At 43.8% G+C, this 144,179-nt stretch overlaps 1 protein-coding gene across 1 annotated transcript; it reads left to right on the top strand.

The window, feature by feature from the left end:
* Positions 1-35,371: 35,371 nt before the first annotated feature.
* Positions 35,372-57,411, top strand: LOC137355540 (probable G-protein coupled receptor 139). The gene is made up of 2 exons (XM_068020785.1): positions 35,372-35,479; positions 55,473-57,411. The coding sequence occupies exons 1-2, from the start codon at positions 35,413-35,415 to the stop codon at positions 56,381-56,383; spliced, it is 978 nt and encodes a 325-aa protein (XP_067876886.1). The 5' UTR covers positions 35,372-35,412; the 3' UTR covers positions 56,384-57,411.
* Positions 57,412-144,179: the final 86,768 nt, after the last annotated feature.

Below are 144,179 nucleotides of genomic sequence, written 5' to 3' on the forward strand. Positions count from 1 at the left end.
TGTATGTTTCATTTTAATTACCTCACATTGTTCTAAACTCAGTCACTCAACATACGGCAAACTCTCATTCCAAGAAACCAATGTAGCGAACATTTGGTGTACTGGCTCCAAGGCAAGTACATCCTTCCATAGCGATGGAGACTGAACTTGTGAACAGTATTCCAGGTGTCGTCTCAACAAAGCCCTGCATTATTGTCACAAGACTTCCTTATTCTTGTCATCCAATCCCCTTTCTATAAAGGCCCACACACCATGTGCCTTCCTAATTTCTTGCTGAACCTGCATGTTTAATTTCCATGTTCCTTGTGCTTGTTCACCCAAGACACTCTGAACATCAACATTTAGAATTTTCACAACTTTAAAAGAAAATCTCCTTTTCTATTCTTACTCCCAAAGTGAATAATCTCACATTTCTCCACATTATAATCCATCTTCCATCTTGTTGTTTAATGGATTACAAGTCTGGCCCCTTTTAGGGGGTTATCCCAGATCAAACTTGCGTCTCAGATGATCACTCTCAAATTAAGGTTGAGAAAGTCTCTAAGGACACTTCAATAGGTCTAAGGACTGGTATGACCCTCCCGAAAGGAATGGAATGGAACCAGCTAAGAATATTATCATCCTCCAGGTAGCCTTAACAAGTTTCAACCAGCTTATAATAACACAGCTATTATGGGGGGCTGAGAATTTCTCCTCAGTAGTGTACCTCGCCACCAAACTTGTACAGAGACGGGTTCGTGAGTTAGTGATATGGAAGACTATGTGTGACAATATAAGTTCTAATTTATATCAAAGTTTATTTCAAAACAAACATTCAATTCACAGTTTTTGGTCAAGTTAATCGCAACATTAATAGTTCTCGGAAAAGATAGAAAGCACAATCATGTTTCTAGTGAGAATCCAATGTTTAAATGTAAACAGTGTTATAGTAACATATGTAATAAGGTTTATCCATCAATTAATAAAGTAACATTTACCTTAACTTGTACACAGAGTTTTGAACTGAAAGACTTTGCTCCTCGCCTGAAAAAAAAACTGTCCTGAGTGGCTCGCCACAAACTCTGCTGTCTGGCTCTCCCTCTCTTTCTCACAGAACTTGAAATCCACATTAACCTCAAGAGAGGATTGTCTCCGTCAACGAGCAAGGTTTAAGAAGAATACTGGGCCTCAACAAAGAGCAAGATATATCTACAATCAAGGGCTCTACAGTGAGCTCGATGAACCGTAACAAAAACCCCCTTTAAATATTGCCTCAAACCTTTCCACTTTATTTTTCTTCTCAATCTGTCTTTATCTGCATGTGTGTAATGCGTATGCTTGCCAGCGTGGGCGCATCATGTATCTGTAGGTGTTAATCGAATTGGAGTTTAATTTCAGTTTCATAAATTTCAACCTTTCTTCTTTAAACCTAAGAAAACCTGTTTCTTCTAGTTTATTTGCCTTAAAATTGGAAAGCAGTGAAAAATACTTCACCAAAGGGGCCTTAAAAACGTGGTGTGTTTAAAATTAAACCCTGTTCTGGTAAGACCAGGTGAAGGCTGTGAGGAAACCTGAGACCCTTTTCTCACCTGGGGGTCGTAACAGAATTTGGGTGCTAGCATCTGGAACTGACCCACAGACAAATGAAAGAAATTGGAAGTTGGAAGCCAAATTGTTCCCAATCAGTACAGGTTTTCTTGTGGTTATGTGTGCTTGAGTACTAACATGTCTGCAACTGAAGTTCGTAGCTCTCAAAGCCAGGGTGAACTAACTTGGGATAATTTAAAAGCCCTGTCTAAGGAGTAGTTGAGGAAAATGACTGAGCAGTGTGGGATCACTGTATGTGGCAAGCCTCAGAAGCCTGAACTCCTAAGACTAGTGGCGAAACATTTTTCCATTGAATCTGGAGAAGCAGATACCAGATTAAAAGCAGATTCTGACAGGGTATTGTTAGCAAAGATACATTTGGAACAAAGGAAACTTGAATTAGAAGACAGGGAAAGAGAAAGAGAAAGAAAAGGCCATCCAAAAGGAACGTGAAGTCAAAGAGAGGCAGGAGAGTGAAAGTGAAAGGATCTTCCAGAAAGAATGCAAAGAAAAAGAGCTGGCACGGCTTGACTTAACTAGGGGGTGACATTGTAACCCCAGTTAAAGCATGGAGGAGCGTAATTCAGGGCTGAGTCTAGAATTTTTAAAACTAGCTCAACTAATTACAAAATTCAATGAGGAAGATGCAGAAGGATTTCTTGTCACATTTGAGAATCTGGCAATGCAGCTAAAAAGGCCAGCTGAGACCTGGCCTCACTTATTGAAAAGCAAGCTCACCGGGAAAAGCCCATAAGATTTATTCCCTTTTGCCAGATGAGAGTTCATCAAATTATGAACTGACAAAAAAATGCTATCCTCGGGGCATATGAATTAGGACCCGAAGCCTATTGCCAAAAGTTTGGAAGCCTCAAGAGGCAAGCTAATCAAACTTATCTGGAGTTTAAAAGAAGTAAGCATCTGGCTTTTGAGCAGTGGCTGAGGGCTGTTCAAGTATACCTCAGCAATGAGATTCTCATGAGAAGTCATTCTGTTAGAGGAACTTAAACATTTTCTCCCACTCTCCATAAAGACCCAATGGGTTGAGAGGGCCTGGCAAATGGCAGTTCCGGCCGATGAGTTTGCTTTAATTTACAAGGTGGTCTCCCAGGGTAAAACCTTCCCTTGTCATCCGCACAAATCCGAAAAGGACAAAGGGTGGGAAGCTGATAGGAGCCCAAGCAGTCCTGAGAGAGAAAGGAAAGCAGGAAACAGAGGGGGCCCTCATCTAACCAAAAAGGAAGGTGCTGCGAACAAGACTAAGACCCGTGTGCTTTCATTGTAATAAAGCAGGGCATTTAAAAGCAGAATGCTGGAAACTAAAGGAAAAACATGGAGGGTTAATCAGGGCACACCCACTCAGTGAATAAGAAAACATGATGGAAAGCACAGCAGAACAAGCTGCGGCTTTAATTGCAGTAAGAGTGAGACACAGGAAGCTTACTGCTGCAAGTGCAGGAACATTTAATCGGATTCCTGAAGGTTATCAGGGTTTTGTGTCTGAAGGGAAAGTAACCCCATACCCCTCGATTGGGGCAAGCATGTCCAAAGTGATTCAAAGGGACACAGGCGTCACGAGATCCCTTTTAGTGGGAAAAGGCCTGGCCTTTTCCCCAGAGAGTGCAGTGAACACCTGGATGTTGGTGAATGATATTGGAGGGCAATGTATGCCTCCACCTGGACACCAGGTGCAACTAGAGTGCGAACTAGATTTGGGACCGGTGACCATGGGGATTGTCCCTAGTTTGCCTCTGAATGGTGCTGACCTGCTCCTCGGTAATGATCTGACGGGGGTGAAGGTCGTACTCCCCCCAAGTTGTGAAAGAAAGACGCACGAGGTCAGAAAAACGGGGCAGTGGCAAGAGTTGGATACCTGCAGTTTCCCTGAATGTGTAGTGGATCAGGCCATGATCAAACCAGCTCCCCGAGAGGAGAGTGAATTAGCGTTACAGGCAGATGGCCAGGTATGCCTGCCCGAGACTTTCTTTGGAATGTTAGGAGACCCAAGGAATGAATTAAATGGATTTTGCCTAGCTGAGGCTAGGCGAGCCAACGCAGTATTGTGAGAATTAGAACAGGCTGCACTGTCTGAAACTGAAGCAGTGGAACTCCGTGATTGCGACTATTTAATGAATGAGGTACTGATGAGGAAATGGAGCTCCCCTCACAGACCTGAGAGCAAGGATTGAACAGTAGTTCATCAGTTAGTGATGCCAGAGAGGTACTGGAGAGAAATATTTAGAAGGCCCACGAGACTAGACTGGATGTACATACCAGTAGACGAAAGACCAAAGCCCGCATAGGACAGCAGTTTGACAGAGTACTGCAGGAGTTGTCACCTGTGCAAGGTAGAGAGGAAACCCCAAGCCACAGTGAAACCTGTACCCCTAAGTCCTGTACTAGTGTTAGGAGAACGCTCCAACAGAGGGCTGGTTCATTGTGTCATGGTCCTGTAGCTTTTTTGCAAGGGATCAGTATTGTTTTAAGAGCCGGTAAGCCTTGGGAGCTACATGAAGGTGCATTTTCGTTGCCTGATAAACAGCCATTTGGAGGCTACGATTCAAAGGATGCAGTCTTGTTACCATGGATATAGCCAATGGGAGTGATCCTGATGCAATGCATTTGTTTCAACTCAGATTTGAACTTGTTTTTGAGTCAAAGATAGTTTGTTCTAACAGAACACGGCACACAGATACAGAAGGCAGCTGGTGTTAGCACCTGGTAAAAGAGCTCTACCATTTAAATTGAAGGAATAGGGATTTAATCTGTTTAATTATTATCTCTAAAACTTCTAAAAAGTCAAGCCAAGACAGAGACATCTGATAATTTAAATTGAGGAAAGGGAAGTTAGACTGTGACAATCTTTTGTCCCTAAAAACTCTAAGAACAAAGAACAAAGAACAAAGAAAATTACAGCACAGGAACAGGCCCTTCGGCCCTCCAAGCCTGCGCCGATCCAGATCCTCTATCTAAACATGTCGCCTATTTTCTAAGGGTCTGTATCTCTTTTCTTACTGCCCATTCATGTATCTGTCTAGATACATCTTAAAAGACGCCATCATGCCCGCATCTACCACCTCCGCTGGCAACGCTTGTTCCAGGCACCCACCACCCTCTGCGGAAAGAACTCTCCACGCATATCCCACCTAAACTTTTCCCCTTTCACTTTGAACTCGTGTCCTCTAGTAATTGAATCCCCCACTCTGGGAAAAAGCCTCTTGCTATCCACCCTGTCTATACCTCTCATGTCTAAAGTCAGATTGATTCGGTTGAAAGTGTTTGCAAGTCGTTAATTGTTGAAATTTGCTGGAGAAGGAAAGCAACATCCTGTGAGGACTTGGAGCAACATCTTGTGAGGACTTAAAGAAACATTGGACTGCAAAGTTGCAAGGACTCCAACCTTTTTATTTTAGATGTTGTTTATATCTTCATAGTGTTTAGGAGTACTAATTCTAATGACAGAGTTAATTTGTTGGTGTAAAGACACCTGGTTTGGTTAGCCTAATTCAGGGGTGAATAGATGGTACAATGTGGTGGGTCTTTAATTTGGAAAGTTTTAAATGATATGTTAGCCGATTTGTGGAGCGACGGGATTGAATCAACAGTGCGTTTGGTCCCACCACAATCAGAATCATATATTTTGACTGGGGCCTTTGACAGGAATGGTCGGTCATAACATATTTATTGGGGGCTCGTCTGGGATTTGAATGGCATATTAATTGGGGGCTCGGTCAAGATTTGAATCATGTATTGATTGGGTTTCTGGATTTGAATGTTATCTTAATTGGGGCCTCGCTTGCAGTTGAATCATATTTACTTCAGTGGCTCATGTCTGGGATCAGATTCAGACTAATCTGGAGGGCTCACATTTGGAATCATCGTAATTACTCATCTCTGGGATAACATATTTAACTTGGTGTCTTGCGTTTGGCATCATATTAATTGCTCTCGAGTCTAGGATCTTATCAGTTGGAAGCTTGATTGTTGGGATCTAAATCTGATACCAATGGCAAAGAAATTAAAAGAACCAGGTCTCTTGTATAATAAGGTACAGTCTTTACCATTATTATGGCATTAGTGGTTGTAGCAGAGTTTTTCAGAAAGCAGAATGTTTCCCTGAGTGACTTGATAACTTTAACTAAGAACAAATTAAAAGAATTAGCAGCGAAATTGGGATTGGAATTGAAATCAAGTGCCAAAAAAGCAGGGATAATTGGATTTATAGCTGTCAACATCTGGAATTAGGAGAAAAAGATGATAATGAGGGGCAATACGAAGAACAAGAACGCGAAGACGAAAGACATGAAGGTAGTAGGTCCGAGACTGATGCAGTGGAATTGGCTAGGATTCAGTTAGAAAGGGAAAAAAAACTGGAGCTTCAGCAGAAAAAGAAACAAAAAACTTGAGGCAGAAAAAGAATTAAGAAAACTTGAATTGGAAAAGGAGGAACAGGAGAAAGAGAGAGCATTTCAAAGAGAAAGTGAAAGAGAAGAGAGGGAATTTAAGTTAAAAGAAATGGAACAAAGACAAAAGAGTTGTCTTGAATCCAGGGAAAATTCGGGTCAGGAAGAATCTGAGTTTAGATCAGAACCCAGTGAGAAGCTGTTTAAATTTATACAGGCTCTTCCTTGGTTTGAGGAAAGGGTCGTAGAGGCATTTTTCATATCTTTCGAAAAAATAGCCAAATAGATGAAATGACCGAAAGAAAGCTGGACATTGCTTATTCAGGGCAGACTGGTAGGCAGAGCTCATGAAGCTTATGTCATGCTTTCTGAAGAGGCTTGTGCAGATTAACAGATGGCAAAAAAAGCTATTTTCACATCGTATGAGTTAGTCCCTGAAGCTTACAGTTAGCAGTTTCGAAACTTACGGAGATTGACGAGGCAGACATATTTAGAATTTGAGAGGGTGAAGCAAATTAATTTTGACTGTTGGATACCGGCATTTAAGATAAAAATCACATATGATAACCTTTGAGAATTGATTCTCTTAGAAGAGTTTAAAAACTCCATTCCTTCAGTAGTGAGAACTCATACAGATAACCTAAAAGTTTTGAAAGCTAGGCAAGCCGCAGAGATTGCTGATGATTTTGTACTTGTGAATAAGCCAACCTATTTTGTCCATCTCATATACACGGATGGATAGGAAGTGGGAGAGTGAAAGGAAGGCACGTAGCCGGGATAAGAAGGAACAGCTGGAAATGCCCCAAGATTACCTCCTCAGGTCAGAAAGGAAGGTGCTGAGGGTATCAGAGGTTTGCAAGCCAAAGTGTCATCATTGCAACAAAATGGGTCATCTTCGTTCAGACTGCTGGAAATTGCAAGATAAACCCATCGGACATGTTGCAGTACGTAAAGTTAGTGCAGAGGAAAAGACTCTGACTGAGAGTATAGCAGATCAGGCTAGAGCTTTAACAACAGTTGTGAATGTGAAACCAGATACTAAAACTAAGAGGAGTGTAGAGGTTAAGAATAAACTACCTGAGATTTATAATGAATTTTTATCAAAGGGGAGAGTACCTCCGTATCCTGTAAGTGAGGCAGGAAAACCTATCATTATACTCAGGGATACAGGTGCAACCCAAACACTCTTAATGGGAAGGATATGAGGTTTCCACCAGAGGGCGCCTTGAACTCTAAAGTTTTAGTAAATGGAATTGGCAGGGTGTGTCTACCCATACCTTTGTATAATTTAGGCCTAGAGAGTGACTTCATATCCAGTATAGTAAATTTAGGTATTGTCCACAGCTTACCAGTAAAGGGAATTGATGTACTCCTAGGAAATGATTTGGCAGGATCAAAAATATCAGTTTCGTCTATGGTTACAGAGGAACAATGTGAAATTAAGGAAATGGAGCAATTACAGGATCAGGTTCCGAGAAAATTTCCTGCATGTGTAGTTACCCGAGCAATGGCTAAACAGGATCCATTGTCAGAGGTAAAAGGGGCAGCACAAATAGATAATAAGGCATCTGAAACCTTATTTGGGAATTTAGATAATCCAAATGAGATGTTTAACAGATCATCTATCATTGCAGCACAGCAACCTGATCCAGAAATCTGCCAAATAGCGCAGATGGCTCTGTCAGAAGCTGAGGTAAATGGAGTTCCATATGGCTATTATATGGCAAATGTGGTTTCGAGGAGGAAATGGAGAACGCCTCATAGACCTGCTGACGAAGACTGGATATTTGTTGAACAGATAGTGGTACCACCTACGTATCAACAAGGATTACTAAGGTCAGCACACGACATTCCTTTTTCAGGACATAGGAGAATTCAGAAGATCAAATCAGACAGAAGAAAACATTATTACTGGCCAGGTCTTATAAAGGATGCAAGACAATTTTGTAGCGCATGTCATACCTGTCAAACAGTGGGAAAATCGCAACATACCATAAAACCAGGGGATGAAGTATTAGTGTTGTTACCATCTCAGGGAGAACCAGTGAAAGCAGGGTTCAATGGCCCATATAGTGTGATCAAAAGAGCGGGTAAGGTAGATTACTTGATTGACACCCCTGATTGCCGGAGGAAGAACCAGTTGTGTCACATTCATTTGCTCAAACCATATTACCACAGGGAGAATGATAAGCCAGTACAGGTACGTCAGGTAATCGGGACTGTGGAGAAGGAAAAGGATCGTGAGGATGAGGCAGGATTAGGCCTAGGAAATTCTCAGATAGAACCTCCAACTATCTCATCAGCGAATGAAGAATGGTTAGGAAAATTAAACAATAGGCTTTTACACTTAGAGGAAAACAGCGTGAAGTACTAACCATGGTTTCACAATGTTTCAAGAAGTATGTAGGGATAATCCAGGATATACAATCTTAGCCACACATGATTTGGATATGGAAGGAGCCATTCCTTCAAAATGACATCCTTGTTGCTTTGGTCCAGACAGACAGGCCCAAGTGGAAGCAGATGTATAATGCATGCTGGAGGGCAGCTTAAATGAACCGAGTCAGGAGAGCTGAAATTCGCAGATGGACCTGATGACTAAACCTAGTGTGACAGCTCAAACTCGCATTGACTCTAGAAAAGTCACTGTGGTAAAGTAGGTAGACTCGTACCCGAATTCACATTTAAAGGAATGTATGTACTGAGTGGGCAACATAATGTTTCTTAAAGAGACACATGTGTTGGAAGGATACTGTCAAATTCCTTTGACACCCCAGGGTAAGAAAACATCAGCGTATATTACACCGGACAGGGTTTTCCAGTGTCAAGTGAAGCCACATAGGTCAAGGGGTGCTCAACAAACGTATCAGAGAATAATGAGCCCAGTAGTGGTCATTGCCCCCAGCTGTGAAACTCACCTGGTTGAGGTGATGAACAATTAGGACAATTGGAAGGAAAACACGAAACAATTAGAACATAGAACATAGAACATAGAACATTACAGCGCAGTACAGGCCCATCAGCCCTCGATGTTGCGCCGACCTGTGAAACCATCTGACCTACACTATTTCATTTTCATCCATAAGTCTATCCAATGACCACTTAAATGCCCTTAAAGTTGGCGAGTCTACTACTGTTGCAGGCAGGGCGTACCACGCCCCTACTACTCTCTATGTAAAGAAACTACCTCTGACATCTGTCCTATATCTATCACCCCTCAACTTAAAGCTATGTCCCCTCGTGTTTGCCATCACCATCCGAGGAAATAGGCTCTCACTATCCACCCTGTCCAACCCTCTGATTATCTTATATGTCTCTATTAAGTCACCTCTCCTCCTCCTTCTCTCTAACGAAAACAACCTCAAGTCCCTCAGCCTTTCCTCGTAAGATCTTCCTTCCATACCAGGCAACATCCTAGTAAATCTCCTCTGCACCCTTTCCAAAGCTTCCACATCCTTCCTATAATGCGGTGACCAGAACTGCACGCAATACTCCAGGTGCGGCCACACCAGAGTTCTGTACAGCTGTAGCATGACCTCGTGGCTCCTAAACTCGATCCCCCTACTAATAAAAGCTAACACATCATATGCCTTGTTAAAAGCTCTATTAACCTGGGTGGCAACTTTCAGGGATTCATGTACCTGGACACCAAGATCTCTCTGCTCATCTACATTACCAAGAATCTTCCCATTAGCCCAGTATTCTGCAATCCTGTTACTCCTTCCGAAGTGAATTACCTCACACTTTTCCGCACTAAACTCCATTTGCCATCTCTCAGCCCAGCTCTGCAGCCTATCTATGTCCCTTTGTACCCTACAACATCCTTTGGCACTATCCACAACTCCACCGACCTTCGTGTCATCCGCAAATTTACTAACACACCCTTCTACACCCTCATCCAGGTCATTTATAAAAATGACAAACAGCAGTGGCCCAAAAACAGATCCTTTCGGTACACCACGAGAAACTATACTCCAGGATGAACATTTACCATCAACCACCACCCTCTGTCTTCTTTCAGCGAGCCAATTTCTGATCCAAAGCACTAATTCAACTTCAATCCCAAACTTCTGTATTTTCTGCAATAGCCTACTGTGGGGAACTTTATCAAACGCCTTACTGAAATCCATATCGACCACATCTATGGCTTTACCCTCATCCACCTGTTTGGTCACCTTGTCAAAAAACTCAATGAGGTTTGTGAGGCACGACCTACCCTTCACAAAACCGTGCTGACTATCTCTAATGAACTTATTTTTTTCAAGATGATTATAAATCCTGTCTCTTATAACCTTGTCCAACATTTTACCCACAACCGAGGTAAGGATCACAGGTCTATAATTACCAGGGCTGTCTCTACTCCCATTCTTGAACAAGGGGACAACATTTGCTATCCTCCAGTCTTCAGGCACTATTTCTGTCGACAATGACGACATAAAAATCAAGGACAAAGGCTCTGCAATCTCCTCCCTGGCTTCCCAGAGAATCCTAGGATAAATCCCATCTGGCCCAGGGGACTTATCTATCTTCACACTTTCCAAAATTGCTAACACCTCCTACTTGTGAACCTCAATCCCATCTAGCCTAATAGTCTGTATCTCAGTATTCTCCTCGACAACATTTTCTTTCTCCACTGTAAATACTGACGAAAAATATTCATTTATCACTTCCCCTATCTCCTCCGATTCCACACACAACTTCCCACTACTATCTTTGATTGGCCCTAACCTATCTCTAGTCATTCTTTTATTCCTGATATACCTATAGAAAGCCTTAGGGTTTTCTTTGATCCTATCCGCCAATGAATTCTCGTGTCCTCTCCTTGCTCTTCTTATCTCTCCCTTTAGATCCTTCCTGGCTAGCTTGTTACTCTCAAGCGCCCTAACTGAGCCTTCACGTCTCATCCCAACATAAGCCTTCTTCTTCCTCTTGACAAGCGCTTCAACTTCTTTAGTAAACCACGGCTCCCTCGCTCGACAACTTCCTCCCTGCCTGACAGGTACATACTTATCAAGGACACGCAGTAGCTGCTCCTTGAATCAGCTCCACATTTCGATTGTGCCCATCCCCCGCAGTTTCCTTCCCCATCCTACACATCCTAAATCTTGCCTAATCGCATCATAATTTCCTTTCCCCCAGCTATAGTTCTTGCCCTGCTGTATATGCCTGTCCCTGCCCATCGCGAAGGTAAACCTAACCGAATTGTGATCACTATCACCAAAGTGCTCACCAACTTCTCAATCTAACACCTGGCCGGGTTCATTACCCAGTACCAAATCCAATGTGGCATCGCCCCTGGTTGGCCTGTCTACATACTGTGTCAGAAAACCATCCTGCACACACTGGACAAAAACAGACCCATCTAAAGTACTCGAACTATAGTATTTCCAGTCAATATTTGGAAAGTTAAAGTCCCCCATAACAACGACCCTGTTACTCTCGCTCCTGTCAAGAATCATCTTTGTTATCCTTTCCTCTACATCTCTGGAACTATTTGGAGGTCTACAGAAAACTCCCAACAGGGTGACCTCTCCTCTCCTGTTTCTAACCTCGGCCCAGACTACCTCAGTAGACGAGTCCTTAAACGTCCTTTCTGCCGCTGTAATACTTTCCTTGATTAACAATGCCACACCCCCCCCTCTTTTACCATCTTCTCTGTTCTTAGTGAAACATCTAAATCCCGGAACCTGCAACATCCATTCCTGTCCCTGCTCTACCCATGTCTCTGAAATGGCCACAACATCGAGATCCCAGGTACCAACCCATGCTGCAAGCTCACCCACCTTATTCCGGATGCTCCTGGCGTTGAAGTAGACACATTTTAAACCAAGCTCTTGCTTGCCAGTGCCCTCTTGTGTCCTTATAACCTTATCCCTGACCTCACTACTCTCAACATCCTGCACACTGAAACTACAATTTAGGTTCCCATCCCCCTGCTGAATTAGTTTAAACCCCCCCGAAGAGCACTGGCAAATCTCTCCCCCAGGATATTGGTACCCCTCTGGTTCAGGTGAAGTTTATCCTGTTTGTAGAGGTCCCACCTACCCCAGAAAGAGCCCCAATTATCCAGGAAACCGAAACCCTCCCTCCTACACCATCCCTGCAGCCACGTGTTCAACTCCTCTCTCTTCCTATTCCTCACTTCGCTAGCACGTGGCACGGGCAACAACCCAGAGATAACAATTCTGTTTGTTCTCGCTCTAAGCTTCCACCCTAGCTCCCTGAATTTCTGCCTTAAATCCCCATCTGTCTTCCTACCTATGTCGTTGGTGCCTATGTGTACCACGACTTGGGGCTGCGCCCCCTCCCCCTTGAGGATCCCAAAAACACGATCCGAGACATCACGTACCCTGGCACCTGGGAGGCAACACACCAACCGTGAGTCTCTCTCGTTCCCACAAAACCTCCTATCTGTTCCCCTAACTATGGAGTCCCCAATGACTAATGCTCTGCTCCTCTTACCCCTTCGCTTCTGAGCAACAGGGACAGACTCTGCGCCAGAGACCTGTATCCCATTTCCTACCCCTGGTAAGTTGTCTCCCCCAACAGTATCCAAAACGGTATACCTGTTGTTGAGGGAAACGGCCACAGGGGATCCCTGCACTGCCTGCTGGTTCCCTCTCCTTCCCCTGACGGTAACCCATCTACCTACTTCTTTTACCTGAGGTGTGACTGCCTCCCCATAACTCCTCTCAATGACCCCCTCCGCCTCCCGAATGATCCGAAGTTCCTCCAGCTCCAGCTCCAGTTCCCTAACGCGGTCCTCGAGGAGCTGGAGCTGGGTGCACTTCCCGCAGATGCAGTCAGCAGGGACACCCTTGGCAACCCTTACCTCCCACATTCTGCAGGAGGAACATTCAACTGCCTTAACCTCCATTCCCACTATTCTAAATTCCCAAATTTTTAACCAATCACACGATGAAACAAGAAGAGAAATAGAAAAAGCCTTACCTTACCTACACTTAACCTGTCCTTTTTTTTGGTAAGAGGAGGAGGGCGGGTGGGAGACTCTACAAGAGTAGTGTCTCGGGTTCAAAGACAGCCCAAATATATAGGTTTCTACTTAACCAGCATTCCCTGCTCCACCGAAACTCCCGATGAAATTGACTTCCCAGCTGTTCACTCCTCGCTCGCAATGCCTGTGCTCCTGGAAAAGCTGCACAATGAAAAGGTAAGAGAATTTACACAGCCCAAATATGTAGGTTTCTACTTACCCAGCAGTCCCTGCTCCACCGAAACTCCCGATGAAATTGGAAGACTATGCTTGTTAATTTGAAGTGGGTTAATTGGAACAAACTTTTGAAAATTTAAAGCCGCAATGTTCTGTTGGAACTTCTTGCTGCAGTCTAAACATTTTCTTTTTTTTTGGAAATGTGTATATCTGTATGTACTTTCATTTTTAGTTATTTTTGCTTCCTTTTTTCTACATTCTTTTTACATATTTTCCAATCTTTTTTTTGCATTTATTTCATTTTATCTTAATCTGTTCAGTTTGCTTACCCACTGTTTTTTTTTCAGGTTTGCACTTGCTGCTGTTCAATATTCAGTGTATTCACACCTAATCTGTACTAATGCTTTGTCTTTCATCACACCATTAACATATTGTTTGCCTTTGCTCTGTGACCTTTTGGTCAGCTATGTGGCCTGGTCCAATCTGCACCTTCTCCTTTGTTATCTCTTGCCCCACCCCCACCTCACTTGCTTATAATCTGTGACTTTTCTAACATTTGTCAGTTCCGAAAAAGGGTCACTGACCTGAAACATTAACTCTGCTTCTCTTTCCACAGATGCTGCCAGACCTGCTGAGTGATTCCAGCATTTCTTGTTTTTATTTCAGATTTCCAGCATCTGCAGTATTTTGCTTTTATTCTATCACAGTAGGTGGTTTGCAATGTACATTGTTGAACAAGCTTACCAGCGGTCTATGATTGGTTATCACTTTAAACTCACTTGCATATAGATAGAGATGCAAGTGTAAGATATCCCATGTGACTGAGAGAGCTTCTTTCTCTTAGTGAATAATGTTGCTCTACAGGCGTTAGCGATCGGCTTGACATCGCGATGATTGATGTTACCTGTCTTATCTTTCTATGCGAGGACTGCACCTTTGCTAGCCGGGTTGCATCCACATTTAGCTGGGTATTTTTTCAGTGTCTGAATAGGCGTTTGTGCGACTTGCAGACAAACGTCGTTTGATCTGGTGTACCTCCTGTTTGTATCATTTAGTCCATTCCCAGTTGGCTGTCTGTTTTGTCAGATTGTATAGGGGACAGATAGCGTAGCGAGGTGAGGAATGAAGTGACTACAGTATGTAATGAGTCCTTGCAGACTCAGGACTTCTTCTACATTTGTAGGATCTTCAAAGTTTGCAATGGCTTCAACTTTCCGTGGATCTGGTGATACTTCTTCAACACTGAACACGTGACCGAAGAATTCAATTCTCCTTTCATTAAATACATAATTGTCTTTCTTCAAGGTGAGGTTACTTTCTCTGAGACGTTGTCGACATGTATGGTTTCACATCTCAAGTTCCCTTTCAGTGCGAATGTCATCACTGATGTTCAGCCTGCCTTCAAGTCCTTGAAGTGCAGACTGAATCAAGAGCTGAAATACCTCAGCTGTTGAGCTGACTGTAAAGTTGAGCCTCTTGGATTGGAAAAGTTCGATGTGAATAGCTAATACCATAAGATATCTTGATTTTTCTGCAAACTCGATTTGATGGTAGGCTGCATTGAGCTCAATGTTAGCCAAGTGCTTTGTACCATCACTTTCTCTCTGATGTACTTAATTGTCGGTGTTGTGCCTTTCTCGTTGTACACTTGGTTTGGTGATCGCATATCAATGTGGCCTCTAATCTGGTTCTTGCTTTTGGGTGACTTGATGACTTGTTATGGGTGAGACTGAAGAGATAGGCTCATCCTCAACTTTCTCAATAATGTCAAGTTCAAGTTCGTGTTGAAGTTGCTTCTCTGCCTGTTTCCTAACATGAAATGGTATTCCTCGCCATTGATGAGCAACTGGGGGCACATTGGGATCTGCATGCAGCTTGCATGTGACACCTTTCAGCTATCTGATACCAGTGAAGTGATCAGTGGCATATAGTTCAGAATGTTTTTGTTGTGTGAAGGAAGTGCATATGTGACTGCAAGCATTTACAGATCTGTTGCTGTGTGGGAAATGATAATCATGACACATTCTCCAGATATGACGTAGAGTATAGCTTTCCTTGTTGTGGCTTTGAACGAGACAGATATTTCAAAAGTTCCAACAATTTTCAATGGTTTGTCACTGCTGTAAGGGATGATATTCATATTCCCTGGTTTGCAGAGAAGGGGGCAATATTGAAGTTTGTTTAATATATTGCCTCCCAGACATTGATAGACGCTCCTTATCTATGAGAGCATCTGCATCCGAGCAGCCAGTGGTCACTTTCACACGTGACTGTTTGCTGTGTCTGAGGAGAACCCAAAAGGGTGTTCAGGGTCGTCCGGCTCTAAGTTAGGTACATTCTGCACCCTTCTGTTGATATTGGTATTAATAGTTGATTTTCCTGATGAGCGACAAAAACGAGTAAAGTGCGGGTTTTCCGTAGGCTTTACACTGTTTACCAGAAGCCGAACACTTTATGCAGTGTGGGTAAACACTGCAACAGTGGAAACCTTCTTTGTATAAGTCATACCTTTGCCTGTGAGACAGCGGTTGCTGTTTTGTAGCTGGTTGCCTGGCATGTAAATGATGAATAAAGTCCACAGGAGATGAGATTAGTGTTGTAGTTACTGTTAGCAGTCTAGTATCATAGGATCATAGGAAATATAAGCACGAGTAGTCCATTCGACCCACTGAGCTGCCTGCTCTGCCATTCAAACAGATCATGGCTGGTCATCTACCTCTATGCCATTTTTCTGCACTATCCCCAAATCCCTTGATGTCATTAGTATCCAGCAATCTATCGAATTCTGTCTTGAACATGCTCAACGGTTGAGCTTCCACAGCACTCTGGGGTAGATATTTCCACTGATTCACCACCCGATGAGTAAATACATTCCTCCTCACCTCAGTCTTAAATTGCCTTTCCCTTATTTTGAGACTGTGTGTCCTTGTTCTAGACTCAGCAGCCAGAGGAAACATTCTATTCTCTTCTACCCTGTCACGCCCTGCTACTTGCTCCTGATCATCCCAATGCTGAATATTGTCCAGGTCCTGTTGCATGCACGAACAGTCTGCTTCAGTACCTGACGAGTTGCAATTGGTATTGAACTCCGTACGATCATCAATGGAACATCCATGCTGAGACCTTTTGTCGAAAGGAAGGTCATTGATGAAGCAGCTAAAGGTGGTTGGACCGAGGAAAAAACCCCGAGGAACTCTTGCCGTAATTATTGGCCTCCAGCAAGAACATTCATCGTCCTTTGTGCTTGGTATGACTCAAACAAGTGAAGAGTTTTCCCCTTGCTTCCCATTTATTTCACTTCACTAGGGCTTCGTAATCCCACACTGGGTCAAATACTGCCGTAAAGTTAAAGGCAGTTACTCTCACCTCACCTATGAAAGTTAGCTCTTTCGTCCATGATTGACCAAGGCTGTCATGAGGTCTTAAGACGAGGTCTGGCAGAACCCAAACTGAGCAACGGTAAACTGGTGTCAGAGCACGTGTCAAAGGTAATCCTGTCAACGACAACATCCTTGACCAAGGTGATGATTGAGATTAGATTAATGGAGGGGAATTGGCCAGGTTGGATTTGGCCTGCTTTTGTTGACAGGGAATACCTGTGAAATTTTCCACATTTTCAGATATTGTAGCTTCTTTAGGGGCTTGGCCCGTTCTGGAGCACATATCTTCGGTATTATATCCTGGATGTTGTCAGGGCTCAGAGCCTTTGCGTTGCTTAGGGCCATTTATTGATTTAATGTAGAGTGAATTGAGTTATCGAGTCATAGAGTCGAACAGCATAGAAACAGCCCGTTCGTTGCACTGCGTCCATGCCGACCATAATGTCTATCGAAACTAATCCCACCTGCCTGCATTAATTCCATATCCCTCTATGCCTTGCTCATTCACGTACATGTCCAGATGCCTCTTAAATGTCGCTACTGTTCCTGCCGCCACCACCTTCTCAGAAAGCTCATTCCAGATACCCACTATTGTTTGTGTGAAAAATTATCTCTTTGATCCCCTTTAAACCTCCTCCCTCTCACCTTAAATCTATGCCCTCTAGTTTTAGTCACCCCTGCCATGGGAAACAGAGTCTGGCTATCTAGCCTATCTCTGCCTCTCATAATTTTATGAACCTCTGTCTTCGCTCCAGGGAAAACAGACCCAGCCTATACAATCTCTCTTTCTAATTCAAGCCCTCCAAACCAGGCAACATCCTTGTGAATCTTTTCTGCACCCTCTCTAGCTTAATCACATCTTTCCTGTAGTGTGGCGACCAGAACTGCACACAGTACTCAAAATGCGGCCTAACCAACGTTATGTACAACTGCAACATGACGTCGCAACTCTTGTACACAATGCCTCGGCCGATGAAAGCAAGCATGCCATACGCTTTCTTCACCAGCCTGTTTACCTGTGTTGCCACTTTCAGGGAACTATGTACTTGCACCCCAAGGTCTCTCTGCTCAACAACACTCTCAAGGGCCCTGCCATTCACTGTGTATGTTCCTGCCCTGGTTTTACTTCCCAAAATGCATCACTTCACACTTGTCTGCATTAAATTCCTTGCCCACTTTCCCAGTTGATCTATATCTTGTAACCTTAGACAACCTTCTTCACTGTCCACTATACCACCAATTTGTGTGTCATTTGCAAACTTACTAATCATGCCCCTTACATTCACATTCAAGTCATTAATTGATATGACAAACAACAGAGCGTGCAGCACCAATCCCTGCGGCACACCACTGGTCACCGGCCTCCAATCTGAAAAACAACCCTCCACTACCACCCTCTGCCTCCGATCACCAAGCCAATTTTGTATCCAATTTGCCAGCTCACGCTGGATCCCAAATGATCGAACGTTCTGGACCAGCCTACCATGCGGGATCTTGTCAAAGGCCTTGCTAAGGTACATGTGTACAAAGTCCATCGTCCTGCCCTCGTCAATCCTCTTGGTCACCTCCTCGAAAAACGCAATCAAATTTGTGAGACATGATTTCCCATGCACAAAGCCATGCTGACTATCCCTATTCAGACCATGCCTTTCCAGATGCATATAAATCCTGTCTTTCAGAATCCCTTCCAATAACTTTCCCACCACTGATGTAAGGCTCACCGGCCTGTAGTTCCCTGGCTTATCCCTGCTGTCCTTCTTAAATAAAGGCACAAAATTAGCTATCCTCCTGTCTTCCGGTACCTCACCCATGGCTAACAATGATGCAAAAATCTCTGCCAGGGCCCTAGCAATCTCCTCCTTTGCTTCCCATAGCATCCGAGGATAAACCAGGCCCTGGGGATTTATCCACCTCAATGCGCTTCAAAACCTCCAACACCTCCTCCTTTGTAATGTTGATATGCTCCAGGTATCGATGTTCCCTCCCTTGAACTCACGAACTTCCATGACCTTCTCCACGGTAAATACAGACGAGAAATATTCATTTAAGACCTCGCCCATTTCCCGTGGCTCCACACATTGATTGCCACACTGATCCTTAATGGGAACTACTCTTTCCCGAGCTACCCTTTTACTCTTAATATAGAATCTTTTAGGATTCTCCTTTATCTTATCAGCCAGGGAAATATCATGGCCCCTTTTCGCCCTCCTAATTTCCTTCTTACGTTTAGTCCTACATCCCCTATACTCCTCGAGGGACTCGTTCGTTCTCAGCTGCCTATACCTGACATATGCCTCCTTCTTTGTCCTGACCAGACCCTCAAAATCCCTCATCAATCAAGGTTCCCGAAACCTGCCAGCCTTGCCCTTCCATCTAACAGGAACATGCCGGCCCTGAACTCTTCCTATCTCACTTTTAAAAGCCTCCCACTTGCAAGACGTCCCTTTACCTGCAAATAGCCTCTCCCCTTTAACTTTTGAGAGTTCCTGTCTGATGCCATCGAAATTAGACTTCTCCCAATTTAGGACTTCAACCTGAGGACCAGTCCTATCCTTTTCCATAACTATCTTGAAGCTAATAGAGTTTTGGTCATTGGTCCCAAATTGCTCCCCCACTGACACATCAACCAGCTGCCCATCCTCATTTCCTAAGAGGAGGTCGAGATTCGCCCCTTCTCTAGTAGGGCCATCCACATACTGCTTCAGAAAACTGTCCTGGACAGACTTAATAAATTCTTCCCCATCTGATCCCTTAGCACTAAGGCAGTCCCAGTCAATATTAGGGAATTTAAAGTCATCTACTTTTACAACCCTATAATTCCTACACCTATCTGTGATTTCCCTACATATATACTCCTCCATTTCCCTCTGACGATTGTGGGGACCTATAGTATAAACCCATAAAAGTGATCACTCCTTTCTTATTTCTAAGTTCTACCCATATGGCCTCGCTGGACATTCCTCCCGGGATATCCTCTCTAAGCATTGCCGTGATGTCCTCCTTAATCAATAGTGCAACTCCCCATCCTCTCTTACCTCCTCCTCTGTCACGCCGGAAGGATTGGTACTACTGAACAATGAGCTGCCACCCCGGCCCATCCCTCAACCACGTTTCCGCAATAGCTATAATATCACAATCCCATGTACTGATCCATGCTCTGAGTTCATCTGCCTTACCTTTAAGACCTCTTGCATTAAAGTAAATGCAGTTTAGCCTACCAGACCTTCCACGCTCCCTGTCCTGCCCCTGCCCGGCCTGCCTACTGGACTTGCTTGCTTTAACCTTTACATTTGCCTCTACTATCTCATCGGAGAGACTACTACTTTGGGTCCCACCCCCCTGCAAGAATAGTTTAAACCCAGCCGAGTAGTACTAGCAAACCTCCCCGCAAGGTTATTGGTCCCTCTCAAGTTTGGATACAACCCGTCCTTCTTGTACAGGTCACCTCTGCACCAGAATAGATCCCAATGATCCAAGTAGCTGAAACTCTCCCGCCGACACCAGCTCTTCAGCCACGCATTTCTTTGCCTAATCCTCCTATTCCTACCCTCACTAGCATGTGGCACAGGGAGTAATCCTGAGATTACAACCCTAGTGGTCCTGCTTTTTAACCTTCTGCCTAACGCCCTATATTCACTTTGCAGGACCTCATCTCTCTTCCTGCCTATGTCGTTAGTACCAATATGGACCACGACCTCTGGCTGCTCACCCTTCCATTTCAAAATGTTCTGCAGCAGCTCCGAGACATCCTTGACCCTAGCAACAGGGAGGCAACATACCATCCTGGAGTCTCGTTTGTGGCCACAGAAACACCTATCTGCAAACCTTACTATAGAATCCCCTATCACTATAGCTCTTCCAACTCTTTTCCTTCCCTGCTGTGCAGCAGAGCCCTCCGTGGTGCCACGAACTTGACTGTTGCTGCTTTCCCCTGGGAGGTCATTTCCCGCCCACCAAAGCGGTATATATGTTTGAGAGAGGGATGGCCACAGGGGACTCCTGCACTATCTGCCTGCGCCTACTACTCCGTCTGGTGTTCGCCCAGCAATTTCCTGCTTGTGCAGCCATTACATGAAGTGTTTCCACCCCACTAAACATACTATCCACGACGTCCTCAGCATCACGGATGCTCCACAGATAATCCACCCGCAGCTCCAGCTCCGTAATCCGGGTAGCCAGAAACGGCATCTGTGATGGTGGTGATCTTAGGAGGAGGCCGAGATGAATCATCCACTCATAACTTCTGGCCGAAATTGTTGCAAATGCTTCATCCTTGTTTTTTGCACTGATGTGCTACTCTCCCCCATTATGGAGGACGGGGATGTTTGTGGAGTTTCCTCCTCCTGTTGGTTGTTGCTAAGTTAACTTTATAATCAGTACACAGGGGAACAAAGTTACAGCTAATTGTCAAATGGGTATGATGAGCAAACACAGGAATATATGTAGCATTTAGTAGTTCAATGCCACGTGATAAAAAACACTCCAGGAAAGAAAGTTACAGTTAATTGTTAAATTGTGCTCTCAAACAAATGCAGACGTGAATAGAGTTCAAATAATTTCATAAATTGTGCATGCGAAGCAACACACACGGAAATAAAGTGGCAACAAATCATTAAATTTGACAGGATAAGCAATACGCAGGTCAATAATATCCAATTAGTATTCAGTTAATTGTTCAATTGGATGAAACATATATGCTGACTGACTGAGTTATGTTAATTGTTAAATTGGTCATGGTGACGAGAGCACAGGGGTACAAAGTAAATGGTTAAATTGGCCTTCACATCTCATAACATGGGAATAAATATATAGTTATTTGTGAAATTTGGATTTGCTAATTAATGCACACGGGAATAAACAGTAAACTTTTCTTGATAATTTTCTGAATAACAGGAGCATCAAAGTTACAGCATTTATTTACGTTTCGCTTGAAAACAATAAACATGGAGATAAAGTTACAGGTCATTGTTAAATTGGACATGACAAGTGATCTGCAGAAGAATAAAGCTACAGTTCGTCATTAAGTTGGACAGCATAAGCAATCTGCAGAAGAATAAAGTTACATCTGCATTTATTTCAGAGCACAATTTAATAATTAACTGCAGCTTTCTTCCCTGGAGTATCAAATGGCATTTTATGACTAACTGTGACATATTTGTTTAATTGAGTACAAAATGCACTGGGTAAAAAAAACGTAAACTGAAAATTGATCTCGATATGAGCGCGGGGGTACCAAATGCTGTTAATTGTTAATTTGGCTTGATAGCCAAGTCACGGGCATATAAGTTTAAATATAATGTGTTCACATGAACAGTTGACAAAGATACAGGTGATTCTTAAATTAGGCTTGATAACCAGACCCAGTAAATAAAATCACAGTTAATTTATATATTGGACATGACAACTCAGACCGAGCAAAATAAAGTTGCAGTTAATTGGAAAATTGGACATGCGCTTGATTCTTAGGGCAATAAATTTACAGTTAATTGGTAAATATGACATAACAACCAAGATCCACAGAAATAAATTTAATGCTAATTCTGAAGTGAATGATAATTGATACAATGCAGAATAGAGTTACAGTTACAGGCTCAATTGAATGGTGAAAACCGCGCACAGGGTAATTAAAGTTATAGTTAATTGTAAATTTATAAGTTTTAGCTAAAATACACGAGAATAAAATTACAATAAATTGTTTAGTTAAACCAAATAATGAAAGCAGACCTGAATAAATTCGCAGTTAATTGCTAAATTTGTTTTTTATTAATACAGAGAGGAATAAAACTAGAAATTGAAAACTTTATCAACTTTGCTTTCAATTTCCACCCTTCTCTCACCTTTACATGGTCCATCCCCGACACTTCACTACACTTCCTCGACTTCTCTGTCTCCATCTCTGGGGGTAGGTTGTCCAATAATATTCTTTAAAGCCCACCGACTCCCACAGCTACCTCAAAAACACTTCCTCACACCCTGCTTCCTATAAGGACTGGATTCCATTCTCCCAATTTTTCCCCTCCGGTGCATCTGTTCTGATGATGTAGCCATCAACAACAGCGCTTCTGATATGTTTTCCTTTTAACTCAACTGAATCTTCCCTCTGCCCCGCCCACTATAGACCACAGGGCCCTCAACCATGTCCAACCCATTTCTTGCACTTCTGCCCTCACCCTTCCCCTTCCTCACAGAACCATGACTGGGGTTACCTTGCCCTCACTTTCCACCCCACCAGCCTCCACATCCAAAGGATCATCCTCCGCAATTTCCGTCATCTCCAGCATGATGCCACCACCAAACGCTCCTTCCCCTCCCCTCCCTTGTCAGAATTCAGAAAGGATCGATTCCTCCGCAATACCTTGGCCCACTTCTCCAGCACCTCCAACACCTCGACCCCTTCCCACTGCAGCTTCCTATGCAATCATCGGAGGTGTAATATCTGCCCATTTACTTCCACTCTCTTCAGCATCCAAAGCCCCAAACACGCCTTTCAGGCGAAGAAGCGTTTTACTTCTACTACTTTTAATTCAGTATACTGTAGTCGCTGCTCACAATTCCATCTCCTCTACCCTGGGGAGACGAAACACTAATTGGGTGATCGCTTTGCGGAACACTTACACTCAGCCTGAAAACATGTCCCCGCGATTGTGGTTGCTTGCCATTTCAACAACCACCCCCTCCCCGCCCAATGCTGTTCTGTTCACATCTCTGTTCTGGGCTTGCTGAAGTGCTCCAGCAAACATCAATGTAAGCTCAAGGAACAGCACCTCATTTTTTTCCCAATTAGTAATGCAACAGACTAACAGATTGGACATTGAGTTCAATAATTTCAGAGCACGACTGGTACATTTTTTATTTATATTTTTATGTTTTACCCTGTACTTGCCTACTTTTTTCATGTTTTTCCTTTCGGCTAGGATTTTTCATTATTCCGTCATTAATACTCGCTCTGCAGTAATACTTTGCCCCATGTCCTCCTTGCCAGTTAATCTTCCCAGCCCTCTATCCGTTCACTCACCTTCCCTTTTGATTGCTTCACCCACCCCCCACCCCACCCCACTTTACTTGCTTAAAACCTATTGCATTTCTAACCTTTCTCCTGTTCTGATGAAGGTTCACCGACCTGAAATGTTAACTCTGTTTCTCTCTCCTCAGATTCCACCAGACCTACGAAGTATATCCAACACTTTCGGTTTTTATTTCAGGTTTCTGGCATTCACAGTATTTTGCTTTGATAATGAGTCCATATATAGCAGAGCACTTGGAGAACAGTGGTAGAATCAGATAGAGTCACCATGGATTTATGAAAGTGAAATCATGCTTGACAAATCTACTAGAATTCTTCGAGGATGTAACTGGTAGAGTTGATGAGGGGCAGCCAGTGGGTGTAGTTTATTTGGACTTTCAGAAGGCTTTCAACAAAGTCCCACATAAGAGATTAGCATGTAAAATTAAAGCGCATGGAATTGGGGGTAGTGTACTGCGATGGATAGAAAATTGGTTGGCAGACAGGAAACAAAGAGTAGGGATAAATGGGTCTTTATCTGAACGGCAGGCAGTGGCTAGTGGTGTACTGCAGGGATCGGTGATAGGATCCCAGCTATTCACAATATATATTAATGATTTAGATGAGGGAACTAGATGTAATATCTCCAAATTTGCAGATGACACAAAACTGGGTGGGAGGGTGACGGTTGAGGAGGATGCAGAGAGGCTTCAGGGTGATATGGATAAGTTGAGTGAGTGGGCTAATGCATGGCAGAAGCAGTATAATGTGGATAAATGTGAGGTTATCCTCTTTGGTAGCAAAAACAGGAAGGAAGATTATCATCTGAACGGCTATAAACTGAGAGAGGCGAATATGCAGCGAGACCTGGGTGTTCTCGTACACCAGTCACTGAAGGTAAGCATGCAGGTGCAACAGGCGGTAAAGAAAGGCAAATGGTATGTTGGCCTGCATAGCGAGAGGATTCGAGTAGAGGAGCAGGGATGTCTTGCAGCAATTATACAGGGCCTTGGTGAGGCCACACCTGGAATATTGTGTGCAGTTTTGGTCTCCTTATCTGTGGAAGGATGTTCTTGCTATAGAGGGAGTGTAGCGAATGTTTATGGGGGGACTGACATGTGGGGAAAGAGTTGGTTGGGATTATATTCGCTGGAGTTCAGAAGAGTGAGGGGGGATCTTATAGATACCTATAAACTAACGGGACTTGACAGGGTAGATGCAGGAAGGATGTTCTCGATGGTACAAGAGTCCAGATCCAGGTGTCATAGTCTAAGGATACAGGGTAAACCTTTCAGGACTGAGATGAGGAGAAATTTCTTCACCCAGAGAGAGGTGAGCCTGTGGAATTCGCTACCGGAGAAAGCAGTTGAGACCAAAACATTGCATGTTTTCGAGAAGGAGTTAGGTTCAGCTCTTGAGTCTAAAGGGGTCAAAGGGTATGGGGCGAAAGCGGGAACAGCTTACTAAGTTGGATGATCAGCCATGATCACAATGAATGGCGGAGCAGACTCAAAGGCCCGAATGGCCTAATCCTGCTGCTATTTTCTATGTTTCTATAATATTCGAGTTAATTACTAAATTGGACTTGCTCACTGGCACACAGCGAAATAATGTTACAATTAGCAGTTACTTTGTGCACCTTTATTAACGTGCCCCAGATGCAGTCTCGTTGAGGCCCTAGAGCTGTTGCACTACGTCCCGACCTTTATACTTGATTCCCGTTGCAATAAACACTTACGTTCCATTTGCCTTCCAAATCACTTGCTGTACCTGCATGCTAACCTTTTTGTGATTCCTGTCCCAGGGCACCTGGATCCCTCTGTAATATAGAGTCTGAATTATCTCTACGTTTAAATAATATTCTGCTTGTGTATACTTATTACATTACACTCCATCTGCCAAATATTTGCCCACTCGCTTAAACTATCCAAATCCATCTGTAGACTCTTGAGGTCCTCTTGACAACTTACTTTCCTAACTATCTTTGTGTCACCAGCAAATTACTTTGATGATGTATTAGTTGGAAATGCTTATTGATTGGGATACCATACATTTAGTGTCTTTATCCAAGTTATTGATATCGATTGTAAATAGTTGAGGCCCCAGCACCAATCCCTGTGGCAGTCCACAAGTTGCAGCCGGCCAATCCATAAAAGAACCATTTATTCCTACTTTTTGTTTCTTAGTTTAGTTCAGTTTAGAGATACAGCACTGAAACAGGCCCTTCGGCCCACCGAGTCTGTGCCGACCATCAACCACCCATTTTAGAATTAGAATTAGAATTAGAATTAGAATATTACAGCGCAGTACAGGCCCTTCGGCCCTCGATGTTGCGCCGAGCTGTGAAACCATCTCACCTACACTATTCCATTTTCATCCATATGTCTATCCAATGTCCACTTAAATGCCCTTAAAGTTGGCGAATCTACTACTGCTGCAGGCAGGGCGTTCCACGCCCCTACTACTCTCTGAGTAAAGAAACTACCTCTCACATCTGTCCTATATCTATCACCCCTCAACTTGAAGCTATGTCCCCTCGTGTTTGCCATCACCATCCGAGGAAAAAGACGCTCACTATCCACCCTATCTAACCCTCTGATTATCTTATATGTCTCTATTAAGTCACCTCTCCTCCTCCTTCTCTCCAACGAAAACAACCTCAAGTCCCTCAGCCTTTCCTCGTAAGACCTTCCCTCCATACCAGGCAACATCCTAGTAAATCTCCTCTGCACCCTTTCCATAGCTTCCACATCCTTTCTATAATGCGGTGACCAGAACTGCACGCAATACTCCAGCTGCGGTCTCACCAGAGTCTTGTACAGCTGCAGCATGACCTCGTGGCTCCGAAACTCGACCCCCCTACTAATAAAAGCTAACACACCATATGCCTTCTTGACAGCCCTATTAACCTGGTTAGCAACCTTCAGTGATTTATGCACCTGGACACCAAGATCTCTCTGCTCATCTGCACTAACAAGAATCTTCCCATTAGCCCAGTACTCTGCATTCCTGTTACTCCTTCCAAAGTGTATCACCTCACACTTTTCCGCATTAAACTCCATTTGCCATCTCTCAGCCCAGCTCTGCAGCCTATCTATGTCTCTCTGTACCCTACAACATCCTTCGGCACTATCCACAACTCCACCGACCTTAGTGTCATATGCAAATTTACGAACCCACCCTTCTACACCCTCTTCCAGGTCATTTATAAAAATGACAAACAGCAATGGCCCCAAAACAGATCCTTGCGGTACACCACTAGTAACTAAACTCCAGGATGAACATTTGCCATCAACCACCACCCTCTGTCTTCTTTCAGCTAGCCAATTTCTGATCCAAAGCTCTAAATCACCTTCAACCCCATACTTCCGTATTTTCTGCAATAGCCTACCGTGGGGAACCTTATCAAACGCCTTACTGAAATCCATATACACCACATCCACTGCTTTACCCTCATCCACCTGTTTGGTCACCTTCTCGAAAAACTCAATAAGGTTTGTGAGGCACGACCTACCCGTCACAAAACCGTGCTGACTATCTCTAATGTACTTATTCTTTTCAAGATGATTATAAATCCTGTCTCTTATAACCTTTTCCAACATTTTACCCACAACCGAAGTGAGGCTCACAGGTCTATAATTACCAGGGCTGTCTCTACTCCCCTTCTTGAACAAGGGGACAACATTTGCAATCCTCCAGTCTTCCGGCACTATTCCTGTCGACAATGACGACATAAAGATCAAGGACAAAGGCTTTGCAATCTCCTCCCTAGCTTCCCAGAGAATCCTAGGATAAATCCCATCTGGCCCAGGGGACTTATCTATTTTCACACTTTCCAAAATTGCTAACACCTCCTCCTTGTGAACCTCAATCCCATCTAGCCTCGTAGCCTGAATCTCAGTATTCTCAACAACATTTTCTTTCTCTACTGTAAATACTGACGCAAAATATTCATTTAACACTTCCCCTATCTCCTCTGATTCCACACACAACTTCCCACTACTATCCTTCATTGGCCCTAATCTAACTCTAGTCATTCTTTTATTCCTGATATACCTATAGAAAGCCTTAGGGTTTTCCCTGATCCGATCCACCAATGACTTCTCGTGTCCTCTCCTTGCTCTTCTTAGCTCTCCCTTTAGATCCTTCCTGGCTAGCTTGTAGCTCTCAAGCGCCCTAACTGAGCCTTCACGTCTCATCCTAACATATGCCTTCTTCTTCCTCTTGACAAGCGCTTCAACTTCTTTAGTAAACCACGGCTCCCTCGCTCGACAACTTCCTCCCTGCCTGACAGGTACATACTTATCAAGGACACGCAGTAGCTGCTCCTTGAATAAGCTCCACATTTCGATTGTTCCCATCCCCTGCAGTTTCCTTCCCCATCCTACGCATCCTAAATCTTGCCTAATCGCATCATAATTTCCTTTCCCCCAGTTATAATTCTTGCCCTGAGGTATATACCTGTCCCTGCCCATCGCTAAGGTAAACCTAACCGAATTGTGATCACTGTCACCAAAGTGCTCACCTACATCTAAATCTAACACCTGGCCGGGTTCATTTCCCAGTACCAAATCCAATGTGGCATCGCCCCTGGTTGGCCTGTCTACATACTGTGTCAGAAAACCCTCCTGCACACACTGGACAAAAACTGACCCATCTAAAGTACTCGAACTATAGTATTTCCAGTCGATATTTGGAAAGTTAAAGTCCCCCATAACAACTACCCTGTTACTCTCACCCCTGTCGAGAATCATCTTCGCTATCCTTTCCTCTACATCTCTGGAACTATTCGGAGGTCTATAAAAGACTCCCAACAGGGTAACCTCACCTCCCCTGTTTCTAACCTCAGCCCATACTACCTCAGTAGACGAGTCCTCAAACGTCCTTTCTGTCGCTGTAATACTCTCCTTGATTAACAATGCCACACCCCCCCCTCTTTTACCATCTTCTCTGTTCTTACTGAAACATCTAAATCCCGGAATCTGCAACATCCATTCCTGCCCCTGCTCTACCCATGTCTCCGAAATGGCCACTACATCGAGATGCCAGGTACCAACCCATGCTGCAAGCTCACCCACCTTATTCCGGATGCTCCTGGCGTTGAAATAGACACACTTTAAACCAGGTTCTTGCTTGCCAGCGCCCTCTTGCTTCCTTGTAACCATATCCCTGACCTCACTACTCTCAACATCCTGTACACTGGCACTACAATTTGGGTTCCCATTCCCCTGCTGAATTAGTTTAAACCCCCCCGAAGAGCACTAGCAAACCTCCCCCCCAGGATATTGGTACCCCTCTGGTTCAGGTGAAGACCATCCTGTTTGTAGAGGTCCCACCTACCCCAGAAAGTGCCGCAATTATCCAGGAAACCAAATCCCTCCCTCCTGCACCATCCCTGCAGCCACGTGTTCAACTCCTCTCTCTCCCTATTCCTCGCTTCGCTATCACGTGGCACGGGCAACAACCCAGAGATAACAATTCTGTTTGTTCTTGCTCTAAGCTTCCACCCTAGCTCCCTAAATTTCTGTCTTAAATCCCCATCTCTCTTCCTACCTATGTCGTTGGTGCCTATGTGGACCACGACTTGGGGCTGCTCCCCCTCCCCATTAAGGATCCCAAAAACACGATCCGAGACATCACGAACCCTGGCACCTGGGAGGCAACATACCAACCGTGAGTCTCTCTCGTTCCCACAGAACCTCCTATCTGTTCCCCTAACTATGGAGTCCCCAATGACTAATATTCTGCTCCTCTTCCCCTCTGAACAACAGGGACAGACTCTGTGCCAGATATCTGTACCCCATTGCTTACCCCTGGTAAGTCGTCCCCCGCAACAGTATCCAAAACGGTATACCTGTTGTTGAGGGAAACAGCCACAGGGGATCCCTGCACTGCCTGCTGGTTCCCTCTCCTTCCCCTGACGGTAACCCATCTACCTACTTTTACACTAATCTATACTAATCCCATATTCCTACCACATCCCCACCTGTCCCTATATTTCCCTACCACCTACCTATACTAGTGGCAATTTATAATGTCCAATTTACCTACCAACCTGCAAGTCGTTTTTTGGCTTGTGGGAGGAAACCGGAGCACCCGGAGAAAACCCACGCAGACACAGGGAGAACTTGCAAACTCCACACAGGCAGTACCTGGAATTGAACCCGGGTCACTGGAGCTGTGAGGCTGCAGTGCTAACCACTGCGCCACTGTGCCGCCCTGTTAGCTAACCAATTCTCTATCAATGGGAATATGTTACTCCCTATAACATGAACTCTTATTTTGTATTACCTTTGATGTGGCACCTTAACAAATACTTCTTTGTAAATCCAGGTACAGCACATTTACATGTTTCCCATGATCCATCTTCTTTGTTACTTCCTCAAGGAACTCTGATAAATTCATCAAACATGACTTCCCTTTCACATAACCATGTTCTATCTGCCTGATTGCAATATAACTTTCCAAGTATCCTGCTATTACCTCCTTAATAATGGTTCCTGGCATTTTTGCTATGACAGATGTTAAGCTAGCTGGCATATGATTTCCCACTTTCTGACTGCCTCCTTTCTTAAATAGATGAGAAATATATTAAGAGAATAAAGCTTCATTGCTAGATTGCTATTGATAACCAATACTCAGGGGGAATAATATTTCAGGCAGTGTACTCTGAAATTAACTTGAATCTTAAGCTGACTTTCAAATGTATCCATATCTCTGATGGATCCTTCTGGTCACCATCAGATAAGGTCGAGATTTTGATTTTATGCAGCCTTTGCTTCCAAGGTGATCTTGATTTTTCCTGCCTGTTTCTCTGCATCCACAAATTCATGGTCTAGGAAACATAGTTCAATCCTCTGCCTAAACTATTTGAAGTCATCTCGGACATTAGGTGTTTCCCAATCCATCTATGGAAATCTGGCGGCCATTGCCTAAGTCTTCTACTCTTTTCAATCCCCGAGGAGCAAGCATTGTTTTAAAAGTGACTGCAACCTGCGTTGTATGCAAAGCTCATCAGGAACCACACCCTGAGCTGTGTTACTGTAGCACACACTTGTGAGTTTGAAGCCAGAAGGGGCCCTGGTTTTACGGTCAGCTAATGGCGAAATGCTATGACAGTGGGAAGGGATCCATGCCAAAACACAATGCTCCCTGATCTCTGAAGCTGAAAATACCAATAGTTTCCTTGCTGGCAAGTGGCAAAACTGGGAATGTACCCAAATTGCTCTTTCAATCATGACTCACAACTGTTGCTCTCCTAATGTGAGATCTGTGATCCGGTCGCAATGCTTCAGGAAGGGCTTCTGATTTGAATTTTCAGCTGCTGATTAATGTTCACAGTCGCTGCCACCATATCGTACTATTTATTTCTAGTCTCATACAAATAAATCTGGGACAGCCATACATGCTTAGAAAACAAAGCTTTAATGAAAACATGCCATTTTTTTCAGCTTGCATATGCTAACTGTCTGAGAGAACTGAATCATGTGATATTGCAACACTTCCTATGATGACATACATATAAGCAGAAACATATAGTTAAATGATTATATTTAATATACTAGCAAATACACGATCACAACAGTATTTTATTAGTTCGAGAAACTATTACTTTTAGTTGATGTATTAGTTTGTGGTGCTCATTGACAAAGAGGCTGTATTAGTTTGAGGCACTCCATTCAGTTAAATTGATATATCAGTTTTAGGTATTGTTATAAAAACAAGAAATGCTGGAATCACTCAGCAGGTCTGGCAGCATCAGTGGGAAGAGAAGCAGAGTTAACGTTTCGGGTCAGTGACCCTTCATCAGAACTCCAGCATCCGCAGTATTTTGCTTTTATTTTAGGTATTGTTATTCGTGGAGATACTCTATTCATTTGAGAGGGTGCATTTGTCTGAGGGGCTGTATTTGGTTGAGGTGATGTATTTATGGAGAGGTTCTATGAGTCTGATGCTCTATGTATAAGTGAATTGATGCATCAATTTTAAGTACAGTTACATTTTGAGGTATTAGTTTGAAATGCTATATTAGTTTGAGGTGCTGTATTATTTTGATGGTCTATATCAGTCTGAAGGTCAGTATTAGTTTGAGGTGCTGAATTAGTTTCAGGGGCTGCATTAGTTTGCGGGAATACGGGTAATGTAGGGCACTGTATAAATCAGGAAAACACAGCTGCATGTAACAAGGTTAATGCAGTGATCATGAGGCACTTCAATCGACATATAGACTAGGTAAACCTAATTAACACTAATGCTATGGGAGACAAATTTCTGGAGATGTTGTTGTACTGTAGAACAGTATGTTGAGGAACCAACTAGAGAATGGGTTATTTTAGATCTAGTATTGTGCAATGAAAAAGGGCTAATGGGCTAATTAGTAATCCCATTGTTAAGGATCCTCTAGGAAAGAGTGACCATAATATGATAGAATTTTGCATTAAATTTAAAGATGTGGTTCAGTCTGAAGTTAGGGTTTTAAATCTAACAAAGGAAACTATGAAGGTATGGGGGCAAAGTAGCTGTAGTAGATTGTGAATCTACATTAAAAAGTATGATGGTCGACAGGCAATAAGAAGAATTTAAAGAATTAACACATGGTTTTCAACAAATTTACATTCTTTTGAAGTACAGAAACCCAGCAAGAAAGGTGATCCAACTATGGCTATCATAAGAAGATAGACATTATATTAGATCAAAGGAAGTGGTTTACAAAATTGCCACAAATGTAGCAAGACTGATGATTGGAAGCTTTTTAAAATTCAGTAGAGGAGGACCAAGATACTGATAAAGAAAAGATAAAGAAAAAGAAAACAGAATATGACAGTAAACTCGTAAGAAACATAAAAACGGATTGTAAAAGCTTCTATTGGGGAGTAAAAAGGTAAAGAATAGCGAGCACAAATGTCAGTCTAATTGGTCTTACATTCTATGTTTTCTTCAGACAGAGACTGGAGAATTTATAATGAGGCAGAGAAGTGAAACAAATGCCTTGTGTTTGTCTTCACGGAGGAGGATACAAAAAAACCTCCCAGGGATACTAGAAATCTAAGGGACTAGAGACAATGAGGAAGTGAAAGCCATTAGTATGAGCAAGTCAGTGGACGAGAGAAATTATGTAACTGAAAGGTGTTAAATCACCTGGACATGATTTGCATCTTGCGGTGTTGAAAGGGGTGGCCGTAGAGATAGTGGATGCATTATCGGTCATCCTCCAAAATTCTATAGATTCTGGAACAGTTCCAGCAGATTCGAAGGTAGCAAATGTAACTCCACTGTTTAAGAAAGAAGGGAGAGAGAAAACATAGAATTTAAGACCAATTAGACTGACATCAGTAGTACGGAAAATGCTAGAATTTATGACAAAGGATGTGATAACTGGACACTCAGAAAATAATGATAGGATTGGGCAGGGTCAACATAGATTTATGAAAGGGAAATCATATATATAACAAACATGATAGAGTTTTTTGAGGATTTAACTAGAAGAATAGATCAGGGGTAAACAGTGGATGCGGTGTATTTGGAATTTCCAAAGACTTTCCATCAGGGACCACACAGGTGGTTACTAAGCACAATTAGATCTCATGGGATTGGGGTATTATTTACTGGCTTGCATTAAGAGCAATTTCAGGACAGAAAACCAAGAATAGGAATAAATGTGCCATTCTCAGATTGGCAGGCTGCAATTAGTCGGGTAAACCAAGGATCAGTGCTTGGGCCACTGCTCTTCACAATGTGGAGCAATGGTTTGGATGTGGGGACCAAATGTAATAGTTTCAAGTTTGATGATGACACAAAACCAGATGGGAATGCGAGCAGTGAGGAGGCTGCAAAGAAGGTTCAAATGGATTTAGCCAGGCTCAGCAAATGAGCAAGAAGATGGCAGATGGAATATAATATAGAATAGATGAAGTTATCCACTTTGGTAGGAGAAACAGAAATGCAGTGTATTTCTTAAATGGTGAGAGATTGGGAAGTGTTGATGTCCAAAGTGGCCTTGTTGTCTTTGTTCATAATTTACTGAAAGCTAACATGCAGATGCAGCAAGCAATTAGGAGGGCACATGGTATATTGGCCTTTAATGCAAGGGGATGTGAGTACAGGACAAAAGAAGTGTTGCTGCAGTTGTACAGAGCCTTGTGTGGCTGCACATGGAGTATTGCTTACTGTTTTCATCTTCTTACGTAATGAAGGATAGAGGGAGTGCAACAAAGTCTCACCAGATTGATCCCTGTGATGGCAGGTTTGTCTTATCAGGCGGGATTGAGGAGACTGTGCCTATATTCTCTCGAGTTTAGAAGAATGAGAGGTGATCTCATTGAACCATACAAAATTCTTAGAGGGCCCGACAGGGTAGATGCAGGAAGGATGTCTCCCCTGGCTGGAGGTCTAGAACCAGGGTCACAGAATCCGAATAAGAAGTAGGCCATTTAGGACTGAGATAAGGAGGAACTTCTTCACTCAGAAGGTGGTGAATCTTTGGAATTCTCTACCCCAGACGGCTGTGGAGGCTCAGTCATTGAGCATGTTCAAGACAGAGATCAATAAATTTCTAGCTATTAAAGATAGCAGTGGATATGGGGATAAAGCCAGAAAATGGCATCGAGGTTGAAGATCAGCCATGATCTGGATGAATGGCGGAGCAGGTTCGAGGGACCGAATGGCCTGCTCCTGCTCCCATTTCCTAAGTCCGTATGTTCCAATGGAATATATTTGTTTGAGGTGCTGTATCAGTTTGACGGACTGTATTAGTTTGACGGACCGCATTGGTTTGAGAGACCACGTTCATTTGAGGGTCTGTATTACTTTGAGGGCTTGTATTAGCTTCAGTGACTTTGAAATTTGGGTAATTGCATCGGTTTGAGAGACTGCTAATTTGACAGACTGTATTAGCCTAAGTGGCTGTATTAGTTTGAGGGTCTGTATGATTTTCAGGGACTGTAATAGCTTGAAGGACTGTATTAGTTTAATAGATTGTATTAATGTCAATGACGATATTAGTTTCTGGGACATATTAGTTTGTGGGTTTATTAGTTGAATGCCTGAGGTAGTTTGAGTGGCTGTATTAGTTTGCCGGGGTGCATCAGTTTGAGGATCCATATGCATAATTATGGCTGGTGGGCAGCCATAAAGATAGGGCTAAAATGTGGCGAGTCGAAGAGACTTAGTAGTTGGCAGGAAAAAAGACAGATGCGCAAGGGGAGAGCCAACTGTGCAACAGCCCCAACAAACAAATTTCTCTGCAGCACCTGTGGAAGAGCCTGTCACTCTAGAATTGGCCTTTATAGCCACTCCAGGCGCTGCTTCACAAACCACTGACCACGTCCAGGCACGTATCCATTGTCTCTCGAGATAAGGAGGCCCAAAAGAAAGAAATGCATAATTTCCTTCTTTAATTATTTAACTAAATGGTCACAGTTAAAGCAAACAGTCACATCCCAGAATACAGTATAGCTGCCCTGGAAGGGCACAATAACATTAGAATTTAGTTATTGAACGGTCACAACAGAGTGAAAGCCATCACTAAATCAATATGAGAAATATAAATGTGTTTTGATGGTGTTTCGAGGAATATCACCATTGTAGGGAGAATGCTAATTATAATTATCATGAGTTAATTAATGTGATCAGAACCGTCCAGTCTTTGGGTTGTTCAAATTCAATCTCAGCACTAAATGTATTCCATCACAGCAGGGACTTGATTGTCGTAATCAGTTCGTGCAAAATGTTAAATATATATATAAATATATAATTTATGCAAAGTTGCAACCTTGATATCCCCATGGAGTTTACACAAAGTATAAATTAAAGGCTCTGGGACTGTATCGTCTCAGAGTTCAATATAGAGAGATTGCCTGCAGCACGAAGGTGACAGATCACTTCACACAGAAAATGCATCAACCAGTTAACAGTATCCAGAAAATATACTACATTATCCTTGCTATCACTGGTGTTCCTGGTAAGTGAGTATAACCACTGACGTTGTGTAAATCTGTTTGTGATCTGCTCTCTGGTTTTGGTCTGTGACTGATAATGTTACAGGTTGTTCTACTGGGAACTATTATGCAGACAACTGATCAGTGATATTTCATTAATTCAAATCTCCTGACATGTCTCTGCAGTTTGATTGCATTACCCCAGCTGAAATTAAGCCTTGGTTTATAACTCACAGACTTGTTGTATTTTTAAGTCATTGCCTTTACTTGAATATTGGGTACGATTGAATAAAATCTCAGCACAAGCAAATTTCTGAAGAAAGGTATTGCTGGGAGCATCTGTCACAGTAGAATTATACTGAGTATGGGTCGCCAACCGGAGAGGAACACACGATCCCAGTAACCATGTATTACTGGGATCATTTGTCACCGGAGAATCGGACTGAGTGTTGTCACTAACTGGAATGGAACACCTGATCCCGGTAACCATGAATTACTGGGATTATCTGTCAGTTTAGAATATACAGCGTGTGGGTCACTCATCAGAGTGGATCAAGCCAGTACGACTTTGAAATAATTCTTTCAGTTGACTGATCTCTGCACTCCACCGAGTTGACTCCATGTTTCATGAATGTAATCGGTGAGAAAGGAGCTGATTTTTGCCGTTGGGTGAAGCTGTTGTTTACTAAGTGTTTAAAGTGAAATGCATTGATTTTGCTCTGTTTGCTATTGAAGTTCACCAACTGAAACAGAAGTTAAATATTTACAGACAGGCAAAAAACAGCACAGCACTGTTACAGAATTCTAATCCTCTGGATAATGACTTATTCTTACTTTAATTAAAATGACTGTAAACAGTGTCTGCTGCTGATTCGTCTCCTTCCCCAATACAATCATGAGAATCTGTGTGTCATTGATGTTGAATGGTGTCATATTACTGTTAAACCGGATGAATGTTGGGCTGTGGTTAGTATTGTATATTGTTGATAGTGTTTAAGATGCTCGATCGAGCTTTGTCTACAGAATTCAAGGAGTCTGTGTAGGTCCAAATCATAACTCGTTTGTTGAATCTACTCAATTACTTCCACTCTCCTTAAGCATGTCTTGCAGGCTCCTCTCATTATGTTTCTTGCTTCTTACAAGCCTATTACACATGTGACTATTACAGCATCATCAGCACCAGAGTGGGTGGGGTGACTCTCACTGTCTTAAACACTAACCTTTCAGACCTTTATACTATATCTCCTGCCAAGTCTTTGTCCATATCCCTTTTTGGTTTATCGGCATTCATTCTCTTTGAATTTACCCCATCTCTCCACAAGTCTATAACATCACAGATTCAATCTGTCAGGAGACTTATGACTCTCTCACAAACAAAAACAAGAAATGCTGGAATCACTCAGCAGGTCTGGCAGCATCTGTGGAAAGAGAAGCAGAGTTAACGTTTCGGGTCAGTGACCCTTCTTCGGAACCCCTCTCTCTGAATGTGTTCTTGTCGGACTTGAAAGATCATTAGCCTCTCTCATAAGTGTTGTTTGATGACTTGGATGGCCCTAACTAAAGTTTTCATGATTGCCATCTGGCTCATGCAAATACATGCAAGCAACTAATTGTTGTTTCTGAGGAATAGGGATAAGGTTTTCCCTATTTCTTCTTCTAGTACCATCTTAAGAATGTATTAAATAAGATGTCTGATGGTTTTCGTCTCTATGGATGGCAACACCTTCCCTTCCTTGGTCTTGTATCCATAACGTTTCTCCTTTCTTCAACTTTGGTAGGTTTCTGGTATGAAATGTGCTTTTGTAATTACGAGCTTGTTGTTTCCTGTAAGACTTCTCTTTGTCTTATACTCTCTGATAATCCTGGAGGCAGTTTTTTGGGTGGAATAGGAAGTTGAGCTTTGAGCTTCTTCACCGTCAATAGCTCTGTAGGTGATAAAGCACATAACAACGGAGAAGATTGATAATTCAATAGCGAAGTATTGGCTTGCAAACTGTGGTCCATTGTCCGATACAACCTCATCAGGAATAATATCAGTTGCAAAGATTTCGTGTAAATATCGAATGACAGATTCTGTAGTTGATGAGTACAACGTTTCCACTTCAATGCATCTGGAAAATAAACAATCGCTAACATGTAGGATTTTCTATGGTTCATAAATAATTCCATCCCTAGACATTCCCACGGTCTGGTTGGAAATTGTGCCGATATACATTGACTCTGAACCCCATAGGGGGTCTCATGGCATCAGGTCCAACATGGACAAGGGAAGCTCCTGCTGATTACCACCTACTGCCATCCCTCGGCTGATGAATCAGTACTGCTGCATACTGAACACCAATTGGAAGAAGCACTGAGGGGGACAAGCGCACCAAATACACTCTGCATGTGTGATCTTAATGTCCATCACCAAGAGTACCTCGGTAACACCATTACTGGCCAAGCTGGCCGAGTCCTAAAGGACATAGATGGTAGACTGGATCTGCGGCAGGCGATGAGTGAACCGACAAGAAGGAAAGACATACTTGCCCTCCTTCTCACCAATCTACGTGGCGCAGATGCATCCACCCATGATAGCTTTGGAGGAGTAACCACAGCACAGTGTTGTGCCTAATCTGCACTTAAGCTTAAAGAATCCATGGAAGCTGATTGATGAAAGGTATATCAAAATTTTATTTACACATGAAATCATCCAGTACAACCTCTCACTAACTTGCACAGAATCAAGAATCATCAAAGTAAAAGCTCTCACTACTTGCACAGGCTCGAGGTAATCAGTCTCGGACTTGCGGCTGCTCTTCTCTTCTCTGAGCCTTTGGCTCAGGGTATCTTCTCGAGTGTTCTTCCCCAGGGCTCTTGTGCGTTCTCCAGTTTCAGTCAGGGGTTAAATCTTCTTTCCAAGAGCCTTCCCTCTTACCTACACATAGGAGTCTGGTATAAGACATAATGATAATTCCTTATTTGGTTCAGTGGGAACCTAGTCATTTCTTTAATTTTCCCATTGTCTACTGAGTCTAATCGTATCTGGTGTCCATGGCGACTCCTTGATCTGGTACGTACAAGGACGGTGTCTGGAAACTTCTCCTGTTCTTCTGTACTTTCTACAATTTCTTGGCCATCTGTGTGCTCTGGTCCCTTTCTACCAAGTCCCCCTATGCTTCAGCATACTGTGCATTGTTGTGGGACTAGCCCCTTTGTTTCAACTAAGTTCTTATATGTTTTAACTCTATGTGTTTTTACTGGATGTACATTTCAACCCCCCCCCCACCACGCCCCCACCCCCCCACACACACACCAATTTGATCCTGCAGGGATCTCGTGTCTCTTAGGTAGTACACTTACATTTACATTTTCCAAGCAAAATCATCAGCAGTGTAATGTTCAAGAAAGCACAATTTAAGCATTTCTATTAGAAATTCAATGACTTGTCCAAACATAATGCAGTCGCAATTTCATTTTTGGAGTACATTGATCATTAATTAATGCATTTAAGTACACACAAATAGGTTATACCATTACCCTCGTGTTACATAATTAATTGTCTATCTTTTCAAAGAGCAAGTTCGAATACTGATTGCCTTTAAGGTAGCTGTCCAACCTGCATTCATGCCTCCTGTCACATTGCTTAAGTAATTGCTTAAGTTTCCAAATTAAGTACGTCACATATATCACAATGACACCTGAAAGGGAGTTCAGTCACCCTCCAATTCCGAGAAAGACCACACGAGACTCAAGCACCTTTGTTTATGCAAGCATATGCAGGAGAGATCGTAGCCATACAAGATGATGAACAAACTCCCCAAGTGGTTCCAAAGCATCATTCTTATAACATTTTACAGATAACAGATCGTTTGCATTTACCAATCAATTGGTTACACTTCTTACTCTCTTATCTCTATCCAATTGTGTCTACTTGTACATAGTTAGATTACCCTATTACATTCGAAGCAGGCATACATTATACTATCCAATCATTAGCAAGACACATACACATGAAACTTAGGGAGTTGTCTGGTTTTTGTCACTCCTGACCTTATCAGACCTTCTCCTTTATTCACCCTAAGGCATGTACACATGAAACATAGTTGACCCTTTCTGGTTCCAATCACTCTGACAACTTGCGGTTCATCAGGCATTCGCCTTTGTTCATTGTCCTAGTCTTCCCTCCACTCCACTCCCTTCAGTACCCAAAACCACTATCAGGACATGGGAGATAATTCTAAACTAGGGGTGTAGCTACATGTTTGATCCCCAGTTCCATACGTCCTCGCACCAAGTAGACTTGTTTATCTCGTTAATCACATCTTGTAGCTTCTTCGATTGTTTTTCTAGATTGCAGTACACTGCAACAATGGCCGCGAGCTGTTGTCTCTCTTTCCCTAAGCGTGTGGGTAATGGCTGAATAGTATATTCGTGTTCACGGAGGTAATTTATCAAGTCCTCCTTAATACTTCCTGTCACAGTTAACATGTCTGTCTTCTGTTTATGTATGTCTGCCAACTCCATCTTTCCTACTCCGTTTGGTATTTCTGGGTTGAAACAGAACATATTGTTGCTCACCAGACAAGTTTGGTTATGTCCGTGGTGGTTAAGCAATATCTCCCCTTTCCCACATAGGCCACATGTGTTAGCCCTGACAATGCTTTCCCAGTTTCCATGGTGCAATTTGCAGTGGCATTAAATCCACATTTTGATTCTGCTGTTTGATATATAGGATGAGGACATATGACCACATGTTTTTCCAGACGACACTCGAACAATGTTGTTCCAACTATCTCTTTTCCGATTTCCACAACATCGGTAATATATCGTAGCATTTTATATAATCTTTTCCCCTTATCACCCCTATATTTTCTACTTCATATAATTGCATCCCTTACTTATCTCTTGGAATTGCAGGTATTCCCAATGCTACACCAATGCTCATAGATCTTGTATTTATACACTCCTAACCTTTCCATACCTTAACATGTTTTCTGAGTTGGCACCTGGCAACTTTATCATTTGTGTGACTAGCCAGGTTCTCCAACTGGGTGTCATTTATCTGAACTGGAACCTGTCCCGCATCAATTTGCCTCAAATTTTCCCGAGTTTATTCTAACATCCATGCACCATATATACTACAAACACTTTCATGATTTGAAATATCGTGGACTGCTTTACCTTTTCTATTATATCATTAATAGTATGAGCATGACCTTCCAGCACTCTCACCAGTCCTGTCACTGCGTTCATCAATCCTGTCCCACTTTAGCTACACCATTCTGTACCTTTTGTTCCTTTTTCAAAATATCCTTTACTAGCTGGCTGAGAGTTCTAACTTTCCGGTCCACGCTTTCCAAATCAGTAGACTGAAAATTGAAATCCCCATATTAAAGACCATGGCTGCGTCATTCACTCAACGACATTTATGTCTCTTTCCCTTTATTATTCCCTCATCACCGAATTCTTGTCCCAGCAATTGTTGCATTAACACTTTGTACAACTCTGAGTTCTTCTCAGGGCACCAGTCAGATAGCTGGATATCTGAGATATTTAATATTACCAGTAACAACTCATGTTGTATATTGTCATATACAATTTTATTAGTATTTGTTATCACAAGTCCATTTTCTGGCCCTGCCGTTAAGGCAGGGCAAGGGAGCTCAGTCACTTGTGGCTGCTGGGTTGCAATCTTATTCATTGGTAATTCGGATGTGGGGGTAACCCGAGGGATTGGTGCTTCTTGCACGTTTAATCTCGACCTGGAGTAGGAGTTGTCCTTCTTTTATTTTCCCCAGAACAATATAACCAATAACCCCTCTTATTGTGTGGTTTGACACATATTGATAGGTTTCTACAGTCTTTATCATCCCACTGCCATAAAGGGAACTCGGGTCCCCCTGGTGGTTCCCTGAAGGTGGTCCCTTTTGGGCATTGGACACATACCCACTGTCTGACAGTAATATTTGCAACAAAGACCCACCACTTGTCCCCGTCTCTGTCTGCCTATAGCCCCTAGCATTTGCCATGTACTTCTACCGGTCAGACGATGTCTTCCACACGTCCTTCCCTGAAGAGGAACCGTCAAGAAAATGTTTTATTTCTTGATTGATTGATGTATCCTTCCCTTGTACACCGCCCCCCCACACCCACCAATGATTTTGACACACAAGGTCCGTTGACGGCCTTTGCTGTCAAATCCTGACACTCATGGGGTTTGCCCTGGTAGATTAAATTGTCCGCTAGGCACGTAGCATTTCCTTTTTAGGAGATCCTATAAAGGGGCTGCCTTTAAGGCATATCCATCAATATTGTTCGTGCAATAACCAACGAGGCCCAAAAATGATCTCAAAGCCTTAATATTTTGCGCTTGGGGTGTGGGGGGGGGGGCTGGGTGGATGTAGGGGTGTTGAAGATTGTCCGTATTCGCACCTGCTCTATCATGCTTTCCCTGTGTTATCGCTATTCCCAAATAGGAGAACTTTTCCTTCATTATCTGTGCCTTTGTAGGGTTAACTTTTACTCCAACCTTCCAGAGGCGTCAATGGAGCTCCTCCCCATTCTGTGCCAACAGCTGGTGGAATATCGATGGACTGTAATGAAATCCCTGGGAGAAACACGTCTGTTGTCCCTGGAATGTAAACCCAAATTTATATTGTCACTCTTGTGTCAGCCGAGTGGAGCAGAATCCATTGCTAATGTCCAACACAGTAAACCACTTGGAATGTTTTTGTTTTTGTTTTGTTTTTTGTTTGTTTGTTTGTTTTCTAAAACTTTGATTATCCTCATAAATGTCAAATAAATTTCCCTTTGAATGCTTTAAATAACAACTCATATCAATTCAATTTTGTTTATCGATTCCAATTTCTTACGCCCAGACTTAGTGGTATTGCATTTTTTCTCGTAAAGATAGAAGTACTTGCAACTATTTCTCCTTCTCAAACACTTTGTCTCATTGATAAAGATGCTGTGACAATTGATGTCTGCAAATAAGTTCTTAAATTCTTAAAGCTGCTGGATCTCTTCCTGTGGCATCAGTTCTCATGAGGCCTTCGAACCTACCATCACCTGCTTCAAAAACAGAAAGAATCCATTGTGGCTCTGCCCCTGAGCCCAATGGGTTAATTTGTCCAATTCGATATGCCAATTCAAAAAATTAAGATTTGATAATGTCCAATATAAATATAATTTAATCTCAGCAATGCAAAAAGTGTGTGGTGGATTAAACGGAAAAACAATAGCTGCGGTGGGGTTAATGTTTTGCTTGTCTCCAAGGAGGCGGAGCAAAACCTTCTCAGCTGCATCAGTTTACGTAACATTTTTTTTATTGAAAAGAACTACAGTACATTTTAAACTTTTATTTTCAATTCTTTTGGTATCCTTAGGGTTTGAAAACAGTAAAATCATTAGTAACATTATCAACTTCAAAGGAAAGCTTCTCCATCAGGAAAGACAGCATTTTCGATAAAACTCCAATTGTTTCCAAACTTTTAGCATATTTTGTGAGAGGTTTCTAATCTAAGGATTTTTTTTAATTCAACAAAAATGATTCCAAATTCCCATTCACGGCAATAAACATATACAAATCAAAACTGCCAATGTTATATGAGCTAGTCTTATGTCCGGAATTAAAGACTCCCTCAAAACTTGACATAATAGATTTGAAAGTTCGTTGTGGTCACAAATGAAATTTCCAGTTTTCTCAAATTAACAGGGCAGTTGAACTTAATAGTATAAACATAATGTAGACGTATTAACTTCTAACACTTATTAACTACACACAGAACAGAATAACACATGTATTTTAAAGGTGGGTAAACAACATCATTTTTCTTGTTCTTTCTTCGAGCCCCTTTTCAAATGGCTGTAATAAAACCAAAAACTGATGATAAAGTTATTTCACATTCTTAAAACAAAAAATTTAACGCCAGCTTTTTAAACAAACTTTAAACAGACAGAATCTTTCACACATCTCCTTTGTTTATCCTTCACTCCCTTAAACCAATATCCAATTCCTGACATATGCTACTTTAAACCATCAGTAAAACATGTATTTAATTTAAATTCCAAAAGAGAAACAAGAACAGATTTGAAACTGGGACTCCACTTAAAGCAGTATTTTAAACTTCAAATTGGATTTCTGACAGATATCTTCAGACCTCCAAGGCTGAAGCTCATCTCTTAGAAAATTGATCATTGCCTTTTCACAGTTGCAAAACTAACTTTTATAACAAAAGTAAAACTTTAACTTAAATATAATTCAATTTTATACCCCACTCCTGTGTGCACAATCTTAAATTGAAATGAACATTCAAAAATCACCGTTCATACTCATCAAATCCAAACAACTTACAAAATTGATTCCTGTAATGGGTTGTGAATTGAAAGTTCATACATTATTGTCTAATTCCCTGTCTCGATGCCAAGGAACACACAAGTTCAACTAGTTCACAACCAAAACATGACATTGAATGCTGGTCGCTTTCATTAAGGCCATGCAACAAAGAGTTGAGGACTGTCAGTTCCACAGAAGACAAGCTGCACATCCCAAGGACATGCATTTCATCCGTGGAGGCTACAAACATTGACACAGTCAAATCAAAAGACGCACTGACTTGCTTTTACTCTCTTTAAATGTCACTAAACCATAGACCTTTTATGTCACACAGCCATAAACTTAGTTATGGAGCCCTCTGGCCCCAGTTATTAACGAGCCATAGGTACGACCAGGGTTTAGGCCGAAGGCTCGATTGGGGATCGAGCGTTTCAGGGAGTGGTCACCCCGAAGACAGTAACCATCGTCATAGTATTTACTGGCCTGATTTGCCAAGTTGGCCCGATTAAAGTCGTCATTGTCATCATCCACCCTATCCGCAAATGTGCATACCATACCCCTTTGTGCTGAGAGTTGAGACTGCAGTTTACTTATCTCCTGCTAACATTTGATATGGTCCACTGACTAGCATACCCGCTCCTTCTGTGAGTGGTGCATAACCATCAATGCGGTTTGTAAGTCAGAGCATTTCTGTTCCGCTCTTGTGAGCTGTTCCTCCACCTTGTCTGCTTCCCTCTCAGCCTTCTTGTGATTGTATTCAGCATTTCTGGCCGAAGACTGAAATTGGCTTAAATGCACCACCTGTGCTGCACTAACTGCTTCTGCCATCAGGGCCCTATCACAACACTCATTCCTTTCTTTTTCTGATTTTTGCAACTCCTGAGTCAATCTTTCAACATCACTCTCTTTTTTATCTAATTCCTTCATACGAGCCATGGCTTTCACTAGCTTAGATGCCCGTTTGGCTTGGTAGGTACACATATCCTCCCAATGTTGTACCCCAACGAACTCCTGGCCCGTGTACTGCTTAACTGTACTCGATCAACGAGGACCACTTGCCCGTCAAATATTTCCGGAATACCAACTCCCACAATGGCCTCGCCAGGGCCATCATTAATTAACCATTCACCAATCCGATCCATCGAACTTGTTTTTAAATTAGTTCGAACTCGGCAAGCCTATTCAAAATAACTTTAAATAGTACAACAACCGACCCGCACATTGGGCGGCAATTATGTTGTGCCGAATCTGCACTTTCTCTTAAAGAATCCACGGAACCCGATTGATGAAAGGTATATCAATATTTTATTCACACACTAAATCATCAAGTATAAGCTCTCACTAACTTGCATAGCATCAAGTATCATCAAAGTACAATCTCTCACTACTTGCACAGTATACTACCCGTCAAGACATGCGTTGATCAGTCTCAGCCTTGTGGCTGCTCTTCTGTTCTCTGAGCTCTTCAATCAGAGGTATCTTCTCGAGTGTTCTTCCTCAGGGTTCATGCGCCTTCCCCAGTTTCAGTTAGGGAGTTAAATCTTGTTTCCAAGCCCTGCCCTTCTTACCTACTCATTGGAGTTTGGTATAATGACACAATGATAATTCCTTATTTGATTCAGTGAGACTCTGGTCATTTCTTTACAGTTTCCCATTGTCTACTGTGAGTCTAATCATATCTGGTGCCCATGGTGACACCTTTATCTGGCATGTAAAAGGACAGTGTCTGGAAACATCTTCTGTTCTTCTATACTGTCTACAATTTCTTGGCCATCTGTGTGCTGTGGCCCCTTTCTACCCAGCCCCCCTATGCTTCAACATACTGTGCATTATTGTGTGACTAACCCCTTTGTTTCAACTAAGTTCTTGTATGCTTTTACTGTCTGTGTTTTTACTGGGTCTAACACAGTCCTTGTTGAGCCAAAGTGTCGTATTCTCATTGAGGGTAACCACCAGCGTGCTGTCTGATTCTACCAGCGTGCAAAATGAGATAGATTTCGAACAGATATAGCAATTCAAAACTGGACATCCATGAGGCACAGTGGGCCATCAGTAGCAACCGAATTGTATTCAATCACAAACTGTAACATAATGCCTTGCATATCCCTCACTCTACCAGTACCATCAAGCAGGGAACCAATCCTGGTTCAATGAAAAGTGTAGGAGGATATGCCAGGAGCAGCACCAGGTGTACCTGCAAATGAGATGTCAGCCTGGTGAAGCTACAACACAGGACTGCTTGCAAGCCAAACAGCGGAAGCAGCATTCAATAGACAGGGCTAAATGATCCCACAACCACGGATCAGATCTAAGCTCTGCAGTCCTGCCACATCCAGTAGTGAATGGTGGTGGACAATTAAATGACTAACTGGAGGAGGTGGCTCCACATATATCCCCATCCTCAATGATGGGGGAGCCCGGTTCGTCAGTATGAAAAGTAAAGCTGAAGCATTTGCAGCAATCTTCAGCCTGAAGTGCAAAGTTCATCATCCATCTGGGCCCCCTGCTGAAGTCCCCAGCATCATAGATTCCAAGCTTCAGTCAATTTAATTCACTCGTCATCCTTTCTATTGTTTAATCCTATTGTCAGGGCCCATTGCCTTTGCAGTATCCAGTGCCTTCAGTTCTTTCTTGATGTCACCCAGAGTGAATCGAATTGGCTGAAGTCTGGCATCTGTAATGCTGGGGACTTCAGGAGGAGGGAGAGATGGACCATCAACTCGGTACTTCTGGCTGAAAATTTTGCAAATGCTTCAGCCTTATCTTTTGCACTGATGTGCTGGACTCCCCCATCATTGACGATGTGAATGTTTGTGGAGCCACCTCCTCATGTTAGTTGTTTAATTGCCCACCATCATTCACGGCTGTATGTGGCAGGACTGCAGAGATTAGATCTGATCCGTTGGTTATGGGATCCCGTAACTCTGTCTATCACATGCTGCTTACGCAGTTTGGCATGCAAGTAGTCCTGGGCTGTAGCTTCACCAGGTTGACACCTCATTTTGAGGTATGCCCGGTGCTGCTCCTGGCATGCCCTCCTGCATTCTTAATTGAACCAGGGTTGGTCTCCTGGCTTGATAGAAGTGGTAGAGTGGAGGATATGCTGGCCCATGAGGTTACAGATTGTGGTTGAGTACAATTCTGCTGCTGCTGATGGCCCACAGCACGTGATGGATGCACAGTTTTGCATTTCTCAATCTGTTCGAAATCTATCCCATCTAGCATGGTGGTAGTGCCACACAACACTATGGACGGTATCCGCAATATGAAGACAGGACTTTGTCTCCACTGGGGCTGTGCGTTGGAAACTCCTACTGATGCATCTGGGACAGGCAGTTCGTGAGAACGAGGTTAAGTATGTTTTCCCTCTTGTTGTTTCCTAGGCCAGTTCCCAGAAGGAATTTTAAAAAGCCGGTATTTTCGGTCTGATCTCTGTATTGCACAAACCTCGCAATTCAAGATCACTTGTTCAACGTCTCTGGATATTTTTGGCCATGAAACGGATGACTGAGCCCATGCTCTGCATTTCATCATACCCTTGTGGCCCTGATGTATTCTGTCCAAGATATCCGACCTCAGTACGATTGGAATGACCAGTCTGTTGTTTTACACCAGCGAATCATCCACGTTAGTGAAGTGTTTCCTGAAGTTGAAGAAGATGTTTTTTATCTTACCATTGAAATGTTGTTATGGTCAACCATATGTGCAAAATTAGTGCATACAGATGCATTCCACACCCTGCTTTTGAGCGTGATGAATTTCTTGGAGCTTCTGTTAAACTGCTGGCCGTTACGATGCTGTGTGGTGCGAATACGACTCTATCTCGTCGAAGACGTTAACATCCTGTTGTGTAGAATGGTCAACTTTTGCTGTTAATGATGCATCAGTGGCTGTTTGCATCTTTCCTTGTCCATAGACCATCTGGTACATATATCACATCAACCTCAACCAGAATCTCTGAATTCTCCAAGGTATCCTTCCCATTTTCTTCCTATTTCCTTCCCATCCAATAAAGAAACTAAGGGTTTGTGGTCTGTCTCAATGAGAACTTTGAAACCATAATATAATCTGGGAACTGCTCGCAAGCCCTCGTGATTGTGACTGCTTCTTTCTCAATGACAGCAAATCTTGCTTCCATCTCAGACAATTCTCCAGATGTGCAATAGATCTGTCCCTGACATCCATATGTCGGTTCTTGAAAAAATAACTGCCCTAACCCTGTAGATGATTTGGAATTATGGTTGATAGTCAAGGGCTACAGAATGCTAAGACATCTGGCAATAACAGTATTTATTTGATTGTTCCGAATGTCTGCTCTTGACGTGTATTCCAACACTGCAGTTGATCTTTCTTCAGGAGTTGTCTTAATGGCTCCATTTCCAGCATGACATTGGGTAAAAAATTTGACAACTGATTCACTGTTCCAATGAGATGTTGGACTGAAGTAGGAATTGAAAATTTCTTAATGGCTGTCATCTTTTGTGCGTCATCCATTATGCCGTTGCTACTTCCAATGTGCCCTAAGAAATGATAGACATTTTCGAGAATTCACACTTTTTATTGAAGACAATTTAAATCCGCTTTTACACTCTGTTCACGTTCTGTGACGGATTCCCCATGAACTGGGATGTCGTCCATATGGCATATTACTCATTTAGGGCCTTGTAGAATAGTTCTATGGACAATTTCAGGTGCGTTAGTTATACCGAATGGTAAACGATTGAAGCATATTCTTCTAAGTGGAGTGATAAATGTTGGCAATAATCCTGAATTATCGTTCAAAGGAATCTACCAAAAGTCACGATTCGCATCGAGTGTAATGAATATAATACTTCTGGATAACTTTGCCAAGATTTTGTCCACTGAAGACAATCGGATGAATTTTCCTGCCACAGCTTTGTTAAGCTGTGTTAAGTCCACAAAGATATGAAGAGTGCCATTTGGTTTTGGAACAGGAACCATAGCTGAATACCACTCTGTTTGATTGGTTACTAGGGAAATGACTCCCATCCTGGTTATCCCTTCCAGTGATGTTCAGCTTGGTTCATCAACTGGTGTGGTATCTTCTTAGGCGTCAAGATACAGACTGATCAGGCACCTCTTCTTAACGTGATGCTATACTTGGTCTTCGGTTTTCCAAGACCCAAAAATAGTTTTAAAATAGTTTAGAAAAGTATGCTTGAAAGCGACTGTTTAACTCTGGCAGTTTAATTTCTTCCACTTTTGTGATTACATGCAGGTCGAAACACGCTTTTCTGCTTAACAGAGAAAATGATTTGTTTTTCCAGAATGTAGAGGATTTCCATTATCTGCCTTCTCCGATATTGGAGTGTGGCTTGTGGTTTTCCCTTCACCATCAGTGCAATCCATCCTGGACCATGTAACTGAGTGCCTGCTCATTCTGAGCAATGTGTTGAAAACCATAGCTCCCGGTATGACAACACCGTGACACTTGCAAATGTGTCTAATTTGAAAATAGTAATAAGGTCGACAAGTCCCCAGGTCCGGATGGGATCTATCCCAGGTTCCTGAGGGGAGCTAGAGAGGAAATAGCTGGGGCCTTAACAGATATCTTTGCAGCATCCTTAAACACGGGTGAGGTCCCGGAGGACTGGAGATTTGCTAATGTTGTCCCCTTGTTGAAGTAGGGTAGCAGTGATAATCCAGGTAATTATAGACCTGTTTATAGATCCAGGTAAGCCTGACATCAGTGGTAGGGAAGCTGCTGGAGAAGATACTGAGGGATAGGATCTCTTCCCATTTGGAAGAAGATGGGCTTATCAGTGATAGGCAACATGGTTTTGTGCAGGGAAGGTCATGTCTTACCAAAATAGAATTCTTTGAGGAAGTGACAAAGTTGATTGATGAGGGAAGGGCTGTAGATGTCATATACATGGACTTCAGTAAGGCGTTTGATAAGGTTGCCCATGGCAGGTTGATGGAGAAAGTGAAGTCGCATGGGGTCCAGGGTGTACTAGCTAGATGGATAAAGAACTGGCTGGGTAACAGGAGACAGAGAGTAGCAGTGGAAGGGAGTTTCTCAAAATGGAGACGTGTGACCAGTGGTGATCCACAGGGATCCGTGCTGGGACCACTGTTGTTTGTGATATACATTAATGATTTGGAGGAAAGTATAGGTGGTCTGATTAGCAAGTTTGCAGACGACACTAAGATTGGTGAAGTAGCAGATAGTGAAGGGTACTGTCAGAGAATACAGCAGAATATAGATAGATTGGAGAGTTGGGCAGAGAAATGGCAGATGGAGTTCAATCCGGGCAAATGCGAGGTGATGCATTTTGGAAGATCCAATTCAAGAGTGAATTATACAATAAATGGAAAAGTCCTAGGGAAAGTTGATGTGCAGAGAGATTTGGGTGTTCAGGTCCATTGTTCCCTGAAGGTGGCAATGCAGGTCAATAGAGTGGTCAGGAAGGCATACGGCATGCTTTCCTTCATCGGACGGGGTATTGAGTAGAAGAGTTGGCAGGTCATGTTACAATTGTATAAGACTTTGGTTCGGCCACATTTGGAATACTGCGTGCAGTTCTGGTCGCCACATTACCAAAAGGATGTCGATGCTTTGGAGAGGGTGCAGAGGAGGTTCACCAGGATGTTGCCTGGTATGGAGGGCGCTAGCTATGAAGAGAGGTTGAGTAGATTAGGATTATTTTCATTAGAAAGACGGAGGTTGAGGGGGGACCTGATTGAGGTGTACAAAATCATGAGAGGTATAGACAGGGTGGATAGCAAGAGGCTTTTTCCCAGAGTGGGGGATTCAATTACTCGAGGACACGAGTTCAAAGTGAAAGGGGAAAAGTTTAGGGGGGATATGCGTGGAAAGTTCTTTACGCAGAGGGTGGTGGGTGCCTGGAATGCGTTGCCAGCGGAGGTGGTAGACGCAGGCACGATAGCATCTTTTAAGATGTATCTAGACAGATACATGAATGGGCAGGAAGCAAAGAGATACAGACCCTTAGAAAATAGGCGACAGGTTTAGATAGATGATCTGGATCAGCGCAGGCTTGGAGGGCCGAAGGGCCTGTTCCTGTGCTTTAATTTTCTTTGTTCTTTGTTCTTTGTTCTATGTCCATCAACATAAACGTCTACCATGCCTGATTGGGATCATGAAACTCCCCTAGGAAGTCTCCTGACTTATTTTCCAATGGAAGATGTTCCACTTCATTCACAGTTCAATGTGTGAAGACTTTTTGCTCAGTATATTTGTATGAAAGGGTCTTACTCTGGCACATCTTTCCTAAATAGCCTGTCTTTCTGCTTTATTAGCTGGACATGGTTCACGCCTGTGCATCTTTTTGGTGCCACAGCACTGGTCGGGTTTCACGGAATCATGCACCTTCCCACCTGAATTTACCTACTTACCTGGAGATTTCATTTCCATCCTGGGCTTCAGGAACTGCACCATTATCGGATTCTTTCTGGCCGACGGCTTCTAGTCAGCCCACAGGATGGCTCTGTTTTATCTTTAGACCTCTGCCTGTCACACCATTGGAATCACTTTCTCGAGGGTGAGGTCATCCTTTGACTTCAATATGTCTGATAAAGACTCATCAGCGATTCCCACTACTATTCAGTACTTTATCAACTCAGACCTCAGTTCGCAGACACACATCTCTCAGCCAATCTGTACACATCATTAATGAAAGCGTCCACTGATTTGCATAGAGTCATAGAGTTAGACAGCACAGAAACAGACCTTTCAGCCCATCATTTCTGTACTGGCCATCAAGCACATATCTATTCCAATTCCATTTTCCAGCACTTGGCCCGTAGTCTTCTATGCTTTTGCGTGTCAAGTACTCATCTAAATATTCCTTAAATGTTGTGAGGGTTCCTGCCTCTACCATCCTTCAGGCAGTGTGTTCTAGATTCCAACCACACTCTGGATGGAAAGAAAGTCCTCAAATCCCCGATAAACCTCTTGCCCCTTAACCTAAATCTATGCCCCCTGGTTATTAACAAATCCGCTAAGGGGAAAACAAAATGTATTCCTATCTACCCTGTACACCATATAATTTTGTATACCTCAATCATATCCCTCCTCAGCCTTCTCTGCTCTCAGGCAAACAACCCTAGCCTATTCAGTCTCTCTTCATATTTGAAATGCTCCAGCCCAGGCAACATCTGGTGAATCTCCTCTGTACCCTCTCCAGTGCAGTCACATCCTTCCTATAGTTTGGCGACTGTACTGCACACAGTACTCTAGCTGCGGCCTAACTAGCATTTTATACAGCTCCATCATAACCTCCCTGCTCTTATATTCCATGCCTCAGCTAATAAAGACCACAGGCTTTCGTAACCACCTTATCTACCTGTGCTGCTGTCTTCAGTGATCTATGGACAAGTATACCAAGGACCTTCTGACCGTCTGTACTTCCTCGGGTCCTACCATCCATTGTATATTTCCTTCCCTTGTTAGTCCTCCCAAAATGCATCTTCTCACACTTCTCAGGATTATCTTCAATTTGCCACTGCTCTGCCCATCTTACCAGCCCATCTATATCGTCTTGTAATCCAAGGCTTTCCTCCTCACTATTTACAACACAACCAATTTTCGTGTCATCTGCAAACTTACTGATCATACCTCCTATAGTCATGTCTAAATCATTATTGTACACTACAAACAGCAAGGGTCCCAGCACTGATACCTGCGGTACACCACAGGTCACAGGCTTATAATAACTCTCTGCCTTCTGCCACTAAGCCAATTTTGGAACTCATTTGCCAGATGACCCTGGATCCCATGGGGTCTCACCTTCTTGACCAACCTCCCGTACGGGACCTTATCAAAAGCCTTACTGAAGTCCATATAGACTACATCAACTGTTTTGACCTCATCTACACACATATTCTGGATCCACTTTGTTTAAACTTTGATCTCTCCAGGATCTTTTGTTTCTTAAATTCAAGTATCTATCAAAGGCTTGTAAGACATCATCAAACTTGTCTGTAGCCTCATTAATGCCTTGTCTTTCTTGTATGTTTTCCTTCAAGAGTGATGTTCCTTTAAGATCTTAGCAGCCGAATGAGCTAAGTACCAGGGCACGGTCATGTGATTTGGAGCCTGAGTCACTCTGCAACTGTAACACCTAGAGGCAGGTTCCATCAATAGTTAGATCTCTTCTATATGTACCACTTTAGCTATAATAAACCTGTATGAGATCTTCAGCCAACTGGAGTCCACACATCTCATTTGGGTTGGACCAGACAGCAGAAACAAACTCACTACAATCTTACTATCACGTCATTAGCAATGTGATGCTTTGATGACTGTGCTGTGGCCATTTCTTTCTTTCATCATGAACTGGAAAATTTCATCAACTTGTTTCTAATATTCGCACTCCTTCCACACCCCCCGCCCACCCACCGCCCCCGTCATCTTCACATGGGCTTCTCTGACTCTTCCCTTCCCTTCCTGGTATCTCCACTTCAGGGGATTGTCTGTCCACCAATATCTATTATAATCTCACTGACTCTCACTTGATGCTATTTCATTTAGTGTTGGGCTCTATTCCATTCACCACTTCTTCTCACCTTCTATTCCAACCGCCTCCGCATGCAATACACCATCCTTTGCCATTTCCACCACGTCCAGCAAAAACCAACACGAAACACATCTTCTCACCCCTTCCTGTCCTCCGCCCCGCCCCTTGCAACACACTGCTTCACACTTCTGTCACCACCAACATCCAGTTTCTATCCCCTGCCCAGCACCTTCCCATGTAAGTGCAATACATACAACATCTGCCCTTTCACTTCCTTACTTCCCACGGTCCAGATGAAACAGAAATTGACTTGTGAATTTCTTCCAATTTGTTACTGTATTCACTGACACCATGAAGTCTACTGTAACTTGGAAATGACGAAATGCAGCTTAAGTGATTGCTTTGCTGAACACTTCCTTTAAGACTGCAAACATGACCCTCAGCCTCCAGTCACTTGCCCCTTTAATTCTACACCTCGCTCTGACCTCTCTATCCTCGGCCTCCTACACTGTTCCATTTTTAAGCTCACTGAGGCCGAGCACCATATTTTTTAATTGGCCCCTTTACAGTCTGATGGACTCAACACTGAGATTAAAAGCTTCAGATCATAGCCAGCGCTATGTTCCTGGATGGCCTGTGTTTGTAATGGATGATGGCTAGACCAGAGTCACTGGAATGAGGTGTGAGCTTGTGATGTGGGTGAGGATCTCCTATCTCCACACGGCCGACTAGCTGGTCCTGAAACCTAGGGTCTAGTGAACTTTCTCTGTCACTTTCCTGGGAAATGGAGCCCTTTTCCGCATGGTCACGTTTTCCAAGTGTTCATCCCACTCTTTTTATCTGCTGTAACCATATACTCTTCCTGAAGATCCAGCATCTTTATTTTTAATTATATCAGTCTCCTTGCACCATCAGACCGTTTCTCACTGAATCGCTCCTGCCTTCTGCTGGATCACACAATTTGTTCTTTGCTCCGCCTACCCAACATTTCCCTGACCCTATCATTGCTTCAAAACTTTTAATCTCAAATAACGTCCAGTTCTGACGAGGGTTTATCGATCTGAAACATTGGCTGGAATTAATTGGCCTGCTCTGGGAGCAGTTTGGGAGGCGGTGGGTGGGGGGGGGGGGGGGGATGGTGTCATGAAAACAGTTGGTATGGTGGGGAATGATTATTGGAGGTGGGATATGCTGCCTTGGAGGGCAGAAGCTCCGAATTCCGAGCCACGCAAAATGCATTCGTGGCTTCCAGGGTCCGGTGGAGGCTTTCCAGCCCGAGGGTGGGAACTGTCCTCTGGTGAAATTCCGGCCGTTAACTCTGTGTCTCTCTTTGTAGATGTTGTCTGTTCACTGCTTTTATCAGATTTCAAGTAAGCTCAGGATTTTGATTTTGCTGAAATAATTCGACTTGATTATTAACAGCAGCAGATATGCTACCAGGTGGGAGAGAATGAGGCCAGAGTTTCTGCATGCCAATATGTTTGAATGTGTGACAGTGTGTTCCCCACTCGGAAGTAAGCCTGATAGACAGGCTTGGCTTCCAGTCGCACGACATGGACAGTGAAGCAGGCTGCTTCATACAAAGCATGTCCTAACCATGATCCCGAAGGGGAGTTGTCCAATCAGGGGTTGCCCAATCCCCAACACCTGCGTTTTCTCCTCTCCTGAAGAATGGTCCCAGTCGGCTGTGAATGTCCAATCCCAGGAGAGTCCAATCCTGGACACTGAGGTGGTGGAAATCCCATGCAGGTTGGAGGTTGGCGTGTCTGATCCATGTCCCAACAGTGCGAGTGTTAATCCACACTGCGGATCTTGGAGAGATTCCAATACCAGGAGTGATGAGGTAATTATCAATTCAGAGTGGTTTTGTGCAGCAGATAGCATCTGATGGAGAAATCTGCCCTGTCAATGGTAAACCTGTAAAGCAGGTCAAATCAGAGACTTGAGGCATCATAAAAATAATCATCATGCTGACCCGTCTCCTGGTGCAGTTGATGTTTCCCTCCTGACCCTCCTCAGTTAAACCTGTATGTGGGCAGATTGGAGGCAGCTGAGTTCATGGTTGAGAAGTTTAAGTTTTAAACACTGACACTATTACAACCCAACCTTTTTTGGTGTTAAATTCCGGTGCTTACGATCTTGGCTCATGCACAGAGTAAGTCATTTCAAATATTTTTTCCATTTGCTCTCTTGCAGTTAATTTACTGGCGATTGTGATCCTCTCCCGGGCAAAGTGCGGTCTCTCCACCTGCACCACTCGCTACCTGGTGGCCATGGCAATTTCGGATCTACTGGTCATTATTACTGAGGTCATACTGTGGCGTATCAGTTACTATTATCTCGCAGGATCTTTCGTGAACATCACCTCTGTGTGCAGTGTTATCTCTGTCCTCTGTTGTGCAGCCAGAGACTGTTCTGTCTGGTTCACCATCACCTTTTCCTTTGATCGATTTGTGGCCATTTGTTGCCAGAAGCTGAAAACTAAATATTGCACCGAGAAAACTGCGGCTGTGGTTCTCGCAATAACATGCATTCTGCTCTGTTTACAAAACATCCCCACCTACTTTATATTTGAACCTGGAGAGATAATCGACAATGTGGCGTGGGACTGTTATATAAAGCCAAGCTATTATACGGAGGCTGGATGGGTGGAATTTGACTGGTTTGATATGGTTTTAACCCCATTGCTCCCGTTCATATTAATTCTGTTGTTCAACGCTCTGACAGTCAGACACATTTTAGTGGCCAGTCGAGTCCGTAAGGGACTGAAGGGTCAGTGCAAGGGAGAGAATCGCAGTGACCCAGAGATGGAGAGCAGAAGGAAGTCTGTGATTTTACTCTTCACCATATCCGGCAGCTTCATACTTCTGTGGTTGATTTATGTTATATATTTCTTAACTTCCAGAATAGCAAAGATAAATTTCGAGGATTTTACTGATCCTTTCTATATCTTTGGACAAGTTGGATTGATGCTGCAGACTCTAAGTAGTTGCACAAACACATTTATTTATGGGGCGACACAGTCCAAGTTCAGAGAGCAGGTCAAGAACGCCGTGAAATATCCAGTTACATCAATTATTCAATTAATTAACAAACAAATCAACTGAAAGCGGCCCAGAGGCGGGTTGCAGTGTTTCCAGTCCATGAATGTGCAATAGCTGACAACCCTAGTGCCTCAGCTTTGGTCGCTCTGACAGTGGAGGCCGAATCCCTACCTGGTCCCCATGTTAGCTGATAACAGTTCTCTCTCCTCAGCTTCTATCAGTCTCTCCCTTAAAATCAGCTGTCATCACATCTCTCCTCAATAAAACAACCCTTAACCCCCTGTCCATGGAATCACTCTTTCTGCAACCTTTCCAGTCTAAATCCTTGCAGCTGTTGCCATTTCACATTTGCATGCTTGTTCTTTCCACATGTCCATATTTTCATCATGCCAATCAAGTCCCGCCCTGCCACAATCACAAAATGTTTCTTATTATAGCTCCAGGGCGTCTGCTGGAGCATCCAGGGCCCCAGGGGCCCTGCATCCAAACATGTGAATATGCGCATATACAATTTAGGAGCAGAAGTAGGCCATTCGGTCCTTCCAGACTGCTCCTCCATTGAATAAGCTCATTGTTGCTCTATTTGTGTTTCGAATTCCACACTCCCATCTACCCAGGATAACCCTTGATTCCCTTGCCTAACAATAATCTATCTACGTCCACCATAAAAAAAATTAATTGTTCCTGCCTCCGCTTCCCTCCGAGGCAGAGAGTTCCAAAATCGCTCAACCCTCTAAGAGGAAAAATATTCTCCTCAACTCTGTCCGAAAAGAGCATCCGCTAATTTTAATCACTCCACCCTAGTTCTGGACGCACCCACAAGAGGAAACATCCTCGCCACATCCATCCTGTCAAGACCGTTCAGGATCTTATAAATTTCAATGAAGTCTCCCCTCACTCTCCCCCTTTCGGTGAGAGGGCAGGGGTGTGTGTCCTGGTCCGAGGGGAGAGGGCAGGTGTGTGTGTCCTTGTCCTAGGGGAGATGGCAGGGGTGTGTCTCCTGGTCCTAGGGGAGAGGGCAGGGGTGTGTGTCCTTGTCCTCGGGGAGATGGCAGGGGTGTGTGTCCTGCTCCTAGGGGAGATGGCAGGGGTGTGTGTCCTGGTCCTAGGGGAGATGGCAGGGGTGTGTGTCCTGGGTCTCGGGGAGAGGGCAGGGGTGTGTGTCCTTGTCCTAGGGGAAATGGCAGGGGTGTGTGTCCTGGTCCCAGGGGAGCTGGCAGGGGTGTGTGTCCTGGTCCTCGGGGAGAGGGCAGGGGTGTGTGTCCTGGTCCGACGGGGGAGGGCAGGGGTGTATGTCCTGGTCCAAGGTGAGCGGGCAAGGGAGTGTGTCCTGGGGCGAGGGGATATGGCAGGGGTGTGTGTCCTGGGTCTCGGGGAGAGGGCAGGGGTGTGTGTCCTTGTCCTAGGGGAAATGGCAGGGGTGTGTGTCCTGGTCCCAGGGGAGCTGGCAGGGGTGTGTGTCCTGGTCCTCGGGGAGAGGGCAGGGGTGTGTGTCCTGGTCCGACGGGGGAGGGCAGGGGTGTATGTCCTGGTCCAAGGTGAGCGGGCAAGGGAGTGTGTCCTGGGGCGAGGGCAGGCGTGTGTGTCCTGGTCCCAGGCGGGAGGGCAGGGTTGTGTGTCCTGGGTCCCGTGGAGAGGGCAGGGGTCTGTGTCCTGGTCCTAGGGGAGAGGGCAGGGGTCCGTGTCCTGGTCCTAGGGGAGAGGGCAGGGGTGTGTGTCCTGGGGCGAGGGCATGAGTGTGTCCTGGGGCGAGGGCATGGGTGTGTGTCTTGGTCCAAGGAGAGGGAGCAGGGGTGTGTGTCCTGGTCCTAGGGGAGAGGGCAGGGGTGAGCGTCCTGGTCCTTGGGGAGAGGGCAGGGGTGTGTCCTAGGGAGAGGGCAGGACTGTGTGTCCTGGGGAGAGGGCAGGGGTATGTGTCCTGGGGAGAGGGCTGGGGTGTGTGTCCTGGAACCTGGGGAGAGGGCAGGGGTGTGTGTCCTGTGGAGAGGGCAGGGGTATGTGTCCTGGGGAGAGGGCAGGGGTGTGTGTCCTGGAACCTGGGGAGAGGGCAGAGGTGTGTGTCCTGGGGAGAGGGCAGTGGTGTGTCTCGTGGTCCCAGGGGAGAGGGCAGGGCTGTGTGTCCTGGGGAGGGGGCATGGGTCTGTGTCCTGGTCCTAGGGGAGAGGGCAGGGCTGTGTGTCCTGGGGAGAGGGCAGGGCTGTGTGTCCTGGGGAGAGGGCCGGGGTGTGTGTCCCGGGGGTGGGGCGGGGTGTGTTTCCTAGATCCTGGGGAGAGGGCAGGGGTGTGTGTCCTAGAACCCGGGGAGAGGACAGGGGTGTGTGTCCTGGGGAGAGGGCAGGGGTGTGTGTCGTGGTCCTGGGGAGAGAGCAGGGATGTGTGTCCGGGGGAGAGTGCAGAGGTGTGTGGCCTGGTCCTCCATTGAATAAGCTCATTGTTGCTCTATTTGTGTTTCGAATTCCACACTCCCATCTACCCAGGATAACCCTTGATTCCCTTGCCTAACAATAATCTATCTACGTCCACCATAAAAAAAAATAATTGTTCCTGCCTCCGCTTCCCTCCGAGGCAGAGAGTTCCAAAATCGCTCAACCCTCTAAGAGGAAAAATATTCTCCTCAACTCTGTCCGAAAAGAGCATCCGCTAATTTTAATCACTCCACCCTAGTTCTGGACGCACCCACAAGAGGAAACATCCTCGCCACATCCATCCTGTCAAGACCGTTCAGGATCTTATAAATTTCAATCAAGTCTCCCCTCACTCTTCTAAACTCCAGTGAAAACAAGCCTAGTCTGTCCGAACTTTCCTCATCAGACGACCCGCTCATTCCAGGTATCAATTCAGTGAACCTCCTCTCAAACGCCTCCAACGCATTTACATCCGTCCTTAAATAAGGAGACAAAAAACTGCACACAATAGTCGAACTGAATTCTCACCAATGCCTGTATAATTGAAGCATAATAACATTACTGTTATTTTATTCAATTCATCTCTTCATAAAGGATAACATTCCATTAGCCTTCTCTATTACTTGCTGGAACTGCATATTAACCTTTTGTGACTCCAGGGGCTCTCCAAGAGGATCCGCGGTCTGCTGGGCTCTGTAATGGGGCTTAATGTGGATTTGGGTGGTATCATTATAAGGTTGGTAACTGCCGTGTGATGGGTCTGTTTGTTCACGCTGCTGAAACAGAGGATTGGCCATCAGCAAGGTTGGGCTCTGCGGTCCATGAGTGACCCGGCAAAAGAATTGGCAAATCGTCAGGTACCAAGTAAAGAGGTCGGATGGGTTGAATTAGAACATTACATTACAGCGCAGTCCAGGCCCTTCGAACCTCGATGTTGCGCCAACCTGTGAAACCATCTGACCTACACTATTCCATTTACATCCATATGTCTATCCAATGACCACTTAAATGCCCTTAAAGTTGGCGAATCTACTACTGCTGCAGGCAGGGCGTTCCACGCCCTTACTACTCTCTGAGTAAAGAAACTACCTCTGACATCTGTCCTATATCTATCACCCCTCAACTTGAAGCTATGTCCCCTCGTGTTTGCCATCACCATCCGAGGAAAAAGACGCTCACTATCCACCCTATCTAACCCTCTGATTATCTTATATGTCTCTATTAAGTCACCTCTCCTCCTCCTTCTCTCCAACGAAAACAACCTCAAGTCCCTCAGCCTTTCCTAGTAAGACCTTTCCTCCATACCAGGCAACATCCTAGTAAATCTCCTCTGCACCCTTTCCATAGCTTCCACATCCTTCCTATAATGCGGTGACCAGAACTGCACGCAATACTCCAGGTGCGGCCTCACCAGAGTTTTGTACAGCTGCAGCATGACCTCGTGGCTCCGAAACTCGATCCCCCTACTAATAAAAGCTAACACACCATATGCCTTCTTAACAGCCCTATTAACCTGGGTAGCAACTTTCAGGGATTTATGCACCTGGACACCAAGATCTCTCTGTTCATCTACACTACCAAGAATCTTCCCATTAGTCCAGTACTCTGCATTCCTGTTACTCCTTCCAAAGTGAATCACCTCACACTTTTCCGGATTAAACTCCATTTGCCATCTCTCAGCCCAGCTCTGCAGCCTATATATGTCCCTCTGTACCCTACAACATCCTTCGGCACTATCCACAACTCCACTGACCTTAGTGTCATCTGCAAATTTACTAACCCACCCTTCTACACCCTCTTCCAGGTCATTTATAAAAATGACAAACAGCAGTGGCCCCAAAACAGATCCTTGCGGTACACCACTAGTAACTAAACTCCAGGATGAACATTTGCCATCAACCACCACCCTCTGTCTTCTTTCAGCTAGCCAATTTCTGATCCAAAGCTCTAAATCACATTCAACCCCATACTTCCGTATTTTCTGCAATAGCCTACCGTGGGGAACCTGATTAAACGCCTTACTGAAATCCATATACACCACATCCACTGCTTTACCCTCATCCACCTGTTTGGTCACCTTCTCGAAAAACTCAATAAGGTTTGTGAGGCACGACCTACCCATCACAAAACCGTGCTGACTATCGCTAATGAACTTATTCTTTTCAAGATGATTATAAATCCTGTCTCTTATAACCTTTTCCAACATTTTACCCACAACTGAAGTAAGGCTCACAGGTCTATAATTACCAGGGCAGTCTCTACTCCCCTTCTTGAACAAGGGGACAACATTTGCTATCCTCCAGTCTTCCGGCACTATTCCTGTCGACAATGAGGACATAAAGATCAAGGACAAAGGCTCTGCAATCTCCTCCCTAGCTTCCCAGAGAATCCTAGGATAAATCCCATCTGGCCCAGGGGACTTATCTATTTTCACACTTTCCAAAATTGCTAACACCTCCTCTTTGTGAACATCAATCCCATCTAACCTAGTAGCCTGAATCTCAGTATTCTCAACAACATTTTCTTTCACTACTGTAAATACTGACGCAAAATATTCATTTAACACTTCCCCTATCTCCTCTGATTCCACACACAACTTCCCACTACTTTCCTTGATTGGCCCTAATCTAACTCTGGTCATTCTTTTATTCCTGATATACCTATAGAAAGCCTTAGGGTTTTCCCTGATCCTATCCACCAATGACTTCTCATGTCCTCTCCTTGTTCTTCTTAGCTCTCCCTTTAGATCCTTCCTGGCTAGCTTGTAGCTCTCAAGCGCCCTAACTAAGCCTTCATGTCTCATCCCAACATAAGCCGCCTTCTTCCTCTTGACAAGCGCTTCAACTTCTTTAGTAAACCACGGCTCCCTCGCTCGACAACTTCCTCCCTGCCTCACAGGTACATACTGATCAAGGACACACAGTAGCTGCTCCTTGAATAAGCTCCACATTTCGATTGTGCCCATCCCCTGCAGTTTCCTTCCCCATCCTACGCATCCTAAATCTTGCCTAATCGCGTCATAATTTCCTTTCCCTCAGCTATAATTTTTGCCCTGCGGTATATACCTGTCCCTGCCCATCGCTAAGGTAAACCTAACCGAATTGTGATCACTATCACCAAAGTGCTCACCTACATCTAAATCTAACACCTGGCCGGGTTCATTACCCAGTACCAAATCCAATGTGGCATCGCCCCTGGTTGGCCTGTCTACATACTGTGTCAGAAAACCCTCCTGCACACACTGGACAAAAACTGACCCATCTAAAGTACTCGAACTATAGTATTTCCAGTCGATATTTGGAAAGTTAAAGTCCCCCATAACAACTACCCTGTTACTCTCGCCCCTGTCGAGAATCATCTTCGCTATCCTTTCCTCTACATCTCTGGAACAATTCGGAGGTCTGTAAAAGACTCCCAACAGGGTAACCTCACCTCTCCTATTTCTAACCTCGGCACATACTACCTCAGTAGACGAGTCCTCAAACGTCCTTTCTGTCGCTGTAACACTCTCCTTGATTAACAATGCCACCCCCCCCCCCCTCTTTTACCATCTTCTCTGTTCTTACTGAAACATCTAAATCCCGGAATCTGCAACATCCATTCCTGCCCCTGCTCTGCCCATGTCTCCGAAATGGCCACTACATCGAGATCCCAGGTACCAACCCATGCTGCAAGCTCACCCACCTTATTCCGGATGCTCCTGGCGTTGAAATAGACACACTTTAAACCAGGTTCTTGCTTGCCAGTGCCCTCTTGCGTCCTTGTAACCATATCCCTGACCTCACTACTCTCAACATCCTGTACACTGGCACGACAATTTAGGTTCCCATTCTCCTGCTGAATTAGTTTAAACCCCCCCGAAGAGCACTAGCAAATTTCCCCCCCCCAGGATATTGGTACCCCTCTGGTTCAGGTTAAGACCATCCTGTTTGTAGAGTTCCCACCTACCCCAGAAAGAGCCCCAGTCATCCAGGAAACCAAAACCCTCCCTCCTGCACCATCCCTGCAGCCACGTGTTCAACTCCTCTCTCTCCCTATTCCTCGCTTCGCTATCACGTGGCACGGGCAACAACCCAGAGATAACAACTCTGTCTGTTCTCGCTCTAAGCTTCCACCCTAGCTCCCTGAATTTATGTCTTAAATCCCCTTCTCTCTTCCTACCTATGTCGTTGGTGCCTATGTGGACCACGACTTGGGGCTGCTCCCCCTCCCCCTTAAGGATCCCAAAAACACGATCCAAGACATCAGGAACCCTGGCACCTGGGAGGCAACATACCAACCGTGAGTCTCTCTCGTTCCCACAGAACCTCCTATCTGTTCCCCTAACTATGGAGTCCCCAATGACTAATGTTCTGCTCCTCTTCCCCCTTCCCTTCTGAGCAACAGGGACAGATTCTGTGCCAGATACCTGTACCCCATTGCTTACCCCTGGTAAGTCGTCCCCCGCAACAGTATCCAAAACGGTATACCTGTTGTTGAGGGAAACGGCCACAGGGGATCCCTGCACTGCCTGCTGGTTCCCTCTCCTTCCCCTGACGGTAACCCATCTACCTACTTCTTTTACCTGAGGTGTGACTACCTCCCCATAACTCCTCTCAATAACCTCCTCCGCCGCCCGAATGATCCGAATTTCATCCAGCTCCAGCTCCAGTTCCCTAACGCGGTTCTCGAGGAGCTGGAGTTGGGTGCACTTCCCACAGATGCAGTCAGCAGGGACACTCTTGGCGACCCTTACCTCCCACATTCTGCAGGAGGAACATACAACTGCCACGCACAAAGGAGGCACGTGACAACCTCAGATCGACTTATTTGCAACCATCCTGGTGTCGATTCGCAGCGTGAAATAAAGGCTCAACTTAACGCTTCAACTCTGTCATGTCCTTTCCATTTGTGATCCCTTGCGAGTGGCTGCAACGCCGCTAGTGACCAGATTAGATAACATATTAACGAGGGCTCTCATCACATCGGCATGTTAATGAGGGCTGTGGTCACATTGGCATCGTCCTGAGGGGGGAGGAGGAGGTCAGCAGCTCACCATTGAGGTCTAATGGCTCATGGCTTCCAGACAATGAAGCCGTATGTTTTGAACAAAAAATCTCGTAAATATTTTCCACAAAACATATAAGCTTCACCCATGAGACCTAAAGTGTGGCTTTGTGCTTTTCTGAATACATTGTTGGGTGCTGTTACACAGTCTGATCCCGGCGATAGCAACTGGACTGGAGACAGCTGCTGATCAGGATGGCCCTTGGCTTTTGATGACTTTGGCAGGCGAAATCTGGCTGCCTGCAGGCCGGAAGGCAGCGGCTGCTTGGGCGTGTCCTGGACTGGTGCAGGCTTCTCCTCAGGCATTGCAGCTGCTGTAACTGGGCTCACCAGCAGAGGGACATGAGGAGACGGTTTCCACACTCACAGCGCCCTGAGGGAAACGCCAGATGCAGATGTCAGCCTCCCCGCCTCACTGTGAAGGCTGTCAAGACTCCCTTATCACCAGAGAGGGACCAGGAGCTGCAGAAATCTCCGGGCTCCTGTCCTTCTTTCGACTTGCCACTGCTTCATTTATATCACGGCCAAGGCGATGGTGTGCAGACTTGCACAAATCTATGGGATCTGGACCTCCATGAGGGTTGCCAACTTCTCAATGGAGGAAGCCATGAGATCATAGGTCTGGGAGATGTCAGCAGTCGTGGCCTGGATAGACTCCTCCATCCTCTGCTCATGGCTGTGCGAGGCATCTATCATCTCCACACGATGTTGATGTATGTCTCTCTGGAAGTCCAGCATGCCCTGTGATGTCAACACCAGAGACTTGCCATCATTCTGAGGCTCAGCATGGGCCTGGCCACCCACAGCCTCTCCGACTGTCAGGGGTCTCGGCTGTCTCATTCTCAGCCAGCTGCTTGGCACGTGTGGGGTGCTTGCACCAGTTTGTGACTCTGATTCTGATGCCAAACGTCTACCCACCGCTGTAGGAGGGGGCATAAAAGTCATGTGGCGGTGCATCCTCTCAGTGGTCCTCCTACACAGAGGCGGACGCCTGTCCCTCTATAACTGAGGCCCCCTGCGAATGGCTACCTGCGTGACAGAACGCTAACATACGTGGGTTAGGCTGTGCAGATCTCCGGATGCCAATCAAGTGTTATGTGGGTCTCCAACATGGAATCCCATATGTCAATGGGAGGTAATCCTCACTCTCTTTCACAGGGACTCCTATCTCCACATCTGATATTGCGCGGTAACCCTGTGTGTCTGCCAGCTTCCAGGCCTCTTCCTCAGCAGAGCTGAGTGGAGGTTTCAGATGTCATGCAGAGCAGTGACTAGATGAAGGAAGAGTCCATCTATGCCATGGCTGTTGTCATGTATCAGATATCTGGGAGTCCACCCCTCTTTGGACCATCTTGCTCCTAATATGGGCCCTCGTGTCATGCAAGAGGAATGATGGAGATGGTCGAGCATGGCGCAGAGGTCAACATGACAGTTCTGCTGATGTCATCCCTTCATCCCTTACTGGGGAATCTGATGCCTCTCATGCTGATGCTCACTGTCAGGAGAGTTAAGGGGTGGGGCAGGGCATTGGGTACGATATGAAGGAAGGTGGCCTGTGGCCGAGAGACAGCCATGCATCTATCAGCAAGAGACAATACCCTAAGCAGTTCAACAACGCTGCAGGGCTGCTACCCTCCCCATGTCGTGCAACCTCCCGTGTACTCACTTGCCAAGCTCAGAAATGGGATTGTAATGGATCACACGCCTTGGCAGAAGGCAGGAGGCCATTGACCCTCTTCCTGTACTGGACCAAATTGCTAACCTCCTCTATGATCTCCAGCCAGGCTTGCTTGGTCAGGCAGGAGGAACTCTTCTTGTCATCACGGGGGAAGAGAACGTCCCGCCTTTCCCCTGCAGCCTGGAGGAGAATCTGTACGGAAGCATCGCTGAACCCAGGCACAACATTGTGTCTTTGGTCTGACATCGTCTTCTATCCTCCATGGGAAAGGGTACAAAGGAACTCGTCGGACAACATTATGGGCTGCACCATGCTGGCAATGAATCTAAAGTATGAGTAAATGCAGGGCTGGCAGGCCTTTAAATTGCTGCTCACACCTGCTCCAGAGTCATCTGAGGCAGTAATCAACGACTCGCTGCCTGCACTTGCCACGTGATTGGGGGGACCTGTGCCTCCCCTGTGCATATTGGCTGCCCACCACACCATCACGGTGGGCCGGGCATCAACCTGACATAGGAGCATAGGAGCATCGGAATAAAGGAACATGCGAGCATGAATAAACCATTCAGCCCATCGAGCCTGCCCAGCCATTCCATTTGATCATGACTGATCTTCCACTTCAATGCCTTCTTCCCACAGTATCCTTATATCCCCTTATGTCATTTGTATTTAGAAATCTGTCAATCTCTGCTTTAAACGCACTCAATGAATGAGCTTCCACAGCCCTCTGGGGTAGAGAATTCCAAAGATTCACAACCCTCTGAGTAAAGAAATTTCTCTTCATCTCCGTCCTAAGTGGCTTCCCACTTTTTTTTTGAAATTGTATCCCGTGGTTCTAGACTCCCCAGTCAGGAGCAACATTTTTAAAACCTTATTCAGGTCCTCCAAGTAAAAAAAAAGTGTACAAAATTATGAGGGGCATTGATCGGAAGCAATTCTTTTCCTTAGTGGAGGGATAAATAACCAGGGGGCATAGATTTAACGTAAGGCGCAGGAGGGGTAGAGGGAATTTGAGAAAAATAAATTCACTCAGAGGGTGGTTGGAATCTGGAACACACTATCTGAAAAGGTGGTACAGGCAAGAACCCTCACAACATTTAAGAAACATTTAGAAGAACACTTGAAACGCCATAGCATACAAGGTTACGGGCCAAGTGCTGGGAAATTGGATTAGAATAAATAGGTGCTTGATGGCCAGTGCAGACACGATAGGCAGAACGACCTATTTCTGTGCTGGACAACTCGAAGACTCAAAAACATCTGAGCTGCATTTACCCTGTCTATCCCTTTAAGTATTTTGTAGATTTCAATGAGATCATCTCTCTTTCTTCAAAACTGGAGAATATGCGCCCAGTTTCCCAAATCTCGCTTCATCGGACAGGCTCGCCATCCTGGGTGAATTATGGTTCCCTCCATCGATGGTGATCATAACCTTCCTAAGGTGAGGGGACCAAAACTGCCCACGGTTCTCCAAAAGCAGTCTAACCAAGGTTCGATACAACTGAAACAAGTGACAGACAGGAACAATGCGCTTTACCAGGCACACATCGGTCCTGGTTGCAAGCTCATTAAATTCGGAGAAAAATGATTCCAAAGTTTTGCAGATAGGTTAATTGAGTGGGCAATATTTGGCAGATGGAGTATAATATGGAAAAATGTGAGGCTGTCCAACTTCAGGGGCAGGATAAAAAAGCATAATACTATTTAAATGGAGAGAAACTGCAGAATGATGCGGGAAAGAGGGATTTGGGGTCCCTTGTTCATCATAACATGTTAGCATGCAGGTACAGCAAGTAATTAGGAATGAAAATGCGAAGTTCCTGTCTATTGCAAGGGGTATGGAGCTACAGATGTACATGATATTGGTGAGAACACACGGACAGTACTGTGTACTGTTTTGGCCTCCTTACTTAAGGACGGACATACTTACATTGTAAGCAGTTCAGAGAACATTCAATCGGCTAATTCCTGGAATGAAGGGGTTATCCTGTGAAGAAAGGTTGAGCAGGTAGGGCCAAACCTCATCAGAATTTAGACGAATGAGAGGTGATCTTATTGAAACATATAATTTTCTATGGGGGTTTGACAGGATAGATGGTGAGAGGATGTTTCCCCTCGTGGGGAAATCTAGAACTAGGGCGCACAGTTGCAAATTAAGGGGTCCCTATTTAAGACAGAGATGAGGAATTTCTTCTCTCAGAATGTGAATTCTCTTCCCCACACAGCAGTGCAGACTGGGGCATTGAATATCTTCAGGGCTGAGTTGGACAGATTTTTGATTGACAAGGTATTGAAGAGTTATTGTGGGGGGGTGCGGTACGGGTGGGGTGGGGTTGGAAGAGGGAAGTTGAGTGCCACAATCAGATTAGCTATGATGTTATTGAATGGCGGAGCAGGCTGGAGATGCCAAATGATCGACTTTTTATTTCTAACGATTCTTATGAAATCTAAAAGAAATATAATCTTGTGACTACTTCATGTCTGATATGTTTATTGTGCGTTGCCTGGTTTTTTGGTTCACTTTCCAAACAATCCCGCTAAACTGACCCCTGAGTATTGGATTGAAATTGTGCTGAATGAAAGGATTACAGCAGCTCATGCAAATAATTTGAAATCTGTAAATGAATCAGTTGCAAATGACTCATATAATCTGTTATTCCCAATAGTTATTAAAATTATCATTTTGTCTGCTTTGTGGAGTTTTAATTTACATCTCTCCTATACCTGGTTTGAATGAGACTGTTGCATAAAGACGGTTAGAGTGCAGATGGTTAATGCTGCTGCTCAGTGACTGGAATTAATGTTACCCAGCCTGGAAAGAAGATATCTTGGCTTCTTCTGAATTACAGCAAGTTAAGAAAAGATTTACAAAATTCTCCCATTAGCATTTGTTAGATCACTGGACATATTTTAACAGATTCCCCAAACTAACACTCAGTTCAATTCAACAAATCAATCCCGAACAATTCTGTAATTATATTCCCCGATTGTATGAAGGAAGAAATAAAACCAGGGCCTGGACTGTAATCTGTCTTGTTTAACACAGGGATTCCAGTTTGACTGTTACTGGGGGGAAATTTCAAAGGCATCTTGCACTGGGCAATGTAAAAAAACAATCATGATCGAGATTTTCTGAAGTGTAGGCAAACCTTTCAGAGAAATTTCCCTCTGTCCCCCAGCTCAATGGTGGACCATCCATGTTGCATGGTTTCTCCATTACTAGGACGGTTGTACATTTGCACAATGGTTCTGCATAGACTGCATTACAATGTGGAACAGTGAAGCCACGAACGTTGTTGCTTACAATGGTGAAAATGTGTTGCCATACTTTGTCAGCCCTAATATTAAACTAGCAATGTTCACAGAGTCTGCATTTCCAATCCAACACAGGAAAGCTGATTCCCACAGGTAACCTTCACTGTGTGAGATGAACATCTCATAGATTTGTACTGAGTGGTTAATCATGTAATGATATAAATTGAATTATTGTGAGCAAATACCTGTAAAATACTTAAAATATATTTCATTATATTAAACATTGGAAATAATATTGTGTGAACATGTCGTGTTCAACCGACTGGAACTAATAAAAACAGAGACAATTAGTTCCCATGGAGAATGACATTAGTTGCAGGATTGAACAACTGGAATTAACTCGCTTTACTCCTGCCCTTTTATATAAAATAGAAACATACGTACATATAAATTGGCATATATTTCACGTCCCTGAAGTGAACTCGCCAATGAGATGGATGTTATTTCACTAACTATTGGGAAGAACACATAATATGAGACCTGCAGTCTGACAGCACTGGTGGGAAATGGGAGCAGCTTTCAGCTACATATTTTATATAATTGCAGTGTTAAATTGTTCTTTCAGAGAATGTCAATTCAATTCTCATGGATATATTTACACTCGGACATTGTCCCTGAAACATGGAGAAGGTCAGCTCCACATAAGGAACATAAGAGACATGGAAAATAGCAGCAGGAGTAGACTATATGGCCCCTAGCGCCCACTCCATCCTTCATTAAGATTATGACTGATCTGATCTTGACCTAGACTCCTCTTTCCTGCCTGCCAGCCATAACCTTTCACTCTGCTCTAGATCAAGAATCTGTGTATCTCAGACTTGAATATAATCAATGACTCGCAGAGAAAGAAAATTCCAAACATTCAAAAATATTCTGAGAGAAAAAATTCCTCCTCATCTCTGGCTTAATTGGGAGACCCCTTATGCTGAAACTTTGCTCCAGAAACATCTACTCAGTCTCTCAGCATCTATCCTGTTAAGCGCCCTCAGAATCATACATATTTCGATAGGTCCACCCCTCATTCTTCTAAACTCCAAAATGTAAAGGATCAACCTGCTAACGTTTTCTGCACAACTGAAATTCTCTGGCATGGCACCACCAAATGAACAATTTGATCGAGGGAATTTGGAGTGTTCAGAAACTGATCTTTGGGATAATTGGATTGTCCTGATTGTCAATCCTAAATATAGATATGTAAATAAATGTTCATGCAAGAATAGGAAGAGCTCCTGTTGTGTGAAACTGACTGGAACTTCTAGGATGATGCAATCTGAGAATCTCCATGCATGTTTTAACAGAAAGAACAGAATTCATCGCTTGTCATAGAAAATGCAGCGTTTGATAGCTATTGCGAAATATCATTGACTTCACAGCTACTGTCAGGAAAAATCCAGATATACTGGATTTTTCTATATATCACTGAACACATCTGTAATGTAACTAATGATCCAATTGTATCAACATCTTCATTTGTACTGTAACCACCCATTGAGACATGTCACTTGGCTCATTTGCACTGAAACAACCCTTCCAGATATGTCACTGGTCTCACTCTGCTGCAACTACCCATGCCTGACACTTTCAAACATGCTACCAGAGGTCATTTCCAAGTGTTTACCTCATGAACAGCTGGCAACCCTACTTTTCATGTTCTTCAAAAGCCTATCTGAACAACAGCCCAGCTGTTCCAGTGCAGGCGCTGCGCTCAAGCAAACCATCTTTAAATATTGTGTCAGTGAGCTTGAGGGCCAGGTCTCGGAGATACTTGAGGTGCTGAGGGTTCAATTGCAGTCAGTTCCTCACGAGCAGGTGAAGCTTTCAGTTCTGTGGAGTATCTTCATACTGGCCTCACGCACACAGTAACAGGTGTGTCCTGTCTCTTCAATTATCCAGTTCATTTGGACAAGTACATAATTGACGTCAGGAGATCACTGGCCGAGGACACAGAATGGGTTATGATTTCAATGGGAGAGCTGCTGGACACGGTGAACAAATAGTTAGCATTTGGAATCAGCAGAATCTGTCATGTCAGTCAGAACGTCACACAGGATTCAATTCTTCAATCCCTGAATACAATCTATGGGCTGCACCACCTGATAAATCACCCCACATCAGCAAAGTCAATGATTATTCCCACATGTATTTAGTGCCTTCCTCAATCACCGGAGCTCCTGGGTTAATCTTTCTCTGCTCAATGGCTTTGGTCCTGATGGCTGATCAGAGCAGAGAGAATTTACAGTTGATGCTCAAATATCTGAAAAGATCAGTGTGTGTGTGAACTGTGAGGAGGCATGACAGGAACTGATCGCTCGAACAAATAATGAGTCCGTGCTTCATAACATGGTGGAAAGCGGAGGATGGGACCTGATGATTGATCTCTGCAAGTCCCAAAAGGGGGTTTGTGCTCTTGGCCAGAGCAATGGTGAAACATGCTGGCCATAGTCTGATTGGCATTGTTAAACAGCTGGCAGGGGGGTTTATAATATCCAAGACTGTTAGACAGTCACCGTGGCTTCCTTCTTTGGAGAGAGAGCTGTTAAAATCTCCACTGGTTTCACAGCTGTAGCTCACAGACACTCTGGCGAGCAGGTTGTTAAACCGTTTGTTCTTTGCTTCTCCAGTTGCTCGGTTGCTGTGTGTCAGAGGCCTGTATAATGTTACAGTTTGAACATATCACAAGTCTGAAAGACGGTGTTGGAGAGTGATGCTCACAATGATTAGTCTGCTGGGGAATATGGAGAATCAGAATGTGGTGCTAATATTTGAGGTGCTCTTGTGCCTGTCTAAACACTTAATACCGCTGAGGGCAAATAGCATCCAAACCTTTGTAGAGAAAATCCTGGTCAGAATTCAACCTCTCTTCGAGGTGGAATGTGATAAAGTGCGGGCTGAAGCATTCAGCGTGTTGGGGATCTCAACCAGATGTGGAATCGGAGGCTCCAGGTCCACCCTCTGCCGACAGATCCATTCAACCTGGTGAGCTTGTTGCTGTACCTGGATGGAAAGTGTGAGGAAGTCACCAGGGTTAGTAGTTTAACACTGCAGTCACTCTTCCCACTTACTGGATTTGCCAAAGCTGCCTTGTTGATTGAGAAATATCAGGAGGAAGCTACCAGGAGCTACAAGGATTTCCTCAGGGACCTTTCCCAGCAGTTGAAACCACACTTCCCCAAAAGGAACAGCTCATACAGCACGGATTGTGAGTCTGACTGAAGACTGACCCCCACAGCACAGAAAACTTCTCCACCACCTCTTCCTCTTCCTCTTAGCAGTAAACCCATCAAGCATTGGAACAACCGTCATATTGGGATGACATCTGTGGGGAACAGGAGTCTCAGCATACATCCTCCCTACCTCCTCCTCCTCTTCCTCTTCCCCTCTCTGCTCCCTCAAGGGACAGCTTCCTCTCTCTGCTGCCTCCGCAAATTCCAAATCGTTCTTCACCCCAAGATGTGCTGCAGCTACTGAAGCAGAACTAGGGTAGGTGGTGGCGTACTGGTATTATCACTGGACTAGTAGCCCAGAGACACAGTGTATTTCTGTGGAGACATGGGTTCGAATCCCACCAGAAGGTGGAATTTGAATTTAATTAACACATCTGGAATTAAAATCTGGTCTAATGATGGCCATGAAACCATTGTCGATTGTTGTAAAAACGCATCTGGTTCACCAATGCCCTTTAGGGAAGGACATCTGCTGTCCTTACCTGGTCTGGCCTACATGTGACTCCAGACCCACAGCAATGTAGTTAACTCTTACATGCCCTCTGAAATGGCCCAGCAAGCCATTTAGTTGCACCGAACCACTACGAAGTCAATAAAAAGGAATGAAATCCGACAGACCAGCCTGCATCGACCTGGGCATCGGAAATGACAACAGCAAACCCAGCCCTGCCGACCTTGCAAAGCCCTCCTTACGAACATCTACGGGCTTGTACCAAAGCAGGGAGAGCTGTCCCACAGTTTCGACAAGCAACATCCTGACATAGTCATACTCACGGAATCATACCTTCCAGACAATGTCCCAGCCACTGCCATCACCATCCCCGGGTATGTCCTGTCCCACCGGCAGGACAGAGCCAACAGAGGTGGTGGCACAGTGGTATACAGTAGGGAGGGAGTTGCCCTGGGAGTCCTCAACATCGACTCCGGACCCCATGAAGTCTCATGGCATCAGGTAAAACATTGGCAAGGTAACCTCCTACTGATTACCACCTGCGGCAATCCCTCAGCTGATGACTCAGTACTCCTCCATGTTGAACACCACCTTGAGGAAGCACTGAGGGTGACAAGGGCACAAAATGTACTCTGGGTGTGGGACTTCAATTTTCATCACCAAAAGTGGATCGGTAGCACCACTGCTAACCGAGCTGGCCGAGTCCTGAAGGACATAGCTGCTAGACTGGGTCTGCGGCATGTGGTGCGAGAACCAACAAGAGGGAAGAACATACTTAACCTCGTCCTCACCAATCTGCATGCCGCAGATGCTTCTGTTCATGACAGTATTGGTCGGAGTGACCACCACATAGTCCTTGTGGAGGGGAAGTCCCGCCTTCACATTGAGGATACCGTCCATCGTGTTGTGCGGCACTATCACTGCACTAAATGGGATAGATTTCGAACAGATCTATCAATGCAAAACTGGGCATCCATGAAGCACTGTGGGCCATCAGCAGCAGCAGAATTGCACTCAAACACAATCTTTAACCTCATGGCCTGGCATATTCCCCACTCTACCATTACCATTAAGCCAGGAGACCAACCCTGTTTCAATGAAGAGTGCAGGAGGGCATGCCAGGAACAGAACAAGGCACACCTCAAAATGCGGTGTCAACCTGGTGAAGCTACAACCCAGGACTACTTGCATTCCAAACTGCATAAGCAGCATGCGATAGACAGAGCTATGTGATCCCATAACAAACAGATCAGATCTAAGCTCTGCATTCCTGCCACATCCAGCCGTGAATGGTTGTGGACAATTAAACAACTAACTGGAGGAGGTGGCTCCACAAATATCCACATCCTCAATGATGAGAGAGCCCAGCACATCAGTGCGAAAGATAAGGCTGAAGCATTTGCAACAATCTTCAGCGAGAAGTGCCGAGTTGATGATCCATCTCGGTCTCCTCCTGAAGTCCCCAGCATCACAGATGCCAGACTTCAGCCAATTCGATTCACTTCCCGTGATATCAAGAAACAACTGAAGGTACTGGATACTGCAAAGGCTATGGGCCCTGACAATATTCCGGCAATAGTACTGAAGACCTGTGCTCCAGAACTTGCCGTGCCCCTAGCCAAGCTGTTCCAGTACAGCCACAACACTGCCATCTACCCTGCAATGTGGAAAATTGCCCAGGTATGTTCTGCACACAAAAAGCAACGCAAGTCCAACCCAGCCAATTACCGCCCCATCAGCCTACTCTCAATCATCAGTAAACTGATGGAAGGTGTCATCAACAGTGCCATCAAGCGGCACTTGCTTTGCAATAACCTGCTCAGTGATGCTCAGTTTGGGTTCCGCCAGGGCCACTCAGCTCCTGACCTCAATGCAGTCTTGGATCAAACATGAATAAAAGAGCTGAACTCAAGAGGTGAGGTGAGAGTGACTGCCCTTGACATCAAGGCAGCATTTGACCGAGTATGGCATCGAGGAGCCCTAGCAAAACTGAAGTCAATGGAATAATTGGCTGGAGTCATACCTGGCGCAAAGGAAGATGGTTGTGGTTGTTGGAGGGCAATCATTTGATCTCCAGGACATCACTGCAGGAGTTCCTCAGGGTAGTGTCCTAGGCCCAACCATCTTCACCTGCTTCATCGATGACCTTCCTTCAATCATAAGGTCAGAAGTGGGGATATTCGTTGATGACTGCACAATGTTCAGCACCATTCGTGACTCCTCAGATACTGAAACAGTTGGTGTAGAAATGCAGCAAGACCTGGACAATATCCAGGCTTTGGCTAAGTGGCAAGTAACATTCATGCCACACAAGTGCCCGGCAATGACCATCTCCAGCAAGAGAGAATCTAACCATCTCCCCTTGACATTCAACGGCATTACCATCGCTGAATGCCCCATTATCAACATCCTCGGGCCTACCATTGAGCAGAAACTGAACTGGCTACAAGAGCTGGTCAGAGTCTAGGAATCCTGAGGCGATTAACTTACCTCCTGACTCCCCAAAGCCTGTCCAGCATCTGTATGCCACAAGTCAGGAATGTGATGGAATACTCTCCACTTGCCTGGATGGGTGCAGCTCCAACAACATTCAAGAAGCTCGACACTATCCAGGACAAAGCAGCCCGCTGGATTGGCACCCCATTTGCAAACAATCACTCCCTCCACCACCAACGCACAGTGGCAGCAGTGTGTACCATCTACAAGATGCACTGCAGCAATGCACCAAGGCTCCTTAGACAGCACCTTCCAAACCCGCGACCTCTACCAACTGGAAGGACAAGGGCAGCAAATACATGGAAACACCACCACCTGCAAGTTCCGCTCCAAGTCACACACCATCCTGACTTGGAACTATTTCGCCATTCCTTCACTGTCGCTGGGTCAAAATCCTGGAACTCCCTTTCTCACAGCACTGTGGGTGTACTTACCCCAAATGGACTGCTGTGGTTCCAGAAGGGAGCTCATCACCACCTTCTTAAGGGCAATTAGGGATGGGCAATAAATGCTGGCCTGGCCAGCGACGCTCACATCCCATGAACGAATAAAAAAAAAGACTCTCTCCTGACAGGCCTTCCAACTCCTCTCACCTCCTGAGCAAGATCCAGCACTACTCCCTTCAAAATCCATTAAATTAGTAAAACTCCTCCAATAACAATCAACACAGAACTTTCACTAACTCTGCAATAGAAAAGTAAATCAAGAGGACCTCACCTGGAAGTTGGATGTTTTATCCTTATAACAATGCTGGTTGGGTGGGCGTTGGGTGGGTAACTCGTGCAGCTGAATGCAGGTTCATTTTATAAGAGAAACTTTATCTGGACATGCGATGAAATAAATGGCAAATTGTACTTTAAAATCAGCGTTAGAGACTGTTTAACTTCATGATGGGTCCACTCTGTATGCTTCCTGTAAACCCGCACCAGCACGCTGTCAATCAGGAACCAGCGGAACTACAAAGCCCAGTTTCACAGCTCTCTGTGTTTATTAATCATTCGCTGCAATACACTGTGTCCAACACTGTGAGCTGAATATTATGGGCCCCACTGAGACAGGTTCAGAGGCGGGGGGTGGGGTGCATAGAATTGCAATGGAAGGAAGGGGCGTGAGGGTCAGTCACCTCCCTGATGCAATGGGAGTGGAATAGACCGAAGACAGCCTTCCCAGTGTGAGGCCAATTGAGACCCACCACCATTTATGGGTCTCTTCCCACCAATAATGGGGCTTAATCTGTGGTGAAGAGGGGGCATCTGCCATGCGGGTGATCACACAGTTAAACGAGGCGACCTCCCTGCGGGATTGGAAGATGCCCTCCTCTGTGGGGAATCTGTGGCCTATGGCGGGACCCACTGGGAAATCGTGCACCTCCCTGAACTCCGTCCCCCCTCCCCCCCCACCTCCCCCCACGCACTAAACGTCCACCCTCCACCACTTATCCCCCGCCGGGACATTCCGACTGGTCCTGGTAATCCTGCCTCACTTACCTGAGGTACGGGTCTCCAAGGCTGCGCCTGGGCACAGGCCTCTGCAGTACCGGCAGTGACCAATTTTCCCAGTGAGGCAACAGGTACAACTGAGCCAGCCCTGTGATTAGCCGGCAGCTCTTGGAGGCGGGATCCCCATCTTTGCAGGGACACAGATCCTGACACTAGGGACATAATTGGCCTGGATGCAATGGAGGGCTGCAAATGGCCGAGTTGCGGATTTCCCCGTTCTTTTCATCACAGCTACAGGAGCCCCACCATCTGCAGAAAATTCATCCCTGTGATGATCCCCTGGTCTGTCAGCTTTCGATATTTTGAAACACGTCAGTATAGGGCGGCACAGTGGCGCAGTGGTTAGCACCGCAGCCACATTGCTCCAACTCGGGTTCAATTCTGGGCACTGCCTGTGTGGAGTTTGCAAGTTGTCCCTGTGTCTGCGTGGGTTTTCTCCGGGTGCTCCGCTTTCCTCCCACAATCCAAAAGACTTGCAGGTTGGTAGGTAAATTGGCCATTATAAATTGCCGCTAGTATAGGTAGCTGGTAGGGAAATATAGGGACAGGTGGGGATGTGGAAGGAATATGGGATTAGTGTAGCATTAGTATAAATGGTCGGCACAGACTCGGTGGGCCGAAGGGCCTGTTTCAGTGCTGTATCTCTAAACTATAAACTAAACTATATTTCGCTGTGACCAACACGATGACTCCTCTCCTGGTCTGTCAGCTCTCTGACTTTTTAAACACTTCAGTGCATTTCACTGTTTCCAACAGTGTGAAGTCTTTGATTGCTTGTCGGTTAATATATGGCTGCATAGTGGTTATGTTACTGAATTAATAATTTACAGGTCTACACTCATGATCTGGAGGCTTGAATTCAAATCCCACCACAACAGTTGGGAAATTTAAATTCAGTTCATTCAAAAAATCTGGAAACAAATGTAAATCTCAGAGACAGCCCTGGTAATTATAGACCTGTGAGCCTTACTTCGGTTGTGGGTAAAATGTTGGAAAAGGTTATAAGAGACAGGATGTATAATCATCTTGAAAAGAATAAGTTCATTAGCGATAGTCAGCACGGTTTTGTGACGGGTAGGTCGTGCCTCACAAACCTTATTGAGTTTTTCGAGAAGGTGACCAAACAGGTGGATGAGGGTAAAGCAGTGGATGTGGTGTACATGGATTTCAGTAAGGCGTTTGTTAATGTTCCCCATGGTAGGCTATTGCAGAAAATAGGGAAGTATGGGGTTGAAGGTGAATTAGAGCTTTGGATCAGAAATTGGCTAGTTGAAAGAAGACAGAGGGTGGTGGTTGATGGCAAATGTCATCCTGGAGATTAGTTACTAGTGGTGCACCGCAAGGATCTGTTTTGGGGCCACTGCTGTTTGTCATTTTTAGAAATGACCTGGAAGAGGGTGTAGAAGGGTGGGTTAGTAAATTTGCGGATAACACTAAGGTCGGTGGAGTTGTGGATAGTGCCGAAGGATGTTGTAGGCTGCAGAGCTGGGCTGAGAGATGGTAAATGGAGTTTAATGCGGAAAAGTGCGAGGTGATTCACTTTGGAAGGAGTAACAGGAATGCAGAGTACTGGGCTAATGGGAAGATTCTTGGTAATGTCGATGAACAGAGAGATCTTGGTGTCGAGGTGCATAAATCCCTGAAGGTTGCTACCCAGGTTAATAGGGCTGTTAAGAAGGCATATGGTGTGTTAGCTTTTATTAGTAGGGGGATCGAGTTTCGGAGCCACGATGTCATGCTGCAGCTGTACAAAACTCTGGTGAGACCGCAGCTGGAGTATTGCGTGCAGTTCTGGTCACTGCATTATAGGAAGGATGTGGAAGCTATGGAAAGGGTGCAGAGGAGATTTACTTGGATGTTGCCTGGTATGGAGGGAAGGTCTTACGGCGAATGGCTGAGGGACTTGAGGTTGTTTTCATTGGAGAGAAGGAGGAGGAGAGGTGACTTAATAGAGACATGTAAGATAATCAGAGGGTTAGATAGGGTGGATAGTGAGAGTCTTTTTTCTCGGATGGTGATGGCAAACACAAGGGGACATAGCTTTAAGTTGAGGGGTGATAGATATAGGACAGATGTCAGAGGTAGTTTCTTTACTCAGAGAGTAGTAGGGGCGTGGAACGTCCTGCCTGCAACAGTAGTAGACTCGCCAACTTTAAGGGCATTTAAGTGGTCATTGGATAGACATATGGATGAAAATGGAATAGTGTAGGTCAGATGTTTTCACAGGTCGGTGCAACATCGAGGGCCGAAGGGCCTGTACTGCGCTGTAATGTTCTAATTCTAATTCTAATTCTAAATCTAATAGCGATCATAAAACTGTCGATTGTGAGAGGAAATCTGCCACCCTTACCCGGTCTCACCTCTATGTGATTCCAGCCCCAGAACAACGTGGTTCACTCTTAACTGGCCTCTGAAATGACCAAGCACAACAATCAGTTGTGTTCAAGAAGGTCGCTCACCACCCCCTTCTCCGGGGTAATTAGGGATGGGTAATAGAAATCGGCCTTGCCAGCGACACTCACATCCCATGAATGGATTAAACAAAGCAATCTGGGCTAGAAGCTGTTGTGTCGGGGTTTTTGTTGGTGATTCATGATCTACCTGTGCTGATTCCGAAAGTAACGTGGAAAACTGGTCACCCACCTCATTTCTCTGATAGTATCATGGTCCCAAGCGGATCCCGTGCTGCATTCCTCTCTGTAACACTGCTGGCCGCCTCGAAACACTGCAGGAGGCTGACGGGCAGTCTGAACAAACCACGTGCTCCAGGTACCTTGCCCTTTTTAAAGACACAGTCCCTAAAAAAGGGAAACTGCAGCAATGCACTGCAGGCTGCTGGATAATCACTGTCGAAGACTCAGGCTGAAGGGAAATGCCAAAGTTCACCAGGGAACGGGATCTGCAATTCAGTGACACTGTCCTGGAGGCACTGATGACACAATTGGAGACCTGGGGAGACGTCATGTTTCTGACATGGGAGAGGAAATGTTTGGGGCAGAATCTCTGAATAGAATGGGATTGACTGACAAGGGGTGGTCAATGCCCAGAGTATGTCTCCCGGAACATGGCAGTAGTGCCTGCCCATCTCTACCTCTCTATCTTTCTGGCTTTGTATTTCTCTGTCTCTCTTCTGTGTGTGTGTGTGTGCCTGCGTGGGTACTTCTTTATGAGTGCCTCTCATTCTGTCTCTGTCTCTGTCTCTTTCCATCTTTGTCTGTCTCCCTCTCTGGTCTCTTTCCAGTTCTCTGTCTCTTTCTCTATCACTGTCTCTTCCTCCCTCTCTCACTCCTTCACTTTCTTTCTGTTTTCTATCCCTATCTCCCTCTTCCTCTATCACATTTCCCCACATGTATTAGAGAACTGGAGTCGAGAGGGGATGTGAGGGAAGGGAGTTGGAGAGTATGGAGTTGGATTTGAGGAAGATGAGGGGATGAGATGGGATGGGAGGGTATTGGAGGGGAGAGATTTAGAGTGGAGGAGATAACACAGGAGAGGAATTGGAGGAGAGGGGAATGGAGGGGAGAGGAGGAATTTGAGGGGAGGGGATTAATGGTTGGATTGACATCACTGGGGACCGGTAGCCCAGCAGCTGTTCCAGTGCCGAGGTAGAGGAAAGAATGAAACTGATGACTGACAATTGAGGTGGATGTGCTTCTGAGAAACAGTAAACCTCGTGATGTGAAATATGTTTGTTAGGTGCGTTTCCACCTTAGTTAGTCCAGCTTAGGGATTTTTGTTTTAGAGGAGTAATTAGAACATTAACCTTTATTCCATTGCAACTCTGTAAAGCTTCACATCAGTCTGTGTGCCTCCTTTAAAGCCACGCTTCATCTATCTTCAAGTCTCTCTCACATCTGATCTCTTACAGCATCATGGTGGGAGGTATTCTTTACACTCTCTCAGCATTAACTCTTTCAGACCTTTATAATACAGGATGGGCCCTCTCATCCCAAGAACATAGCCTGGTTTTGACGAGAACCAGGAAAGCTAGATTGTCCAGGAGATGTATGGAGGGAATAGATTCGCTGTTTCTGTCACTCTGGAGTGGATGACGTTTCTCAATAATCCGGAGATTATTTTGAGTGAGAGTCTGAAATCCGTTCTCAAGAGAAAGGACAGACTTGGGATATCGAGCCTGAGTGTGGGGGCAGGAGTCATGGAGTCAGTCGAGCAAGAACAGATCTGGTAAAACCTTCAGACACTGAACTACCTGTTCCCTATCAGAGTGGAGTAACCCTCCCACCCACTTCTCCCTATTTACACACACCAAACAACCTGTTCCCTATCAGAGTGGAGTATCCCTCCCACCCAGTACTCCCTATTTACAAACCAAACAACCTGTTCACTATCAGAGTGGAGTAACCCTCCCAGCCACTTCTCCCTAATTACACACACCAAACAACCTGTTCCCTATCAGAGTGGAGTAACCCTCCCACCTATTTCTCCCTACTTACACACACCTAACAATCTGTTCACTATCAGAGGGTGACTAATCCTTTTCACCACCTTTTGCCATTTACATACACTGAGCAGCCTGTTCCCCATTGCATGGGGATTAACCCTCTCACCAAGCTCTCCCTCATTTAAACACAGTGGATAGTCTGTTCACTGCCCAAGGGTTATTAACCCACTCACCCATTTCCTGAAGTCCCCAACATCACAAATGCTAGGTTTCAGCCAATTTGATTCACTCGCATGATTTCAAGAAATGACTGAAGGCACTGGATACTGCAAAGGCTATGGGCCCTGACAATGTTAGGCAATAGTACTGAAGACCTGTGCTCCAGTGCGTGCCGCACCCCTAGCTACGCTGTTCCTGACCAGCCACAACACTGGCATCTACCCTGCAATGTGGAAAATTGCCCAGGTATGTCCTGTACATAAAAAGCAGGACCAGTCCAACCCGGCCAATTACGGCCCCATCAGCCTACTACTGTATCATCAGTAAAGTGATGAAAGGTGTCACCAACAATGCCATCACGTGGCACTTGCTTAGCAATAACCTGCTCAGTGACGCTCAGTTTCGGTCCCGCCAGGGCCACTCAGTTCCTGACCTCATTACAGCCTTGGTTCAAACATGAACAAAAGAGTTGAATTCAAGAGGTGAGGTGAGAGTGACTGTCCTTGACATCAAGGTAGCATTTGACCGAGTTTGGCATTAAGGAATCACGGGGACAACTCTCCGCTGGTCAGAGTCATTCTTAGCACAAAGCAAGATAGTTGTGGTTGTTGGAGGTCAATCATCTGAGCTCCAGGACATCACTGAAGGGAGGTTCAGAGTTCCAAGGCCCAACCATTTTCAGCTGCTTCATCAATGACCTTCCTTCAATTGTAAGGTCAGGAGTGGGGATGTTCGCTGATGATTGCACAATGTTTCGCATTATTCAGAACTCCTCATCTCCTGAAGCAGACTGTGTCGAAATGCAACAAGACTTGGACAATATCCAGTCTTGGGCTATTATGTGGGAAGTGACAGTCGCGCCACACAAGTGCCAGGCAATGACCATCTCCAACAAGAGACAGCCTAACCATCTCCCCTTGACATTCAATGGCATTACCATGTCTGAATCCCCCCCACTATCAACGTCCGAGGGGTTACCATTGACCAGAAACTGAACTGGAGTAGCCATATAACTACTGTGGCTACAAGAGCAGGTCAGAGGCTACGAATCCTGCTCCGAGTAACTCACCTCCTGACTCCCTACAGCTTGGACCAGCTACAAGACACAAGTCAGGAGTGTGATGGAATACTCTCCACTTGCCTGGATGGGTGCAGCTCCAACAACAACACTCAAGATGGTCGACAACATTCAGGACAAAGCAGCATGCTTGATTAGCACCCCATTCACAAACATTCACTCTCATCACCATCGGCACACAGTGGCAGCAGTGTGTACCATCTACAAGATGCAGTGCAGCAACGCACCAAGGCTCCTTAGACAGCACCTTCCAGAGCAGCAACCTCTACCAAGTCGAAGGATAAGGGCAGAAAATGCATGGGAACACCACCACCACCTGCAAGTTCCCCTACAAGTCACACACCATCCTCCCTTGGAACTTTATTGCCGTTCCTTCACTGTCGCCGGGTCAAAATCCTGGAACTCCCTTCCTAACAGCACTGTGGATGTACCTACCGCACATGGGTTGCAGCGGTTCAAGAAGGCAGCTCACCACCACCTTCTCAAGGGGCAATTAGAGATCTAATAAATGCTGGCCTAGCCAGCGACGCCCGCATCCAATGAATGAATAAAAACAATGTCAGCACTGGACATGCCTCAAGTCTGCAGGACGCTCTTTAGGTCACACTGGCGCGCCAGGATTTAATCTATCAGGTGTATTTGTTGAGAGCCGTAATGCAGCCATGAAGTCTTTGAAGTGATCTTTTTGTTGAAAGAAGGTGTGGGTCATGGACAGCTGCTTTTCAGCACAGAGTTCCCAGAGTAAACATCCGTTTTCATTCGTGTCCAACTCCATGGTTTCCGAGCACTCCCTTCCATGCCAAGTTGGCACAGCTCACTCCGGCTTTGAAATCGCCAGGGTCGACAATTTTGTTCGAGGTTCGGGCATTCTGGATCAATTAACGGAGATTTGTGTTGAACTTACCTTTATCAGCTGGGTTAGCCGACTGTGTTGGAGCATAAACGCTGATGAGGGCTGCGTGCTGCTGGTATTGGAGAGGCCGATTGGCATGCTTAAAAGTTTAATGGTGATCGTCTTTTTCACCATGAAGCCAACACTGAAAAGGCATTGTTCACTTTGATGTCTACCAGACCAAAAGGGTATAGCCAACGTTGTGTTCTGTCAGGCTGCCTTGCTCTTAGAAGGGTACCTCACTCAGGGCACCATATCAATGTCTAGTCTGGCTGGCTCATGGGCCACCAGGGCTGAGCCTCATTGGGGGTGCCTATTGTAACCAGAGTCGAGTATTCTTCTCGTGTTCCAGCAGACAAGTTTCAGAATTTTTCTTCTTTTCCCACCTTTTGAAGTGAAGTTTGGAGTTTGCGTTTTCTGCTCTGTCACAGTTTTTTAGGCCACCTTTTCTAGCCCCCTCTCCAATTCAGGATCAAGCAGTGATGTCGTTCAAAAAGGCTGCTTAGTTGTTCAGGGTGCTACTGGGTGATGATGCCATCTCTAAGTCATCATTAAAATGAACAATACCCTCTGTGCCTGCATGCAGGATTGGAACTACGACTGCCAGTGCCATCTTGCACCTGCCGTTTTCACCCCTTTCCCATCGCTGTAGGACTTACTTGTTGAGTTGTAGTTAAGATGGATCTTTTCCTCCTGTCTGCGCAGTGGTGCTTTAAGCTGGAGTATGGTTTACGCTGACTGACCCCACCCTTTAAGCCTGGAGCTCACCTGTCTTGGCCCAGTGAACTGGGATGGCTGTAGTGAGGTCTCCAAGCTGTAGGTTTGGATTCAGAGTTTCCCTCTCCTCGGTGAGTTACTGACCAATGCCTGCAGGGAACCTCCTTCACTTGCTATTTTATCCATAGCTGATATACCAACAACCGTAGTCCAGACGATATGGTGTGGTATACCTTTGCTCCAGAACATGATGGTCTCTCGAGCTGCATGGAATCCTTCCACCCTGGCCATTACCTTTATCATGAAAGACATCCGCTCAGAAACCATCTTCAACATTTATCCCCTGTTTAACATGTTTCGCCCGTCAGCTGAGACAGTGTACTGCGGTGTGGCACTTGGGGCCAACAGTCTGTGCTGGGTGGAGATGAGAACCAGTCATTCCAGTCAATCCTACAAATTGGATGCATCTGACTACAAGTACAAGGGTACTACCTCTGTCTGAACACCACATGCATCCATGCTCAGTGTAATAGCTTAGCTTTATATAATAGCCCCATGGTACGTTGTTGATTATCTCTCCAGTTTCATATATAAAGTAGAAGGGTATGTTTTGCAAACAGAGCAGAATGCAGGTTGTTGGTAGAACCACAGCCGCAGGTTTCTCGGTACAATATTTAGTTTCCAGCTTCTGGCAACAAGTGGCCACAAATCGATCAAGGAGAAAGTGACGGTGAACCAGACAGAACAGTCTGTGGATGCACAAAGCAGGATATCGATAGCATTACACGCAGGGATGATCGGGTAGAGGGCAGGAGTGATTCAATGATAAAGTGATGATGGTGAAAGGCGAATGGAACAATTAAAGCAACTGAATATGGGTCCAGAGGAGGTGAAATTGGTTCCAGCAGAATAACAGATCGAGAGGGAAGCATGCAAAATCTGGAAAAGAGGCGAAGGCTCCAGTGGCTTGGAAAAGTGATGGAGAATGGTGGGTCGATCCCAGGGGTGTGTACCAGCCCACCAGCTCTGTACCAATGGGGAATCTCCCACCCCAAGCACGAGCCCACACCCCCTCCACTCCCAGTGACTCTGGGTGCAGTCAGCCTCCATTAACAGCACAGGTCGTTTATAGAAAATGGGAGTGGAGGTTATAATCCAAAGTGTTTATCCCGTTGTTGAGTCCGACAGGCAATAAAATGAATAATTGAAAAGTTCAATGCTCTTCCTGTGGAAGAGTGTAGGAGGTCGAGCATAGCGAGGTAAGAGTGGGAGTGGGATGTAGACTGCAAGTGACATGTGACTGGAAACTCAGGATCAGGCTTTCAGACTGAACTTAAGGGTTTAGCAAAGCAATCAGCCAATCTGCGTGTACCACACTCCCAAAATAAAGGAGACTGCATCGTGAGGAGTAAATGGAGTTCCTACAGTGGAAGATGTCCATGTAAATTTCTGTTTCAGCTGGAAGGAGTGTTTGGGATTTGGACAGTAGGAAGCAGGGAGGTAAAAGGGCAGGTGTTACACCTCCTGTGCTTGCATGGGAAGGTGCCAGGGGAAGAAGAGAGGATGTTCCGGAAGGGGCGGTTGAGAAGAAAGCAGGACTTCCACGGTCACACTATCTGCAGTTTCCATTTCATGGCAACTTTCAGGAAGAGGGTGAGGAGTGACTGGAGAAGCTGCATAAGGCAGCAACTTAACATTATCCTCGATGTCCTCGGCAGCACCAGGTGTCACTGGTTCCATTATTCATTATTGCTCCTACTCGAGGAAGCTGAAGGGATGCAGGTGTCCCCCGCCCATCCTCTAGTTTACTCACCTGTTGTGGACTACCTTGTACTGCAAAAGGCAGGGCAGAATGTCAGTGACTGCATGTCAGTGCGGTTGGCTGATGTGCCTGCCATAGTTGCATAGCTGTCGGTTTATGGAGGTGTGGGCTTGTGTGTCTGTCTGTCATGATTGGAGTGTGTGCGTGGGTGAAGTGTACTATAAGGATGTCAGGGGAGAGTCGTGAGTGTCAGGGAGTGCTGCTGGGTGATTGGTGATCGTTTGGTACATTGAGCTGTGCTGCCTCTGAGATGTGATGTGCAGATGAATTCACTCACCTTGACCACCCGATGAGATCAGGTTTTCAAGACTGTTGCCAGGTTCTGGGAGCCACACTCTGGGCCTTAACCACCACCCCCCCTTTCTTGTCACTCACTCCCATTCCATTCTGACATTCTGCCTCAACGGTTCCATGCCCCCTGTCAGAAACATGACATCTTCCCAGGTCTACAACTGTGTCACCAGTGCCTCCAGGGCGCAGTCACTGAATCGGGGAAACCTATCCCTGGTGACTGTGACATCTCCCTTCAGCCTGATTCTTGCTCGGTCATTTCAGGCAGTTCAAAGGCAACCAAATCTGACTGGGACTGGAGTCATATGTAGGCCAAACCAGGTAAGGATGGCAGATTTCCTTCCCGAAAGGAAATCAATGAAACAGAATGTGTTTTGTTAAGAAATCGGATAGTTTCATGATCACTGTCACTGAGATTAACTTTTTGATTTCGGACTTATTCAAATAACTGAATTGAAATTCCCCAACTGTGGTTGTGGGGTTTTAATTCAAGCCTCCAGATCAGGAGACTAGACCTGCAGAATACTAATCCAGTAACATAATCACTATGCTACCATACACTAACACTAATCAATAACCCTGTTATACACAGTGAAAAACACTGCAATGTTAATAAACACAGACAGCTGTCAGATGAGATCAGGACTCTCAGTGTTTGAACACAGTGTAATATACTGAAAGGTTGATGAACACAGGGAACTGTAGCAGCGCTGGTTCCGCGGTTACAGAAGTCATGACTCACAGTGCGCTCGTGCGGCTGTTCCGGAAGCATGCAGAGTGGTCCCATCATGAGGTCAGACAGCATCTGATGCTGATTTTGATGCACAATTTGCCATTTATGTCCTCACATGTGCAGCTAATGGTTCTCTTATAAATTGAACCAGTGTTCAACTGCACGAGGGACCCACCCAGTGCCCACGCAACCAGCGTTATTTAAAGGGAAAACCATCCAACGTCCAGGTGAGATCCTCTTGACTTCCCTTTCTGCTCCAGAGTTAGTGCAAGTTCTGTGTTGATTGTTATTAGAGGAGTTTTACTAACGTTTTGGGTTTTGAAGGAAGTGGTGCTGGATTTTGATGAAGAGGTGAGAGGAGTTGGAAAGTCCTTCAGGAACGAGTCTGCTTCAGTAATGGGGGCTGTAGTTGCAGCAGATCTTGGGGTGCACCACAATTTGGAAATGGAGCTGAGGCAGCAGAGAGGGGAAACTGTCCCCAGAGGGAGGAGGAGGAATAGGAAGAGGAGGAGGAGGCAGGGAGGAGGTATCCGGGTCTCCTTCACTCAAGACCAGCTGTCCATGAGCAGATACTGAGATTCTGTTCCCCGGAGATGTCATCCCAACATCACAGTTGCTCCATTGTTAGATGTGTTTGCTGCTAAGAGGAAGGGAAGGTGGGGAAGATTGCGGTCCTGTGTGGTTAGTCTTCAGTCAGACTCACAATCCATGCCGTATACGCTTATCGATTTGGCAAAGTCTTGAATCAACTGCTGGGAAGTGTCCCTGAGGAAGTCCATGTAGCTCCTGGTGGCCTCCTCCTGGCATTTCTCAATCAAATAGGCAGCATTGACAGATACAGTAAGTGAGAGAGTCACTGCAGTGTTAAACTACAAACCTTGGTGAACTCCTCACTGTTTCCATCTAGGTGGAACAACGAGCTCACCAGGTTGGAATGAATCTGTCAACAGGAGATAGACCTGGAACCTCCGATTCCAAATTTGGCCAAGAGCCCCAACACGCTGAACGCTTCAGCCCGGACTTTATCACATTCCACCTCTAAGAAAGGCTGAATTCTGACCCGGGTTTCGCTACAAAGGTTTGGATGCTGTTTGCCCTCAGCTGTATGGAGTGCTTTGACAGGCACGTCAGCACCTCAATTCTTTGCACCTCATTCTGGTTCTCCCTATTCCCCAGCAGATTCATCATTGCAAACATTGCTCTCTGGGGTGGTGCAGTGGTTAGCACCACAGCCTCACAACTCCAGAAACCCACGTTCAATTCAATTCTGTGCAGATTTTGCCAGTTCTCCCTGCGACTGCATGGGTTTCTGCCGGGTGTTCTGGTTTCCTGCCACAGCCAAAGACTTGTAGGTTGATAGATAAATTGGCCATTGTCAATTGACCATTGAAAATTGCCCCTGATGTAGGGGGATGTGGTAGGGAATATGGGATTAATGTCGGTTTAGTATAAATGGGTGGTTGTTGGTCAGCACAGACTTGGTGGGCCAAAGGGCCTGTTTCAGTTCTGTATCACTATCTCTAAAAAAAAACATCTTTCAGGCTAGTGATGTGTTCCAATTGTCATATCCACTTTGGTTGGGGAAAAAACAAAACAAAAGTTCAGGGTACATTCATTAAATTGTGAGCGATTGGGAAGTGATTGTGCAATTGAACAACATTTGCTAAATAATCCTCAATGTGCTAAGAATTACGCTGACAACCAATTTCAGATTGGCAGTGGGGCTCGCAGTGTGACGCATTTGCACATATTAGAAGCAACATATATTAATACAAAAGGCCCTGTTCTTTGCAGACAGAAAGAACATGTACACACATTTTGCCTATCGCCGATAAACAAAATAAGTGACAGCCATTCACTGGTTCATTCCTCAGGGCAATGTCCTGGCCAATCAGAGTCCAATTGTCAACAAATCAGCACTCTTTTCTCACACAGTATAAATTTGTTGCATCCCTTAATTAGTATTCTTGCGGGTCTTCCCGAAGAGTGCAAGATGAAAAGCTTCGACTAAATGTCTTTATTTTCAGCAATACTCAAGATTGTGAAATGTTATTGTCCAAAGAGCCTCGGTGTTCTTGTTCATGAGTCTTTGAAAGTTAACATTAAGGTGCAGCAAGCAATTAGGAAGCTAAATGGTATGTTGGCTTTTATTTTAAGGGGATTTGCATGTCAGAGTGACAATGCCTTGCTGCAATTGCAACAGGCCATGACATGTTGCATGGTGAGCAGTTTTGGCCTCCTCACCAAAGGAAGAATATATTTACCATAGATGGAGTACAACAAAGGTTCACCAGATTAATCCCTGGGATGGTGGATTGTCCTTTGAGGAGACATTGAGGAGACTTGGCCTGTATTTTCTAGAGTTTAGAAGAATGAGAGAAAAACAACATGCGCTGGACATATTCAACAGGTCTGGCAATATCTGTTGGGAGAGAAGCAGAGTTAACGGTTCAGGTCTGTGACCTTTCATCAGAACTGATAAAGGTGAGAAAATAATTAGGTTTTAAACAAGTGAAGGGGAATGAGTGCGGGAGAGAATAAAGGGGAAGGCGTTTGATAGGGCAGGAGAGATTAAATAACAAAGCTCTCTTGGAACAAAGGTAAGGTGTATGTTAATGCTTGTTGTGAAAGAGAAAGCAATCGTCCAGAGAGAGTGTTAATAGCAGAATAATGAGCAGCTCTGACTATATGAACAGCATGGTTAAAAATAAAATATTAAAAATGGCCAGTCATGCTCTGAAGTTATTGAACTCAATGTTCAGTCCACATGGCTGTAGAGTGCCTAATTGAAAGACCAGGTGCTGCTCCTCGAGTTAGCGTTGATGTTCACCGGATCACTGGAGCAGGCCAAAGACAGAAATGTTTGCCGAAGGGCAGGAGTGGTGGTGGGGTGTTGAAATGGCAAGCAACCAGAAACCCGGGGTCATGCTTTCGGTCTGAGAGGAGGTGTATCGCAAAACGGTCACCCAATCTGCTTTTGGTCTCCCCAATGTCTTTTCCCGGTGCATTGATGACTGTATCGGTGCCGTTTCCTTCTCCCACCCCGAACCAGAAAACGTTATCAACTTTGCTTCCAATTTACACCCTTCTCTCACCTTTACATGGTCCATTTCTGACACTCCCCTTCCCTTCCTCGACTTTTCTGTCTTTATCACTGGTGATAGGCTGTCCACTAATATTCAGTAGAAGCCCACCGACTCCCACATCTACCTCGACTACACGTCTTCGCACCCTGCCTCCTGTAAGGACTGCATTCCAGTCTCCCAGTTTCTCCAACTCTGACGCATCTGCTCTGATGACGCAACCTTCCACAACAATGCTTCTGATATGTTTACCTTTATCTTCAACCGAGGAATCTTCCTACTGTGGTTGACAGGGTCCTGAACCGTGTCCGACCCATTTCCCATACTTCTGCCCTCACCCCATCCCCACCCTCCCAGAACCGCGACAGAATCACTATCCACTCCTCCAACCTTCATATACAAAGGATCATCCTGCACCATTTGTGCCACATCGAGCGTCATGCAACCACCAACTGTACCTTCCCCTCCCTTCCCCTGTCAGCATTCCGAAAGAATCATTCCCTCCACAACACCCTGGTCCACTCCTCCATTACCCTCGATACCTCGTCCCCTTCCCACAGCATCTTCCCATGCAATCACAGGAGGTGTAATACCTGACCATTTACCTCAGCTCTCCTCACTATCCAATGCCCCAAACACTACTTTCAGGTGAAGCGGCGATTTACCTGTACTCTTTCAACTTTAGTATGCTGTTTTCGCTGCTCACAATGTGGTCTCCTCTACAATAGGGAGACCAAATGCAGATTGGATGACCGCTTTGCAGAACGCCTCCACTCAGTCCGAAATCATGACCCCGAATTTCTGGTTGCTTGCCATTTCAGCACTCCCCCCTGCTCTTATGCCAACATTTCTGTCTTTGGCCTGCTCCAGTGTCCCAGTGAACATCAACGCAAGATCGAGGAGCAGCACCTGATCTTCTGATTAGGCACTTTACAGCCCTGTAGACTAAACATTGAGTTCAGTAACTTCAGAGCATGAATGGTCTTTTTTCTACCATGCTTTTCATTATTCTGCTATTAGCACTCTCTCTGGACTAATACGTTGTCTTTCACAACAAGCATTAACACTTGTTTGCCTTTGTCCCAGGACAGTGTTGTTATTTAATCTCTCCCGCCTTATCAAACACCTTCCCCTTTTTGCTCTCCCCCACCCCCCCTACCCTTCACTTGCTTAAAAACTAATTCTTTTCGAACCTTTGCCAGTTCTGATGAAAGATCACAGACCTGAAACGTTAACTTTGCTTCTCTCTCCACAGATGCTACCAGACCTGCTGAATATTTCCAGCACTTGTAGTTTTTATCTCATATTTCCAGCATCTGCAGTATTTTGCTTTTATTAGAAGAATGAGACGTGAACTCATCAAAACAGACACAATTCTTACAGTCTCCACAGGGTTGACGTAAGATGGTTGTTTCCCCTGGTTTGGGCATCCAGACCAGGGGCACAATCTCATAATAAAAAGTAAGCCATTTATGACTGTCAAGAGGAGGAATGTTTTCATTCAGATAGTGGTGAATTCTTTACCCTAGAGGGCGGTGTAGGGTCAATCAGTGAGTATATTCAAGATAGAGATCGATAGGTTTCTACATAGTAATGATATTAGGGTGTGGGGAGAACGTGGGAAAATGACACTGAGGTCCGGCTCGATATAGATGAATTGCAGAGTATGTTTGAGAGGCCGAATGGCCTACTCCTGCTCCTATTTCCTTTGTTCCCACGGACTGCATTTGTTTGAAATGCTGTATTAATTTCAGAGAATGTAGTAGGTTAGGGTCTGAATTGGTTTCAGTGACTGCGTTATTTTGGGGGGCTGTTTGAGTTTGAGGGAATGTATTCGTTCCTGAAACTGCATTAGGTTGAGAGATGATTAATTTGAGAGACTGAATTAATTTGATGTGTTGTATTAGTTTGACATGTTGCACTAGTTTGAAGGGCTGAATTATTTTGAAGTGTTCGTCTGAGGAAATATACTAGGTCCAGGTAAATATAAAGTTGAGTCACTGCATTAGTTTGATGGGCTGTATAAATTTTAGGATTTGTGTTACTTTGAGGGTTCGTATTAGTTTAAGTGGCTTTATTCGTTTAAGGGACGATATTAATTTTAGGGGATTTATTAGTTTAATGGGCTATCTTAATTTGAGCGACTCTACTATTTTCCAGGGGATTGTAGTTTGAGGGTCTGTATTAGTTTGAGGGTCTGTATTAGTTTGAGTGGTTGTATGAGTTTGCAGGGCTGTATTAGTTTGTGGATCCATAAGCACAATTTATTTCTGTAATTGTTTCACCGAATGGTCACATTTAAAGTGAGCAGCGACATCCCAGAGCAGAGTATAGCAGCTCTGAGAGGGCACACTAATACATTAGGAATTTAATTACTGAGTGATCACAGCAGAGTGAAAGCCATCACTGAATCAATACTAGAAATACAGATGTGTGTGACAGTGTTTTAAGGAACTTCAACATTGTTGGGAGTACAGCTTCTAATTATCATGAGTTAAGTAATGTGATCAGAACCATCCAGTCTTTGGGTTGTTCGAATTCAATCATCAGCACACAATACCTCCTATCACAACGGGGACTTAAATCACCTGTCGTAATCTGCTTGTGCAAAATGATACATGACCAAATGTGTAACCTCAATGTCCACGTGGAGTTCCTGCAAAGTATAAATTAAAGGCTCTGGGACTACATTGCCTCAGAGTTTAATACAGATAGATTGCCTGCAACACGAATGTGACAGGCCACTTCACACAGAAAATGCATCAACCAATTAACTATATCCAGAAAATATATTATGTTATCCTTGCCATCATCAGTGTTCCTGGTAAGTGACTATACCCATTGAAATTATGCAAATTTGTGTGTAAGCTGGTCTCTACTTTTGGTCTATATAATTATATAATTAAATGTTGGTCTACTTGCAACATATACAGACACCTGATCAGTGATAGCATTTCATTAAGTCAAAGCTCCTGAAATATCTATGTAGCTTTATTACATTGCTTCAACTGAAAATCAGGCTCGGTTTGTTGCTCTCAGTATTGCTGCATTATACATTATTCTATTTACTTGAATATTGTGTGTGGTTGAATAAGACCTCAGCATAAACAAGTTTCGTAGGGAAGGTATGACTGGGTATATTTGTCAATGTAGAATTGTACTGAGTGTGGGTCACTAAACGGAGTGGAACACCTGATCCCAGTAACCATGTATTATTGAGAGTATCTGTCACTGCAGAACTGTACTGTATCAGTCAAGCGCCCCAACTGCCAAGAATGAGGAAAATAAATTTCGCCACATGAACATTGATTTTTAAACTGTTGTTGGTGAAGAAAGAACTTTCTTTGAAAAACAGTTGGAGACTATGGGTGGAGAGAACATTAGCATATCAGCAGACAGTACTTCAAAGGACAAAGGGGCTACTCACTGCTCCAATTTAATCCACAATGGACTTTTGAATACCAGACGTTGAAGCATTCTAGGTTAACTACTAAGATGGTCGAATACATAAACAGATGTGGGCAGACCAGTTTAGTCACATGACTAACTAACTGTTGGAGTTTCTTTGAATTTGAACAGGCCATAGGGTTAAAACGCAGAAGGCTGTCACTCCTGGGCTGCAAAAGACCGCTCTCCTGTCTGTTCTCATCTCCCTATCATCAGCTTCGGAAACCATTGAAGACATATGGACCCCAAGAGAGAAAAGTCTCCGACAATGAACAAGGTTTAAGAAGAATACTGGGTCTCAACGAAAAGCAGGACTACTTTCAAAAGGACTACAGTGAGCTCAAAGCACAGTAACAAGAAACTCTTCTGATTGCCTCACACCTCTGCAATATAATTATTTCCAGCTCTTTTCTGTCCTTATTTGCATGCGTGTATCGCGAGTGCATGCTTGCATGGGCGCGTCATATATCCATAGGCATTGACCGAATTAGAGTGTAAGTAAGTTTCATAAATTTCACTTTTCTTCTTTAAATGTATAAAAACCTGGTGTGCTCATGTTTCTTCCTTATAATTGGAAAGCTGTGAACAAGGATTCACCAAGGTTGTGGTGGTGGTGGGGGTGGGGCGGCGAGGTGGGGAGCTCAAAACACAGTGTTTTTACAAATCAAACGCTGTTACAGTAAGACCAGATGTGGACAATAAAATACCCCTTGACACCTGTCTTACACCTGGTCGTTACAACTGAGTGCGGATCAATGAGCGGAGTGGAACACCTGACCGCAGTGGCCATACATTACTGGGACTATCCGTCAATGTAGAATTGGTCTGAGTGTCGGTCACCAACTGGAGTGGAACAAGCCGGATTACTTTGAAATCATTGTTTCATGTGACTGATCTCTGCACTCCACGGAGCTGCTTCTGTGCTTTGTGAATGCAGTCAGTGATGAAGGGGATGATTTTTGCTGTTGGTTGAAGATGTTGTGTAATAAGTGTATAAAGTGGAATGCACTGATGTTACTGTGTTTCCTGTTGAATGGAACCAATTGAAACAGATATTAACCATTTACAGACAGAAAAATAGCATCACAGCACTGTTACAGTATTCTAAGCACCTGGATAATGATTTAGTTCTACTCTACATATAGTGACTGTAAACACGGTCTGATGATTTTTAATCTCAATCCCCAGTACAGTCCTGAGAATCCCTGGGTCATTTTGTATCTGCAGTTACACAGGAGGAACGTTGGGCTGTTGTTAGTGTTGTATATTGTTGATAATTTTGAGATGCTTGGGCGAGTTTTGCCTGCTGAACTCCCGGAGTCTGTGTGGGTCTAAATGATAACTTATTAATTGCATTTAGACAACTACTTACACCCTTAAGCATATATTGCAGGCATCTCTCACTAGGCTTCTTGCTTCTTTAAAGCCTATTACCCAAGTGACAATTATATCATCATCACCACTACAGTGGAGGGGTTACTCTCACTGGCTCAAAAGTTAATCATTTCAGAAGCTTATACAACATCAATGACTATTCCAATTCTGTAATGGATTCAGGTTTGAAGAACCAGTTCTTATCTATGATTCAAATTCTTTAGAAATGCAAACCTGCAGTGATTTCTGCCCTGAGCTCAGTGAGGTGTGTCCCTGTGAGGAGAGACGCCTGTAACTGAGGAACATACATTTTGGGTTTTCATAATATATAGTTCCGAATGGCTACAGTAAATAATTCCATTAATAGTCTGCTAATAATGAAATAAATAGTTCACTGCTTCAATAAACAATGAACTTCGATATCTATAATAATATTAATGAGTTAATGAATGTGATTTATAATCAATTTACAAAGAGTTAGATAAACATTACTGCACAGAAACTGGCTATTTTACTCAACTGGTTTCTGTCTCTCTTTATCCTCCACACAAGCCTTTCCACATCCCAGCCTATCTAACCCTTTCAGCATATCCTTCCATCCCTTTCTCCCTCATGTACTTTTTCTAGATCCACCTTAAATTTTAATCACCTCAACTACTCCACGTGCTAACAAGTTCCACATTCTCACCACTCTAAGTAAAGTAACCTGCCCTGAATTCCTTCTTGGATTTATTTGTGACTATCCTGTATTGATAAACACCAGGTCTCGAGTCATCGCAAGTGGAAATGGCATCTCCACGTATCCTTTCCAACACCTATTTATCTTTATAATGCCCTCTATTAGATCACCTCCTGGCCATCTCTTACCTAGAAAAAATAGTCACAGCCATCTCAATCTTCCTTGATAGTTACAATCTTTCATATCTGGCATCATCTTCCTAAAACAAACTCTACTCCTGTGCTTCGATATCCTTCGTGAGATATGAAAACCAGAACTGTACACACTACACTAAGTGCAGTATAAACAAGGCACTAAACAGAAGAGGTTTACCAGGATTTGCCTGCTCTGGAGGGCATTAGCTATGAGGAGAGGTTGGATAAACTCGGACTGTTTTCACTGGAATGACGGAGATGGAGGGGCGACATGATAGAGATTTACAAAGTTATGAGTGGCATGAACAGAGTGGATAGTCAGCAGCTTTGTTCCAGGGTGGAAGAGTCAGTTGCTAGGGAACATAGGTTGAAGGTGCATGGGGCAAAGATTAGAGGGGATGTGCGAGGCAAGTTCTTTTTTCAGAGGGTGGTGAGTGCCTGGAACTTGCTGCCGGGGGAGATGGTGGAAGCACTTACGATATCGAGTTTTAAGAGGCTTCTTGACAAATACATGAATAGGATGGGAATAGAGGGATACGGTCCCCGGAAGTGCAGACGGTTTTAGTTTAGGCAGGCATCAAGGTTGGCGCAGGCTTGGAGGGCCGAATGGCCTGTTTCTGTGTAGTACTGTTCTTTGTTCTTTGTTCTGGTCGCTCACATTCTGTCCTTCCTTTTGCAGGCGAAGGAGGCCCACAACTGGCGGGTAAACCCCGGACAGGGGAAATCTCAGTATCCACGATGAATAATCAGAGCGGATGCCACAGAGCCAGTGGCACCCGGTGCTGGCGAGGCCATCGAGGATGATGGTTAGTTGCTGCCTTATGCACCTTCTCCACTGTTCCCTCACCCTCATCCTTAAAGGTGCCATGAAATGGAAACTGCAGATGGTGTGACCCTGGATATCTTGTTTTCCTCCCCACCGCACTGTCCCTCACCCCAACCCTCCCCTTCTGCTTTTGTGCTTTCAGATGATCAGGAAATGATCTTTGCTCGCCTTCCAAAGAGCCGTGAGGAAGAGGAAGAGGAAGAGGAAGAACAACCCCACCATAGTGAAGGGGAGGCACCGTCACTTCACCTTACACTCACAGACACCAGCTCAGATATTGGCACTGAGTGAACTATAGAGGCTAGTGGAGAGTCAGGATCAGCACGAGGTGAGTCACTGGACACGAGTGGACTGCAGCCTGGCCAGGGGGATAGGACAGCTCGTGTGTGAACGCCCCGGAGGGTGAGGTTATTGTCGGGTTTTGCTGCAGCGGACACAGATAAGGAGCTTGTTGGGGTGGACTACAAGAAAACACTGATGATGTACACTGAGGTACTTGGTGCATTGAAAGGCCTGCCAGCCAACCTCCACTCACTGTCAAGGAGCATGGAAGAGTCTGGCTCCAACTTGGCAGTAGGCATCATGCAGAGCTTGGAGCCCATCCTTTCCACCGTGAAAGTGGTGGGCACCTCCATAGCAGCGCTGCCAGACCGACCCATGAAGGAGCATCTGCTGTTTCAGCTTCCACTGTAACACTGGCGGAGGTACCCGACATCGTTCACCCCAGTGGGTGGTGGTGGCTCGAACTCACTGTCTGAAAGGGTGGCTGAGGCAGAAACTCTGAGAAAATTTCTGAAATCCTTGGATATGCACCTGCTGCAACCTACAAGGATATGGAGCGAGAGCTAGATGGTAGGATTGGACTGAGTAGCTTTTTTTGCCTGTTACATAGTGTCATAGATTCACAGAGTCATTTCCGGCACAGAAAGAGGCAGCTCGGCCCAACAAGTCTATGCCAGCTCTTCATGGAACTACTCAGTCCCATCGCCCCATTCGATCCTCGTAGCTCAACAAGTTTATTTCCATCAAGTGACCATCCGAATTCCCCTTGAAGTCATTGACTTTCTTCGCTTCCACCACCCTTTTGGGCATTGAGTTCCTGGTCATTACCACCCGCTGTACAGAAATGTACTTCCTCACATCCCCCTGCATCTTTTACTCACAACCTATCAATCTGTGTCCGATAGTTCTTGTACTGGTTTCTAATGAGAACAGTTTTTGCTTCTCTAACTTACCAAGACGTCTTTCAAACGTTAGTTAATTGGAATCCAGGACCGGCATGTTCCTGTCAGGAAGAAGGATGGGTTTGGAAAGTTTCGGGAACCTTGGATAATGAAGGTTATTGTGAGCCTAGTCAGAAAGAAAAAGGAAGCATTCGTAAGGGCTAGAAGGCTGGGGACAAACGAAGCTCTTGAGGAATATAAAGACAGTCGGAAGGAGCTTCAGCAAGGAGTCAGGAGGGCGACAAGGGGTCATGAAAAGTCATTGGCAAACAGGATTAAGGAGAATCCCAAGGATTTTTATACGTATATAAAGAGCAAGAGGGTAGCCAGTGTATGTGTTGACCCACTCAAGAACAGAGAAGGGAATCTATGCATGGAGCCAGAAGAAATGGGCAAGGTACTAAATGAGTACTTTGCATCAGTATTCACCAAAAAGAAGGACTTGGTGGATGATGAGTCCAGAGAAGGGACTGTAGATAGTCTGGGTCATGTCGATATCAAAAAGGAGGAGGTGTTGGGCGTCTTGAAAGACGTTAAGGTAGATACGTCCCCAGGGCCTGATGGGATCTACCCCAGAATACTGAGGGAGCCAAGGAAGGAAATTGCTGGGGCTTTGACAGAAATCTTGGTATCCTCATTGGCTACAGGTGAGGTCCCAGAGGACCGGAGAATAGCCAATGTTGTTCCTTTGTTTAAGAAGGGTAACAAGGATAATCCAGGAAATTACAGGCCGGTGAGCCTTACGTCCGTGGTAGAGAAATTATTGGAGAGGATTCTTCGGGCCAGGAGTTACTCCCATTTGGAAACAAATGAACTTATTAGCGAGAGGCAGCACCGTTTTGTGAAAGGGAGGTCGTGTCTCACTAACTTGATCGAGTTTTTTGAGGAAGTGTCAAAGATGCTTGACGAAGAAAGGGCAGTGGATGTTGTCTACATAGACTTCAGTAAAGCTTTTGACGAACTCCCTCAATGCAGACTGGTACAAAAGGTGACGTCACACGGGATCAGAGGTGAGCTGGCAAGATGGACACAGAACTTGCTCGATCATAGAAGACAGAGTGTAGCAGTGGAAGGGTGCTTTTCTGAATGGAGGGATGTGACTAGTGGTGTTCCGCAGGGATCAGTGCTGGGACCTTTGTTGTTTTTAGTAAATATAACTGATTTGGAGGAAAATGTAGTTGGTCTGATTGGAAAGTTTGCAGACGACACAAAGGTTGGTGGAGTTGCGGATATTGATGAGGATTGTCAGTAGATGCAGCAGGATATAGATCGGTTGGAGACTTGGGCGAAAAAATGGCAGATGAAGATTAATCCGGACAAATGTGAGGTCATGCATTTTGGAAGGTCTACTATAGGTGTGAAGTGTACTGTAAATGGCAGAACCCTTAGGGGTATTGACAGGCAGAGCGGACAGGTCCACAGATTACTGAAAGTTGCAATGCAGGTCGATATGGTAGCCAAGAAGACATAAGGCATGCTTGCCTTCATCGGTCTGGGCATGGAGTATAAAAATTAGCAAGTCATGCTGCATTTGTACAGAACCTTTGATAGGCCACACTTGGAATATTGCATACAATTCTGGTCGCCACACTACAAGAAAGACGTGGAAGCTTTGAAGAGGGTGCAGAAGAGGTTTATAAGGATTTTACTTGGTCTGGAGGGAATTAGCTATGAGGAGAGGTTGGATAAACTCGGATTGTTTTCACTGGAATGACAGAGGTGGAGGGGCAACATGATAGAAGTTCACAAAGTTATGAGCGGCATGGACAGAGTGGATAGTCAGAAGCTTTTTCCCAGGGTGGAAGAGTCAGTCACTAGGGGACATAGGTTTAAGGTGCGAGGGGCAACGTTTAGAGAGGATGTGCGAGGCAAGTTTCTTACACAGAGGGTGGTGAGTGCCTGGCACTTGCTGCCTGAGGAGGTGGTGGAAGCAGATATGATGGCGACTTTTAAGAGGCATCTTGACAAATACATTAATAGGAAGGGAATAGTGGGGCACGGACCCCGGAAGTGCAGAAGGTTTTAGTTCAGACAGGCATCACGATTGGCGCAGTGTTGGAGGGCCGAATGGCCTGTTCCTGTACTGTACTCTTCTTTGTTCTTTGTTCTTTAATCTTGTACATGACTATTAAATCTCCCTTTAATCTCATTTCTCACTGGAGAACAACCCCAGTTTTTCAAACCTAACATTGTAACTCAAATCCCATCCCAGGAATCATTCGAGTAAATCTCCTCTACAGCCTCTCAAGGACCCCCATATCCTTCTTAAACTGTGGTGACCAGAACTAGGTGCAATCTCCAGTTGGGGCCTAAACAGTTCTTTACAAAGTTTCAGCGTAATTTCCCTGCTTTTCTACATAATGCCTCTGTTTATGAAACCCAATAACCTATATGTTTTACTGACCACTCTCAATATGACCTTCCAACTTCCAAGCCCAAGGTCCATCATTTCCGACACACTCTTTAGAACTGTACCATTAAGTTTATAATGCCTCTCCCTATTCCTTCTGTCAAACTGCATCACTTCACACGTCTATGTGTTAAATTCCATCTGCCACCTCTCTGCCCATTCTGCCATTCTATATATGTCCTATTTCAGGCAGTCCATATCATCCTCATTGTTTGATGCACCTGAAGCTTTGGTGGCATCGGAAAATTTTGAGATTCTACTCTGTATTCCATTATCCAAGTAAATAGTAAAAACAGCAATTGACCCAGCACTGAACATGGGGAAACACCACTGGCTACCATTCTCTCATCTGAAACAACCAACACGATTCGCTGTTTTCTGCCCTTATGCCAATGTTTTATCCAATTGGACACTGACCCTCCTATTCCATGAGCCCCAAATTGTGTTAACCAGCTGTTTATGTGGTACCCTTATAAAGGCTTTGTTAAAATCCATATAAAGAACATGCACAGATGCCCTTCATCAACCTTCCCTGTTACTTCATCAAAAAGTTCAATTGGATTATTGAAGCATGATCTACCTTTTTACAAATCCATACTGACTATCCTTCATTAATTCGAACCTCTTCAGATGCCTGCTGACTTTTCCCTGATTACAATTTCCTAACCTTACCCATCACTGTTGCTAAACTAACTGGCCTGTAGATGCCAGGACTGTCATTACACACTTTATTGAATAAGGGTGCCACATTTGCCACTCACAAATTCTCTGGCACATTCCCCATATCCAGGGAAGATTTGAAGATTATATCAAGCCCTTCGACAATCTCCATTCCCACATTCTGTAGCAACCGAGAATGCAAGCCATCTGGAACAGATGACTTAACCACACTGAGCATAGACAGCCTTTTTTCTACCCACCTCTCTAATTTTACCCTATCTATTGCCTCTACTCTCTTTGTTTCTGCTGATATTTTTGCCATATTCCACCGCCTTAGTGAACACTGATACAAAATACTCTGTTCCGAGCAGATGAGGAAGGGGTCTGGGGCTCCCCTCCCAGCCTTTTCCTGGCTTGGCTGTAACAGAGTTTAACTTTTAAAAACGCAGTGTTTTTAACTTCCCCTCAGTCAGCCCTTGCTCAGTGCTCTCTAATTGTAATGGTAAATAAATCAACAAGACAGGTTTTCTCTGATTTAATAAAGAAATGTGTAAGTTTATGAACCTTAACACTCCATGTGCATCAGTTAAAACTACTAAAAATACATGATGCGACCACACTAGCATGCATACATGGTAAACACACACGCAAATATCCACAGAGGAGGAGAAAGAATTAAAGGGGGGAGGTTTTAATGTAGTAGGTGGAATTTAACTACTGGTTTTGGATTAGATGTAAAGTCTTTGATTGAAGTTAAGTCTAGCAGTTCTCACTGGAGTCCAATGCACACTTTCAAACTTGTTTACCTCATCCCGAAATGTTGGAGGAGTCTTCTGTCTTGAGGCTTGAGTAACTCTGGGCTCCATGGAACATTGCGTGTGAGCGAGAGGTGCTCTCTTCTTGTAGCCCAATTGCAGTCTCTTCCAAAAACTGTTCAGTCTCAGGCACAATTCAAAAAACCCCAGTTTGGCCAGCAGGTTAGTCATGTGACTAGCTCCTTGTTTGGAGCAGCTCCGCCTGCCAGATTTGTGGATTCTTCCAAGCTCACCAGACAATCTCAATGGGATGGAATGCTGGCTCAGTGGGTCTCAATGTCCCTTGATCTTACTATTGACGAAACCCATCTGGCTAATTGAATCAGGGAGTACTCCCATTGTCTTCTTCATGCAACTGTCTTTTAGAATGCAAATGTGCAGCCATATTTGCAGCCACTATTGTGGTATTTTTTAAACAAGATACTTCAATGTTAAGTAACAGTTAAAAAAATAATGTTCCATATGATGAAATTAATATGTCTCATTTTGGCAGATGTGGTTTCTGTCGCTCCTCCACATCCAGCAGAATGAAATGCGACATTAGCGGAGCATTTGATTATAAAAATAGAAAGAAGAGTATGTTCCAGCATTACATCCCTGCTTTTGCATTCGATACCTCTCCCAATAAAGCAAAGCATTCCATATGCCTTCTTCACCACTCTATCTACCTGTCCTGCCACCTTCAGGGACCTGTGGACGTGCACTCCAAGATCTCTCACTTCTTCTACCCCTCTCAATATCCTCCTGTTTATTGTGTATTCCCTTGCTTTTTTTGCCCTCTCCAAATGCTCTCCACACACTTCTCTGGATTGAATTGCGTTTTCCACTTTTCCACCCAACCAAACCATTGATACCATGCTGGAGTCTACAGCTGTCCTCTTTACTATTAACTACATGACCAATTTTTGTATTATCAGCAAATATCCCAACCCGGTAAGTGAGGCCCCGCTCTTTATTTACAGGTCCCACTCCAGTTCTCATTCCTCCGAGATCTGCTAACTGCTCTTCCAGACCAGTGCGGGCCTTGAGTCCTGCTCTTCATTTACAGTTCCCCCTTCAGTCTTGGTTCCTTCCAGATCTGTTAATCTGGTCTTTCAGGTGCTCTATCAGTTTGTAAACACTGCATTAATCAGCGATTGATTTATTCAGAGATACTGCACTGAAACAGCCCCTTCAGACCACCGAGTCTGTTCTCACTAACAACCAACCATTTATACTAATCCTACATTAATCCCATAGTCCCTACCACATCCCCACCATTCTCCTACCTACAGTAGGGGCAATTTACAATGGCTAATTTACGAATCAACCTGCAAGTCTTTGGCTGTGGGAGGAAACCGAAGCAACCGGCAGAAACCCACGCAGTCACAGGGGGGAATTGCAAACTCCACACAGGCAGTACCCAGAACTGAACCTGGTTCACTGCAGCTGTGAGGCTGTGGTGCTAACCACCACACCACCGTGCCACTGTAAAATTAGTTTGGCATGCTGTATCAGGTTGAAGGGCTGTATTAAGTTGAAGTGCTTTGGCAATTTGATGTAAGTTACTAGTTTCGGGTCTGTATAAATTTGAGTGCCTGTATTATTTTGATGGGATGTGATAATTTTAGGATCTGTATTAGTTTGAGGGCCTGTATTAGTTTGCAGAGCTGCATCAGTTTGAACATCAATTTGCACAATTTCCCTATTTAATTATTTAACTGAATCACCACTGTAGGGAGAATACAGCTTCATAGTATTATGAAATAAAAACAAGAAATGCTGGAATCACTCAGCAGGTCTGGCAGCATCTGTGGAAAGAGAAGCAGAGTTAACGTTTCGGGTCAGTGACCCTTCTTCGGAACTGACAAATATTAGAAAAGTCACAATTTATAAGCAAGTGAGGTGGGGGTGGGGCAAGAGATAACAAAGGAGGTCTAGATTGGACCACTCCACATAGCTGACCAAAAGGTCACGGAGCAAAGGCAAACAATATGTTAATGGTGTGTTGAAAGACAAATCAGTAGTACAGATTAGGTATAAATACACTGAATATTGAACAGCAGCAAATGCAAACCTGAAAAAAAACAGTGGGTAAGCAAACTGAACAAATTAAGATGAAATGAAATAAATGCAAAAAAAGATTGTAAAAAATGTAAAAAAGAATGTAAAAAAAAGAAGAAAAAATAACTATAAATGAAAGTTAAATGGTGGGCTGTCATGCTCTGAAATTATTGAACTCAATGTTCAGTCCGGCAGGCTGGAACACTGCAGCAATCCCAGGACAGAGATGTGAGCATGAGAGCAGGGGGTAGTGTTGAAATGGCAAGCAACTGGAATTTAACCAATGTTGCAACTTCAATGTCCCCATGGAGTTCCTGCAAAGTATAAATAAAGTTTCTGGGGCGGTATCATCCTTACGGGGAGAATGTCTGCTGCACAAAGGTGACAGATCACTTCACACAGAAAATGCATCAACCAATTGACATTATCCAGAAAATATATTTTATTATCATTGCTTTCATTGCTGTTCCTGGTAAATGACTGCAACTATTGAAGTTGTGCAAATCAATGTGTAAACTGGTCTCTGGATTTACTCTGTGGCTGATAATGCTACATGCTCGTTTACTGGTAACAGTTATAGAAACACAGAAACATAGCAAAATCGGAGCAAGAGCAGGCCATTCGGCAAAACGAGCCAGTTCCGCCATTCAATATGATCATGACTGATCATCCAAACTCAGTACCATATTCCCGCTTTCTCCCCGTATCCCTTGATCCCATTAGGGCAAAGAACTATATACAGACACCCGATCAGTGATATCATCTCATTAAGTCAAATATCTTGAATTATCTCTGTAGTTTTGTTCCATTATCTCAACTGAAATTAAGTCACGATTTGTATCTCACTGTCTTGCTGCCTCAAGTTATGACCTTTACTCTCATATTGTGGACTGTTGAGTAAGACCTCAACACAAGTGGCACAGTGGCGCAGTGGTTAGCACCGCAGCCTCACAGCTCCAGTGACCAGGGATGAATTCTGGGTACTGCCTGTGTGGAGTTTGCAAGTTCTCCCTGTGTCCGCGTGGGTTTCCTCCGGGTGCTCCAGTTTCCTCCCACAGCCAAAAAAGACTTGCAGGTTGATAGGTAAATTGGCCATTATAAATTGCCCCGAGTATAGGTAGGTGGTAGGGGAATATAGGGACAGGTGAGGATGTGGTAGGAATATGGGATTAGTGTAGGATTAGTATAAATGGGTGGTTAATGGTCGGCACAGACTCGGTGGGCCGAAGGGCCTGTTTCAGTGCTGTATCTCTAAATCTAAACAAGCACATTTCTGAAGGAATGTCCTACTGGGAGTATCTGTCAGTGTAGAATTGTACTGAGGGTGGGTCATTAACTGAAGTGGAGCACCTGATCCCATTTACCATGTCTTACTGGGAGTAACTCTCAGGGTCGAATTGTACGGAGTGTGAGTCACTAACCAGAGTGGAACAATCTGTTCTACTTTAAAATCATTCTTTCAGGTGACTGATCTCTCCACTGCACGGAGCTGCCTCCACAAGAATACAAGAAATAGGAGCAAGGGTAGACCACATGCCCTGTCAAACCTGCTGCGCCATACAATATGATCATGGCTGATCTTAGGCTTCAACTCCACTTTCCCACCCAATCACAATATCCCTTGATTCTTGAGAGGCCAAAACCCACTGTATCCAAGCCTTAAAACTATTTAAAGTGGAGCATCCACAACCCACTGGGGTAGAGAATTCCAAAGATTCATAACCCTTTGAGTGAAATAATTTCTCCTCATCTCAGTCCTAAATGATTGGCGCCTAATCCTGAGCCTGCGACCCAGTGTTTTCGGTTCCCGAATCAGCAGAAACAATCTCGGGGGAGGATCCCGTCGTCCTGGCCCATGTAGGTATCAACTGCATAGGCAGGACAAGGAAAGAGGTTCTGCAGAGTGAGTATGAGTAGCTCAGTGCCAAATTAAGAAGCAGTACTGCTGCAGTCCATATGGGGTAGGTACACCCACAGTGCTGTTAGGAAGGAAGTTCCAGGATATAGACCCAGCGACAGTGAAGGAATGGTGATATTTTTCCAAGTCAGGATGGTGTGTGGTTTGGAGGGGAACTTGCAGGTGATGGCTTTCCAATGCATTTGCTGCCCTTGTCCCTCAAGGTAGTAGAGGTCGCGATATTGGAAGGTGCTGTCGAAGGAGCCTTGGTGCATAGCTGCAGTGCATCTTGTAGATGGTACACACTGCTGCCACTGTGCGTCGGTGGTGGAGGGAGCGAATGTTTGTCGACGGGGTGACAATCGATCGTGCTGCTTTGTCCTGGATGGTGTTGAGCTTCTTCAGTGTTGTTGGAGCTGCACCCAACCAGGCAAGTGGAGACTATTCCATTACATTCCTGGCTTGTGCCTTGTAGAAGGTGGACAGGCTGTGGGGAGTTAGGAGGTGAGTTACTTGCCGCAGGATTCCTAGCCTCTGACCTGCACTTGTCGCGACAGCACTTACATGGCTACACCTGTTCAGTTTCTGGTCAATGGTGATGCCCAGGAAGTTGATAGCAGGGGATTCAACGATCGTAATGCCATTGAAAATCAAGGGCAGATGTTTAGATTCTCTCTTATTAGAATTGGTCATTGCCTGGCACTTGTGTGGCACGAATGTTACTTGCCACGTATTGGCCCAAGGCTAGATAGATATTGTCCAGGACTTCCTGCATGTCTACACAGACTGCTTCAGTATCTGAGGAGTCACGAATGGTGCTGAACATTGTGCAATCATCCGTGAACGTCCCCACTTCTGACCATATCATTCAAGGCAGGTCATTGATGAAGATGCTCAGGTAACTACCCTGAGGAACTCCTGCAGTAATGTCCTGGAACTCAGATGATTGACCTCCAATAACCACAGCCATCTTCCTTTGCGCTAGATATGACTCCAACCAGTGGAGATTTCCCCCCTGATTCCCATTAACTCCAGTTTCGCGAGGGATCCTTGATGCCATACTCGGTCAAATGCTGCCTTGATGTCGACTGCAGTCACTCTCATCTCACCTCTTGAGTTCAGCTCTTTAGTCCATGTTTGAACCAAGGCTGTAATGAGGTCAGGAGCTGAATTGTCCTTGCAGAACCCAAACAGAGCATCACTGAACCGGGTTATTGCTAAGCAAGTACCGCTTGATAGCACTCTCGACGACACCTTCCATCACCTTCCTGAGTAGACTGATTGGGCAGTAATTGGCTGGATTGGACTTGTGCTGCTTTTTATGAACAGGGCATACCTGGATAATTTTCCACATTGCAGGGTAGTTGCCAGTTTGTAGCTCTACTGGAACAGCAAGTTCTGGAGCACAGGTCTTCAATCTCCGCTCAGTCCGCAAGCAGGACCCTGAGCTTCCGGTTGCTTGCCATTTCCACACTCCCCCCTGCTCTCTTGCTCACATCTCTGTCCTGGGATTGTTGCAGTGTTCCAGTGAACATCAACGCAAGCTCGAGGAACAGCATCTCAGCTACCGATTAGGCACACTACAGCCTGCCGGACTGAACATTGAGTTCAATAATTTCAGAGCATGACAGCCCCCCATTTTACTTTCATTTTTAGTTATTTTTTCTTCCTTTTTTTTTACATTCCTTTTTATATTTTTTACAATCTTTTTTTGCATTTATTTCATTTCATCTTAGTTTGTTCAGTTCGCTTACCCACTGTTTTTTCAGGTTGTTTTTCTTCAGGTTTGCACTTGCTGCTGTTCAATATTCAGTGTATTCACACCTAATCTGTACTAATGCTTTGTCTTTCAACACACCATTAACATTTTGTTTGCCTTTGCTCCGTGACCTTTTGGTCAGCTATGTGGCCTGGTCCAATCTGCACCTTCTCCTTTGTTATCTCTTGCCCCAGCCCCACCTCACTTGCTTATAATCTGTGACTTTTCTAATATTTGTCAGTTCCGAAGAAGGGTCACTGACCCGAAACGTTAACTCTGCTTCTCTTTCCACAGATGCTGCCAGATCTGCTGAGTGATTCCAGCATTTCTTGTTTTTGTCTTCAATACTATTGCCGGAATGTTATCAGGACCCACAGCCTTTGCAATATCCAGTGCCTTCAGTCGTTTTTCGATATCACGCGGAGTGAATCGAATTGGCTGAGTTCTTGCATCTGTGATGCTGGGGACTTCAGGTGGAGGCAAAGGTGGATCAGCAGCTCGGGACATCTGACTGAAGATTTGTTGCAAATGCTTCAGCCTTATCTTTTGCACTGATGTGCTTGACTGGCCCATCATTAAGGATGGGGATGTTTGTGGAGCTACCTCCTCCAGTTAGTTGTTTAATTGTCCACCACTATTCATGGCTGGATGTGGCAGGACTGCAGATCAGTGATCGAATCTGTTGGGTACGGGATTGCTTGGCTCTGTCTATTGCAGGATAATTGCGCTGTTTGGCACACAAATCGCCCTAGGTTGTAGCTTCACCATGTTGACACCTCATTTTTAGTTATGCCTGGTGCTGCCCCTGACATGCCCTCCTGCACTCTTCATTGAACAAGGGTTGGTTTCCCTGCTTGATGGTAATGGTGGAGTGGGGGATATGCCGGGCCTTGAGGTTACAGATCGTGGTTAAGTACAATTCTGCTGCTGCTGATGGCCCACAGCGCATCATGGATACCCAGATTTGCATTAGCAGTTCGGTTCGAAATTTATCCAATTTAGCACGGTGATAGTGCCACACAACACGATGGAGGTTATCCTCATTGTGAAGGTGGGACTTCGTTTCCACAAGGACTGTGTGACTGTCAGTCCTACCAAAACTGTCTTGGACAGATGCACCTGCGGCAGGCAGATTAGTGAGGACAAGGTCAAGTATATTTTCCCTCTTGTTTCTCTCCCACCTGCCACATACCCAGTCTAGCAGCGAACACCTTTAGCACTTGGCTAACTCGGACAGTAGTGGTGCTACCGAGCCACTATCGGTGATGGACATTGAAGTCCCCGACCCAGTGTGCATTCTGTTCCCTTCTCTCCTTCAGTGCTTCCTCCAAGGAGTGTTCAACATGGAGGAGTACTGATTCATCAGCTGAGGACGGCGGTAGGTGTAATCAGTAGGAGGTTTCCTTGCCCATTGTTGTCCTGATGCCATGATACATCATGGGGTCTGGAGTTGGTGCTGAGGAATCCCAGGGCATCTCCCTTCCGACTATATACCACTGTGCCGCCACCTCTGCTAAGTCTGTCCTGCCGGTGGGACTGGACAATCTCAAGGATGGCGATGGTGGTGTCTGCGATATTATCTTTAAGGTATCATACGGTGAGTATGACTATACCAGGCTGTTGATTGACTAGTCCATGGGACAGCTCTTCCATCTGTGGGACAAGCCCCCAAACGTTTGTAAGGAGGATTTTGCAGTGTCAACAGGGCTACATTTGCCGTTTTCGTTTCCGGTGCCTTTGTCGATGCCCAGTGGCCCGTCTGGTTTAGTGCTTTTTTTTATAAACTGCATAGCGGTTAGATACTACTCAGTGGTTGCTGGACCATTACAGAGGACATTTAAGAGTCAATAACATTATGGTGAGTCTGGAGGCACATGTAGGCCAGCCTAGGTAAGGACAGCAAATTTCCTTCCCAGAAGGATATTGGTGAACCAGTCGGGTTTTTACAACAATCGTTTCATGGTGCAACTATATAACTCATTGGTTAGGCCACAACCTGAGCACGGTATGCAGTTCTGACTACTTCATATCTATCTTTAGACTAACTTTTAATTCCAGGTTGTATTAGTTGAATTCAAATTCCACCCTCTGCTGTGGTGAGTTTTGAACCCATGTCCCCAGAGCAATATGCTGGGTCTCTACGTTACTAGCCCAGTGACAATACCACTTTGCCACTCCTCCTCCTACAGCCCTTAAGGTGCATATCCAGACTCCTTCTGAATTAGTTGAGGGTCTTTGCCTTCACTCCCCTTTCAGGCAGTGAGTTCCAGACCGTCACCACCCTCTGGGTGAAAAAGTTCTTCCTCATCTCCCCTCTAATTTCTCTACCAATCACTTTAAATTTATACCCCCGCTTCACTGACCTCTCTGCTAAAGTGAATAGGTCCTTCACCTCTACTCTATCCAGGCCCCTCAAAATGTTGTAGATTTCAATCAGATCTCCCCTCAGCCTTCTCTGTTTCAAGAACATCCCCAGCTTTTCCAATCTTGCCTCATAGCTGCATTTATCCAGTTTTGGTGACATCCTCATAAATGTCCTCTCTACCCTCTGTAGTGCAATTCGATCCTTTCTGTAATGAAGTGATCAGAATTGCACACAGTACTCAAGTTGTGGCCTAACCAATGAGTTATACAATGCTAGCATAACCTCCCTGCTCTTGTATTCTGTCCCTCGGCTAATAAAGGAAAGGATTCCATATGCCTTCTTAACCACCTTACTGGCCTGTCCTGCTACCTTCAGTGATCTGTGGATATTCACAAGTTCCCTTACTTCAGCTGCATTTCTCAATATTTTCCCATGAATTGTGTATTTTGTGTATTTTGTGTATTCCTTTACCTTGTTTGATCTCCCCAAATACATCACCTCTTACTTCTCCGGGTTGAATTCCATTTTCGACTTTTTTGCCCTGCTGACCAGACCATCAATATCTACCTGCAACCTACAGCTATCCTCCTCGCTATATACCACAAGGCCAATCTTTGCATCGTCTGCAAACTTCTTGATCATGCCCCCTACATTTATTTGCAAATCAATAATATATACCACAAAAAGCAGGGGACCCAGTACTCAGCCTTGGAGAACGCTTTTGAAAACAGTCCTTGAGTCACTAAATCACCCGTCAACAATTACCCTTTGTTTGCTGCCACGGAGCCAATTTTGTATCCACCTTGCTGCATTTCCCTGGATCCCAAGGGATTTTATTTTTTAACCATTCTACCATGTGGGACTTGGTCAAAAGCATTGCTAAAATCCATGTAGACCGCATCAACTACACTACCCTCATCTATCTTCCTTGTTACTTCTTCAAAAAGTTCGATCAAGTTAGCCAAACAAGATCTTTCCTTAACAAATCCATGCTGACTCTCCTTGATTAACCTATGCCTTTCTAAGTGACAGCTTACCTGTCTCTCAGAATAGATTGCAATAATTTTCCCATTTCTGAAGTTAGACGGACTGGCCTGTAATTATTCAGTCTATCCCACAATCGCTTTTTAAACAGAGGTACATCGTTAGCAGTTCTCCAATCCACCAGCACAACACCTATATCCAGTGAGGACTGGAAAATGATGGTCAGACATTCCACTATTTCCTCTCTTGCTTCTTTAAACAGCCTGGTGTATATTTCATCCGGCCCTGGTGATTTATCAACTTTCAAGGATACTAATCCCATGAACTCTTTCTCTCTCCCAATACTTCACACTCGTCCTCTTTAACTACAACATCTGCATAAAGTCCCTCATTTGTGAAGTCAGATGCAAAGTATTCATTGAGAACAATACCAACATCTTCTGCCTCTACATATGGGTTACCGTTTTAGCATTATCGTGGGCCCTATTCTCTCCTTCGTTATCCTCTTACTCTTAATATATTGATAAAATATATTTGGGTTCACCTTGATTTCGCTTGCCAATATTCTTTCATGCCCTCTGTTTGCTTTCCTCATTTCCTTTTTGATTTTACCCTTCCACTTGCTATATTCCACTCAGCTTTCTGTTGTATTGAGTTCTCCATGTTGGACATAAACTTTCCCTTTCGGCTTTATCTTATCCTGTAAGCTCCTTGACATCCACGGGGCTCTAGATTTGGCTGTCTCACCCTATTACTTTGTGGGAACATGTTTACTCTGAACCCATTGAATCTCCCCTTTGAATGCTTCCCACTGTTATGACACTGAGTTACCTTCAAATAATTGTTCCCAGTCCACTTGCGTGGAATCACTCCTCAGTTTAGTAAAATTGGCCTTGTCCCAATTAAGAATTCTAACTCTGGTTCTATCTCTGTCCTTTTCCATAATTATGTTAAAACTGACTGAAATATTATCACTACCAGCAAAATGCTCTCACACTGCCAGTTCTTGCACCTGCCTACCTTCATTTCCCAACACTCAGTCAAAAACAGCACTCTCTCCTGTTGGATTTGCTAAATACAGACCAAATAAGCTAATCAGAATGCACCTCAAGAATTCTGCTTCCTCAATTCCTATCACACTGAAATTATCCCAGTAAATATTGGGGTAGCTAAAATTCTCTAGCATTACTGTGCTATTCTTCTTGCACTTCTCAGAGATTTGTCGACAAATCTACTCTTTGGAAAAAAATCAACAGTGACATCACAGGAAAGCTGCAAAGTGAATGGTTGGTGAGTAACTGCTGTGAGGGAATAGCTCTAAATAGCTGGCTGAGTAACTAGGTAAGAAAGGTCGACAGTTTATTTTTATATATGGTAAACAGTGTTTTAAGTCATCTGACGTCAGTGGTAGGGAAAATTCTCGAGTCCATTATCAAAGATTTTATAGCAGAGCACTTGGAGAACAGTGGTAGAATTGACAGATCCAGCATGGACCTACGAAAGGGAAATCATGCATGACAAATCTACTTTAATTCTTCGAGGATGTAACTAGTAGAGTAGATGAGGGGAAGCCAGTGGATGTGGTTTACTTGGACTTTCAGAAGGCTTTCGACACAGTCCCATGTAAAATTAAAGCACATGGGGTTGGGAGCAGTGCATTGCGATGGATAGAAAATTGGTTGGCAGACAGGAAATAAAGAGTAGGAATAAATTGGTCTTTTATCTGAATGGCAGGCAGTGGCTAGTGTCGTATGGCAGGGATCGGTGCTAGGTCCCCAGCTGTTCACAATATATATTAATGATTTAGATAAGGGAGCTCAATGTAATATCTCCAAATTTGTAGATGGCACAGAAATGGATGGGAGGGTGAGTTGTGAGGAGGATGCAGAGAAACTTCCAGGTGATTTGGGCAAGTTAAGTGAGTGGGCAAATGCATGGCAGATGCAGTATAATATGAATAATTGTGAGGTTATCCACTTTGGTCGCAAAAACAGGAAGGCAGATTATTATCTGAACGGCTATTAACCGAGGGAGGGGAATATGCAACGAGACCTGGGTGTTCTTGCACACCAGTCACTGAAGGTAAGCATGCAGGTGCAACAGGTGGTAAAAGGGCAAATGGTACGTTGGCCTTCATAGCGAGAGGATTCAAGTACAGGAGCAGGGATGTCTTGCTGCAATTTTACAGGGCCTTGATGAGGCGACACGTGGAATATTGCGTGCAATTTTGGTCTCCTTATCTGAGGAAGGATGTTCTTGCTATAGAGGGAGTACAGTGAAGTTTTACCAGACTGATTCCTGGGATGGCGGGATTGACGTATGAGGAGAGATTGAGTCGGTTAGGATTATATTTGCTGGAGCTCAGAAGAAGGAGGTGGATCTCATAGAAACCTATAAAATTCTAACAGGACTTGACAGGATGTTTCCGATTGTGGGGAGTTCAGAACCAGGGGCCATAGGCTAAGGATACGGGGTAAATCTTTCAAGACTGAGATGAGGACAAATTTCTTCACCCAGAGAGTGGTGCGCCTGTGGAATTCACTACCAGAGAAAGCAGTTGAGGCCAAAACGTTGTATGTTTTCTAGAAGGAGTTAGATACAGCTCTTGGGGTGAAAGGGATCACAGGATATGGGGAGAAAGCGAGAACAAGTTACTGAGTAGGATGATCAGCCATGAAAATTATAAATGGCAGAGCAGGCTCGAAGGGCCAAATGTCCTACTCCTATTTTCGATGTTTCTATGTTTCCTTCTCCCTCTGACTGTATGTGGGTCTATGGTACACTCCCAGCAGTGTGACTGCCACTTGTTTGTTCCTAAGTTGAATCCATATGGCCTCATTTGATGAACCTTCCAACGGATCATCCCTCCACACTGCTCTAATAGTTTCCTTGACCAAAATTGTCACTCCCCCTCATTTCATATCCCCCTCCCTATTTCATCCGCCTCTCATCATAGGACAGCCCCCTAATCCCAGGCACTAATTTAGTGAACCTTCGCTTTACTGCCTGCAGTGCAAGTATATTTTGGCTTAAATGTGGAGACCAAAACTGCACACAGTACTCCAGATGTTGTCTCGCCAAAACCCTGTACAATTGTAGCAAGACTTCTTGATTCATCTGCTCCAATCCCCTTGTAATAAAGACCAACATGGTATTTGCCTTTTTAATTGCTTGCTGCACCTGCAGGCTAACCTTTTACTTCCCTTGTACTAGAACACCGAAGTCTTTTTGAACAACACTACATACAGGTTTCACACCTTTCAAAAATATTCTGCTTTTCTATTTTTATGACCAAAGTGAATAACTTCACACTTCCCTACATTGTCGTATTTTTGAGACTGTTTTATTCTGATCAACTGTATTACTTTGAGGTGCTGTATTAATTTGAGAAAAACTATTGACATAAGTGTATGTATTGGTTTAAGTTGCTGTATTCATTTGAGAATCTGTTTTATTTCGAACTGCTGGAGTAGTTTGACTTGCTGTATTAGTTTGAGGTTCTGAATTAGTTTGAGCTGCTGTATTAGTTTGAGGTGCTGTGCTGGCTGGAGAGATTTTATTTGCTTAAGATACTCTATTAGTCTGAGGGACTGAATTAGTTTGAGGTGATTTATTAGTTGGAGCTGCAATATTAAATTGAGGCAATGTATTTGTTTCAGATACTTTTTTCGTTTATGTTTTTATTTGAGCGACTGTATGCATTTCAGGGGATTTATTAGTTTGAGGGACTGTATAAACATGCGATGTTGTGTTCATTTGAGGGACTGTATTAATTTGAGCTGCTCCTCACCGTTTTCTAAAGTATTAAGTCTTTTGTGACTGCCATAAGCTTTATTTCCCTGTAAGCTTCTAGATGACTGGGGCTCTAGATTTGGCCCTACCACCCTTTATCTTTATGGTGACAAGTCAAGCTGTGGCTAGTCCGCTTTCGCCAGATCACCTCTCAGCTTTGTAATGGCTGTGCTCCCCCAATTTAGAACTTTCACACCAGCTTTATCTTTAACCTGTCACGAACACTTTGTAGCTTTTCTGTGTTTCCCCACAGCTTACCCTTCAACTTATATTTGTATCATTAGCAAACTTAGATGCAATACTCTCTGTCTCTTCATCTAATTCATTGACATACATTGTAAATGGCTGATGCCCAGCACTGATCCTTGCAGCACTGCACTATTCACTGCCCGCCAACTGGAAAATGCCCCGTTAATTTATTTTAATTTTTATTTATAGATACAGCACTGAAACAGGCCCTTCGGCCCACCGAGTCTGTGCCGACCAACAACCACCCATTTATACTAACCCTACAGTAATCCCTTATTCCCTACCTACACTCGGGGCAATTTACAATGGCCAATTTACCTATCACCTGCAAGTCTTTGGCTGTGGGAGTAAACCGGAGCACCCAGGGAAAACCCATGCAGACACAGGGAGAACTTGCAAACTCCACACAGGCAGTACCCATAATCGAACTCGGGTCCCTGGAGCTGTGAGGCTGCGGTGCTAACCACTGCGCCACTGTGCCGCCCAATGTCCACTCTTTCCTTCCTGCCCATTAAACACTGCCCAAGTTCATATATTAGCCCCGAATCCATGAGCCCTAATCTTGTCTATTAAACATTTGTGTGGCACCTTATCGACTGGCTTTTTGGAAATCCAGGTATACTACATCTACAGGTTCCCCTTGATCTACCCGACTAGGTACATGCTCAAAAAGCACATCATAAGTTTTTCAGGCAGAATTTTGCTTTGGTATAACCACGTTGACTTGTTCTAATCATAGGATGCTTTCTCAGTGCCTTGTTAAGACTGCCTTAATGATAGTTTCCAGCATTTTCCCAATCATGATGTCAGGTTGACTGGCTTGTAGTTCACTGTTTTCTCTCTTCCTCTTTTCTTGAAAAGTAGTGTAACATTTGTAAACTTCCAATCTGATGGGACCATTCCCAAATCTGAGGCATTTTGGAAGTTCATCGCGACTGCATCCACTCTCTCTGCAGCTGTCTCTTTTAGACTCCGAGGGTGTCGGCCATCAGGTCCTGGGGATTTGTCAGATTTTATTCCCGTAAATTTCTCCAATACGTCTTCGCTGCTGATCTGAATTTTCTTAATATCCTCACTTTTTCAGCCCGAGGTTGCCGTCTATTTCTAGTATGAAACCTATATCTTCTTTTGTAAGAACAGACACGAATTATTTATTCAATGTCTCCGTGTTTTGCGAATGGAATCTGTGATGAAGGGGATGTTTTTTTCTGTTGGTTGAAGTTGTTGTGCGCTGTGAAATGCATTGATGTTGTTCAGTTTCTTATTGAACTGCACCAACTGAAACAGATGTTAACTATTAACTGACAGGTAAACAGCAGCACAGCACTGTTACAGTATTCCAATCCTCTGGATAATGACTTATTCTTACTGTAAGTATAGTCACTGTAAACACTGTCTGGTGCCGATTAATCTCCTTCCCTAGCACGGTCCTGAGAATCTGTGTGTCATGGGTGTTAAATGGTATTATCTTGCTGTTACACAGGATGAACGTTTGGCTGTGGTTAGTGACTTTTCCAATTCTGTAATAGAGTCAGGTTTGATGAACCAGCTCTTATCTGTGATTCAGAGTCTTTTCACATATAACCTGTAATGCTCTCTAACCTGAGCTCTGTGAGGTGTGTTCCTGTGAAGAGGGACACATGTAACAGAGGAACATGCATTTTTGGTTTCCATAACACACTGATCTACCCGTCTGCTTTAAATAATATGATCAGTGAACTGTTAATAATGAAATAAATAGTGCACTGCATCAATAAATAACCACTTCGATATATGTAATATTATTAATGAATTGATGAATGGGATTTATAAAGACATGTCTCAAAATCATTCCATGTATCGTCTCTCAAACCTAATAATCATTTTAACGGCCTCTATTCGATCATCCCTCAGCCTTCTCCTGTGTCGAGGAAAGACCTTTCTCATTGTATTTCTCTTTCTTTATAAATGACTCCCTGTGTTTTGATCGTATTTCAATCATCTTGTAACCTTCCATTCTAATTGAAATCATTTGTGAATCTGCAGCCCCTTTGATTAATTTATCAAATACCTGCCCTCTTTCTTACATTTCAAGGAGTTGGTTCATGAAATCTTTCAATTATTTCAGTTATTTCCTCCCCTCTCATATTCCTCTTACTTTATCAGTCTCGGAATCCTCAGCAACTGCTCCATTCTGCCCCTACTGTCCCACAACACGTGGGTCTTCCTTCCTTCTGAGCTCAGAGCTGCTCTCCAGATGTCCCTTTATATTTCTGTCCATGTCACTCTGCTCCTGTCTGCTCCAAAGTCCAGTAAACCCGAGCTGCCCTTTAACTCACAGCAGACGGGATCTTTCCTACCTCACAGCAGCAGGTCATTACCTGGCCAATTTCTCTGGACCGTCTCCCGTGGGTACAGACAGAGGGCGCCGTTTTGGAATTTATTAGTTTGCCTCTGTTTACTTGTCCTTTCCACTGGAATTCCTCTCTCTCTCACACTCACTCTGAAGTACGCAGATACTGGGATGGTACAAATCCCTGGTCCAATCATTTTCTTTATTCATTTGATGGGATATGGGTGTCGCTGGCCTGGCCAGCATTTACTGACCATCCCTAATTGCCCATGTGAAGGTGGTGAGTTGCCTTCTTGAACCGCTGCAGTCCGTGTGAGGTAGCTATACTCACAGTGCTGCTAGGAATGGAGTTCCGGGAAGTTGACGCAGCGACAGTGAAGGAACAGCGATACCGTTCCAAATCAAGATGGTGTCTGAGTTGGAGGGGGACTTTCAGGTGGTGGTGATTGGATGCATTTGCTGCCCTTGCCATTCTAAGTGGTAGAGGTTGCAGGGTTTGGAAGGTGCTGCATAAGTAGCCTCGGTGGGTTGCTGCAGGGCATCTTGTCGATGGTACATACTGCTGCCAGTGCACATCGGTGGTGGAGTGACTGAATGTTTGATCAGTAATTTCGATCTCTTTTCCCTTCTCTCGCTCTTGCAGTTAATTTACTGGCGATTGTGATACTGTCCAGGGAAAGTGCGGTCTCGCCACCTGCACCACTCGCTACCTGGTGGCCATGGCAATGGCGGATCTATTGGCCATTATCACTGAGGTCATACTGTGGAGAAGCAGTTGTTATTTTTTCCCAGAATCTTTCCTGAACATCACTCCTGTGTGTAGTGTTATCTCTGTCCTCCGTTATGAAGCTACAGACTGTTCTGTCTGGTTCACCGTCACTTTCTCCTTTGATCGATTTGTGGCCATTTGTTGCCAGAAGCTGAAAACTAAATATTGCACCAAGAAAACTGCGGCTGTGGTTCTCGCAACAACCTATATTCTGTTTTGTTTGCAAAACATCCCCTTCTGCTTTCCATATGTACCTGGAGAGATAGTCGACAATGTCCCAAGGGGCTGTTGTGTAAAAGCAGGCTATTATACTGATCCCGGATGGGTGGGATTTGACTGGCTGGATACGGTTTTGACCCCTTTGCTCCCATTCGTTTTAATTCTGTTTTTCAACATCTGACAGTTAGACATATTTTAGTGGCCAGTCGAGTCCGTAAGGGACTGAGGGGTCAGAGCAACGGAGAGAATCGCAGTGACCCAGAGATGGAGAGCAGAAGGAAGTCTGTGATTTTACTTTTCACCATATCCAGCAGCTTCATACTTCTATGGCTGATGTATTTTATATATTTCTCAATTTGTAACATAGCAGGGAAAAATCTTGAGGATAACACTGATCCTTCCTATAGCGTTGGACAAATTGGTTTCATGTTGCAGGTTCTCAGTTGCTGCATAAACACATTCATTTATGTGACAACACAGTCCAAGTTCAGAGAGCAGATCAAGTGCATGGTGAAATATCCAGTTATACCAGTTATACAACTAATTAATAAACAACACAACTGAGTGGAGCCCAGAGGTGGGTCACAGTATTTCCAGTCCATGAATGTACAGCAGCCGACAGCCCTCGTACCCCAGCTTGGTGGCTGCTTGGATAGAGGAGGCAGAGTCCCTACCTGTTCCCCTTGTTAGCTGATAACAGTTCTCTCTCCTCAGGTTCTGTCAGTCTCTCCCTTAAAATCTTCTGTCGTCGCACTACTCCTCAATAGAACAACCCTTAATCCCTCTGTCTGTGGAATCACCCTATCTCCAACTTCTTTCCTCTTTAAAGTCTTTGAAGATGTTGCCATATCGCAAATCCATGCTTGTTGTTTCTGGACGTCTATATGTGAATCCCTCCAATGAAGTTCCAACCTGCCACGTTGGCAAATGACTCGTATTATAGTCCCAAGGCCTGTGCAAGAGGATAAGTGTGTGTGTGGGTGCGTAGTAGTTGGGGGGTCTCTATAGGGTTTGTAACTGCTGTGTGATGGGTCTGTTTGCCCACACTGCTGGAAAAGAGGATGGGCCATCATCAAGGTTGGTTTCTGAGGACCATCAGTGACTTCACCGACAGAATTGGTCTGTCCTCTGGTGCCAAGTCAGGGGGCCGGATGTGTTCAGCAATGTGCGAAGGAGGCAATAGACAACCTGATAACGACTCATTTGCAGCCATCCTGGTGTCCATTCAGAGAGTGAAATAAAGACTCATCTTAATGCCGCAACTCTGTCATGTCCTTTCCATTTGTGGTCCCTTGCGAGCAGCTGCAATGTCGCTAGTGACCAGAGCAGATCATATGTTAATGAGGGCTCTCATCACATAGGCATGTGTGGTCACACTGGTATCTCACGAAGGGGGAAGGGGGAGGTCAGTAGCTCACCATTAATGTATAATGGCGCAGAGCTTTCAGACAATGACGCTGAATTGTTTGAACAAAGGATCTGTTAATTATTTAACACAAAGCTTGTAAGATTCAGCCGTGAGACCCAGTGTCTCCTGGACTGGTGCAGGACTCTCCTCAGGTCTTGTGGAGCCAGCGTCCACACGTGGAGCACCCTGAGGGAGCAGCCAGATGTAGATGGCAGCTTCTCCTCCTTCCTTTGAAGTAACTCTTTTGTCTCTCTGCTCACGACAGAGGAACCAGGATCTGCAGAAGCCTCGGGGCTCCTTTTCCTTCCCTCACCTTGCAAGTACTGCATTGAGATCACGGTGAGGTCGATGGTGTGCAGGTCTGCACGCATCTCTGGGTTCTGGCTCTCCATGAAGGTCGCCAACCTCTCAATGAGGAAGCCATGCCCTCATAGGCCTGAGCTATGGCAGCAGACATGGCATGGATAGACTCCTCCATCATCTGCTCATGGCTGCACATGAGCTCTGGCATCTCCGCCAGATGTTGCCTTACCTCTCTCTGGAACTCCAGCACGTTCTGTGCGGTCTGCACCAGAGTGTCGCCATCATCCTGGGTCTTGACATGGGCCTGGCCACCCACAGGCCTCAACTAATACAACCCGTCAAACTAATAAAGTCATCAAACTAATACATCCCTTAAACTAATACAGCCCAACAAACTAATATAGACCCTCAAAATAATACAGCCGTCAAACCAATACAACCTTCAAACTAAAACAGCCCTCAAACTAATACAGCCCTCAAGTTAATAGAGACCCTCGAAATAGTGGCGCAGTGTTAGCACCGCAGCCTCACAGCTCCAGGGACCCGGGTTCGATTCTGGGTACTGCCTGTGCGGAGTTTGCAAGTTCTCCCTGTGTCTGCGTGGGTTTCCTCCGGGTGCTCCGGTTTCCTCCCACATGCCAAAGACTTGCAGGTTGATAGGTTAATTGGCCATTATAAATTGCCCCTAGTATAGGTAGGTGGTAGGGAAATATATAGGGACAGGTGGGGATGTGATAGGAATATGGGATTAGTGTAGGATTAGTATAAATGGGTGGTTGATGGTCGGCACAGACTCGGTGGGCCAAAGGGCCTGTTTCAGTGCTGTATCTCTAAACTAAACTAAACTAATACTGCAGTCAAACGATTACAGCACACAAACTAAAACAGCCCTCAAACTAATGCAGTTCCTCAAACTAATACAGAACTTCTAACTAATACAGAACTTCTAACTAATACAGCCCCTAAAACTAATAGAGCAATCAAACCAATACATCCTTCAAACTAATACTGCACCTCAAAATAATACAGCCCTCAAACTAATATAGACCCTCAAAATAAAACAGCCCTCAAACTAATACAGCCCTCAAACTAATACAGCCCTCAAACTAATACAGCCCTCAGGTTAACAGAGACCCTCAAAATAATACTGCCTTCAAACGAATACAACACTCAAACTAATACATCCCTCAAACTAATACAACCCCTCAAACTAATACATCCCTCAAACTAATAGAGCAATCAAACCAATACATCCCTCAAACTAATACTGCACCTCAAAATAATACAGCCCTCAAACTAATATAGACCCTCAAACTAAAACAGCCCTCAAACTAATACAGCCCTCAAACTAATACAGCCCTCAGGTTAACAGAAACCCTCAAAATAATACTGCCTTCAAACGAATACAACACTCAAACTAATACATCCCTCAAACTAATACATCCCTCAAACTAATACATCCCTCAAACTAATACAACCCCTCAAACTAATACAACCCCTCAAACTAATACATCCCTCAAACTAATACAGCCCCTCAATCTAATACAACCCTCAAACTAATACAACCCCTCAAACTCATACAGCCCTCAAATTAATACAGCTCCTCAAACTTATTCAGCCCTCAAACTAATACAGCCCCTCAAACTAATACAGCCCCTCAAACAATTACAGCCCCTCAAACTAATACTGCCCCTCAAACTAATACTGCCCCTCAAACTATTACAGCTCTCAAACTAATACTGCCCCTCAAACTAATACTGCCCCTCAAACTAATACAGCCCCTTACACAAATACAGCCCCTTACACAAATACAGCACTCAAACTAATGCAGCTCCTCAAACTAATACAGCCCCTCAAACTAATACAGCCCCTCAAACTAATACAGCCCTCAAACTAAGGCAGATCCCCCAACTAAAGAAGCTCCTCAAACTAGTACAGCCCCTCGAACTAATGCAGTCCCTCAAACTAATACAACCCTCAAACTAATGCAGCTCCTCAATCTAATACAGCCCCTCAAACTAATACAGCCCCTCAAACAAATACAGCACTCAAACTAATGCAGCTCCTCAAACTAATACAGCCCTCAAACTAGTACAGCTCTCAAATAGATTTAGCCACTCAAACTAAAATATCCCTCAAAGTAAGACAGCCCTCAAACGAACGCAGCTCCTCAAACTAATGCAGCTCCTCAAGCTAATGCAGACCCTCATTCTATGACAACTCTCAAACTAATACAGTCCCTCAAACTAATACAGCGCTTCAAGGTAATACAGCCCTCAAACAAATACAGCCATCAATCTAATAGACAAATCAAATTAATACAGACCATCAAACTAATACAGCCCTCAAACAAATACAGCCATCAATCTAATAGACAAATCAAATTAATACAGACCCTCAAACTAATGCAACCACTCAAACTAATACAGCCCTCAAACCAATACATCCCCTTAATCAATTAGAGCAATCAAACTAATACAGACCCTCAAACTAATACAACCACTCAAGCTAATCCAGCCCTCAAGCTAATGCAGCCCCTCAACTAATAAAGCCCTCAAACTAATGCAGCTCCTCAAAATAATACAGGCACTCAAACTATTATAGCTCTCAAACTAATACAGCCCATCAAACTAATACAGACCCTCAAACGAATACAGACCCTCAAACTAATGCAGACGGTCAAGCTAATAGAACCCCTCAAACTAATACACCACCTCAAACGAAAAGAACAATCAAACTAATATAGACCCTCAAAGACCCCAAGTCGTGGTCCACATCAGCACCAACGACATAGGTAGGAAGAGAGATGGGGATTTAAGACAGAAATTCAGGGAGCTAGGGTGGAAGCTTAGAGCGAGAACTAACAGAGTTGTTATCTCTGCGTTGTTGCCTGCGCCACCTGATAGCGAAGCGAGGAATAGGGAGAGAGGGGAGTTGAACACGTGGCTGCAGGGATGGTGCAGGAGGGAGGGTTTTGGTTTCCTGGATAATTGGGACTCTTTCTGGGGTAGGTGGGACCTCTACAAACAGGATGGTCTTCACCTGAACCAGAGGGGTACCAATATCCTGGGGGGGAGATTTGCTAGTGCTCTTCTGGGGGGTTTAAATTAATTCAGCAGGGGAATGGGAATCTAAAATGTAGTGCCAGTGTACAGAATGTTGAGAGTAGTGAGGTCAGGGATAAGGTTCCAAGGACGCAAGAGGGCACTGGCAAGCAGGAACCTGGTTTAAAGTGTGTCCACTTCAACTCCAGGTGCATCCGGAATAAGCTGGGTGAGCTTGCAGCATGGGTTGGTACCTGGGATCTCGATGTTGTGGCCATTTCGGAGACATGGGTAGAGCAGGGGCAGGAATGGATGTTGCAGATTCCGGGATTTAGATGTTTCAGTAAGAACAGAGAAGATGGTAAAAGGGGGGGGGGGGGGGGAGGTGTGTGGCATTGTTAATCAAGGAGAGTATTACAGCGACAGAAAGGACGTTTGAGGACTCGTCTTCTGAGGTAGTATGGGCCGAGATTAGAAACAGGAGAGGTGAGGTCACCCTGTTGGGAGTCTTTGATAGACCTCCAAATAGTTCCAGAGATGTCGAGGAAAGGATAGCGAAGATGATTGTCGACAGGGGCGAGAGTAACAGGGTAGTTGTTATGGGGGACTTTAACTTTTCAAATATCGACTGGAAATACTATAGTTCGAGTACTTTAGATGGGTCAGTTTTTGTCCAGTGTGTGCAGGAGGGTTTTCTGACACAATATGTAGACAGGCCAACCAGGGGCGATGCCACATTGGATTTGGTATTGGGACATGAACCCGGCCAGCTGTTCGATTTGGATGTAGGTGAGCACTTTGGTGATAGTGATCACAATTCGGTTAGGTTTACCTCAGCGATGGGCAGGGACAGGTATATACCGCAGGGCAAGAATTATAGCTGGGGGAAAGGAAATTATGATGCGATTAGGCAAGATTTAGGATGCGTAGGATGGGGAAGGAAACTGCAGGGGATGGGAACAATCGAAATGTGGAACTTATTCAAGGAGCAGCTACTGCGTGTCCTTGATAAGTATGTACCTGTCAGGCAGGGAGGAAGTTGTCGAGCGAGGGAGCCGTGGTTTACTAAAGAAGTTGAAGCGCTTGTCAAGAGGAAGAAGAAGGCTTATGTTGGGATGAGAAATGAAGGCTCAGTTAGGGCGCTTGAGAGTTACAAGCTAGCCAGGAAGGATCTAAAGGGAGAGCTAAGAAGAGCAAGGAGAGGACACGAGAAGTCATTGGCGGATAGGATCAGGGAAAACCCTAAGGCTTTCTATAGGTATATCAGGAATAAAAGAATGACGAGAGTTAGATTAGGGCCAATCAAGGATATTAGTGGGAAGTTGTGTGTGGAATCAGAGGAGGTAGGGGAAGTGTTAAATGAATATTTTGCGTCAGTATTTACAGTAGAGAAAGAAAATATTGTCGAGGAGAATACTGAGATTCAGGCTACCAGGCTAGTTGGGATTGAGGTTCACAAGGAGGAGGTGTTATCAATTTTGGAAAGTGTGAAAATAGATAAGTCCCCTGGGCCAGATGGGATTTATCCTAGGATTCTCTGGGAAGCTAGGGAGGAGATTGCAGAGCCTTTGTCCTTGATCTTTATGTCCTCATTGTCGACAGGAATAGTGCCGGAAGACTGGAGGATAGCAAATGTTGTCCCTTTGTTCAAGAAGGGGAGTAGAGACTGCCCTGGTAATTATAGACCTGTGAGCCTTACTTCGGTTGTGGGTAAAATGTTGGAAAAGGTTATAAGAGACAGGATTTATAATCATCTTGAAAAGAATAAGTTCATTAGCGATAGTCAGCACGATTTTGTGACGGGCAGGTTGTGCCTCACAAACCTTATTGAGTTTTTCGAGAAGGTGACCAAACAGGTGGATGAGGGTAAAGCCGTGGATGCGGTGTATATGGATTTCAGTAAGGCGTTTGATAATGTTCCCCATGGTAGGCTATTGCAGAAAATATGGAAGTATGGGGTTTAAGGTGATTTAGAGCTTTGGATCAGAAATTGGCTAGCTGAAAGAAGACAGAGGGTGGTGGTTGATGGCAAATGTTCATCCTGGAGTTTAGCTTCTAGTGGTGTACTGCAAGGATCTGTTTTGGGGCCACTGCTGTTTGTCATTTTTATAAATGAGCTGGAAGAGAGTGTAGAAGGGTGTGTTGGTAAATTTGCGGATGACACGAAGGTCGGTGGAGTTGTGGATAGTGCCGAAGGATGTTGTAGGGTACAGAGGGACATAGATAGGCTGCAGAGCTGGGCTGAGAGATGGCAAATGGAGTTCAATGCGGAAAAGTGCGAGGTGATTCACTTTGGATGGAGTAACAGGAATGCAGAGTACTGGGCTAATGGGAAGATTCTTGGTAGTGTAGATGAACAGAGAGATCTTGGTGTCGAGGTGTATAAATCCATGAAGGTTGCTACCCAGGTTAATAGGGCTGTTAAGAAGGCATATGGTGTGTTAGCTTTTATTTGTAGGGGATCGAGTTTCGGAGCCACGAGGTCATGCTGCAGCTGTACAAAACTCTGGTGAGACCGCACCTGGAGTATTGCGTGCAGTTCTGTTCACCGCATTATCGGAAGGATTTGGAAGCTTTGGAAAGGGTGCAGAGGAGATTTACTAGGATGTTGCCTGGTATGGAGGGAAGGTCTTACGAGGAAAGGCTGAGGGATTTGAGGTTGTTTTCGTTGGAGAGAAGGAGGAGGAGAGGTGACTTAATAGAGACATATAAGATAATCAGAGGGTTAGATAGGGTGGATAGTGAGAGTCTTTTTCCTCGGATGGTGATGGCAAACATGAGGGGACATAGCTTTAAGTTGAGGGGTGATAGATAGACAGATGTCAGAGGTAGTTTCTTTACTCAGAGAGTAGTAGGGGCGTGGAACGCCCTGCCTGCAACAGTAGTAGACTCGCCAACTTTAAGGGCATTTAAGTGGTCATTGGATAGACATATGGATGAAAATGGAATAGTGTAGGTGAGATGGTTTCACAGGTCGGCGCAACATCGAGGGCCGAAGGGCCTGTACTGCGCTGTAATGTTCTAATTCTAACTAATAGTGCAATCAAACTAATGCAGCCCTCAAACGTATACAACCCTCAAACTAATACATCCCTCAAACTAATACAGAACCTCAAACTAATACAGACCCTCAAACTAATACAGACCCTCAAACTAATACAGACCCTCAAACTAATACAGACCCCCAAACTAATAAAGCCCCTCAAACTAATACAGCCCCTCAAACTAATACAGAACCTCAAACTAATACAGAACCTCAAACTAATACAGACCCTCAAACGAATACAGACCCTCAAACTAATACAGAACCTCAAACTAATACAGACCCTCAAACTAATACAGACCCTCAAACTAATACAGAACCTCAAACTAATAAAGCCCCTCAAACTAATACAGACCCTCAAACTAATACAGAACCTCAAACTAATACAGACCCTCAAACTAATACAGACCCTCAAACTAATACAGACCCCCAAACTAATAAAGCCCCTCAAACTAATACAGAACCTCAAACTAATACAGAACCTCAAACTAATACAGACCCTCAAACTAATACAGACCCCCAAACTAATAAAGCCCCTCAAACTAATACAGACCCTCAAACTAATACAGACCCCCAAACTAATAAAGCCCCTCAAACTAATACAGACCCCCAAACTAATAAAGCCCCTCAAACTAATACAGAACCTCAAACTAATACAGACCCTCAAACTAATACAGACCCCCAAACTAATAAAGCCCCTCAAACTAATACAGAACCTCAAACTAATACAGCCCCTCAAACTAATACAGAACCTCAAACTAATACAAAACCTCAAACTAATACAGACATCTAAATTAATACAGAACCTCAAACTAATACAGAACCTCAAACTAATACAGAACCTCAAACTAATACAGACCCTCAAACGAATACAGACCCTCAAACTAATACAGAACCTCAAACTAATACAGAACCTCAAACTAATACAGAACCTCAAACTAATACAGACCCTCAAACTAATACAGTGCTTAAACTAAGCCAACCACGCAAACTAATACAGCCCACAAACAAATACAACCTCTCAACCGAATAGAGCAATCGAACGTTTACAGCCCCTCTAACTAATACAGAACCTCAAACTAATACAGACCCTCAAACTAATACAGAACCTCAAACTAATACAGAACCTCAAACTAATACAGACCCTCAAACTAATACAGAACCTCAAACTAATACAGAACCTCAAACTAATACAGAACCTCAAACTAATACAGATCCTCAAACTAATACAGACCCTCAAACTAATACAGAACCTCAAACTAATACAGACCCTCAAACTAATACAGCCCCGCAAACTAATACAGACCCTCAAAATAATAAAGCCCTCAAACTAATACAGACCCTCAAACTAATACAGACCCTCAAACTAATACAGACCCTCAAACTAATACAGACCCTCAAACTAATACAGAACCTCAAACTAATACAGAACCTCAAACTAATAGAGAACCTCAAACTAATACAGACCCTCAAACTAATACAGACCCTCAAACTAATACAGAACCTCAAACTAATACAGAACCTCAAACTAATACAGACCCTCAAACTAATACAGACCCTCAAACTAATACAGAACCTCAAACTAATACAGACCCTCAAACTAATAGAGAACCTCAAACTAATACAGACCCTCAAACTAATACAGAACCTCAAACTAATAGAGAACCTCAAACTAATACAGACCCTCAAACTAATACAGAACCTCAAACTAATACAGAACCTCAAAGTAATACAGCCCCTCAAACTAATACAGACCCTCAAACTAATACAGACCCTCAAACTAATAGAGAACCTCAAACTAATACAGACCCTCAAACTAATACAGAACCTCAAACTAATACAGAACCTCAAACTAATACAGAACCTCAAACTAATACAGACCCTCAAACTAATACAGCCCCTCAAACTAATACAGCCCCTCAAACTAATACAGAACCTCAAACTAATACAGAACCTCAAACTAATACAGACCCTCAAACTAATACAGAACCTCAAACTAATACAGACCCTCAAACTAATACAGACCCTCAAACTAATACAGACCCTCAAACTAATACAGAACCTCAAACTAATACAGACCATCAAACTAATACAGCCCCTCAAACTTATACAGAACCTCAAACTAATACAGACCCTCAAACTAATACAGAACCTCAAACTAATACAGATCCTCAAACTAATACAGCCCCTCAAACTAATACAGACCCTCAAACAAATACAGAACCTCAAACTAATACCGCCCCTCAAATTAATACAGAACCTCAAACTAATACAGCCCCTCAAACTAATACAGCCCCTCAAACTAATACAGCCCCTCAAACTAATGCAGAACCTCAAACTAATACAGAACCGCAAACTAATACAGAACATCAAACTAATACAGAACCTCAAACTAATACAGACCCTCAAACTAATACAGCCCCTCAAACTAATACAGAACCTCAAACTAATACAGACCCTCAAACTAATACAGCCCCTCAAACTAATACAGAACCTCAAACTAATACAGCCCTCAAACTAATACAGACCCTCAAACTAATACAGACCCTCAAACTAATACAGAACCTCAAGCTAATACAGACCCTTAAACTAATACAGAACCTCAAACTAATACAGAACCTCAAACTAATACAGACCCTCAAACTAATACAGAACCTCAAACTAATACAGACCCTCAAACTAATACAGACCCTCAAACTAATACAGACCCTCAAACTAATACAGAACCTCAAACTAATACAGAACCTCAAACTAATACAGAACCTCAAACTAATACAGACCCTCAAACTAATACAGAACCTCAAACTAATACAGAACCTCAAACTAATACATAACCTCAAACTAATACAGAACCTCAAACTAATACAGCCCCTCAAATTAATACAGAACCTCATACTAATACAGAACCTCAAACTAATACAGAACCTCAAACTAATACAGAACCTCAAAGTAATACAGACCCTCAAACTAATACAGACACTCAAACTAATACAGACACTCAAACTAATACAGACACTCAAACTAATACAGACACTCAAACTCATACAGCCCCTCAAACTAATACAGAACCTCAAACTAATACAGAACCTCAAACTAATACAGACCCTCAAACTAATACAGAACCTCAAACTAATACAACCCCTCAAATTAATACAGAACCTCAAACTAATACAGACCCTCAAACTAATACAGACCCTCAAACTAATACAGAACCTCAAACTAATACAGACCCTCAAACTAATACAGAACCTCAAACTAATACAGACCCACAAACTAATACAGCCCCTCAAACTAATACAGCCCCTCAAACTAATACAGACCCTCAAACTAATACAGAACCTCAAACTAATGCAGCCCCTCAAACTAATGCAGACCCTCAAACTAATACAGAACCTCAAACTAATACAGAACCTCAAACTAATACAGCCCCTCAAACTAATACAGCCCCTCAAACTAATACAGACCCTCAAACTAATACAGACCCTCAAACTAATACAGACCCTCAAACTAATACAGACCTTCAAACTAATACAGAACCTCAAACTAATACAGACCCTCAAACTAATACAGAACCTCAAACTAATACAGACCCTGAAACTAATACAGACCCTGAAACTAATACAGACCCTCAAACTAATGCAGAACCTCAAACTAATACAGACCCTCAAACTAATACAGACCCTCAAACTATTACAGCCCCTCAAACTAATACAGCCCCTCAAACTAATACAGCCCCTCAAACTAATACAGAACCTCAAACTAATACAGCCCCTCAAATTAATACAGAACCTCAAACTAATACAGACCCTCAAACTAATACAGCCCCTCAAATTAATACAGAACCTCAAACTAATACAGACCCTCAAACTAATACAGCCCCTCAAACTAATACAGAACCTCAAACTAATACAGACCCTCAAACTAATACAGACCCTCAAACTAATACAGAACCTCAAACTAATACAGAACCTCAAACTAATACAGACCCTCAAACTAATACAGACCCTCAAACTAATACAGCCCCTCAAACTAATACAGAACCTCAAATTAATACAGACCCTCAAACTAATACAGAACCTCAAACTAATACAGCCCCTCAAACTAATACAGCCCCTCAAACTTATACAGAACCTCAAACTTATACAGAACCTCAAACTCATCCAGACCCTCAAACTAATACAGAACCTCAAACTAATACAGATCCTCAAACTAATACAGCCCCTCAAACGAATACAGCCCCTCAAACGAATACAGCCCCTCAAACTAATACAGACCCTCAAACTAATACAGACCCTCAAACTAATACAGAACCTCAAACTAATACCGCCCCTCAAATTAATACAGAACCTCAAACTAATACAGACCCTCAAACTAATACAGCCCCTCAAACTAATACAGAACCTCAAACTAATACAGCCCTCAAACTAAGACAGAACTTTAAACTGATACAGCCCTCAAACTAATACAGAACCTCAAACTAATACAGAACCTCAAACTAATACAGAACCTCAAACTAACACAGAGCCTCAAACTAATACAGAGCCTCAAACTAATACAGCCCCTCAAATTAATACAGAACCTCAAACTAATACAGACCCTCAAACTAATACAGACCCTCAAACTAAGAGAGAACCTCAAAGTAATACAGACCCTCAAACTAATACAGACACTCAAACTAATACAGCCCCTCAAACTAATACAGAACCTCAAACTAATAAAGACCCTCAAACTAATACAGAACCTCAAACTAATACAACCCCTCAAATTAATACAGAACCTCAAACTAATGCAGACCCTCAAACTAATACAGCCCCTCAAACTAATACAGACCCTCAAACTAATACAGACCCTCAAACTAATACAGACCCTCAAACGAATTCAGCCCCTCAAACTAATACAGCCCCTCAAACTAATACAGACCCTCAAACTAATACAGAACCTCAAACTAATACAAACCCTCAAACTAATACAGCCCGTCAAAATAATACAGACCCTCAAACTAATACAGACCCTCAAACTAATACAGAACCTCAAACTAATGCAGCCCCTCAAACTAATACAGCCCCTCAAACTAATACAGAACCTCAAACTAATACAGACCCTCAAACTAATACAGACCCTCAAACTAATACAGAACCTCAAACTAATACAGCCCCTCAAATTGATACAGAACCTCAAACTAATACAGACCATCAAACTAATACAGCCCCTCAAACTAATACAGAACCTCAAACTAATACAGACACTCAAACTAATACAGAACCTCAAACTAATACAGACCCTCAAACTAATACAGCCCCTCAAATTAATACAGCCCCTCAAACTAATACAGAACCTCAAACTAATACAGACCCTCAAACTAATACGGCCCCTCAAACTAATACAGAACTTCAAACTAATACAGACCCTCAAACAAATACAGAACCTCAAACTAATACAGACCCTCAAACTAATACAGCCCCTCAAACTAATACAGAACCTCAAACTAATACAGACCCTCAAACTAATACAGCCCCTCAAACTAATACAGAACCTCAAACTAATACAGAACCTCAAAATAATACAGCCCTCAAACTAATACAGACCCTCAAACTAATACAGTCCCTCAAACTAATACAGAACCTCAAACTAATACAGACCCTCAAACTAATACAGAACCTCAAACTAATACAGACCCTCAAACCAATACAGACCCTCAAACCAATACAGACCCTCAAACCAATACAGAACCTCAAACTAATACAGACCCTCAAACTAATACAGACCCTCAAACTAATACAGACCCTCATACTAATACAGACCCTCATACTAATACAGAACCTCAAACTAATACAGAACCTCAAACTAATACCGCCCCTCAAATTAATACAGAACCTCAAACTAATACAGACCCTCAAACTAATACAGACCCTCAAACTAATACAGAACCTCAAACTAATCCAGACCCTCAAACTAATACAGACCCTCAAACTAATACAGAACCTCAAACTAATACAGAACCTCAAACTAATACAGAACCTCAAACTAATACAGACCCTCAAACTAATACAGAACATCAAACTAATACAACCCCTCAAATTAATACAGAACCTCAAACTAATACAGACCCTCAAACTAATACAGCCACTCAAACTAATGCAGAACCTCAAACTAATACAGACCCTCAAACTAATACAGACCCTCAAGCTATTACAGCCCCTCAAACTAATACAGACCATCAAACTAATTCAGCCCCTCAAACTAATACAGCCCCTCAAACTAATACAGCCCCTCAAACTAATACAGACCCTCAAACTAATACAGAACCTCAAACTAATACAAACCCTCAAACTAATACAGCCCCTCAAACTAATACAGCCCCTCAAACTAATACAGACCCTCAAACTAATACAGAACCTCAAACTAATGCAGCCCCTCAAACTAATGCAGCCCCTCAAACTAATGCAGCCCCTCAAACTAATACAGCCCCTCAAACTAATACAGAACCTCAAACTAATACAGACCCTCAAACTAATACAGAACCTCAAACTAATACAGCCCCTCAAATTAATACAGAACCTCAAACTAATACAGACCATCAAACTAATACAGACCATCAAACTAATACAGCCCCTCAAACTAATACAGCCCCTCAAACTAATACAGAACCTCAAACTAATACAGACCCTCAAACTAATACAGACCCTCAAACTAATACAGACCCTCAAACTAATACAGCCCCTCAAATTAATACAGCCCCTCAAATTAATACAGCCCCTCAAACTAATACAGAACCTCAAACTAATACAGACCCTCAAACTAATACAGACCCTCAAACTAATACGGCCCCTCAAACTAATACAGAACTTCAAACTAATACAGACCCTCAAATTAATACAGAACCTCAAACGAATACAGACTCTCAAACTAATACAGCCCCTCAAACTAATACAGACCCTCAAACTAATACAGACCCTCAAACTAGTACAGCCCCTCAAACTAATACAGAACCTCAAACTAATACAGAACCTCAAACTAATACAGAACCTCAAACTAATACAGAACCTCAAACTAATACAGCCCTCAAACTAATACAGACCCTCAAACTAATACAGTCCCTCAAACTAATACAGAACCTCAAACTAATACAGACCCTCAAACTAATACAGAACCTCAAACTAATACAGAACCTCAAACTAATACAGTCCCTCAAACCAATACAGACCCTCAAACTAATACAGAACCTCAAACTAATACAGACGCTCAAACTAATACAGCCCCTCATACTAATACAGAACCTCAAACTAATACAGACCCTCAAACTGATACAGAACCTCAAACTAATACAGCCCCTCAAATTAATACAGAACCTCAAACTAATACAGACCCTCAAACTAATGCATAACCTCAAACTAATACAACCCCTCAAATTAATACAGAACCTCAAACTAATACAGACCCTCAAACTAAGACAGAACCTCAAACTAATGCAGAACCTCAAACTAATGCAGACACTCAAACTAATACAGCCCCTCAAACTAATACAGACACTCAAACTAATACAGCCCCTCAAACTAATACAGACCCTCAAACTAATACAGACCCTCAAACTAATACAGACCCTCAAACTAATACAGATCCTCAAACTAATACAGATCCTCAAACTAATACAGCCCCTCAAACTAATACAGAACCTCAAACTAATACAGAACCTCAAACTAATACAGCTCGTCAAACTAATACAGAACCTCAAACTAATACAGACCCTCAAACTAATACAAAACCTCAAACTAATACAGAACCTCAAACTAATACAGACCCTCAAACTAATACAGACCCTCAAACTAATACAGCCCCTCAAACTAATACAGCTTCTCAAATTAATACAGAACCTCAAACTAATACAGACCCTCAAACTAATACAGAACCTCAAATTAATACAGACCCTCAAACTAATACAGACCCTCAAACTAATACAGAACCTCAAATTAATACAGACCCTCAAACTAATACAGCCCCTCAAACTAATACAGACCCTCAAACTAATACTGAACCTCAAATTAATACAGACCCTCAAACTAATACAGAACCTCAAACTAATACAGCCCCTCAAACTAATACAGCCCCTCAAACTAATACAGCCCCTCAAAGTAACACAGCCCCTCAAACTAATACAGACCCTCAAACTAATACAGACCCTCCAACTAATACAGAACCTCAAACTAATGCAGACCCTCAAACTAATACAGCCCCTCAAACTAATACAGCCCCTCAAACTAATACCGAACCTCAAAGTAATACAGACCCTCAAACTAATACAGAACCACAAACTAATACAGACCCTCAAACTAATACAGAACCTCAAACTAATGCAGACCCTCAAACTAACACAGACCCTCAAACTAATACAGCCCCTCAAACTAATACAGCCCCTCAAATTAATACAGAAGCTCAAACTAATACAGCCCCTCAAACTAATACAGACCCTCAAACTAATACAGACACTCAAACTAATACAGCCCCTCAAACTAATACAGACCCTCAAACTAATACAGAACCTCAAACTAATACAGACCCTGAAACTAATACAGCCCCTCAAACTAATACAGAACCTCAAACTAATACAGACCCTCAAACTAATATAGAACCTCAAACTAATACAGACCCTGAAACTAATACAGCCCCTCAAACTAATACAGAACCTCAAACTAATACAGACCCTGAAACTAATACAACCCCTCAAATTAATACAGAACCTCAAACTAATACAGCCCCTCAAACTAATACAGCCCCTCAAACTAATACAGAACCTCAAACTAATACAGACCCTCCAACTAATACAGCCCCTCAAACTAATACAGCCCCTCAAACTAATACAGCCCCTCAAACTAATACAGACCCTCAAAGTAATACAGCCCCTCAAACTAATACAGCTCCTCAAACTAATGCAGACCCTCAAACTAATACAGACCCTCAAACTAATACAGACCCTCAAACTAATACAGACACTCAAACTAATACAGACCCTCAAACTAATACAGACCCTCAAACTAATACAGAACCTCAAACTAATACAGACCCTGAAACTAATACAGCCCCTCAAACTAATACAGAACCTCAAACTAATACAGAACCTCAAACTAATACAGACCCTCAAACTAATACAGTCCCTCAAACTAATACAGCCCCTCAAACTAATACAGAACCTCAAACTAATACAGACCCTCAAACTAATACGGTCCCTCAAACTAATACGGCCCCTCAAACTAATACAGAACCTCAAACTAATACAGACCCTCAAACTAATACAGAACCTCAAACTAATACAGAACCTCAAACTAATACAACCCCTCAAATTAATACAACCCCTCAAATTAATACAGAACCTCAAACTAATACAGAACCTCAAACTAATACAACCCCTCAAATTAATACAGAACCTCAAACTAATACAGACCCTCAAACTAATTCAGCCCCTCAAACTAATACAGACCCTCAAACTAATTCAGCCCCTCAAACTAATACAGCCCCTCAAACTAATACAGAACCTCAAACTAATACAGACCAAACTAATACAGCCCCTCAAACTAATACAGAACCACAAACTAATACAGCCCCTCAAACTAATACAGAACCACAAACTAATACAGACCCTCAAACTAATACAGAACCTCAAACTAATACAGACCCTCAAACTAATACAGCCCCTCAAACTAATACAGAACCTCAAACTAATACAGACCCTCAAACTAATACAGTCCCTCAAACTAATACAGAACCTCAAACTAATACAGACCCTCAAACTAATACAGCCCCTCAAACTAATACAGACCCTCAAACTAATTCAGCCCCTCAAACTAATACAGCCCCTCAAACTAATACAGAACCTCAAACTAATACAGACCCTCAAACTAATACAGAACCTCAAACTAATACAGACCCTCAAACTAATACAGCCCCTCAAACTAATACAGACCCTCAAACTAATTCAGCCCCTCAAACTAATACAGCCCCTCAAACTAATACAGACCCTCAAACTAATACAGAACCTCAAACTAATACAGACCCTCAAACTAATACAGTCCCTCAAACTAATACAGAACCTCAAACTAATACAGACCCTCAAACTAATACAGCCCCTCAAACTAATACAGAACCTCAAACTAATACAGACCCTCAAACTAATACAGAACCTCAAACTAATACAGACCCTCAAACTAATACAGACCCTCAAACTAATACAGAACCTCAAACTAATACAGACCCTCAAACTAATACGGTCCCTCAAACTAATACGGCCCCTCAAACTAATACAGAACCTCAAACTAATACAGACCCTCAAACTAATACAGAACCTCAAACTAATACAGCCCCTCAAACTAATACAGCCCCTCAAACTAATACAGAACCTCAAACTAATACAGAACCTCAAACTAATACAGAACCTCAAACTAATACAGACCCTCAAACTAATACAGCCCCTCAAACTAATACAGAACCTCAAACTAATACAGACCCTCAAACTAATACAGAACCTCAAACTAATACAGAACCTCAAACTAATACAGACCCTCAAACTAATGCAGAACCTCAAACTAATACAGCCCCTCAAATTAATACAGAACCTCAAACTAATACAGACCCTCAAACTAATACAGAACCTCAAACTAATACAGACCCTCAAACTATTGCAGACACTCAAACTAATACAGCCCCTCAAACTAATACAGACACTCAAACTAATACAGCCCCTCAAACTAATACAGACACTCAAACTAATACAGAACCTCAAACTAATACAGACCCTCAAACTAATGCAGACCCTCAAACTAATGCAGACACTCAAACTAATACAGCCCCTCAAACTAATACAGCCCCTCAAACTAATACAGAACCTCAAACTAATACAGAACCTCAAACTAATACAACCCCTCAAATTAATACAGAACCTCAAACTAATACAGACCCTCAAACTAATTCAGCCCCTCAAACTAATACAGACCCTCAAACTAATTCAGCCCCTCAAACTAATACAGCCCCTCAAACTAATACAGAACCTCAAACTAATACAGACCCTCAAATTAATACAGAACCTCAAACTAATACAGACCAAACTAATACAGCCCCTCAAACTAATACAGAACCACAAACTAATACAGCCCCTCAAACTAATACAGAACCACAAACTAATACAGACCCTCAAACTAATACAGAACCTCAAACTAATACAGACCCTCAAACTAATACAGCCCCTCAAACTAATACAGAACCTCAAACTAATACAGACCCTCAAACTAATACAGTCCCTCAAACTAATACAGAACCTCAAACTAATACAGACCCTCAAACTAATACAGCCCCTCAAACTAATACAGACCCTCAAACTAATTCAGCCCCTCAAACTAATACAGCCCCTCAAACTAATACAGAACCTCAAACTAATACAGACCCTCAAACTAATACAGAACCTCAAACTAATACAGACCCTCAAACTAATACAGCCCCTCAAACTAATACAGACCCTCAAACTAATTCAGCCCCTCAAACTAATACAGCCCCTCAAACTAATACAGAACCTCAAACTAATACAGACCCTCAAACTAATACAGAACCTCAAACTAATACAGACCCTCAAACTAATACAGTCCCTCAAACTAATACAGAACCTCAAACTAATACAGACCCTCAAACTAATACAGCCCCTCAAACTAATACAGAACCTCAAACTAATACAGACCCTCAAACTAATACAGAACCTCAAACTAATACAGACCCTCAAACTAATACAGCCCCTCAAACTAATACAGAACCTCAAACTAATACAGACCCTCAAACTAATACGGTCCCTCAAACTAATACGGCCCCTCAAACTAATACAGAACCTCAAACTAATACAGACCCTCAAACTAATACAGAACCTCAAACTAATACAGACCCTCAAACTAATACAGCCCCTCAAACTAATACAGAACCTCAAACTAATACAGAACCTCAAACTAATACAGAACCTCAAACTAATACAGACCCTCAAACTAATACAGCCCCTCAAACTAATACAGAACCTCAAACTAATACAGACCCTCAAACTAATACAGAACCTCAAACTAATACAGAACCTCAAACTAATACAGAACCTCAAACTAATACAGACCCTCAAACTAATGCAGAACCTCAAACTAATACAGCCCCTCAAATTAATACAGAACCTCAAACTAATACAGACCCTCAAACTAATACAGAACCTCAAACTAATACAGACCCTCAAACTATTGCAGACACTCAAACTAATACAGCCCCTCAAACTAATACAGACACTCAAACTAATACAGCCCCTCAAACTAATACAGACACTCAAACTAATACAGAACCTCAAACTAATACAGACCCTCAAACTAATGCAGACCCTCAAACTAATGCAGACACTCAAACTAATACAGCCCCTCAAACTAATACAGACCCTCAAACTAAAACAGACCCTCAAACTAATACAGATCCTCAAACTAATACAGACCCTCAAACTAATACAGACCCTCAAACTAATACAGATCCTCAAACTAATACAGACCCTCAAACTAATACAGAACCTCAAACTAATACAGAACCTCAAACTAATACAGAACCTCAAACTAATACAGACCCTCAAACTAATACAGCCCCTCAAACTAATACAGCCCCTCAAATTAATACAGAAGCTCAAACTAATACAGCCCCTCAAACTAATACAGACCCTCAAACTAATACAGACACTCAAACTAATACAGCCCCTCAAACTAATACAGAACCTCAAACTAATACAGAAACTCAAACTAATACAGCCCCTCAAACTAATACAGCCCCTCAAACTAATACAGAACCTCAAACTAATACAGCCCCTCAAACTAATACAGCCCCTCAAACTAATACAGAACCTCAAACTAATACAGACCCTCAAACTAATTCAGTCCCTCAAACTAATTCAGCCCCTCAAACTAATACAGCCCCTCAAACTAATACAGACCCTCAAACTAATTCAGCCCCTCAATCTAATTCAGCCCCTCAAACTAATTCAGCCCCTCAAACTAATTCAGCCCCTCAAACTAATGCAGACCCTCAAACTAATGCAGACCCTCAAACTAATGCAGAACCTCAAACTAATGCAGCCCCTCAAACTAATGCAGCCCCTCAAACTAATGCAGCCCCTCAAACTAATACAGAACCTCAAACTAATACAGAACCTCAAACTAATACAGACCCTCAAACTAATACAGAACCTCAAACTAATACAGACCCTCAAATTAATACAGAACCTCAAACTAATACAGAACCTCAAACTAATACAGACCCTCAAATTAATACAGAACCTCAAACTAATACAGACCATCAAACTAATACAGAACCTCAAACTAATACAGAACCTCAAACTAATACAGACCCTCAAACTAATACAGAACCTCAAACTAATACAGACCCTCAAACTAATACAGACCCTCAAACTAATACAGCCCCTCAAACTAATACAGCCCCTCAAACTAATACAGAACCTCAAACTAATACGGACCCTCAAACTAATACGGACCCTCAAACTAATACGGACCCTCAAAATAATACGGCCCCTCAAACTAATTCAGAACCTCAAACAAATACAGACCCTCAAACTAATACAGAACCTCAAACTAATACAGACCCTCAAATTAATACAGAACCTCAAACTAATACAGACCATCAAACTAATACAGAACCTCAAACTAATACAGAACCTCAAACTAATACAGACCCTCAAACTAATACAGAACCTCAAACTAATACAGACCCTCAAACTAATACAGACCCTCAAACTAATACAGACCCTCAAACTAATACAGCCCCTCAGACTAATACGGAACCTCAAACTAATACGGACCCTCAAACTAATACGGACCCTCAAACTAATACGGACCCTCAAAATAATACGGCCCCTCAAACTAATTCAGAACCTCAAACAAATACAGACCCTCAAACTAATACAGAACCTCAAACTAATACAGACCCTCAAACTAATACAGCCCCTCAAACTAATACAGAACCTCAAACTAATACAGAACCTCAAACTAATACAGCCCTCAAACTAATACCGACCCTCAAACTAATACAGACCCTCAAACTAATACAGACCCTCAAACTAATACAGAACCTCAAACTAATACAGAACCTCAAACGAATACAGACCCTCAAACGAATACAGACCCTCAAACGAATACAGACCCTCAAACTAATACAGACCCTCAAACTAATACAGACCCTCAAACTAATACAGACCCTCATACTAACACAGAACCTCAAACTAATACAGACCCTCAAACTAATACAGACCCTCAAACTAAAACAGACCCTCAAACCAATACAGACCCTCAAACTAATACAGACCCTCAAACTAATACAGACTCTCAAACTAATACAGACCCTCATACTTATACAGAACCTCAAACTAATACAGAACCTCAAACTAATACAGCCCTCAAACTAATACAGAACCTCAAACTAATACAGAACCTCAAACTAATACAGAACCTCAAACTAATACAGAACCTCAAACTAATACAGACCCTCAAACTGATACAGAACCTCAAACTAATACAGCCCCTCAAATTAATACAGAACCTCAAACTAATACAGACCCTCAAACTAATGCAGAACCTCAAACTAATACAGCCCCTCAAATTAATACAGAACCTCAAACTAATACAGACCCTCAAACTAATACAGACCCTCAAACTAATACAGACCCTCAAACTAATGCAGACCCTCAAACTAATGCAGACACTCAAACTAATACAGCCCCTCAAACGAATACAGACACTCAAACTAATACAGCCCCTCAAACTAATACAGACCCTCAAACTAATACAGATCCTCAAACTAATACAGCCCCTCAAACTAATACAGCCCCTCAAACTAATACAGAACCTCAAACTAATACAGACCCTCAAACTAATACAGCTCCTCAAACTAATACAGAACCTCAAACTAATACAGACCCTCAAACTAATACAGAACCTCAAACTAATACAGACCCTCAAACTAATACAGACCCTCAAACTAATACAGACCCTCAAACTAATACAGCTTCTCAAATTAATACAGAACCTCAAACTAATACAGACCCTCAAACTAATACAGAACCTCAAACTAATACAGACCCTCAAACTAATACAGCCCCTCAAACTAATACAGCCCCTCAAACTAATACAGATCCTCAAACTAATACAGACCCTCAAACTAAGACAGAACCACAAACTAATACAGACCCTCAAACTAATACAGAACCTCAAACTAATACAGCCCCTCAAACTAATACAGACCCTCAAACTAATACAGCCCCTCAAACTAATACAGACCCTCAAACTATTACAGACCCTCAAACTAATACAGACCCTCAAACTAATACAGACCCTCCAACTAATACAGAACCTCAAACTAATACAGCCCCTCAAACTAATACAGCCCCTCAAACTAATACAGACCCTCAAACTAATACAGACCCTCAAACTAATACCGAACCTCAAACTAATACAGAACCTCAAACTAATACAGAACCTCAAACTAATACAGACCCTCAAACTAATACAGACCCTCAAACTAATACAGAACCTCAAACTAATACAGACCCTCAAACGAATACAGAACCTCAAACTAATACAGAACCTCAAACTAATACAGACCCTCAAACTAATACAGAACCTCAAACTAATACAGAACCTCAAACTAATACAGAACCTCAAACTAATACAGACCCTCAAACTAATACAGAACCTCAAACTAATACAGAACCTCAAACTAATACAGAACCTCAAACTAATACAGACCCTCAAACTAATACAGAACCTCAAACTAATACAGACCCTCAATCTAATACAGCCCCTCAAACTAATACAGCCCCTCAAATTAATACAGAAGCTTAAACTAATACAGCCCCTCAAACTAATACAGCCCCTCAAACTAATACAGACCCTCAAACTAATACAGACCCTCAAACTAATACAGACCCTCAAACTAATACAGAACCTCAAACTAATGCAGACCCTCAAACTAATGCAGACACTCAAACTAATACAGCCCCTCAAACTAATACAGACCCTCAAACTAATACAGACCCTCAAACTAATACAGACCCTCAAACTAATACAGACCCTCAAACTAATACAGATCCTCAAACTAATACAGCCCCTCAAACTAATACAGAACCTCAAACTAATACAGACCCTCAAACTAATACAGCTCCTCAAACTAATACAGAACCTCAAACTAATACAGACCCTCAAACTAATACAGAACCTCAAACTAATACAGACCCTCAAACTAATACAGACCCTCAAACTAATACAGCTTCTCAAATTAATACAGAACCTCAAACTAATACAGAACCTCAAACTAATACAGACCCTCAAACTAATACAGCCCCTCAAACTAATACAGCCCCTCAAACTAATACAGACCCTCAAACTAATACAGAACCTCAAAGTAATACAGACCCTCAAACTAATACAGAACCTCAAACTAATACAGCGCCTCAAACTAATACAGCCCCTCAAACTAATACAGACCCTCAAACTAATACAGCCCCTCAAACTAATACAGACCCTCAAACTAATACAGACCCTCAAACTAATACAGACCCTCCAACTAATACAGAACCTCAAACTAATACAGACCCTCAAACTAATACAGCCCCTCAAACTAATACAGACCCTAAAACTAATACAGACCCTCAAACTAATACCGAACCTCAAAGTAATACAGATCCTCAAACTAATGCAGAACCTCAAACTAATACGGACCCTCAAACGAATACAGAACCTCAAACTAATACAGACCCTCAAACTAATACAGCCCCTCAAACTAATACAGCCCCTCAAATTAATACAGAAGCTCAAACTAATACAGCCCCTCAAACTAATACAGACCCTCAAACTAATACAGCCCCTCAAACTAATACAGAACCTCAAACTAATACAGACCCTCAAACTAATACAGAACCTCAAACTAATACAACCCCTCAAATTAATACAGATCCTCAAACTAATACAGACCCTCAAACTAATACAGCCCCTCAAACTAATACAGAACCTCAAACTAATACAGACCCTCAAACTAATACAGCCCCTCAAACTAATACAGCCCCTCAAACTAATACAGACCCTCAAACTAATACAGACCCTCAAACTAATAAAGACCCTCAAACTAATTCAGCCCCTCAAACTAATTCAGCCCCTCAAACTAATTCAGCCCCTCAAACTAATACAGCCCCTCAAACTAATGCAGACCCTCACACTAATACAGACCCTCAAACTAATGCAGAACCTCAAACTAATGCAGCCCCTCAAACTAATGCAGCCCCTCAAACGAATACAGCCCCTCAAACTAATACAGAACCTCAAACTAATACAGAACCTCAAACTAATACAGACCCTCAAATTAATACAGAACCTCAAACTAATACAGACCATCAAACTAATACAGAACCTCAAACTAATACAGAACCTCAAACTAATACAGAACCTCAAACTAATACAGACACTCAAACTAATACAGAACCTCAAACTAATACAGACCCTCAAACTAATACAGAACCTCAAACTAATACAGACACTCAAACTAATACAGAACCTCAAACTAATACAGACCATCAAACTAATACAGAACCTCAAACTAATACAGACCCTCCAACTAATACAGACCCTCAAACTAATACAGACCATCAAACTAATACAGAACCTCAAACTAATACAGACCATCAAACTAATACAGAACCTCAAACTAATACAGACCCTCCAACTAATACAGAACCTCAAACTAATACAGACCATCAAACTAATACAGAACCTCAAACTAATACAGACCCTCCAACTAATACAGGCCCTCAAACTAATACAGACCCTCAAACTAATACCGAACCTCAAACTAATACCGAACCTCAAACTAATACAGACCCTCCAACTAATACAGAACCTCAAACTAATACAGACCATCAAACTAATACAGAACCTCAAACTAATACAGACCCTCCAACTAATACAGGCCCTCAAACGAACACAGACCCTCAAACTAATACCGAACCTCAAACTAATACCGAACCTCAAACTAATACCGAACCTCAAACTAATACAGAACCTCAAACTAATACAGAACCTCAAACTAATACAGACCCTCAAACTAATACAGCCCCTCAAATTAATACAGAAGCTCAAACTAATACAGCCCCTCAAACTAATACAGACCCTCAAACTAATACAGACCCTCAAACTAATACAGACCCTCAAACTAATACAGAACCTCAAACTAATGCAGACACTCAAACTAATACAGCCCCTCAAACTAATACAGACCCTCAAACTAATACAGACCCTCAAACTAATACAGATCCTCAAACTAATACAGCCCCTCAAACTAATACAGAACCTCAAACTAATACAGACCCTCAAACTAATACAGCTCCTCAAACTAATACAGAACCTCAAACTAATACAGACCCTCAAACTAATACAGAACCTCAAACTAATACAGACCCTCAAACTAATACAGCCCCTCAAACTAATACAGCTTCTCAAACTGATACAGACCCTCAAACTGATACAGACCCTCAAACTGATACAGACCCTCAAACTAATACAGAACCTCAAACTAATACAGGCCCTCAAACGAATACAGCCCCTCAAACTAATACAGACCCTCAAACTAA

Source organism: Heterodontus francisci, chromosome 43 (genome assembly GCF_036365525.1).
Source record: "Heterodontus francisci isolate sHetFra1 chromosome 43, sHetFra1.hap1, whole genome shotgun sequence".
NCBI classification, from domain to species: domain Eukaryota; kingdom Metazoa; phylum Chordata; class Chondrichthyes; order Heterodontiformes; family Heterodontidae; genus Heterodontus; species Heterodontus francisci.

Bases quoted from the DNA above. Each gene is read 5' to 3' on its own strand.
- LOC137355540 (XM_068020785.1), top strand. From the start codon at position 35,413: ATGCATCAACCAGTTAACAGTATCCAGAAAATATACTACATTATCCTT. The intron at 35,480-55,472 runs GTAAGTGAGTAT...GCTCTCTTGCAG, and splicing joins TGCTATCACTGGTGTTCCTG to TTAATTTACTGGCGATTGTG.